This window comes from Nymphaea colorata, chromosome 7 (assembly GCF_008831285.2).
Source record: "Nymphaea colorata isolate Beijing-Zhang1983 chromosome 7, ASM883128v2, whole genome shotgun sequence".
In the NCBI taxonomy this organism is placed as follows: Eukaryota; Viridiplantae; Streptophyta; class Magnoliopsida; order Nymphaeales; family Nymphaeaceae; genus Nymphaea; species Nymphaea colorata.
This window is the reverse complement of record NC_045144.1, coordinates 4,243,856-4,380,131: the sequence shown is the minus strand read 5'-3', so window position 1 is coordinate 4,380,131 and position 136,276 is coordinate 4,243,856. Positions and strand designations below refer to the sequence as shown.

Here is a 136,276-nt window from a genome sequence, read left to right as displayed (position 1 = left end):
AATAAGTTGAACTCAAGAGTGAAGAGATCACCAGCTTTCTGCTGGCAGATATAACCACCAAAAAATTTCAATAGTCCTCATAATGTTTCTCTGGGTTTATGGTTTTTTTAACCATCTAGGTAGTTAACTAAGAAAGACATTTCTTGCATACGTGAGTTCACCATTATTGAAGTAATGGTAAAGAAACTGCAGAATCAATACATGCATATGGAAGCAAGTCCCAGTCAAAACCATATGAAATGGCTCCACAAAAATATATATATTCTTTTTAAAACAAAAGTACCAGCCAAATCTCCCGCTTGGATTTATTTAAGACTGAAAAATTGCATGCAGAATGATAAGAAAGATTAAAAGTCAACCGGTTATAATCAGGTTCAAATGAAGTTTCGAATGTCCAGTGACTTGACATCAACCCTCTCTTCGTCTTTGAACTCCTCCCTGTCGGCAAAAAAGGGATCAAAGGTCATGAGTATATAAAGAAACCATATCATTAAACAGTCTCACTACAAATTTGGTAACTACAATAACTGAATTATTGAGAAGATAACATCTAATTTCTTAGTTCGTGTTCAATAATTAAAGATTCAGGTTGGATCGTGATTAACAGTAACTTGAGTTGAGGTATGAATGCCTCAAAGGCAACCTCTAAGCTCCACACTTACACTAAAACTAGGAAAGCATATATCATGTTGCGGTGAAGATATATGAAATTGCTAGGAGAGTAGCAAATCTTTTCACATGCATAAAAGTAGCAGAAGCCATGCGTACCTTTTCCTCTGCGTTTCCATTGCTTCAAAAGCATCCTTCTTCAGCTCCTCCAATTGTGCCTTGGCTATTTTAAGTTCCAACTGCTCTTCATATTTAGGTAAATTCTCCTTTCGTATGCCAAGCCTAATTCATAAATAATTAACATGCACAGAAGAACACAACACCGTGAGGCAAGCACATTTTTCAGCTGTCTTTTTCTCAGAAAACAGCTAGTTAAAAGTATCAAGTGAACAGCATAGAGCATAGTCACCCTTTTTGTAGCATTAAAACACTAAACCAGTGGCCCAGAATCAACAAATACTTAATATAAAAGGAAAACTTACTCCTGCAAAAGTAGCTAATTTAGAAGGTGGTTTTCCAGGTCTTGGATGCATCCATTTAGTGACTTGCAGCATATTCTGACAACCAACCCACTTTAACAAGTATGAAAACTTTATATCACCTTCCTAAGAGGTTTGAACCCCCAAGGAAGGCAGTTGATGCCTGTGAAAGATTCGAACTCACTGTATTTTTACAAAGAGATATTGACCACATTTTCAGCATCAACACCTTTGAGGGGAACCCTTTACTAATGAAAGACAAACTACAAAAAAAAGAATAAGAAAAGATGAGGGCTTTTATCATACTCAATTGATTTTGCTTTCTTATTTGACAGTTGACAGGGACTTATTTGTTTCATGATCTTGCAAGGAACTATGGTTTATTGCCCTAACGTTTCCTATTCTCATAATCTTTTAACATTAACCAAATAAGTCACTACTTTTGATTGACCGTTCTCATCGATCATTGGGAAACATTATTAAAAAAAATGTGTATTATTTTTTTATTAGAGTGGATCATCAACCAGAGATCAAGCCCAGCTGCAAAAACAAGTCCAGAGGCAAAGCTTGCACCTCTTGGTACATGTGTCCAGAATGCATAAGACAAAAAGCCTTTTGAAATAAGCGCACCATAAAGAAAAGAAGCGCCCAACAAGGTGGGTCCAACTCCAACCATATTTTTCACAAGAAAATAGGACAAATCATTTAAAGTGTGACCATGTGATTGTTGCATAAGTGTTCTTTTCAGCTTCCAAGGGAAAGTGTGTCCTTAGACCACTTTTTTATATGACACACTCCCTTACAATGCTCTGAAGTTTGAAACCTTTCCTACAGCACATTGCCAGAGGAGCGGTCATTGAAGATGCAAAAAATTACTTTACAACCAATTGCCACAAGGCAGATTTTGGCCATATGTCCCCCATTTCAACCCCAAGAGTAATCAAACCAGTAATGAGGGGCAATTAACCACCCAGATACAGCTAAGAAGACATTCATCATCCAGCTAAGAAAGTGTAGAGACTCCAGACAGATATATTACCAAAAACATGCCAGTCTGAACTTAAATGGAACCAACTTCTTGACTGCCACTTGAATTTGTTCAAAACCTTACCATTTACGCCTAACCAGCTCCCAATCAAGAGGGAGATAATAAAGAAAAAAAGGAACCAACTTCTTGAGAAACTTCCACAAGGAGCACCAGCAACAAAGTTGTGTATTTTCAATATTAGCAAGTAACCATCCAGTAGGGGAAGATATCATGAAATACTGGAGACTTGGAGATTCAATTTTGGCAACCTAGATTATTATTTCAGAAATTACTTTACAATTTACATAATTTTGAACAATATGACCAGGTAAGCATTTTTCTTGCTTATATGACACACTCTAGCCACATCTGTGTTATCGGTTCTTCATGACTACCATCTACAGTGATTCCCTCCATGAATGACAAATCTATAAACCAAATAAGAAAAAGGCAAAAAGGAGAATCAACAGAATCCATTTCACAAAATGTGGACTTACTTCTGGTTTATCTTATCAAATTCTGCTAATAGAAGAGCCATTCCTTTCTTGTCAGACCTCAAAAGTGGCTTCTTAATTTCTTTCTCAACCTTGTCTAATGCTTCCATCATCATAGTTTCTGCACCAACGTCATCAGTAAGACCTCTCCTGAAGAAAAATGTCCCTCCATTAGACTCAAACAAACGGTTAAATGATCTGAAATGATACCATCCATTATTTTGACAAAAAAAAAAGATATTTCCTAAAAGAAAAAAAGCCAGCATCCTTTCTAGGAAACCAATGACAAGGCTTCCACATTTTTAAAAGAAATGCTTTTTAAATGTTTGATAGTCAAATTACTCAAATATTGATATTGTGTGGTGTTTCAAATTTGCTCGAGTCAAATGCTGGGGTAATAGAACTAGTTGATATCATAATGTAGCCATTTGCCAAACAAGGTCGTCGAGGAGAAAATATAGAAAGAAAAGGTTACATACTTCACCCGTATCTCCTTCAATGTTAGCAGATATGTTCTGGCATCTGGGATACCCTGTGTCCTTGTCTGAATTGTGTAATTTATTCTTTGGGATTCTGAAAATAGGTCCGCCCTGACAGCAGAAGATTTATGAAAAGCTAATACAAACAAAGGCAACAAAAGTGGAATACCAGTATCCAACCAATATCAGCTAAAAAATTTCTTGAATAACAGAATGTTCACATATTATCTACACCAGTGGCACCCTGCAAACGTTTTACATATTGCCACAATATAAGATTTTTTTACTCAGATAGGAGGATGCTAACACTCAAAACAAAAAGTGGAAATGAAATTATTAGCCTATCATGGTTTAGGCACCTAAATTGGTCCCCATCTCGTTCAACCAGACAGAACCGGTCCTCAACAAAGCAGAAATCAAATAGCATAATCAGATCTCGTTGGATAAGGTTGGTCCATGTAAAACATATATCCTCGTTGGATCAAATTGCAATATTATTAGCCCTCCACCTAGTTCAGTCATAGCCATACGAAACACCATACCTTGCATCTGCAAACACATTTTCTTACTAATTGTGTTTTACTTAATTTTTTAGTTATAATTGTCAAGATATTCAATTCATGATCTATCTTGTTCACAAGCTAGAACTCTGTTTCATATCTTTAGAAGAAAAGATGTATCTGTCACTGAAACAAAAGTCCATGCCAAAAAATCAGGTAGACATAATACATATATGATATATGGACTTCCTTGGTTGAAATGAGCAAGAATTGATGAGAAAAATAAGGACCACCTGGCTTAAAATGAGAAAGAGATGACACTTACTTCTCCCGTACAGTCTTCATAACCTTCGCATATTGCTCTACTGCAGCAGGATCATCGGGATCAATCGTTATCTTTTCTTTGCGGAGAATTCCCAGGGCTGTCTCAAACTTCTTCTTCACCTCAAAGAAGATGCCCTTCAACATCTCTTCCAGAATATGCAATATTTTAAATACATTAAAAGAATGATGACCAAAACTTGCTTAAAGGAATTAAACATGCCAACAAAGTAGCTCAACATGACATGACAAGACAATAGGCTAAAATTTCCTAGTCATCAGGAGTAACAAGTATTAAGTGGTACACATGAATGACATCACATCTGGGTCAGTGAATGGGAAACAATTTCAACATGGTAAATTCCAGGGAGAACTCTTCCCATGCCTCAGTTACTAGATGCATGAGGAAAGAGAAACCCAATAATGTCAAAAACAGCCAGCTAACAAGCTTTTGAAGGCTGTATAGGGAAATACTTTTCTATGTTACAAGTCGTAAGTTGCCAAGTTCATTGCCCCATGCCTCAGTTACTAAATTCAGGAGGAAAGAGAAACCCATTATGTCAATGCCAGCCAGTTAACAAGCTTTTAAAGGCTGTATAGCCAAATACTTTTATATGTTACATGCTGTAAGTCAAACTCGTTGGTGCACTTTAATAAAAGACCATTAATACACAAAGTCAACATAATCATCCACCTAAAAATTCCCTCGGGAATTCATACGTGAATGATTTTGGAGAAAGCATCAGAAAAAAATGCAAAAACAAAAGGAAAAATAAAAAATTGTAACTGTCGTCCACAAAATTGCTTCAATGTGATGCAACAAAAAGATGAACAAAAAAAATGTAATAAGAAAAATTAGCAGGTAAACAATTAAAGAAATCAATATATGAAATGTGCAGAATCAAGAAGCAGCCCACCATCGCCTTTCAGGATGGGTCGATCAGCTTGCTTGGAGAAGTGACGAACTGGTATAACACTCTCATGCTGCAACATTCTCTGTCCAGCACATGATGATGAAGCCTAAAACCAAAGGAATTGTCATTACCAAGAAATCAATCAGATGAACCACAAGAAAACCCACCCACCTACTTTTCGCTCCTCTTTTCTTTCTCACTCGCTATTCTTTTTTTTTTTTCTCTCTCTCTCTTTCCCTTCTTTTATTGTCCTTGCTTTTCCACAACCATCATTGCCAATCTAGGATTGGTGGATCCCAAGGAAGGAAGAATACCTCAACCAGCAGTCACTTTCTCAAGGCTAATTTTACTCATTTCACATGTGACTATATATCGATGGCAGAATACGTGTAAGAATGAAAGTTGAAACACTTGACCTAGAACCTAAAAGGTAGGAGCTAGAAGCAGCAGCATGAATTTAAAATTCTAAACTATCAGCCTTAACATCCAAGCATACCATACCATTATAAGCTTTTATTGAACAAATATTTGACCCTCATGGAGACTGTAACAACCAGAACCATTAATCCTGTGCTTCTACAAAATGGCTCCCCCTTTGTTTCCTATTATTATTATCATGTAGATAGTCGTATGCAGATGGAACAAAGTTGATATCAACTCATGGCACCCAAGTCCATAGTCACATATATCGCTGTCTTTTTTGGAAAAAACGTGATAAAAATGTGAAAAACACTTCAGCCGAAAAGAGCAAAATATTGCATCTTTAAAAAAAAATTGGCAAATTGAAAAAGACGGGAACAAAAACATGGTTGTTTGCATCTTATTTGCTGCGTTTGAATTATTTTCTCAACGGTGGCATGACAGTAAATTAGTAATATTAAAAAATTCTAATGCCAAAACAAAGGAAACCTCGACTTCGTTGGAGAGAAGTTCTTTAAAGTTTACAGAATGTTTCAATTTGGAGAGGGGAAAAGGCCTCATTGAGTTTCGATTTGGGGAAAAATCATCAACATTTGGGGAGAGTCTCTGCCTTCAGCCTGCGACGGAGAGCATATGAAGAAGACAACGTTTGCATGGGCTGACACTAATTTCTGGTGCATTCAGTGAGGTAGGTTTCTCATATCCGTGTTTTTTTCTTTATCAATTTTCTATTTATTAGGCAATTCCAACTTCTAACTTCTAATGAGTTGTGTGCTGCTTTTGTCATTCATCTTTTAAGTTTTAATCTTTATGTTTTAGATAGAAAATAAGAGATATTAGATATGTTGAATATCTACAAAAATATAATTCTTGATTTTGCGTTCTTGTTTCTTTGATTTATGTTAGGTGTTTGGTGGGATATATTCGGATCTTCTATCTCTATGCTTTAGACTGTAGCAAATAAAAATTTCAAGTCAGGCATGCAGTGCTCCAGCTTGTGAACAAAATTGGAGTGCATTTGAAGCTGCTAACACAAAGAAGAGAAACAATATTTTACACCTTCCAGATCAACTGACTTAGTGTTTTAGAATGAATATGCATTGGGAAAGCATGACTGAAGAATTGAAGAAGACAAATGCAGATCCTATATATATAGACCATTTGAAAGCATTTCTAAAAGAAGAAAATTTAGAGGTCGGGATGGAGAACAACTTGTTTTCAGAAGAAGAAAATAATGAAGCAAACAGACATAGAACAAATGAAGAAGATGGCTCTATTTCATAGGATGAAGATTAAGAATAGATTTGTTATTTTTTTAAATAAAGAATGGCTTAATTTTTATTTTGAAGTCACGATTGCTATAAACTGTTTTTAGTTATTACTTATTAGTTGTTAGTTGTTACTTATGTTTTCCATTTCCTAATTTTTATTGCTTATCTAGTTATTTCTTGATGTTATCTTATTACTTTTCTATTTTCCCCTAACTTTTAAGATTTTCTATTATTTTTTTTAAGTTTGCCGTCTTTTTCCTTTTCCCCTACTAACTGTATTATACCTGAGAAAATACCTCGCCGTTTAAAACTAGAAAACTATATATGTGACTATGGTACAAAGTACTACAAACTATCCGAGTGTACTAATTTTCCCAAAAAAGCGAGAATAAGGTAGTCAGAATATATCACGGATCGAAAGAGCAAGCAACCAACTCATCCCACCTATCTGCATGATAATCAACACGCGGTGGACTGAGAAAATGTGGATTTAACCAACCTTCAAAGAAAAGAGAGGGCAAATTGTTTGATCCGCGCAATGAGCAAACGCCAAACCAGAAGCCCTAACCCATGTTACCTTTTTGCACTTGTCCATAAAAATGGAAAAGGCTAGAAATTGCATTCTCCAGTCTAGGAAAATATAAAACTTCTTACCTTCCCACTCTTCTAGACAGGTGGAGTCCTGGCCTGGCAAAACCATCACCTATTCTCGCTTGCGTAAGTGAAGGTGTGCGACGGATTAAACATTTGTGTTTGAACAGGCGTTTAGGAAATTAGAGGTTACAATTTTTTGGACTCGACCAGCCAAATCCCCTAAGCTTCTGTCGATGCAATTCATCCATTTTGCAGCAATATTCACAAGTCCTTTCCCCATATCAAGTGAACAAAAGGCAGTTCACCAATCGTTCTTCTCAAAGATTCACACCAAAACCGTGTAGCTTGAGAAGGAAAGCGACCCAAGTTGCAGAAAACCCTAGTATTGCCCAATCGATCCAAATAAAGAGACAAAGCAAATCGATGGATGGATGTTCAGATAAGAACCCTTAGAGATGGTCCCTTCGGAGACATCCGATAAAATTGGAACTTAGAGATGAATTAGCAGGAAAAGGTAAGTGGGTGGGAAACCCAGTACCAGTCTGGCTCGGTTCAGAAGCCGAGAGGTGTACGCCATTTCTGCTCCTCTCTTCAGCCTCTTCCCTCTTCTTCTTCCTCTTGCCACCTTCCTCCCCAGAGTGAGAGTGAGCGAGGAGGGGCGACTCGCTGCAAGTTCCCAACTTACCGCGACGAGCCGTCGACGGATCAAGTTTCTTTAACCTAGACCCGATACTTGAGCCGTGCCCCGAAGTCCGGCGGCTGTGAGCGGATCGGTAAAAATTCCAGACACCACCGATCCGCTATAGTTTGGGATGAAATCCTACAGTAATTTGCCAAAAGTATTGCATAAATTGTGAAAATTTAATTTAAAGGGAAGTTGCTTTTTCATAGTTGTGTGGATCGCACCATCTCGAATTGATGGTGTCGATGGATGAAACTGAATATCCGACTTGTTCCAAAAAATTTTGATATGGAGGAAAAAATTGACATCTGACTAACAAATTGGATCAAATTTGTATTCAAGAAATGGCATCTGATTGAATTCAGTTTTCATTATAAACAAATTAAATTCAGATTTAGTTTTAAATGCATATCCTACATGCATAACCTACATTATCAATGCATGATTTGCTTCAGATGAAGTCTCGAATGTTTTGACATACACCATCTGTTCATCTTCGAACTCCTCCTTCTAGATACAAAGGATTACACAGTGTCATGAGAATATAAAGAGAAGCCAACTGTTAGCAGATTAGGTAGTTTTGCCACACATACAGTAATCCTCAAAAGCACATTGCGCTGATCCCTTTTCAGTGTTAAAGGCCGGGCAAGTTGCTATGGCAACTTAGTTCAACGTATGGCATGAGAGCTACAAGACTTAAGATGCTTAACAAGGATGTTAAAACTAGGAAATGATCCATCCAGTTAGCCTAATATAAAGAAAATGGTGATAAACCATATTTTATGCTGTTAAGGGAACCACCATGCAAATGCGATAGAAGCAAGTTGCGTTTCCTCTAAAAAGTTCGAATTCTCTGTATTTCCCAAAAAGTAAAACCACTTGTTTGACTATAATACCTAAAGGCAAGAACACCCTTGTAAATATTCTTTTCCAACTGCTAGGGTTACAATTTATTCAATTTCCATTCAGGTTTCTCATGCTTCGCTTTCAACTCAAGTTCGCACACCTAATTAATTATAACTTCCAACAGACCAGTTTTCTCAACCGTTAAGAAACATTAATACAAAAATGTATGATTACTGTTGTATCCATTCAGTATTCACATTTTTTTCCTCTTAGCAGTTTCGATGTTCTTAGCAAAGAGTACTGTTGAGCATGTCCAAGCAGACTTTTCCATAATAAATCACAAACATTCTTCAAACTTGATGCTTCAAAAAACCTCAGGGCTCACCCTGTTCCTTTTTTCTAGGAAGTATAGCACCATATACTGTTACATTGTGTGTTTAAGGTTTCTTACATTATCTGTGTAAGCTAAACAGCCATAAGGGTAGTTTCCATGGGATACACACGCCATGTGTACGTACATGTATTGATGTACACGTGTCGGCTTGAATTTTGCACTTGCATGAACAATCTATTAACAAAAATGGATCAAATAACATACCGAGTCAATAATAAATAGTATATACATCTATCCATTGAGGTGCATAGGCATGTATCCATTAAGAAGCAGAATGTATATTTACCCAGTGTCCTGAATTAAATGATAATGACCCAATTGCTTGTTTTTTTTTGTCTTTTCCAATTGAAACAGCTGAAAATACGAGATGAGAGCCTGAAAGGAATCTTGAACAAATGATATTATGAAAGAGGAGCACAACACATCAGCCAAATAGATGGTGGAGTGCAATAGTGAGGCACTGACAAAGGACAAAGCCACAAAAGTCAAGTCAAGAAGCAGAACTTGTGTCTCTTATAGCATGTTTACAACATGCATCAGGCAGAAAGCCCTGTTGACATAGAAGACATGCTCATGCAAAAGAAGTTCCCACCAGGTCAAACGCATTTTACATATGAATGTTGAGAAGTCCACCTAACGATGTCTAGGCCTTGCATCAATTGCCATCATTAGAAGATGGAGTGCCTAAACCTATGCTCCTTGAGATATCTTCTATAGAACATTGCTAGGAAAGTGGTCAGAATTATGAAGGACCTCATGTAATTAACCAATAACCAGATGGAGCGTATCTAATGCCAATCACTTATGTTAAAGGTTTCAAATTCAATATAGCAAATTAGATTTGCTGTTTGACAAATTAATTTATGAACTTCTACATTTTGCAGAATAAACATGATTGTGCATATAACTTTTCTTTCTGTGGCCCCTCCCAACTCATTATTCTGTCTTAGTATCTCTCATATCCATATACTCAGGAAGACTCATGAGTTGCTTCTTCTTTGACTGTCAACTATACACATTAGCAAACTCATTAGTATCCTTGTTTTGGTATCTGTCATATCTATCTAGTCAGGGAGACTCATGAGTTGCTTTTCCTTCGTGACAGTCAACTATATAGATTAGCAAACTTTTATTAGTGATAAGAGACTTCTTGTTTATTTTATCAAATTCTGCTAATCGAAGAGCCATTCCTTTTTCATCAGACCTCAAAAGTAGCTTCTTAATCTCTTTCTCAACTTTTTCCAATGCATCCATCGCCAAAGAGACTTCTTGTTTATTTTATCAAATTCTGCTAATCGAAGAGCCATTCCTTTTTCATCAGACCTCAAAAGTAGCTTCTTAATCTCTTTCTCAACTTTTTCCAATGCATCCATCGCCAAAGCCCCCGCATCAAGGTCGTCTGTGAGGCCTCTCCAGACCAGCAACATCACACAATTAGGTTTCAATACCAACTAAAAAATTAGCTCCAATGAATAATTTAATTCATTATGAAATAAAAGAAAAAACAAAACAAAAGAGATAAATTTCCTCAAAAGATGGAAAAAAATGGTTTGCTTCTTTGAGAAATCTCACATGACTTCAATTTCAAAAGTGTTGATATTTTTACAAAGAAAAAAAAGCATGTAAAGCAGAAAAAGTGCAAGTCACTTTTTAGCAAGAAAGCAGTTTTAGTGTGCGATATGAACAACTGCAGCTATTTGCTACATAATGGAGAGCACAAAATATACATACTTCACCTGTATGCCTTCAATGTCAATAGATAATTCCTTGCATCTGGTACACCCTGCATCCTCATCTGAATTGTGCAATTTATTCTTTGATGTTCTAAAAAAAGGTCTGCCGTGATGATAAAAGATTTTTAAGAATTAGTTCAGATAAAAGGAAAGAGATGAATATCTTAGTGTGCAACCAATATTAAGTGACACATGTTTTAGAATTAGTTCACATGTATCTTCTTAGTTTCTTTCTCAACTTTTTGTGAAGCTGGCGTTTTTTCCAAAAAAACAAAAAAGGTGTTTTTTGTTGTTTTTCAGCTGACTTGGTTTTCATGTTTTTCATGTGTTTTTTGTGACTATGCTTTGTAATTCATAAGCCAATTGTCTTACTACTTTTGCAATATAAAGGAGCTCGAGAATATAAGTTCATTGTTGGATCAAGATCATTTTACTCAAGCGTTTATTCCAACTATCAAGTCATTCGATTCATAGTTTACCATATTGACAAGCTACAGTTTTGCTTCCTTTGCTTAGAAGAAGCATTTGCCACTAAAACATGAGGACTAACTTGATAGGAATAAGTGAGGGATGTTACTTGGAAACATATAAATCTACTTCATTGAAATGAGCATAGGATACATATGTATGTCACACGGACACGGCAAATTAGCCCGTGTAGCCATGTCGACACGCGGATCCAGACACGCGACATGGCTGGGACACGCCAAAAAATAAAATTTATTAATTTAATTTTTTTCATTTTATCAATTTTTTGTGATGCATCCCATTATTTCCATGAACAATCCTTTCAAATACTCAGCATTTTTGTGATAAAACAAACTTTCTTACGAGATTATAAGAGTGAACTATTAATTTAATGTTTTTTTATTTTATCATTTTTTAGAATATAAAATTTGCTGTGTCCGTGTATCCAAAAATTTTGAAAATTGCCGTGTCTGTACCCGTATCCCCGTACTCATACCGTACCCACACCCGTGTGACATAGATACATTCATAATTACTTGCTTGAAATGAGAAAGAAATGATACTTGGTTAACTACTTCTCCTTGGTTAACTACTTCTCCCTTACTGTCTTCATAACCTTCGCATATTTCTCTATTGCAGCAGGATCATTTGGATCAATAGTTATCTTTTCTTTGCAAAAAACACCCAAAGTTGTGTCAAACTTTTTCTTAACCTCAAAAAAGATGTTCTTAAAATTGTCCTCCATAATATGAAGGATATTAGATGAAAAGTATGATGTGAACTGGAATTTACCCTTGGAAGACCAGCAGAATAACTACACTTAATATGTGGCTAAAGTAACTAGGCAGTAACAAATGATGATGGTAAAATAAGTGCATAACTGTTCTATAAATGAAACCAATTTTAACACAGCAAGGGTATTCACATAATAGCTCTTTGAAAATCATGTTAAGAGAAGGATGGTTATCTTCCATTAATCAGGTCAACTGACAAACTTCTGAAAATGAGGATGATAGCATGACTAGTCTACAAATGAAAACAATTTGAACACAGCAAATGCAATCACATAATAGCTCTCTATTTATGTTAGAAAAATCATGACAAGAGAAGGAAGGTCATCTCTCATATCAGGTCAATTGACAAGCTAGTGAAAGTTGTACAGCCAAAATACATACGGCAGTTGCCACAGAGATTGCAATATTTTTGAAAATATTGCGATATTAATGAGGAAAATGGGAACAATGAAAAAGAAACCTGAAAATAGAGTGCTTTTTTAAATGTAGAATATATTTATCACGTTTTTATCCTGTTTTTTCCCCTTTTTGAAGTTTTCCTCATTCTTTACATTAATATCGTCATGAATTCATCTCTAAATTTAAATTAAGTTATTTATCATCACTAAAACATTATTTTTATCATTGCATCTAGGGTTCTCTAGTGTCTTTTTCTTAGTTTCTCATTTATCTTTTTTTTTTTTAAATTTTTAGATATTTTATGTCCCTGAGATTTTATGGAGAGTTTTCCTAGAAAAATGACTTTGCCAAAAAATATCCAAGATAATCCCTACCGTTAAAAACCCGAGAATGATGTTTGCGACAATGCACACACTACCAACGAAAGCAGAAGAGCTTGTCCTGCAAAAGGTTTTTTCAGCTTCATTATGCACCAAAAAAATCCCATAAGCAATCCAGAGAACTATATTAAATGGTTTTGGATAAAAATAAAATAGAAGACTTCCAAAAGAAAATGAGAATATCATTGTATTGTTTCTCACAAAGTATACTTCAAAATTGCTAGGAAAATGCTGAAGAAAAAGTAGCAACTAGAGAGTTAATGGAATCAAACATTTGAAATATTGCAGGATCAGCAAGCAGCTCACTGCCGCCTTTAAGTACTGGACGATCAGATCCTTTGGAGAAGGGTTGAAACTGTTATGATGCTTTCATGCTGAAAAATGTTTTGTTTGACACACAGATGTGAAGCCTAAAACCAAAAGAATTGCTATTATCAGGAATCAAGCATGAGGAAAGAAAATACACCCACTCTCTCCTAATTTTATTAGAAGAAGTGGCCTTGTTTCTGAATAAAGCACTTGGTTCTTCTTAATAAAGGAGAACCACCCTCTCCTAATTTTACATTCTAAGCTATCTATCATAGAAACAGTGAGACAACATGATCATGGTCTTGTTTTGGAGTTTCCATGTCATGCCAGGGGTGATAGATGTTATCTCACTGTATTATGATATGATTCTTCTTAATAAAGTACTTGGTTCTTCTTAATAATCTGATAAACATCTAATCTTCACAGATAATATCTGAATCTCATAGATGTAAACATTAGGATACAAATTATGATAGGGCTCAGTATTTTAATATAACCAAGGTACAATTCAAATCACATTTAGAAATGTTGAAATAGTCAGATGGGATGATACTATAATCTATCATAATCTGATGCATGACATCCCTAATCGAAATTCGTTCACCAATCCGTTTAATCTCAACGAGTTTGAAGCTTTTTTGGTCTTCTAAACTTTTTTAATTATCGAAGTAAAGTTGTTGGTTTAACATGGGGATTCAGTGAAGATGACGACGGTGAATAAAACTCTCACGGAAAGAGCATGCTGAGACACAATCATCGTAAGAAGGAAATTGGTGCACAAGACTCTTGAACATAAACTAGCGCGTGCATAAGGAAAGAGGCCTCAATCCTATTTATACATTAAAGAGAAGAAACTAGCATCTAGCTGGTGCCCAATGGCCAAAATAATACCATTGGGAACAAACCACTGGCAAAATGAAAAGGAAACATTAGACAAGATTGCAGCCACAATAAAAAAAACAAAACAGATAGAAAAGATTAAGTAACATGAAAATTATGTTATATATATGTGCGTGTATGTGGGTGTGCGGGTGCACAAGGATGCTCTGCAAGAGAGGATCCAGTAAATTATTCGTGCAGTGGAAGAGAGGACTTCTCCTCTAATCCACGACCAACACTAAACTAATCTAGGGAAAATCAAAAGAGATGCAAAAGGAACCGTAAAAGGGAAAGGAAAGCGCAAATAACCATTAAGGGTTTCATTAAAACTCAAGAGTGATTACAAATGGGACTTAAAAACCTTTCATATAGCCTAAAGATGGATCCCTTGGATCTGGAAAACAAATAAAACTAAAAAATTCGGAACTGGATCTTCTATGCACTGTATTATAATAGCATAAATCTGCGCAATCACAAACACCAATACAAAGTTTTGTTGATTTGTAAGTTAATTGATGAATTTTAGACCTGGAAACGATCTGTCTATTTGGACATGCGTACAACCTACAAATTTGAGAAGGTTCAAATTGTTGGATTTCTGTTATTTTAAAATCTACTTTGTACATCAGCCAATACAAAGTAGGTGGAATTTGCAGCTTACGAATGACGGGAGATCGCACTCTGAACGCTTAAAACTCAGGGAAAAAAAAGTCCAAAAAGGTTATTTCAAAAATATAATTCTAGGGACTTCTTGAACCAAATTGCACCAGATGCTTCCTCTAACGTGCTTCATTTGCATGGTTTTTCAAGAGATGGTTGGATTGTAACTGCTTGAAACTTACAAATAATGTAAGAAAAGCGTTGATTTCATCAATAGTTTGGTTTATCTTCTCTTTTGGGGCCCAAGAAACTGCACCGAGGTAGCAAAAGCTTGAGACTAGTACTTTGTCACACGACTGGTGGCATAAAACTCTGAGACTACCACCCCTAATCTCAAAGTCTATGACTACTTATGCTTAAGCAAAAAGGGTTGATGTGCAAGGAAGTTGAACGAATCACTAGCCTTCTGCCAGCCACATCAAACCTCTTTTTTCCAAAGTTGGGCTTGTTCCAAACCCTCCCCCTCCCTGAGAAGTCGTTGCACGACAAGGCGATGCAAGATTTGGTCCTACCACTTAAGACCTCGGCTTTCTCCGTAGAACCATCCACCAAGTTAACCTTTTTACTCCACAGACTAATTCCAAAGTGGGGAAAATGTTTGATTTCATCCCTTGCAGCTACTTAAAGCATTATTTGGGTTGGCTATGACTCAATGTGGTTTCTTAAACAGACAACCACCACTCAGGGGACAACATATGCATGCACACAAAAGAACAAGAACAAGCTTGTATATGTGTCCATGCGAAAACCGCAAATTCTCAACGTAAGAAAAAGAACGAGTCCCCCATTAGTTGATTCTTGAAATTCTACAGATCAAACCTACAATGGCTGCACCAACATCTACTCCAGGGATCAAAATTGCACTATATATCATTAACAAATTACATTTGAATATTGTACACTATATACAGAGCCTTCATCCTCTCAGTGCAGCAGCCTGTCCACCCCACAGAGCCCACTAATCCTTCAATGGCACGAGACCAACCATGCAAAGACCAAAACGCTAGGTATCTCCAGCAGTCGGCCTTTATTTGGACATGAAATTAGTTAATGAAAAATTAATCATCGTCAGACAAGTATACAAGAGCAGCAGGATTTGCAGACGATGGCTGGGATGGCACTGGCGTTACAGGTCTGAGATTCAGGCTTGTGAATGGCACCTGGAGTTCTCCAACACTTGAAGGGGGCACGACGGAAGATCCAGTACGGTCACCAGATATTGGGTCAATGTGATGAGCTGCAGAACCATGTGGACTGTTTCCATATTGCTGGAATGGTGCCCCTACAGCAAAGAAACATAAGAGTTTCAAGAATAAAGTCCACAAAGCATGTAAATTGCTAACTAAGATGATTGTATTAGTAACGTGAAGTGTCACAACCAACTGCTTGGAACAACATAAGCACTGGAACTACATAAGCACAGAGGATGCATGACTTTTGCAGCTCATATAACAAATGGATGCTCATTTGAGAAAGTTCACAAACAAACTAAGATAAACAGAAGCAAAATGAACATAGAATGCCTATGATTATGGCATACAAGTTCACTCATGCTTTTCACAAAAAAAAAAAAAACTAAGTTCACTCAATGCTTTTCACAAAAAAAAAGAAGCTGAAATAATTAGACTATAGAAATGCCAAAGTAAACAACAAAATGATGCATGAAACAACATTAGGCCTTCATAATTACCTGGCTGCACAACCAACTGTGGTGCTCTAGGATCAAGAAACTTGAAGGCTACTGCAAGAGAGCGGTTAAGCATGACCTTCATCATGTTATCATCCAATGTCTTTTTAGTCAGTGAGTATCTCGACTCTGCATCTTGGAACAGCTTCGCATACTTCTGTTTTACTTCCTCAATTTCTTTATCACGTTCTGCAGCAAGACGTACTTTCTAATTGAAAAAAAAAAGTAAAGTCAGAAGATAAACCAAAAAAGTGAAACAAAAGAACTTAGGTTTATGTCACAAACCACATCTTCATACAACTTCTTGGTTTGCTCCTCTTCATTGTACATGCTGACTATCTCGTGGTAGAGCGGGTCAGGATAATTCATGACAGGGGCATGAGAAATTGGATTAGCAGTCCGAAGGGTTTGCTCACCGGACTCCGAACCTATAGTTCTCCCCCTAGTATTTGCTGAAGCAATTGATTGGCTACCCACAGGGGGCAGCAGCTGTATAGCAGGCAAAAAGACAGAGGGGCAGTCAGCAACGCGCTCAACTGATGAGTGGGAATCATCATGTGGCTGTTGGAGAGAAACTCCCACATGAGGAAGAGAATCCGACATGGCCACTGCATGCCCATTTTCTCTTGCTGATTCTGCAGATGCGGACCTCTCATCAGGATTTGCAGAAGAAACCTGAAACTGCTCACCTGAATGGAAGGTACCAAGTGGTTGCTGTACTGGACCCCTAGCATGACAAGGAGACTCCAAAACAAGACCATGATCATGTTCTCTCACTGTTTCTGCACATGCAAGTCCTTGACTAGAATCCATACAGGATGTTGGCTCAACAACATGCCTAGCCGATGAAGGCAAAGCATCAAGTGGCTGCAGTACTGGAGCACTAGCCTCTCGAAAAGGCTCCAATCCAGTGATTCCATGATCAAATTCCCTCACTATCTCTACAGCAGCAGATTTTCCATCAGAACTGGCAGAGCATGTCTGACCAACCTGCCTAGCTGATGAAGGAAAAGCATTCAGTGACAGCGGTGAAACTCTATCCTGAGAAAGTGAACCCAATCCAGTATCTCCTTCCATTTCTGCAGATGTAGGACTTTCAAGATCCATTGTGGAAACATGAACCTGCACAGCAGATGAAGAAGCGGCATCAAGTGGTTGCTGTACTGAAACTCTGGCCTGAGGAAGAATATCCTGTTCAACAACTTCATTGTCATCATCACTTTTTGTTCCGGCAGGTGCAGACCTTTCACCAGGATCCACAGAAGACACCTGAATATGCAATTCAGCAATAGTAAGGATCAGCATTTGAAGCAAGAACCCATACTAAACATGTTTGACTAGAACAACAATGGGACTGAGACAGGGTCAGATCAAAGCGACATTTCTTAGAAGGCCTAAAAGGTTTCATAATAGACCTTACCAACTTTGATTAAAGATGAATAAGTATGTTAAGTCAGGGGGCTTAAATAGTTTAAACTAACACAAAAGCATTCAGGTATACATCCTAGTGAGACTTACTATGAAAATGAAATGCATGTTAAGTGGCTCAAAATAAATAATGATATAGTGCATACAGAGAACCACAAGCAAAACAACTTACAGAATTTAGGATGTGAAAAAGACTCAATATGCATATACGTAGTACGAAACTCACCTGCTTATGTCCAAGCTCTGCTCTCAACCTGCCAGACATTTGAGAAGTTGAACCATTTTTCTGCTGTAATAAACCAGCTGCTGTTCCATTCTGATCTTCAATTCCGGAAGGAATCCCTGTTTCATTTTTTCCATGAACACTCTTTGGCTCTGACTCCATTGGAGTGACATGATTGGCCTTTGTGAGTATATTAGACTTCATGGGCCTCATGACAGCATCTGCTTGGTTGTCCTGCTTGGTTGATTCAAGCGCATCTGCAGACCCAATGATGGATGTATTTTTAACTGCTTCTGAACCTATCATCGTGTTTTGCCCCTTCAAATTAGCCTGAGAATCAGTAGTCAACATTGAAAGAGTATCTGGCAAAGTTACAGAAATACCAGAAGCCCCACCCGCAGCCACTGGTAACCCAGATGATATTGCTGGAGTATTGTCTGGTCCATTCGGCAATGATTCAGATGTAACATCTTCATTGGCATTACCATTCCGAGACATATTTGCAGTGATTTCATTAGCTAAATTTTGACTTTCAGTTTCCAAATCCTCTTCCCTGAATTGGATATTTGGCAGTGGAAGTAAGAGATATGGATCTGCAGACCGTCCAGCCTTAGCTTGCTCCACCCAGTGTGAATACGCTTTAACCTCCCTATCCCTTAGCTCCCGCTGTCTGTTTGTAAGGATTTTCTGGTACAACTGCATTCTATCTCTGTGACTATTCCTTTTATCCACAGAATCCTGAAGTAGAATCTTCAGCTTTTCTGCTCTGATGGACAAGTCACGCTCCTTGAGAATGTGAAAACGACTTGCTGCATATTCGTTTGACAACTTATTTGCTTTCATTTCCTTGAAATTCAGAAATTCGATATACTCTTCTTTCTGTTTATCAATAACATATTTCATCCTTTTCTTCTTGAAGGCCTTGAGCTTATTGATTAGGCTTGTAGTTTCAGAAGTACCTTTTTCCTGCTCAGTCCCTTCCTCAAGGAATGCATTTGTATGGTTAATACCCAGACCAACTTGTACACCTTTTGGACACTCCCCTTGCAGCAGGGCATCTACGTTCTCAATGCACTGCTTACCTTCTAAATCAGATATTGTGTTCCCTGCCAATTCCAGCTGCCTTTCATGAGGCACACTGTCAGGGATGTTTACATGATTATCTTTGCTACTCTCGCCAACTACTTTGCCCAATATCTCAATTTTTAGATATCGACGAAAAGGTCGTAGCTTTTTATAGACAGACTTGACCTCTGCTTTTTCACACTTGAATTGCAACTGCTGTTTCGCAAGCAGAACAGATGCTTCATGATCAACATCAGATTTTAGAATGGAAGCAGCTGTCCAGCACTACAAAGCAACACAAGCAAATAAACTTCAGCTACACAAGATTATTCTCAAAAAGACCTTAACACATAATTAAAACTGCGATAAATCAGCATAGAAAAATTCTATTGAAATGAGAGTTCCACTTCTATCCAAAGGCATCAGCCAAACCAAGGCATCTTGCCCTCCAAATTTTCATTTCTTTTCAACTCTTGGCTACATTTGAAGTGTGAGAGAAAAGAGAAATCAAGGCAGAAATCAGTGTTTTTAACTCAGAAAACATCAGTCCCTCACCGACATGATGAAGGGCAAATATGGGTTATATTCTCTTTCAATTTTCCATTTTCTAAATCAATTTAAAAAAATGTAATCATTTTTAAATTCAAGAAAATGAAAATAGGGCGACACAAGCCGATATGCATCAATACACCATTGACCAGTGCTCAACCCAATTTGGTGTCGGTACCAATATTTACAAACAATATTGATAAAAATGATCATTAGAAGACAACCATGAGAATCCATTCTTATCCCAAGAAATTTTTGTGCTTCTTCTCTTTCCAGGGATATATGTTTGCTTTTTATCTCATACACGTGCATGTGGAACGTAAGTCACATGGGTAAGAGCACGGTTTGGGTATAGAGATATGGATACAAACACGACAACTGTAGAAAATATGGTAATAACTCAAAAAATCAAAATGAAAGAAACATTTAAATAAACAAGTGATATAAATAAGAACATTATATGTTAATGAACAATAACTCTAAAAACATAATGAAAACTGAGTTGGAAAAAATTAAATCAGATAAAAGTAAGCAGTTTGGCAAGTGTGTCCAAGACTCCAAGTACCATGTTACGTAGGGGAACGGTGACATGGTACATAGACCATACTGAAGTACCCATGTGACTTAGCAGAACACACAAACCTCCCTTCCATACCAACCCACCCCACCCCCTCCCCCCCTCCCACACACACACACACAAAGAAAAATCTTGCTCTTCTTCTGAATCATAAAGGCTAGTTATAGTTCCCAACAATTATGATCGTGAAAATGACTTGTTGCCTCAAAGCTTTCTTGTTCTTCCAATGCTTGAGTTTTCATATTACCAGATGTCTCAAAATATGATATATTTATTCCTAGTAAATAATTATTTCACATGACCATATGGAACATTAGATTTTGGGAAAACCAGTATAAAATTAACTCACATGGGTACATGTACGGAAATATGGATACAGACATAACAACCTTAGAAAATATGGATGCAAGGATACAACAGGATATATATATATATATATATATATATGTGTGTGTGTGTGTGTGTGAGAGAGAGAGAGAGAGTGTGTGCAAAATAATACAAAAAAAAAATGAAAATGAAAGCAACATTTAAATAAACAAGTGATATAAATAAAAATATTACATGTTAGTGAACAATAACTAATGGAAAAAGTTAAATAAAATAAAGCATTTGGCTCAGTTTTGATCTAAGAAGTACCCAAATGTGTCTAGGTACCCCCTTTGGGTATGGGTACACGGACCGTACTGAAGTACCCCATGTGACTTACGTCTAAGATAAAGTTTATAAGCAATTCAAATGCAAGACGATAGCTGTCATAACCATTGTGGCATGCAAAAACTAAAAAAACAAACAATAATACTGCAAGAAGGTTGTACAAGTCAAAAACTAACCAAGGACATCAGGAAAGCGTGCAATATACTTTCGGATTCCTTTGGGACTTGATGATTTTTCATTACATATTCAAGAGAAAGTACGGCAACTTCCACGACCTTTTTCTGCAAAGACAAGTACCTGTGAGAATGCAATCACAAGATGGCACCATGAATTTTTTTTACGAGATATCCCTTAAAAAAGGAAATCATAAAGCAATTAAAAGCATCAGAACATACTTTTGATCAAGGGAAAAGAGCTTGCATCACCTGCCCATTCTTTACTTTTAAAAATGACTAAATGCTTGTTATGTTTGTAACCATAAAATGTTAATCATGTCTGGCAATGAATCTCAGAAAATAAAGGAATTCCAAACACACCACATAGATGTAGATGTTGAAAAAGCGAAAGAGAAAGTGGGTCAAACTGGATAGAGTGAGGACACTAAACTGGAAGTTGCAAAGCTTTGCAAAGTGTTAATAGCTCCGGCCTCAACAACTCATGAAGGCTTTGTTGAGTACTGCATGCATCTCTTCCATCCTCCGCCTCAACCACATCAATACTTGAGGTCTCCAGTACATGATCCTTATTATGGATAACAGGAGGAGATCCTGTTTCCAAATGGGTTGTAAACTCTCCACCTACAGAACAGGCAACACAAGTAGGTCCATCACAAATAACCAAAGTCAGGATGCATATTCACCTACAGGAGTGGATTGAAAATAGACCTCCTACAGCAATAAGCAAGTGAAAAATCCATCACATAGCCACATTATTGCAAAATAACATAATGAAATAAAATTATTTGATTATATCTAGGACAGGCAAAATCACACCTGCTTCTTTCATGCTGCAGGAATTTTTGCATGATGTAGAAGCTGAACCATCAGAAACACTTTTATGCAAATCCATAGTCACTATTTTTGCTCCTTCATTCATACCAGATATGTCCTCTGTCTGCAGCCCAGGTGAAGCGGAAGTGGGATTGTTGCTGTCAACAGCTTTCTTCTTCTTTGTTATGTGATCTTCATTTTCAGCTAACATTGTTGATGACTGTATAGAATGATGAACCTTTCTTCGTGACCTCTGAACTAACCCAGTTAAAGACCTTAAGCCAACCCTTCCCTCAAGTAACTTTTTCCAATAAATATGTGGTTGATCATCATGACTAAAACATGGCCGTGATTCACCAGCTAATAAGGTTGACTTGGAAGAGAGGAAAACATTCTGCTTCATTTTTGAAATGGAAGAATTTTTAGGCTGGTAGTTTATATTAGTTACAGGAGGCAACAGAGACACTATTTCCTGGAAAGATTCTTCTAACAGCTTTTCATTGTCAGGAAACATTGAACCTGAGTGCTGAACTTTTGGATCATGAAGTTCATCAAACTTTTTAAATAGATAAGAAGTGCCCCACATCAGCAGCATATGATGAAAATTAGGACTTAGATTGACCAGCTTATTATCAAGAACCATATCTTGTGCATAAAATCTCAGAATTTTCTCTTCCAATGTGTAGGGAATATACAGGCGGAATACTGATAAGTGTTCAATCTGGAAGTCAATATTTGTTTTCTGCAAGGCTTTCAGATCATTAGAAGGATTCCAATCACTACCAAATATTATGACAGCATCAACTGATGAAAGTTTAATGCTTTGAGAACAAGCACGGTTCTCCAATAAGAACACAAACCGTCCCTTCTCCTTGTCATTAAACATATTAAGAGCCAACAGCTTCTTGGATACAGCTAACCCACTATCAATTCGTTCATATGAATCTGCCCCATATCTTTGACGCAGATAATCATCCAAAATATCACCAATGGAGTGTGGTGCAGAGCCGCCTATGAACTGCCATTGAAGCCCAACAAATGAAAACCAGACCAAAGTTCACATAAAGAACAACCTGAACATAACTAACAATAACGCATGAAAAGAATGTCAAAAGCTCAAACTTATCATCTTCATATATGGCCACTTCTGGTAGAGGTTCTAATATTTACACACATGTAATTGGGGAGACTGAAGAAGTACGCAGAAGAAGCAGCAGCTAACATAGACCAAAATTTTGACATAATCACTCTTAAGAGTAGGAACAGTATAGTTATCAATGCTGCCATAGTATCCATAACAATAAAAACAGACAAGGATAGGGCCCTCCTGGAGAAAGGCCACACAGTTCACATAGGACATGCACAAGCTTAAGCGAAGCAGCAAAATGAAGTATTAGAACTACTTGCAGAAAAGCAAAATGAAGTATTAGCACTACTTGCTGAGAACAGAATGCATTGCCTAGAACATTAAGTAGCACACAACTTTGATTGTAATGATGACAAAAACAAGAAACCTTACGACAAAAGAAGAGCTATCTGATGAATCAAACATATCAAAGACCAGTTTTCCCTTTCCATGCTGAAATTTTGTGTTTTTACTTTTTAGCCTTTAATTGGTGAAAGTGAACCTACGCCTGTGGAAATAAGTTTCAAAACCCTAAACAAAGCAAATGAAGCTCTCAAGGGAGAGAGACTACACTACAATTTTGAACACCACAGTAGCAAATTGAGTCAACATGAAACAAAGTGAACCACAAAGAAGTCACCTGCCTGGAAAAGAATCAGCGCTCTTAAGCCTCTGCTCTTAATCTCAGAAAGAATTTTGTCAAGAAGCAGCAACTTGCCACTAGCTCTGACTCCAATATCTAAAATTTCACTTAGTGGAAGCCCTTTTGTAAGTGAACTCTGTAAAGACTCATCCACAAGGTAGGGATGATCACAACACTGCAAATAAAGTTTCTAGATTCAATTAGAAGCGTAAACAGAAATATCAACTTCAAAAATACAGTAACAATCTTACAAAAGAAAAGTGAAACGAAAAAAGAGAATTTATTGCAATATTTTGAAAACGTAGGCAATTTTTAGTTCTCGTGAAAATATCATAATAGGTATCATGTCATTTTCCTGATTTTCGAACATTTTTTCAATATATTCTGTTTATTTTAACTTTTTAATAATTATTTGAACTTTATATTAATTATTTTTCAGGAAAATTTGTAGAAAAACTACTTCTTTATTAGCTTTTATATCTTTTTCAAAGTTTCCAAATTCCTGAGATTTTCTCATGAAGGAAAAACAAAATCCAACTAACACCCGATAAAAACTTGCCAATAAAATCCAAGAAGGCAAGACCTATACTTGTGAGCATCTATCAGAGGGGCAGACTTGATCATAAAGACCAAAACTTGCAGTAAAAATGCTAAGAAGCATAAATACCAAACAAAATATCATGGAAGCTATGGCTCTCTATTTGCACTATCACCATTAACTATTAAGGCGGTAAACTTCATCTTATTCTGTGCTATTAAATTTTCTTTCTTGGTGAGGTTCATTGGTGGGCAAGTTTTGAGGTACCAGGGAGATTTCTAACAGAAGATCATTTCAGTTAATGCTAGTCACCTTCTTCAAAGAAAGAAGAATGTTCGAGAGAGGATTAAGAGGATCATTCTTCTGATAAAGAGATCTGGAATTTGAAACCAAGATAGAACAATATTGCTCCAGCTGGGCATTGGAAAGGGAAACAGGAGTCCAGTGTTCCACAAATTTTGAGGAGTCTGGCTTGTGCTCATAAATGACATGATTAGAAAGTCTTTGCTTCAACACAGAAAGTTCCTCTCTGTCTTCATCATCTTTCTTGGAATTGATGCCACTGCAATCGTCCTTAGGATCAAGGAGTGAAAAGATATTCAGGTACTCCAATATGCTGTCCTGGATATGCCCCATCAATATATAAGATGACAAGAAAAGTAACCTGTTATAAGATCATGAGGAGAAACGTCACGAGAATAAAGTTACCTTGATTTGCCCATTGAAAAGAAGAAGGCGGAAATCAGTATTCAGTCGCCTAATTTTCTCAAAATGCTTGGACATCTTTGAAGTATGGCATTGATCAATGATTATAGATTCCCATCCAATGCATTCTAAAAATTCCATATCCTGCATGGTCATAGGCATCTCTGAGTACATAAATAACAACTTCTAATGTAACCAAAAACATCACACAGATACCCCCAAATGAGATGGTACCTTACTTCTTCACTTATATTCTTCAATGTAGATCATTCATCAATAATAAAAAGCAATAAATTATTGAAGAGAAAAATCATCAATGCTGTCTATATCCAAAGTGAATAACTTGCACTACAAAAAACACACTCTAATAAACTTGGCACATAGTAATTTTGTACTCAAATTTCTTCAGTAGCCTACCTCAGCAATGGCATCAGGAGTTGACAGAAGAACTTGAAACATGATGCAACCACTTTCCTCATAAAACTCAAGCCCTCTGATCATTTCCCTGACATGCCTGCTACCATTGTAAACTACAAGATCTATGTGAGGATCAACATGAATAATCTCCGATTCCCAAGCAGAAAATGCAGACGATGGGGATAAAATGAGAAAAGGACGAGATACACTGGAAACTAACAGCGAGATGAACAAGGTAGCCTTTGCTATTCGTTCCTGAAAACAAAAGTCATGAGCTTTGTAAATTGAGCTGTAAAGACAATGTTCATAAAACTAGCAGGCATAGTATGACCAATCCACAACCCAAAGTATAGCATGTTCCCCACATTTCAGTGGTAAAAAGGACATGTGACTAAATTAAGAAGATGAGATGTCATGGATACTTTCTATAAGCAAATTTTCACAAGGCAAGAAAATGAAAGTTGAAGACATTTAAACAATAAAGGCAAGCACATCCTAGCACTTGAGACAGCAACAACTTTAAGTCTTTAACCATACCTGTACCATAATATCATATGAATACTTCACAGAACCAATAAAAATAGAGAAGGCATGATGGAAAGAATACATGTACAAATACATAACTATCACACGGAAACATGGATCCCACGATTCTTTCAAATTTCCATCACAGACAAATGTACAACTGCCAATATGCCACAAAACTTTTTCAAAATAGTGATGATGAATCCTCTGAATATCAACAGCCATATAAATGTCATCCTGGAGGACTTAACATGCCCAAAAGCTGTTGAAATTTGCACATATTCCAGGGCACCAAAAATTTAACAGATCATGTCGTGTATGGGCATTATACGGCGAGGAATTTCTCGGGTATAATACAGTGAGGAATTTCTCGGATATAATACAGCAAAGTTGCATATCTTGGACCCGAGAAAATTTTGGCAAATTTTTAAAAACTTTAAAAACATTTAATAAATCTTGAAAATTATAAAAATAAAAAATCGTAAAAAATACAAAAAAAGGCGAAGAAAACGTGTACACGTATAATAGGCGTTTTTTTTCACGCTCTTTATTTTCTGGCATTTTTTAAAAAAAATGCGTTTTTTTTTTTAATTTTATATGGCTGACTGTTTTGCCCCATATCATACACTGTTTTTTCAAATAAGACGTGTTTTCTGTGACAATGTAACAGATTCAACACTTTGGTACCGCACAAGCTTGATTAGCACCATCCACCAGAGGACTAAAAAGTGCCACAGTTTTCAGATACTACTGGAAGTGCCTTTAACAGGTGGAAAGCTAGTAGTCAAGAGTACCTAAACGGTCACAGCAAGTAATCTAATCAGACAAAATTACCAAAGTACATCCACATTATGTTTCTGTCCTTATGTTGAATGTGGGGTTCTCAAGCCCCTTATTTTTCATCTTTCAATTTTTGCAGACTTCAGTAATTCAGTGACTCATGCTCCATCATCCCCTCATCCAAGACTCTTCATTTCCAGCAAGCGCATATTATCTCTTCTACTTAAATTGCATCACGGATAACTCAGATACAGTCATCGTCCAATGCATAATTAGACAATCATTTATAAATGCACTTCTGATCCAGATATTAAAAATTCTTCATATCAAATTCAAATGCCTTGATTCATGTCTAACTTATCAGTGTTCATTTTAGGGCATGCTAAAGATGAATCTTGCAAGACTAAACACAGTCCACATGAATGAAGCTTTAGTTGAATACATATTAAACAGCAGTGGATGACATATGCTTTCATCTCATATACATAAATAACGTCAATCAATACTGTAACTTCTCTGTGTATAGGTAGGTATACATACCACTTCATCAACAAGTTCTTCACAAAACAAAGTAAAGGTTAATGGGAATCACCATAATCAGCAACAACAAAAAGAACTAACAGAAAGCTAACTAAAATCTAAATGCATGGCACATAAGGATAAATATTTAAACATCTCGTCAATGAAGATAATGTACCTGATCATCAATTATTATAGCATTATGATGACAATGCCAATATTCATAAAGCTTATTAATGAATCCCAACCCCTGCGTAGGCAGATGCTCACGAGACAAACTTTGCATCTTAATATGCATATCTGTCTCTGAGTGAACCTGCACAAAATCCACAATTCATGAAGTGACTGAGAGCACAGTGCACATAAAAAGGGAGTGAAAATAAAACTCCAGAAAGAAAGAAAAAAATAGATGAAAATACAGCGACACATGTATCATTGCCAGTTGCTTGCAACAAGGAAATTTATCAGTACAGGCCCACCAAAACCTGCTTAACAACCACCCAATAGTTTATATGATGCACAAAATACATAAGCAAACATAGAGACTGTTCTAGGCAAAAAAAAAAATCTCAAACAGCAAAAGAGATCCCATCAAAACCTGACCCATTAGTTTATATGATGCACAAAATACATAACCAAACCTAGAGACTGTTCTAGGCAGAAAAAAATCTCAAATAGCAAAAGAGATGGAAGAAGTATGCCATAAGGATTTGGGTAATCAAAAACTGAAAATCACAGCATCCTAGACTTAGAGAATATGTTCGAAGTGATCTTGAAACATATTATAACAGCTTTGATTTCATCTTGGAAGGCAATTAGCATCACAGTCACCAATGTTGGTGACACTATGAAAATACAGGCATTTATAGTCAGAAAAGGTATGAATGACATAATGGGGAAAATATGGTCATCATTTTCAAAATATCAGCATTCAGAGACAAAATTCAAAGTGATGGAACAATTTGATGAGTGCTTTGAGTGATTTTTTTAGATCACTTACAAAACAGAGAAGAAGGGTGAGGCAATGCCTCCCTCCAGTTCATGGCTCCAGCTGTGTGGCATTGCAAGGCTTTTGGCATATTGCCAATAAGTCTTATCTACCAAAGGATCAAAAGATAAAGCTATGTCACGTAGGTGCCAGGTGTAGATGCAGATGTTGCAATTTTCAAAAAAAAAAAAAGTGCAGGTGCAGCAATATATATATATATATATATATATGCACTATGTAGTTAATTAACTGTTTAATAGCCATATATATATATATATATATATATATATATATATATATATATGCACTATGTAGTTAATTAACTGTTTAATAGCCTTATTTATCTATATTTAGATTTACATCATTATAAATATTTGTATTTTTGTACTAGAGCTAGTTAGTCAAGTGTGCATCTAAAATGATCAGTTTTGTCATAGTTCAGCAGTGCTGTGTCAGTGTTTCACCAGCACCAACACGCAACACATATCAATATGGGAGCAGCAGCTCTTTAGAAGCACCGATATTACATAGGGACAAAGCACAAGGTCGCCTCTATGATTATTATATTTCACCAAACTGTATAACATTACATGCTAAAGCTTATGATCATCTTGTTTTAAGTATGAAACAGCATAGGTTGTTAGCTTTTACTATTCTTTGTGTGATATGTAGGCAAAAAAGCTTCTTATGTTGCTAATGCATGTCACATTTTTGTTAATTACGTAAATAGAGTGTTGTGCATATATATATATATATCTATATATATATATATATATATATATATATATATATATCAGAATACCACCCCCTCCCCTCCTGTGTATATACAGAGGCTGAGCTTCTCCTTAAACTATAAAATTTTGAGAACATTTCAAATTCCTTTACATAGTCAAAAGAGATCATAATTTTAAAGATATATTATAAGATGCATGTTATTTAGCAAATTTCTACAGGTTAATAAGAACTTCACAGTTTTCTTAATATACATTGCTTTAGAAAAAATCCTTTCATTAATTTTTTTATGAAGCATTTAACAAATATGGAAAAGTTGAACACCATAAACTAGAAAAGTGCATATTAATACCACAGTGTTAATCGTTGATGCCTGATGAGCACCACCTTGCACCTGATACCTATGCCAGATGAACCCATACAGTTTCCAAATAGTTACAGAGTTATTATGCCTAACCCTCAAACAGTATTATGCTGAGAAACTTTTGTGCACAGAGTAAACCCTCTGTATTCATCGTAGTAAATGATTACAAAATAATTTCAAACTCTTGGTCAGCACAAAAAACTTTTGAAATGATAACATACAGAAATATAGCTCAGGAGAATCATTAAAATTTGCAATAGGATCAACAGTTGAAACTTTTCAGATCCAAGTAGTCTAGAGTCTAGACTACGATGGCATTTCTGAGAAGAAAGAAATAAAGCAAAAATATGTGTGCACAGAGTAAACATGTATAGAGGCAAATTTTAAACAAGCATGGTGATCATTTTCAATTTTTCTAATGTTTTATGACCAATTGAAATATAAAAATAATCAGCAAGAAATGTCAAACACTAAAAAAGAATGTCTGAAGAGTAACAGAAGATAAAAACCCACCCACCATATTTGTTCTGGAGGGATCAGATGCTTTTTTTGCCTTCATACGGCGGGTTTCAAAATCTTTTACAAGAATCATGGCCTCGGACGATGTCAAAAATGACGCATTCTCCATCTCCCATGTAGAAAACTCATACCCAATCCCCTTCCACTTCACAAGCCACTCACCATTACAATACACCAATTTTGTGTTATTTCTGAAATACTCATCTGCCACTTTTGGAGGCATCAATAACCTTCTCTTGAGCAGGCGTTCTGGTCCAGTCCACTCAGATTTCCATTTCGAGGGCTAGAGGAGAAAGACAGTTATGAGCATCCATGAGCAAATATGATATTTTTACGATTACCAAATCTTAGATGGCGAAAGGCTTTAACATCTAACTATAACTCATAGATCACATGGAACGACTTTGGAACATAAAGCGGCACAAGAACCTTATTTTTTTGATATCTGCTATTGAATTTTGCCAGAATCTTCGGAGCATCAGCAAGAAGCTGTCTTTCTGAAATCCAGCGGTTGTGGACATGTGCCAAACCTCTATATTTGACCAAATACTCCTTCTCTACTTTGCTTTGAGTTGAGATTGAACCTGATTGAACAACCCAAAGACGATATTACTCAACATTCAATCCACTATGAAAGTGTAGAAAGCATTTAAAGGTGGAAACTGATTGTTTTACCTTCACCAAGTGAAATCTCATTGCCTCTAACAGCCCATATGGATTCCACTCCTTTGGAAACTGAATGGAGACCAAATTCAAGTTTCCTTTTCACACACCACAAACAATGCCAGGTTCCTGGTGGTGTATCTACCAAAGGAGGGTCAAGGCAAGAGAGATGATAAGCTCTATTACAACCCTTTCCATCACAGCACCTGGAAAACAGTAAGGAAGTAAGGAACATAATCGGAAAGTTCATAAGGACAGACACATGCAAGAAGAGAAAATTTGCAGGCTTGCAGCCAACATATAGGGCTACACAACGAGTCGAGCCAACTCGGACTCGACTCTAACTTGCGCGAAAAAGCTTGGCTCGAGCTCAACTCATTTATAAATGAGCCGAGTTCAAGCTTACACTTAAGCTCGAAACAATAAGCGAGTCCAGTTCGAGTTAGTCCTTTTCTCTGCAGAAGAAGAATGTCTTCACCGAGAGAAAATATTACAAGGCAAACAAGTTATACACAATTCAGGAGCATGTTCAACAGAACCACCTATCCTAAGAATCTCTAGACAACAGTCTATAGCTGACGATAGTTTAGATCCTACCTATTTGAAGTCTGTTGAAAATGAGGATGTAAGCATAGATAAAGTTGAGGAAGCAATGCCTAATAGTGGTACAAGAAGGCAAAGGGCAAGGACTTGTTCAGTTTGGAATGATTTTGAAGAAGTAACTGTGGGTGGTGTGAAAAATGTAGATGCAAGTATTGCAGAGCAACGTTTGTTATAAGTACAGGAAGGAGTACATCATCGATGAGAAGATATAAGTGTCATGTGTGTCCTGGTAATATGAGGCAAAATACTTTGAGTTTTGGCATTAGTGAAGTTTCAGGTCTTACAAAGGAATCAATGAGTAAGGGTATCAAACTTGTTCCAGAAAAATTAAGAGAGATATTAGTGAAGATGGTAGTTTGTCATGAGTATGCATTCAATATGGTTGACATTGCTAGTTTAGATTTTTACTGAAGCTTACATTTCCAAATTGGTTACCCATTTCAAGGACAATAGTAAAAAAAGATGTCACAAAATTATATGAAGTAGAAAAAAAATAAGTTGAATGAATATTTTAAAGGTGTTACATCCATTGCCTTGAAAACAGATATGTGGACATCTAAACAACAAATTGGGTACATTGCCATTACAACTCACTTCATAGATCATGCTTGGACACTTCAAAAGCATATAATTGGTTTTAACCAAGTTGAATCGCCTCATATTGGGAAGAATCTAGCAAATGTAATTGCTAAAAATCTTCAAGAATGGGAAATAAAAAAGATCATCTCCATTACAGTTGACAGTGCTTCTTCTAATGATGTTTTTGCAATAACATTGAAAGAAATTTTAGAGAAAAGTGGTGTAAATTGATACCAAGGCGATAAATCTTTTCATGTCAATTGTTATGCACATATTCTAAAACTGATGTTGCAAGATGGTTTGTCTGCTATTAGAGATTAACTTGGTAAGATTAGAGATACAGTCAAATATATAAAACGTTTCCCATCAAAACTTCACAACTTTCAAGTTATAGTAGATGAATTTGAAATTTGCGGTCAAAAGAAGTTGGTGCTAGATGTTGCAACTCGATAGAATTCTACTTATTTGACGTTGAAGGTTGCACTTATGTACAAGCATGTTTTTGATAGATATGGTATGGAAGACGATGGTTTTACTTGGTTTCTGGATGCAAATGAATGGGAGAAAGCACAAAAAATATGTACTTTTCTTGAAGCATTTTATAATGTTTATGCGCTTTTTTTAGGGTCCAAGTATCCTACAACAAACCTATTTTCCCTAGAAATTTGGGGAGTTCAAATTTCACTAACATACACTAAAATTTTTTACAGATCATCATAAACGCTTGATTCTCAGTTTTTTAATGAATCCACCAATTTGATTTCCTACAATTTAATTAGTAAGAAGTAAGAACATGTCTTAGTTTATACTTTATACTTTATAGTGTTTAAATATGCATGAAATGTTTAGTTTGATATGAGCAAATCATTATTGCTTTTCCATAACATGATTATGTATCGACATAGGACAAATATTCTGAAAGTATGGAAAGCAGAATTTCTAATTTATATAAAATACTAAATATAAAGAGGGTAACGTGTAACCTTCAACTTTCAGGTGTTACGAAAAACACATTTACACACCAAATACTAAATACTCATAACCTGGTCCTAAAGCATGCACAATGAATAATAGACACTGATGACAGCATAGATGTATGTAATAAGACATGTTTGTACAAATGTGTGTGTGTGTACCGACATACACACACACAGTCACACAGACATATTAATATAGATAGGTTGTATGGAACTAAGATAGTGCATCAGCTCAAAGCCTCAAACCACTTTTCAAAAAAAAAAAAAAAAAGCTGTAATCTAAAAAATTATTAAATATATATTTTCATTGTTCTTTGATATATTTACTCTTCAAGTTAAATGAAAAACGAGGGTGACTTATAGCAGATACTTTAGGCAATCCTTCCCTCTCCCTCCCCTTGTAGGCCCTTCATTTACCACATCCCCCAAGCAACCCCTCCCCCCAACCTTCTCATCCTATCATTTTTCATCCAGGAGGAATGAACGAGGGAGATGACTCTTCCTATTGGTCACATTTGTCTTTCAACTTCAAGCTAGGAAAAGTGAAGGCATTTAGCCAAATTGCCCATACTGCTAAATGTACCAAAGGTCTCAAACATGTCTATATTCTATAATGCACTTCAGTTCTATATATATATATATATATATATATATATATATAAAAGATTTTTTTTCTGTTTTTATTCTTTACTTTTTGCTTCCTGATCGTATTTAGTTTTATTTAAATTTTTTGTCCATAACCTGCAGCAGCATTAGAAGTTTGCTTTCATCCTTGTTGCTCCTCTAACTGTTCGACACCACAAGCTTAGTCAGAATTCTTATTTTACCTTTATATGTTGATGATATGATTGTTACTAGTGATAAAGAATGAATCACAGAAATCAACAGCCTTTTACAGCTAGATTTACAATGTTTGGTGTTAGCTATTTAACTTACTTTGTTGGAACTGAAGTTGCTTTTTTCACCAAAATGGTACAGTCTCTCAGTCAAAGTTTGCTACATATATTGTTGAATGATTAGACATCACAAATGAAAAGGATGTAGAGACACTTGATGTGACGCTCGTTGTTTGGCGGGACGGGTCGGGTCAGGGTCCAGACCCGGACCCGAGCCCCTCACTCGTGAGCGAGCCCGACCCCGACCGCGCCTCCCCTCCCCCGTCTTTCCTTCTTCTCCGCCTTTCCCCCTCTCCGTCTGCTACGACAGTAGCTTGGTGAAGCTCGAGGGCGGTGGGTGGAGCAGCGGCGAAGGTGACTGAAGGGGGCAGCGGCAGCGACGGCGACGGAGGTGGCAGCGGCGGCAGCTTGGTAAAACTCTCTCTCTCTCGTTCTTTGTTTCCCTTCTCCACCACTCTCATGTTCCTTTGCCCTCCCTATCGAATGCTCTCTCTTCCTCTCTCTCGCCCCTCTCTTTTCCCCCCCTTTCCGATAGCCCTCTCCCACACGGTCCCTCTCCTTACTCTCCCACCGACTCTCTCTTCTCTCTCGTCCTCTCCCCTCACTGCCCTTCTTCCCTTTTTCTGTCTGAATCTCTCTCTCTGTCTGTCTTCCCTTGCCTCACGTATCTTAAGTGAGCTCGTTCTTCCCATTTTCTTTCAAATTGTTGTTCCCCTTATCCCAATCGAGCACTCCCTCACGGTTTTCAACCTTGTTTGTTAGGATTCCAGCTTGGGAAACGTGTTTTTCCCCTCCTAGCAGCGAGTAGGCAGTGTTGGTGGTGGAGGTTTAGCACGATTTTTGCCGTTCGGGGACCGATTGATCGTTTGAGGTGACTGCCGGAGGCGTTGCAGCAGTTCAAATTCTTGATTGAGGGTGAGCGAGACCTAATCAAGCCCAAATTATTGACTATTATCTTTTAGAGCATGTATAATTATGGTTCGAGCATGCTAGAGCTTAGAATTGATGATTTTGGGACGCATGTTAGTAATTTTGTTTTTGGGGGAAACTTAGGATTTGCGTTGGAAAGTGATGATTCATGTATTTAATGATCGTTTAAGCATGATGGATTAAGTTTCGAAGCTTTAAGGAAACATGGTAGAGATTGTGAGGTTGTGGGGAAGTTTTGGAACCGTCTTAGGGAGTGTAGCGCAGACTTCGGTGAACGGGTGTATCATGAAGTTAATTAGAGATATATGTGTTTTGGGATGTGACTTGAGGTTGATGTCTTACTTAAAGAACGTTATTGAGGAAGGATTTAGTGACGGTTTGATTGATGGTTGAAGGCTTTGATAATTCAAGGCAACGTCAAGACGTAAAGGAGGAGGCCTTGTGGAGAGCCCGTTGGTCGACACTACCTGTCGATACCCTCTTGAGGCGCTGACACGTGCCTCAAGGATTTTATTTTTGTATCTGTTCGTTTCTGTTTGATTGGTGTAGGTATCTAGTAGAAACCTTATTCTTGTTTATGTTTGCAGGTGCACCGGGCTCATCCCGTCGACCTTGAGTTCGAAGCTTGAGGCATTTTGAAGAATTTGGTGAGCGCGCCACAGGTATGGCAACTTTCCAGGCAAATTCCTGCCTGGGGCAATTGTGTGATTGGGTGCTCCTAGGATCAAGGGATCCTAGGATTGTGATGTTAATTGATTGACGGTTTTGTGATTGAGTATGTGTATGTTGCTTACATGATATGAATGGGTTAGAAAGATTATTAGTCATTCGATTTAAAAATGTTACGCATTGGCATGTGCATGCTAGAATTGATATCTGTTTAGGACAGATGAGGTGGGGTATCGAGTCGAGTGTCTCCTCGACCCCAATTGTGCATTAGAAAGCATCATAGAATGATAACTGCATAGGACAGCTACGAGCCAACCGCAGATCGAGACTACTCTCTGTGGATTGGCTAAGTTTTTCGAAGAGGTGATTGACATGATTGATGTGAGGATTGATGTGATGATTGATATGAATGTGTATGTTGTTGCATATGCATTGCCATGGGCAATGATGCAAATGGATGTTTTGGAGGGTAGTTGTACCCGTATGGTATGACGGCTAGCAATGATTGTTACTGTATGTATAGACCTCATGTGGAGGTAATCGGAGGTGTGGGTGCACTCGAGAAGTGTACTAACCTCGTGTGCTAGCCAGTCATCTTGTGAATGTGTAACTATAATGATAAGAATGAATAACTAAGAGATGAGAGACCAGTGGGATGTGGCTATGTGTTTGGGAGACGTCCCCCTTGATTGCCACTGGTCTCGCCTGTCAGAGCGCAGGCGGTGCAAGGCCCCAGGGTTCTGTTGTGTGTTGTGCTTGGAGCGTTGGGCTCCTGCCTTCCCAACCTGGGTGTCCTAGGGAAGGCTGAGTATCTCACCTTGGACGTCACACATCCAGGGATGAGTGCTCTACCACTGCAGCGGGTGAAATGGATCCATACTGTTATGGGCCACCACGGGGGTTGTCTCTCGGCTGTAGGCCGCCCGCGGTGTGCACGTGCCTGTGTTGCACCCACAGGAACTGTTAATGCACTAAAGTTAATGAAAATGCAATGTGTTTGACAGAATGCATGTGACTGACGTATATGTGATTGATATGAATGCAAGTGTTATGTTTAAGCATGCTTCGCATGTGACTGATGTTGTGTTAGTGTGGCCATCAAGTGGCTTTTACGTGTCGCACTAAGACGCGACATGACGATAGATGGGTTGATATTTGTCCCTTTATTTGAGCCTTACTTGAAAGGGTTTGGCATTTTTCTGGCTTGTTGCCATACTGCGAAGGCTGAGCCTTCAGTTGTTTTCTTTTTCAGGTTTTGGCGGACCCGGGGCAACAGGTTGAGCGGATGGCTTCACTCACGTTCTACTGGGGTGGTTTTGATATTGTCGTTTGTAGTGCCGGCGCGTCATGTTTTGGTTTTATTGATGTCTTCTTTTTGTTAGGCATCAATGTTATTGATTTTGGGGCATTTTGGTCATGCACATAGATGTGAATTTGTATGAAACAAAATGGTTATATTAATGAAAGTTCGCCCCATTGTTTTGAATTGCTTGGCTCATCGTCTTTTTGAATTGTTGGGTAGTCACACCTCGATGCTTTATGTTTAAAAAAAAAAATAGTTTGAGGGTTAAAGGGTCGGGGTGTGACACTTGAAGCACTTGATGCAAAAGCATATTGAAGATGGAGAACAACTGACTGATCTCACTCTTTAATAACACTTGCCCATTTCAGGCTCTGACATCTCCCATGCAGCATATGTAGCAAGTCAATTTCAGCAAGAAGGTGTTTTATTGAGAATTGTCCCATGTATCAAGAAGACAAGAACACAACCACAAAAGGATTATTTTTGGAATCATCCTCATCTTCATCATGACTTCCTATACTAAACAGAGAAGGATCCTAATTACCATCACTTTGCTACTGGATTCTATGTTCTCTTAGGTGATTCATTGGTTGTCGATGATGCATGAAGGAATAATGGATTTCGTTCTCATCTACAGAGGCAGAGCTAAAGCTGTGGCTACTACAAGTCTACAATTCTGAACATTGTATGGATGAAGAGCTTTCTTGAAAACATACAAATTCATCTTCAACATCCAACAGGGTTGTGCTGTCATAACAAAGAGCTACATATATTGTCATTTCTCCACACCCACACATTTCATAGACAAACAAAGTAGATAGAGATGGACTGCTATTCTGTTCAAGCGGAACAACTGATTCAATCCATTGACTGACCCTATGTTGCTTCAGACTTTAGAGTTGCAATTGACAGACCTTTCACCAATGCTTTAGTGTCACCATGATCTCTTCCTTGGTAAACTTATGGTCATGTCATGTTTGAGGGGGTACCAAGATGCATCAGATTTTTCAAACATATCTATCTGTGTGTATTTTATATAAAATATTGAATACTGTATATAAAATAGTATGTTAAACTGCACTACAGTAGAAACTGCAGTAGGGGATTTTTTTTTTTTCTTTTTTGGCTTCTTGTAATATTCAATTTTCTTTGTACTTTTTGCTGTTAAACTGCAGTAGAGCTCGCCTTTGGCTTCTCTACTTTGTTTCTTTTAGATAATGGAGATTCCACTCTTGTATTGTTACAAGGCTTGTGAAACGTAGTTAACAAAATTTTTCTTTTCTATTCTCTCTTAAGCTTAAGTGATATCTTTGCGTTGTGAAAACCCTGCAGTATTACTGTAGGTGAAGGTATTTTACTATGTTTTTGCATCTGACAAGGATTGACCCGTTGTGCCCCTTTAGAGCTTGAACTCCTCAACCAAGCCGTGACATTACACTGACAACATCTCATCTTTGTTCAAAATATAAGTGGAGGAGACAAGAACCTCCTTTTCTCTATGTTGAAAACCAACCACTAAAAAGAAAAGAGATACAACCAAACCATAACAGTGTTAGGAAATAAGATATCTTGTTGACATCATAGCTAGGTTAGGTTTTACATTTTTTATATTTTATTTTTATTTTTATTTTTATGTATTTTATTATTTTTCTTTTTCTTTTCTTTTATTTTCCTTTTCTTTTCTTTTTCTTTTCTTTTCTTTTTCCTTTTCATTTTCTTTTTCTATTTGTTTCCCCTTTGTTCTAGCCGTTGGGAGTTCCAACGGCTCCTTTATGAGCCGTTGGAACCTCCAACGGCTAGAACAGCCCTCTCTTCCTTCTCTCCTTCACTCTCATTACTTGTATATATTATTGGGCTGCCTCTTGTACAATGTATGCTGTTTTACACAGCCATTTAACATTCATTCTGTAGAAACACGAACCACAAGGAGAGAGTAGAGAAAACACACACAGTATACGTGGAAAACCTCGGAAAGAGGTGAAAAACCACGGGGAAGCTCTGACCTAGGGGCAAACCGCAACCCTAGGAGAGAGAAAATCACATTCACTTAACTCAACAATTACATGTAAGTGAAGAATATATAGGAGGGAGAGAAAGAGTGCCGCCTAGGATACCGAGCCCGCCTCGGTATCCGTGCCCCATAGGACCGAGTCCAGATATGGACCCGGTTCCCCATTACAATATATTCTAACACTCCCCCTCAAGCTTGGCATACATGTCAAACATGCCAAGCTTGCTAACATTTTTCTCAAACTGAGATGTACATAAAGACTTAGTTAAGACATCTGCAACTTGATCTTCAGACTTCATATAGGGCAGAATCAACTCCTTTGAATATATGCGTTCCCGTATGAAGTGGCGATCGATCTCCACATGTTTAGTCCTGTCGTGCATGACCGGATTATTTGCCAGGTTAATAGCAGACTTGTTGTCACAATACATCCTCATCTTCTCTTCCATTTTAACCCCAATATCTGCTAAAAGAATTTTGAGCCATAGCATCTCTGTAACCCCCATAGCAACCGCCCTGTATTCAGCTTCAGCACTAGACCTGGAACAAACTTCTTGTCGCTTACTTCTCCAGACCACAAGGTTACCTCCAAGAAAGATGCAGTATCCTGTGGTAGACCTCCTAGTATCTGTGCATCCTGCCCAGTCGGCATCAGAGTATCCTTCAATACTTAGTCGATCTTGCCGAGTGTAGAGCAATCATTTCCCTGGGTCATTCTTTAAGTATCCCAATACTCTTTCAGCACTTTTCCAATGACAATCAGTAGGGGCATGCATAAACTGACTTAACACACCCACAGCATATGTAATATCTGGGCGAGTAAGAGTGAGATAAATAAGTTTACCAACCAGCCGCTGATACCTCCCTTTTCCTTCCTCATCCAAGATAGTCCCAGATTTGATACTTATCCTTGTGCCAGACTCCATTGGGGTAAGAAAGGGCCTGCATCTCAGTTTACCTGTCTCTTTTAGAAGATCCAAAGTGTATTTTCTTTGGCTCATAACAAGCCCAGTCTCAGATCGCGCGATCTCAATTCCCAAGAAATACCTTAGTTTGCCCAGATCTTTGAGATCGAATTCTGCAGCTAACGTTTCTTTCATCTTCCTTTTTTCCCCCTCGTCGTCACCTGTGACAATCATATCATCAACATATACAAGTAGAAGGCTCACCAGACCATTTCTCTGCTTGATGAAGAGGGTGTGATCACCATTTCCCTGTTTATACCCATTAGTCTTCATTACAACCCTTAGTCTTTCAAACCACGCTCTAGGGGACTGCTTGAGACCATACAAAGCTTTCTTGAGATAGCAACACTTCCCGTTCTGAGCATATCCAGGCGGCATGCTCATATAGACTTCTTCCTCAAGGTGACCATTCAAGAAGGCGTTCTTGACATCAAGTTGGTCCATGTTCCACTTCTTCTGCACTGCAAGAGCTAGGATGACCCTTACGGTCTTCAGTTTCGCCACGGGAGCAAACGTCTCAAGATAGTCAATCCCATATTTCTGGCTAAACCCTTTAGCAACAAGGCGGGCTTTATAGCGTTCTACTGTGCCATCAGGTTTGTACTTCACATTAAACACCCACTTGGAACCAACTAAGTGAGTTCCCTTGGGGATGTCAACAACCTCCCACGTACTGTTCTTTTCCAGGGCGTCCATCTCCTCTGTCATGGCCTGTAGCCATTTAGGATCCTTCCTGGCATCTTCCACTGACCTGGGAATAACAGCCATAGATAAAGAGGTAACAAAGCACTTGTAGTCTTTGCTGAGTTTAGGATATGAAACAAATCTCTGAATAGGATGAGAAGTACATGACCTGGTGCCCTTGCGCAGGGCTATGGGAAGTTCTTCATTCATTGGACTTGGATCATCCGGGGAGGTCACAAAATTGGGAAGATTGGGATTGGCAACATCGACATCTTCCATCACATCCTTCTTCTTCCTGCTGTAAACCTGACCAAATAAGTGACCTCGAGACTGTTCTTCCACAGGGCCCCCCTCCATCTGACTGTCTCTGTCCTTCCTGACAACGTCTTCCACACTTGGAGAACTAACTGTATAATCCAAGAAATCCATGAACTGAATCAACTGATGCGAAGAATACTCTTCCCTTCTGTCACCTAGACACTCCCCTGAAGAGGAGTCGCAGGGAAGTATGCCACATGTTCATGAAAGGTAACATCCCTGGAGACATATACTCTGGAAGTGCTAGGGTCAACACACTTGTATCCCTTCTGAGTGGAGGAATACCCCAAAAAGACCGCTTTGATGGACCGAGGATCAAGTTTCTTGAGAGTGGGACTATGATCATGGACAAAGCAAACACACCCAAACACTCGAGGGGTCAAAGGCCAAGGATTCTGAATAGGCCACATAACAGAATAAGGGGAATGACCATTCAACACACGAGTAGGCATACGGTTAATGAGATGAGCACTAGTGAGAAGTGCATCACCCCAGTACCGCTTAGGGACATGACGTTGAAACATAATGGCCCAGGTGACATTTAACAAATGACGGTTCTTCCTTTCAGCCACACCATTTTGAGGAGGTGTGTAGCTACAGGATGATACCCTTGCTGCGCAGGAAGTCATCAAGGGATTGGGAGACATACTCTCGAGCATTGTCAGTACGAAGGGTCTGAACAGGGGTCTGGAATTGAGTTTCAACAAATGCCACAAAGTTTTTGACAATGTCGGGAACTTCACTACGTTCTTTCAACAGATACACGAACGTACACCGGGAGTAGTCATCAATAAGAGTCATGAAATAGTGAAAGCCACGACAAGTGGGTACTCCCGAAGGACCCCAAACATCAGAATGAACCAAAGCAAAAGGACGGTCGGCTTTATTGAATGAAATAGGGTACGAGGCCCTAACACAGCTGACACACTTCACAGGCGAAGGTGTCCAAAGAAACAGAATGAAACATCCTAGGAAACAACTTTTTAAGCAACGGGAATGGAAGATGACCAAGTCTCTCGTGCCAACGCATAATGATGGATCTGTCCTCCATGCCAGGCAACTGTCCACTGGTAGCTGAAATCAAAGCAGAAGCAACTTGTACGGGCAGTCTGTAGAGACCATCAATAACCGAACCAATCCCAATCTTCTGCCCCGTCCCCAAGTCCTGCAGTAAACAACGATCAGCAGAGAAAATTAGATTACAGTTTAACTCTTTGGTAATACTGCTGACAGATGACAAATTGACAGGAATGTTGGGAACATGTAGGGCATTATGAAGACAATATTTGTTCAGTAATGATAAACTCCCTTTTCCAGCCACAGAGATAGAGGAACCATCAGCCATAGCCACACGCTGCTGCCCAGAGGTCAACCTGTACTCTTGAAACATCGTAGGGTCCCCTGTCATATGATGAGTGGCCCCACTGTCAACAATCCAATCACCGAGGGAGGAATTACCTTGATCACTAGTAGCAACTAGGGCCTGGGCTAACTTAGCCCCCTCAGAAGTAGAAGCATCATCCTGGGTAGACAAACGACTAATGTATGCTTGCAACTCTCTAAGTTGATCTGAGGAGAGCTTGGATTTTGCAACATTGGTCGACCCTGGACTAGGCTCGGGCACAGAAGGAGCACGGCGATGAGGAGGACGACGACCTCGGACGAGACGCTTCTCAGGATGAAGGTCCCAACAAAAATCAACAGAATGACCCACTTTGTTGCAATGGCTGCATCGGCGAGTAGGACGCTGCCCTGTCCCTGAAGTATGGCTCACAAAGGCTGCTGGAGAGCTCCCCTGATGGGAGTCAATATGCATAATCTGGCGCCGTTGCTCCTCAGACTCAATACGAGCATATACCTCTTCGATTCCAGGAATCTCATCACAGTTAAGAATCTGGCTCCGAATGGTTTCAAACTCATCACGCAGGCCTCCAAGGAAGATAAAGGTGCGGTCCATCCATTCCTTTTCCCAATACAGGGCATGATCTACACCACATTTCCAGTCATCATTCACATGATAGTCAAGTTCCTCCCATTTGGTCTTCAGGGCGGCATAGAAGGAGGCAACAGATAAATCACCCTGTTTAAGAGCATATATGCTACGTTTGATTTGATATGCACTTAAAACACGTTTTTTACGACCATACATACGTGCAAGAACAGTCCACATATCATATGCAGTCGATTTACGCAAGATCAAAGGCTGAATATCTGCGGAAACCGAACTAATAATTCATACTTTAACCTGACTATCTTCCAAAGCCCAGGTCGGCCATTGCGAATCAGTTTTAGAAGGTGGAGGCTTCTCCCCAGTGATATAGTGCAGGCGACCACGACTAGTAATGCCGATTTCTAGGGCAGCAGACCACGAGAGATAGTTATCCTTGTTCAGCCGAATGAAGGTGACATGAACAGGCAAGTTCTCACCCTTGGTATTGCTGCCCGTGTCCAGGGCATCATCAAGCTTGGAAATCATTGCGTCAGCCATGACAATCCCCAAATAAGGTCACAACTGGCCGGCGGCGAAAACAAGACAGCCGGCGGCGACGCGGAAGAAGAGGGCAGCGGAGAAAAAACCAGTCGACGGCGGCGCTGGGACCTGTGACGGCAACAGGGCAGGGCAGGACGACGCTGGGAACGGCGGCAGCAAAGAAGAGATCCACACCGGCGACGGCAGCAGGGCAGGGCAGAACGGCGCTGGGAACGATGACGACGGCGGTGCCGGACGGCGGCAGCGTTCCTGGACGGCGTTGCTGGTCGGCGACAGCAGTAGAAACAACGACGGCAGCGGCGCTGGGAACAGTGTCGGCGGCGGTGCTGGAAACGGCAACGGGGGCAGCACGTGAACGGCGGAAAAGCACTACTTGCACACCAACGATCTCACACGCGGTGGCTCTGATACCATGTAGAAACACGAACCACAAGGAGAGAGTAGAGAAAACACACACAGTATACGTGGAAAACCTCAGAAAGAGGTGAAAAACCACGGGGAAGCTCTGACCTAGGGGCAAACCGCAACCCTAGGAGAGAGAAAATCACATTCACTTAACTCAACAATTACATGTAAGTGAAGAATATATAGGAGGGAGAGAAAGAGTGCCGCCTAGGATACCGAGCCCGCCTCGGTATCCGTGCCCCATAGGACCGGGTCCAGATATGGACCCGGTTCCCCATTACAATATATTCTAACACATTCAATAAGATTGATATATTTCCAAGTGGCCTTAGTACCTTTTTCTATCATATTCTTCTTTAGTGACTATTATAGTCACATTTATATGGTATCAGAGCCATTGGGCTGCATGTTGGAAAGCTTTTAGAAGCTGTTTTTTTTTTGCTGTTTATGCTACTGGACTGTTGAAGAAAATTTTCAGACGAGGCCATTGTTGCTGATCAACATTTCTTGAAGACCTTATTATTGCTGCTCACCAACTGTTTGGTGAAATTTCTAGAAGGACTTCCTCTTTGTTTCTCTTGGAGATTGTTACTTAAAATCTTGCTCTTATGGAGGACTCCAAAGTCTTGATCGAAGGAGGAAGTTATCATGCTTCGTACAAGCTTGATGGAACCAACTACACTCTATGGGCAAAATGCTTGGAGATGCATATCAAAGGGAAATATTTATGGGGTTTCATAAGAGGTACGTCTACCCCTCCTTCTCTCAAGTTGACCAAAATTGAAAATGGAGTTGAGAAAGACTTGAATGTAGAAGAGAGAAAAAATGCTATGGATGAATACTATAAAAAATTAGATGATTGGGAGGCCAAAAACTCTAGAATTAAAGAATGGATTTACGGAAGTATAGAACCTAGAATTACCCAAAATCTCATGTATTATGAAAGAGCAAGTGAAGTTTGGGAATATCTCAAGGGAATGTTTACCCAAAAAGATATGACCCGTAAATATCTCTTGATTCAAAAAGCCCAAAGTATCAAGCTAGGTGAGAATAATGTTAGAGATTATTTTATGGAAATCTCTAGAGTATGGAATGAATTAGATCAACTTACTCCCAAACTAGGATTGGATTGTAAGTGTCATGAGATTAGAAGAGAAGAAGTCGATGAATTTAGGTTTTTTCAATTTCTTCAAGGTCTACGACCCGAATTTGAACAAATTAGGTCAGCCCTTCTTTCTTTAGCCTCTCCTCCACCCATTCATGAACTTCTTACGAAGTTAAGCAGTGAAGAAACTAGAATGAAATTATCCAAAGAATTAGATAGTGTTCTTATTTCCAAACAAGAAGAAGAAAAAGTTTTAGCCGCCTCTAGACCCGGGAACAACATCAAATCTTTTAGACCTCCTCACTTTAAAAACCAAAATAGAGGGGAATTTAAGGTTGTTTGCCACTTTTGTCATGAACCGGGTCACATTAGACCTAGTTGTCCAAAGTTGAATAACAATGAAGGACAACCACGAAACTATGGAGGAAATCTTTTCAAAGGAGGTGTAACGCGCGGCGTTTGGGGCGAATCGGGTCGGGTCCAGATCCGGACCCAAACTCAAACTCGTGAGGAGCCCGACGCGAGGGCCCTTCTCCCTCGCGTCTCCCTTTTCTTCCTCGTCGCCTTCTTTCTTCCGTTTCGCCCGTGTGAGACCAGGAGGAGGACGAGGGAGCAATGGCGACGCTGGAGCCGGCAGAGGAAGGAACGGCGGCGGCGGCGCCGGTGTCGGCATTTGGGTAAGCCCTCAACCTCTCCCTAACTCTTCCTTCTTCCTTCTTCTCCTCCTCCCTCTCCCACTGTCTCTCGTCTCCCCTCTCCACCGAACGACTCTTCCCTTTCCCACTGTCTCTCGTTTCCCCTCTCCACCGAACGACTCTTCCCTCTCCCACTGTCTCTTGTCTCCCCTCTCCACCGAACGACTCTCCTCACTCTCCACCGTCTCTCTCTCCTCCCACGCGCTCTCACCCTCACTGCCTTCGTTTTCCCTTTTTTTTTGTATGGCAAACCCCTCCCTTGAGGCCCCTTTTCACTGATTTTGATTTTATTGTGGGTTTGGTCGTTTTGCAGCTAGGGGAAACGTATTCTTCCCCTCATAGCAGCGACTAGGTGGTGGAGTCTTGGCATGATTTTTGCCGTTTGGGGATCGTTTGAGTGCTTCGGGTGGCTGTCGAAGGCGTTGCAACAGTTTGGACTTTTGATTTGGGGTGAGCTAGACTTAATCAAGCTCAAATTATTGAATGTTATCTTTAAAAGCATGTATAGTTATGGTTTGAGCATGCTAGAGCTTAGAATTGATTATTTGGAACACATGTTAGTGATTTCGTTTTTGGGGGAAAACTTGCGATTATGTTGGAAAGCGAAGATTCATATATTGGATGATCATTTAAGCATGATGGATTAATTTTCGAAGCATTACGGGAAACATGGTAGAGTTTGTGAGGTTGTGGGGAAGATTTAGGACCGTTTTAGTGAGCTCGTAGCACGCGTTTTTGTGAACGGGTGCATCTTGGAGTTAAATAGGGATAACGTACATAAGTTGGATGTATCTTTGGGGTAGACGCCTTGATTAAAGAAAAAGAAAGTTTGAGAAAGGCGTTAGTGATAGACGGGTTGATGGCTTTGAGTTTTGACATCTGTTGGCACGGCTAGATGTTGGGAAGTGACCTATTGGAGAACTTGTGGGTCGACACTACCCGTCGACACCCTCTTGAGGCGATGACACGTGCCTCAATGATTTTGTTTTGTTTTTGTTTGAATTGTTGAGGTATGTAGTAGGAATCTTATCTTGTGTTTGTGTCTGCAGGTACACCGGGTCCGTCTCGTCGACCTTGAGCTACCGGATTCGAAGCTCGAGGCATTTTGAAGATTCTTGTGAACGCGCCACAGGTATGGCGACATTCCAGGCAAATCCCTGCCTGGGCAAGTGAATGATTGTGTGTTCCTAGGATCATGGGATCCTAGGATTTGTGATGTGAGTTGATTGATTGTTCCGTGAATGAATGTGTGTATGCATGTACATGAATTGATATAGGATATGAATTGTTTTGAAAGGCTTATAGTAATTGTTTTGGAAATGTTACGCACTTGCATGTGCATGCTAGAATTGATAACTGTTTAGGACAGATGAGGCGGGGTATCGAGTCGAGTGTCTCCTCGACCCCAATTGTGCATTAGAAAGCATCCTACAATGATAACTGCATAGGACAACTACGAGCCCACCACAGATTGAAACTACTCTCTGTGGTTTGGCTAAGTTTTCAAAAATGTGATTGTTATGATGATGAATGTGAATGTTATGTTTATTGAATACCCATTGTCGCGGGCAATGATGCAAATGATTGCACAGAGGGTAGTTGTACCCATATTGTTATGACGGCTAGCCAAAACTGTTGTGGTTATGTGTAACCCTCGTGTGGAGGCAATTGGAGGTGTGGGTTCACTCGTGAAGTAAACCTACCTCATGAGCTAGCCAGTTAATTGTGTTTGTGCAAGTATAAGTATAAGAATGAAAGAATAAGAGATGAGAGGCCAGTGGGATGTGACTAGGTGTTTGGGAGTTGTCCCGCTTTCGCCACTGGTCTCGCCTGTTCGAAGCGCAGGCGGTGCAAAGCCCCAGGGTATTGTTGTGTGATGTGCTTGGAGCGTAGGCTCCCGCCTTCCCAACCTGGGTGTCCTAGGGAAGGCTGAGTATCTCTCCTTGGAATTCACACATCCATGGATGAGTGCTCTACCGCTGCAGCGGATAGATGGATCCATACTGTTCTGGGCCACCACGGGGGTTGTCTCTCGGCTGTGGGCCGCCCGCGGTGTGCACGTGCCTGTGTTTGCAACCACAGGAACTGTAAATTCACTGATAGTAATGAAACTGAAATGTATGTGATTGAAATGTACAGGATTGTTGTGTGTGTGACTGTTGTGATTATGAATGCAACTGACATGTTGGGGATGCCTTGCATGTGATTGAAATTATGTTATTGTAGCCATTGAGTGGCCTCTGCATGTCGTGTCCTGACACGACATAATGATAGATCGTTCTGATGTTTGCTTTTATATTTGAGCCCTACCTAAGAGGGTTTGGACTTTTCCTGGCTTGTTGCCATACTGCGAAGACTAAGCCTTCAGTTGTTTCTTTTTTCAGGTTTTGGTGGGCCCGGGGCAGCAGGCTGACTCACGTCCTACTGGGGAGGTTTTGGGTTTTGTTTTTGTAGTGCCGGCACGTCGGGTTTTGGTTTTACTGATGCCTTGTTTTTTATTAGGCATCGATGTGATTTTGGGGCATTTTTGTCAAATGTACAGTTGAACTGAAATGCTATATATAATGGAAAGCTTGCCTCATTGTTTTGAATTGTTTGGCTCATTTCTTTTTGAACTATTGTATAGTCACACCTTGATGTTGGATGTTAGAAAAAAAATGTTTGAGTGTCAAAAGGTCGGGGTGTGACAGGAGGAGTTTCATATCCTCAAGGAGGGCAACACAACCGTGGAAGTGGAACTTCATATTCACAAGGTGGGCAATACAACAATAGACAATTTGACCAAAGGAATGTTGCAAATGTTGCAAATGAAAGATGTGATCTTTCATCAATCTCCACAACGTTGAATCAAATCATGTCAGTGCTTCAACACCTATGATCAAAGAGTCGAATCCCGGAGCACTAGCAACAACGGCATCTACCTCCAACACTCCCGGTATGTTTTCTTGGCTTTTAGATTCTGGTGCATCTTTTCATATGACACCAAATATATCATCTTTGACCAATTTTGAACAAACAAGAAAAGAATCTAATGTAGTTACTGCCAATGGAACATCTTTGAATGTTAAAGGGATCGAGGATTTTGAAAAAGAATTTGGAAAACAAAAGTTCTTTGTTCCAAAAGTTAGTTATGTCCCTAGGCTTAATCTTAACTTACTTTCTGTATCTCAAATTTCAGATCTTGGTTTTGACATCGTTTTCTCATCAAATAAATGTTTGGTGCAGGATCACCAAACCGGGAGATTGATTGGGGAAGGTTTTAGAAAAGGGAACCTTTACTACATGAACAATTTATGCATCCCCAAGGAAAAGTTTTGTCACTATGTGAAAAATGTGGACATTAATGTTTGGCATCAAATATTAGGTCATCCAAACATTAGAAAATTGTCTATGATGAGTCCTACCAAGGACGTTTGTATTGAGAATTTCAAATGTAATGATTGTATACATGGAAAAATGAAATCCTTATCTTTTGGACAAAGAAGCTTTTTTTCATCTTTTCCCTTTGAACTTGTTCATTCCGATGTGTGGGGGCCCTCTCCTATCATGTCAAAAGGAGGGTTATCGTATTATGTGATATTTGTTGATGATTTCACTAGATATTGTTGGATATATTTCTTAAGATACAAATCTGAGGTTTTTGACATGTTCAAAAATTTTCACAACTTAGTACAAACACAGGTTAATGCTAAATTAAAAATCCTAAGGACTGATTCTGGAGGCGAATACATTTCAAATGAGTTCAAAAGATATTTAGAAAACTATGGAATAATCCATCAAAAATCTTGTCCAAGAACACCTCAACAAAATGAACTTTCTGAAAGAAAACATAGGCACATAATTGAAACAACTAGAACTCTTCTTATTGCCAAAAATGTGCCTAAAAACTTTTGGGCCGAAACAGCCCTAGCCTCTGTATATCTCATAAATAGAATGCCTTCAAAAGCTTTAAATAATACAACCCCTTTTGAAAAATTATTCAAATATGAACCTGATTTGAAAAGGCTTCGTGTTTTTTGTTGCAAATGTTTTGTTCTTAATGACAAGGCTGATAAACTAACTTCAAAGGTTATTGAGTGTGTTTTCATTGGTTATTCTGAAACACAAAAAGGCTACAAATGTTATGATCCAGTCAAAGACAAGATCATAGTTTCAAGAAATGTAAAGTTTTGTGAAGACGAAAATGGATTCAAAATTTGTGGAGAATCACAACACAACAATGATTATTCCTTTTTATTTAAGTATCTCTCTCAATGTGATGATGAAATGCATGATGTTGATGATAGTAACACTGATGATAATGATGACGGAGTAGCCAAGGATATAATCACATATCATAGAAGAAACCGGCAACAAGATGTTGATGAAGTAGAACATCATGAGACTATTGATCTCCAACCAACTCCACAAAGTGAAGAAAACCTTAGAAGATCTATTAGAAATATAAAACAACCCAATAGGTTTGTGTCATATGAAACTTTCACCCCAACTCATAGAGCTAGAATTAATGTCATTCACTCTCACTTTGAACCTTCTACTTTTAATGAAGCCTCTAAATATATTGAATGGAAGAATGTCATGATAAAAGAATTAGATGCCTTGAGAAAAGCCCAAACTTGAGAAATACAAGACTTACCTATAGGAAAAAAGACTATTGGATGCAAGTGGGTTTACAAGGTGAAGACTAGAAGTGATGGATCTTTAGAAAGATATAAAGCTAGGCTTGTTGCCAAAAATTACGCTCAAGAATATGGTATTGACTATGAGGAAACCTTTGCTCCTGTAGCTAGAATGACTACTGTTAGAACCCTTATTGCTTTAGCATCTATTAAAAACTGGAATATCTACCAAATGGACGTTAAAAATGCCTTTTTAAATGGAGATCTTATGGAAGAAATTTACATGGAAGTACCACCAGGGTTGTCAGTTCCTCAAGGAAAGGTTCTTAGACTTAATAAGGCTCTTTATGGCCTCAAACAAGCTCCTAAAGCTTGGTTTGACCGTTTTTACTCTGTTATTTCTGATTATGGATTTCATTCATGTTTAACTGACACTGCCTTGTTTGTTAAGAATACTAATGCAGGTATCATAATCCTCCTACTGTATGTTGATGACATGATCATTACAGGTAGTGATAAGAAAGGTATTAGAGAATGTAAAAAATTGTTACAAAGAACTTTTAAAATGAAAGATTTAGGTTTTCTAACGTATTTCTTGGGTATTGAGGTTGCATATTCCACTAGAGGATATTTTTTGTCACAAACTAAGTTTGCTGCAGAGATCATTGCTAAATCAGGCATAACAGATGATAAGGTCACAAAAACTCCTGAAGCACTAGGAAACAAAATGAAGATTGATGATGGAGTTCCACTTACCAATCTCACTCCTTACCGACAGCTTGTGGGTTCCTTAATGTATCTTAGCATCACTCGGCCTGACATTACTCATGCAGTTCATACTGTGAGTCAATTTCAACATGTTTCATCAACCATTCATATGGGAGCTGTTCTTCGTATCATTAGATATATTAAGGGAACAATAAATAAGGGAGTATTTATGTCTTCCTCTTCCCCTTTAAACTTGATTGCTTATACTGATGCTGATTGGGAAGGAGATCCAAATGATAGACACTCAACTACTGGTTTTTGTGTTTTTTTAGGGGAATCACTCATCTCATGGAAGTGCAAGAAACAACAGAAAATCTCTTTATCCTCTACTGAAGCTGAATATCGAGCTATGGCTTCTACAACTATGGAAATTGTGTGGCTTCGTCAAATGCTTCTTGATATGGGAACAAGAATAGAAGAACCTACTGATTTGTGCTGCGATAACAAGAGTTCTATCTACATTGCCAAGAATCAAACATTTCATGAACGAACAAAGCATATAGAGATGGATTGTCACTATGTTCGTGAAGAATTTTTGAACAAGACCATCAAGCTTCCATATGTCTCCTCCGATTTCCAGCTGGCTGATTTCTTCACGAAGCCTCTATGTTCTCCCAGATTCAACTTTCTTTTAGATAAACTTTCGGTGTTAGCACCGTAAGTTTAAGGGGGGTGTTAGGAAATAAGATATCTTGTTGATATCATAGCTAGGTTAGGTTTTACATTTTTTATATTTTATTTTTATTTTTATGTATTTTATTATTTTTTTATTTTTCTTTTTCTTTTATTTTCCTTTTCTTTTCTTTTTCTTTTCTTTTCTTTTTCCTTTTCATTTTCTTTTTCTATTTGTTTCCCCTTTGTTCTAGCCGTTGGGAGTTCCAACGGCTCCTTTATGAGCCGTTGGAACCTCCAACGGCTAGAACAGCCCTCTCTTCCTTCTCTCCTTCACTCTCATTACTTGTATATATTCTTGGGCTGCCTCTTGTACAATGTATGCTGTTTTACACAGCCATTTGACATTCATTCAATAAGATTGATATATTTCCAAGTGGCCTTAGTGCCTTTTTCTATCATATTCTTCTTTAGTGACTATTATAGTCACATTTATAAACAGATATAGATCATATCCTCCATGCCATGTCCAATGACAGATTTGGCTAGAATCTGGATTCAATCGACTGACCCAAGCTGAGTTTGTGTTACATACCTTCAAACAATCAGGTTCAGCAACACCAAAAGAGGTCTATGTCAAAGGAGTTGCTCGGCGTAATTCAAGTGCCGCTTGGCATATTTAAGTAGATATGTCTGTTTAATAGTTTGAATTTAATCTCTTGTTATAATATTTGAACACAACACACACACACACACACAGGCTCTCTCTCTCTCTCTCTCTCTGTGTGTGTGTGTGGTCTACATATTTTATGATGTAAAGTTATCAGAACAAAATTAAGCAGCTGAGAGCCTGAGACGATCCTTGTAAATTTTAAGTTACAAGTCACTGGATTTAAAATTATGCCATAAGATGTCGAACATGTAAAACACAAAAAGGTAACAACATATATATGTAGTATGTACATTATGTCACATGTATGAAATAGCAGCAAGTTTTCAATATATTTCAAACTTGAGGATCAGATGTATCAATGGGTGGCTACCATTGAACACATCCATAAGCAGAAAAACAGGACACCAAGCAAAAAATCAAGCTGCAAATTCCTCCAAAATTTGAAGAAGATATGACAAATTGCTACCATCAAAGAGAAAGATGCAAGCACCTCCAAGTTAAAAGCAATACATTTTAACCAGGTCATATGTCCAAGGTTGTCAAATAATACTTACAAAAGCTTCCCTCCAAGTTTACAAACACCACACGTACTGCATTCAGTATCCTTTGGGTGCTCCAATTTTGAGCTTTCAAACAGTAAGTAATTGGTGGACGCCTCACTATCACCTCCTCGATTCATCTGAATCCACTCTGTATCCTAGTCCGAGTACAAAGACAAATAAGTTACTAATTCTAGACCCTATGTCACATGGGTGCGTGGTGCGGGTGCTAGTGCCGGTGCGGGATGTGACAAGTTCCAAAAAAAATTGGGTACGGGTGCAGTGAGAGCATATATATATATATATATATATATATATATATATATATATATGTTATTTGTTATATAAGTAATTTTATTTGTCAATATTTTTAAACTTTATATATATATTACATATATATGTTATTTGTTATACAAGTAATTTTATTTGTCAATATTTTTAAACTTTTTTTATCAAGGTTACCTTGAATCGATATATCAATGAAAACTCAGCCAAAACATTATCAAAACGGCCAAAACTCATTTCTGCTGTGTCGGGCAGCACCAGCAACTGCACCAATGCAGGTGCGGGTGCGGGTGCACCACCATATTTGGCACACTCGTGTGACTTAGTCCAGACCACAAGAAAACAAAGACACCGATTTAAATGTATTTCAAGATAGACAAAAATTCAGTGATTTCATAATATTCTAGGCAATGAACATCAGAAAGAATAATCTCCAGCAACCACAGATGAACTAGGAGAAATATTAATCTCAATTGAGCCAATGATAATTTTCAATTGAGAACTATAGGAAGACCATGGCAGTCATTGACTTGTTCCATATCCACATCATAGTTTACATGGCAATTCAATGTTTTCCATGGACAGTAGCTGCAACATACTCCTGCAACTGCAGGAACAAGGTAAAGCATGGACAGTGCTTTTCAAAAGATTAGAGTGCACGAACAGGGAAATCAAGACCGTAGCAAGACACACACACACACATATATATAGAGAGAGAGAGACAAGCCTACACATGCATATAGATCAGAAAACAAGTGATCATTAATAAGCAATCAAAATCCCAAATGGAAATAGATATTCACAGCAAAATCTTCAGTGTGTCCAACACAGGCTCAGCTGCTCCCAGGTACTGCCCTAATGTGACCAAGAATCTACATGTGTGTGCCAATTGCAATGCGCTATGTTGGCAGAAATGAGTTTTTCACTTCACCAGCAAGTATAGGCAGAGCAACCTGTAGTTGGTTGCTCACACATCAGCAATACTAGTAAAGTAGACTGTGATCATTTTGATATGGAATTGAACGGTATCATTTCAAGTTAAACAAATCAACAGGGAATTAACAAACTCTTCTCCATCTTAGCTGGCCGAGAGTGCTGTTTCTTGCCCTTTCAGTGTTCAACAAAGAGACAAAGATGTTCCTTAACTAGATGAAGATGATTCTTTCATATGAAAACATTTGTCGCTTCATGTCTTACTCCAAAATAACAAGATTAGTTCCCCTTGATTAGGGGCAATAATGCTATAAATTCATTTTTCCACAACCAAACTTCGTAAGGCCATAGTAGTCCAAAAAGAAATCTCATTAACTGCTGACAGATAAATTCAGATACTAATGAGTGGTACATGCATCAGCCTTGCCACGTTAAACTTCTCTAAATATAACAAGAAATGGACTTTGAACTGTGTTATGGAAAAATTTTCATCAAAAGCCCACCAGATAAAGTTTACAAATTGGATAGATTGAGGTCACTAAGACCAAATAGAAACTAATAACGGGAGGAAAGAAGTGGCAATTTCGAAACCATCAACTCACTCTTAACATTGAAAAGAAAGTACCTCAGGGGCTACTGGAGTGTCATCCAACCTGCCAACAAAATCCCAGGGAGCAAAGCTTAGTGTAAGCTACCCTGGCAAAGAAGAATAAAGTACTAATATACCAGGCAATTAAACAACTACATCACTAAGCAACACAAGTTTTAAAATTAATCTGCTGTGTGTGTGTGTAACATGTCCTAGCAAAGAAGAAAAAAATACTAATATACCAGGCAATTTAACAACTACATCACTAAGCAACACAATATACATGTTCTAAGATTAATCTAGCGTCTGTGTGCATGCTTGTAGAGAGCAGAGACACAGAGAGACAGAAAGACAGAGCACTACTATCCTATTTCACTACTGCAATCACTTAAGAACGAGATGTTTCCATCATTGACAGGAACTGGAAACCCAGGAAATCCATTCAAGAGTCCCATTCCAAAAACATATTTAAGTGGCTTAGAATTCATCACACTGGTGAACTACAGCAAGGCCTTATACTAAGCAATACAGCATGCCTTATCAAAATAGGTTATGTTAAACTGTTCTAGAAAGATTGAATGGGAATTTTTATTTAGTACTATGGGAGCAAGGATGCATCTGAAAGACTGAAGCAGTTATACTGTTAGCTCCTGCTAACTCACCAACCCCCTTTTACAGAAAAACCCACGATGACACACGCACACCCACGCCCTAATCCCAGATTAGGGCTTCTTCCTCCCAGAGGTAAGACTCTCCCACAACTGTGATCCTCACTGATCTGGCCTACCGACCGTATTTATGGAGGTTATAAGGTCAGTCCAATGGACCTGACCCGTGATCCTATATCCAGTATCTAACATATACACAAAGAAGTCCCAGAGGGACCAATTTCAGAAAGACTATAACAGGCATTATTCTTTGCTGCTATGGGGGAAAACATTCCAACCCATGGTAGAAGGTAAAACAAGCCATGACCAGGAAGCAAAAAAAAAAAAAAAGTGAAACTCCTCATTTTCCAAATGTTAATGGTTAAAAGCTAGTTTTCCTATGGTGTCTAAAAAAAATTTGTTAAAAAAGGTAATTATATAAGCCCTTATGTTAGGTCCTACGTCACATATGTGCGGGGTGCGGGTGCTAGTGCCGGAGCGGCACGTCTCAAAAAATTTAGGTGCGGCAGTGCGACGAGGGTATTTTTTATTATTATTAATTTATAATAATATATATGACAAAAAGTGTCTATAAACCACAAAATTATCAAAATACTAAACAAGTAACACTGTAATCTGTAATTTGTGAGGCTGAGCAACAATCGATGCCGTCACAAAAAAGATCGGGTGCGGCTGACCGCACCCGACTCTCCTTGACTGCGGTTGGGTGCGAATCTAGGTTGCACCTGCACCCGCGTCGCGTCAATGCTGGTGTGTTAACAAAAATGAAGCATCCATGTGACTTAGGTTAGGTCCCTTCTCTTCTCATGATGAATGATATTAACCTTACAATTACATTGAAGAGGCATTCAAAATATTTCCCAGATAGACTGACCATGTTACACATAAGTTGAATTTGATGACAAGAGTGACTAGGTTTTTGGGAAACATAAAATAACTACGTTAAAGACATAAAATACATAGATGATCATAAAAAAAAATCGGGGCACTATATTTTTCCTTTTAGACCCACCTGCCTAGTTAGAGGTATGGAACCAACAAATGTGAACCTTAATGGATGTCCATGCCAACCACAAGCTTCACAAAGGTCTGATTATCATCAAACAGTTGTTTTACCAAAAAGGAAGGCAGACCTTTCAGCTGGTTTCTTGTGAATATAGTGTGCATATGACCTAGTAATGTACAGTTGCAAACAGTGCCTATAAAGGTTACAAACTGTTGTCTTTAGAAGAAAAGTACAACCGCTGGAAGCATGCTCACATGAAATATATGAATAATTGATGCTGTAAAAAGAGTTGGAAACAATTCAACGTGTGAATCAGGTATAAAAGGGGGTATAAAGAGGTTCCAATCAATAATGGTGGGCCAAAAAAGGGTAAGCTCACCCCCCATAATATTTTTCACCTGGAATCGATAGAGCTTGGACCCTCGTCTGCCAGAGCAGGGGATAACCTATATTTCCAGATTCATACCAAATACTAGTACAAGATAAAGTCAAGCCCAAATCTAGAAATGGATTCACATTCCACACTCATTAATTTGGAACCAGTACCTCTTGATCCCTATGACACCCTACTCAACCTTACAATATTGATGAATCAGGGTTTCAGCAAATACAAAAGCGAAAATAAAGAACAAAAATTGAAACAAGTGACACTATACAGAAACGCAACAGATGGACCTAGTATGAGATCCCTAGGGTAAAATATCAAAAAGGTTTGCATTTTGAAGTCATTGGGATCATGTTCACTTGTGCAGGAAAATGTCATGGAGAACATTCCTTTATAAGGGGAGGGTGTTGATGATTGCTTTCACTAAACAAGAACTATGCCTATACGAAACAAATATCCACATTTTTGGCAGACAAGCCCAACAAACATAACCTTATCCATGAAGGACTCATCATTTCATATGGTCATAGAAAACCATTCCCCCTTTTCAAGCATGCCAGTAAGGTATCAAGCATGGGCCGACGATCATAGTTATTACGTTAAACAACTCTAACCCCAAAAAACCAGTTTCATAAAGCATGCATTTATAAAAGCATAAAAAATCCAAGTTCCACTTTATATTTGAAACTGACAACTCATCCAACAATTTTAATGGCAGAAGCATGCATAAATATGTCATTTATCATAGTCCAACATGGAGGACCAGACTCCAGCTTCTCCCGGCAAGGTTTCTATTTTCAGAATTAAAAGTGCAGATTTTAACAACCATTGAACGGATAAGGACAAAACTCAAAAAAGAAAAACTGATGAGCAATTGCTACTGCCAATACCTGGACTTCTTCGAGCTCTCAATTCCACAAATACCGTTACCATTGCCACAGCTCTCCAATGTCTCTTCACATCTATCTCTCTTGTTCCCAGATAGGAAAACAGGCGTCTTGCCATCTTTAGAGGCATCTAAGGTGCAAAGCTCTTTCTTTGTGTCAACAGAAGTATCATGGTCACAATCTACAACTACTTGGCCTTCTTTTGATGTGCAAGAATCAGCTGATTTCTCATTTACTTGAGATGTACCAAGACCAGCAGCCGCAATGTGGGATTTCTCGCCAGAATGCCCAGTTTCTGGAAAGTCTTTCTTCAGGCTTATAGTATCTGAGAATACTCTAACAGTAAGGACATCACAATTTTTGCAACTATGTCTTAGAGTAGATTCTTGCAAGTTATTACCATCATATAACTGCAAATCTGCCTGAGTTGAATCCCTCTGAGGACTCAGCACGGCATCTAAGCCTCCCTTTGAAGTATGAGAATCTGATAAGTTCTTATTTGTCTGGGAACTATGTGAATCAGCAGCAACAATTTGGGACCTCTCACCAGAATTTTTAGCTTCCACACCAGTAGAATTTGAAAGGACTGCATCTGTAAAGACATCAGAGGGACTCTGAATCATGACTAAAAAAGCTAAACCGTGCGAGTAGTAAGATATTTACCATCATATTGTGCCTCATCAACAAGTGAATTTCCCTCAGGACTTCCCATGATGCCTATGCTTGGTATTTTGCCATTCTCACAAGGGAGAGCCATTTGATGATCGGTTCGTGGAAGCTCATGATCTGAACAACATCAAAAAGATCAATGTTCATTCTTGAAACAAATAGTGGAACATACAAACAGATACTGGACACAACGAGTTACCAGAAAATATGTTATCCGTATGAGAGTCTTGCTCTCTACAAGCAAACGGAGTCTGGGAGAAATCACTAACTTCCTGAGAATTAGCCACCCAACCTTTGCAATGCTTTGACAACACATAGCTCTCTTCACTTACTGATGGATGTGGGTCACCTTCAGCATTATCAATACCAGCTTCCAGTTCTGCACTTTCACTGTCATTCTGAAGACTATTTTCTGCCACTGGGATGGACTTCACTATACTTTTACCACTGCGTAATCTGCAAAAATTTCCATTTTCCTCATCTCCCTTAACATAACTGTCTCCATGGTCCATGCTCCCATCACCAACATTTGCACTCTTCACTTCATCACAAGCAACAGTTTCATTACACCCATCTCTGATCATGTGAGAAGATTGACCTATACCAGCAATTGGAGACAAGCTAACATCCCATCTTCTAATTAAATGTGATTAACAGCTCATAGCAATGGAAAACGGATAACATACACAAACACATGTGTGTGTGTGTGTGTGTGCATGAGAGAGGGAGTGAGAGAGCTGTGTCTGTTCCCTTTGCTCCAGATTCAAGAAGGGATGCATGGTGGGTGGCACTCTCTCTCTCTCTCTCTCTCTCTCTTTCATGCACACACATGCACAACAGTCAAAAGTGTGCTGTGCCACCTGCTTGGGCACCAGGTAGCCACCTAGGCAATGCCGTAAATTTTGTTCTTTTTCCTCTTTTTCTACTTCTATTTTAAAATTTTATTATGTTTTTCTTCTTATTCTTAGTCCTCCTCTCCTTTTCCCCTGTCATTTACTGTTTTGCACATACCTAGATGCTGCCTCTAGCACTTTGGACTATGAAGCAACATCTGATTGACATCATAGGGAGGCATACAAACAGGCAGGCCTAAACTAGTTTTGCAAAAAATCGACTAGTTATTCACTTTTATGGGTTTGCAATTTCCATTTGAGTTGGCATTTCCTTCTGATTGATATCATAGGAGGCACACAGGCAGGCCTAAACTAGCTTTGCAAAAAATCGACTAGTAATTCATTTTTATGGGTTTGCAATTTCCATTTGAGTTGACATTTCCTTCTAACTGTATTGAAATTAGTGCATAACTAGCGCTAATGTGTGGTGTAATCATATTCTAGAACACACACACACACACATACATATATAACTGGTACGTCTGAAACAAATTAGATCAGCGACAAAAAACAGGCAGCCAAGTTATATACTTAAAGTTATCTTTAACTCAATCTGGATATGTGAATGTGTTTATCATTGCTTATCTATTAGAAAACATATTTTAGTTAAAAATTGATTTTATTGAAAAACTTTTACCATCAATTATTGGTATTATAAGAGCCATTGGTTTTTTATAGCTCAGAAAACACATTTAAAGTTGACAATGACCAACTTAAAATGTTCTCGCACTAAATTAATCTTAAGATCAATTTACAAGCGCAGTTTACACAAAAAATATTCAGCTTATGCATTTTAGCTGCCTGATGATATATATATATATATATATATATATATATATATATATATATATATATAGACACACACATACACACAGCCACAGAGAGGGAAGGAGGGAGGAATTGGTATAACCTAGACAAGTTAGGCCAGGGACAGCACCAGACAGGCCAAAATTACAATCAAAGATGTTTTTAACATGCTCTCATGTTTGTCGCTATTTATTTATTAGAAAACATGTCTTCGTTAAAGATGATTTCATAAAAAAAAAATCTTGATTTTTTACCATTAAATTTTTTGTGATATAAGAGCTGTTGAATTTTTTATGGCTTGAAAAAAGATAATTCTAAAGATGAAAATTGGGTGACCTAGTATGTTTCTCATACTAAATCAATCATAAGATAACAACCACATAAGCATCACCTATTTCCATGGGATAAGAAAGCACCAAGAAGAGAAGGAATAAAGAACCTGGATCTCCTTCTTTCTTATGTTCCTTTGGTTTTGAGCTAAAAAATTGCCTGTAACGCCGTGCATCCAATCTCTTTGATGTGGTTCCTAGCTTGCAGCCTGAAGTTGCTTTTGCAGTTTCACCACCAGCTTTGTCATCCCTTTTCTTAGATGACCTTGAAGTTTCATGAACCTTGCTTTCTTGTTTCTCATCTTCACTGGAATCCCGGCTACTGGACCCTCTGCTTGTGTTACTTTCTTCAGACTTACCAGATGATTTACTTGTCTTGCCTTCCTTAGATGTTTTGACTTCCAATGAGCTAGGCAGTTTACTTGTCTTGTCTTCCTCAGGTTTTTTCTTACTCAAAGAACCAGGTGATTTACTTGCCTTGCATTCATCAGATTTTTTCATATTCAATGAAGCAGCCAATTTACTTGTCTTCTTTCCCTCTAATTTTTTCTTATCCAAAGAACTAGGTGATTTAGACTGCTGTTTCTTTTCAGGCTTCTCGACTGCCTTTTTCTTTTCTAAGTTTTTGGTATCAGGATGACTGTTGCTATTTGGTTTCTTGGCATTTTTGTCTTGCCTGTCACCAGTTTTTGATTCTGGGGATTTTTGTGATGTTTGCTTTTCACTTGGCCTAAATGCGCGCTTGCTGGGAGGCAGCAGGGAGTCTTGATTTTCCGCTCTTGACTTCCTCTTTGTTCCAACAGTTGAAGTTACAGGTGGCTTTGCAATATCAGCCTTTGTAATCTTTCTTGAGCTAGAAGGGCTAGACACACTTGAATTCTTGTTTGAGGTCACCCTTGTAGACCGCCTCAAACTAGAAGAATTAGACGCCAACAAAGATGCCTTCAATCTCTTCATAGTAGTTTGTGTTTCCTTCCAGCCGCCACTGCTCCTCCTAGAACTTGCCTCCTGTTCATTTAATCTTCGACTTGATCTTGTCACCCTTGACATTTAAACTCTCTCCTGCAATCCTATGTCTCAGAGGTTGCACGTGCACAAAAAATTGCAGAGACGGATTTAACAACAAGCTGCAGAAACAAACAAACAAACGAAGCCTTTGCTGATTAAAACACGATGCGTCATCTCTGCTAAAATGATTAACAGTCATCCATCAAGAACTACTTTCTTTAGAGGGACTTCTTGAACATACCTACAATAGAAAATTTCTTGCTAGTCTTTTAGTTTTACTGTCCTCATAAATAGGCTGAAGATTTGGGTACAGGTGGCTTCATGGATTTTTTTTTTCACTTAACTTAATCTTTCTTATCGAATGATTTATGAATGAAATTATCTGTTCCAACAATTAGATGGACAATCTGCAATGGGATTTCTGTGGTAGTAGGAATAGAAATTTAGGATACTTTTGCTCCAATAAAAAGGGTTGTTTTGGCAGTAAAATAGCAAGTAGAATTCGACAAGGGAAAGTGCACAATCAATAGTTTGAGCAGTAGAAATTCATAAAGCAATTAAAACGAACTGAGCTAAACTGGCTTTTCAGTAGATTGTTTCATTTGATCCAATTCAAGGGTCCAGGTGACAAGAAGATAGGACTAATCATGTATCATAATAAACAACCAAAACAAATGTAAATTTCAAATAGGTGAATTATGAACTTAACCACCCAAAAAACAAAACTTCAATCATCAAATAGAACAGAACAAACATAAGGGAAACGCCGTTTGCCAAGACACCGAGCACAGCGATGGTGTTCTCTTAGAGGAAAAGATTGACATTTCGAACCATTTCAAGTCATAAGATCATCGTACACTTTGCCACCATAACGGGAAGGGGTTTCTCCGGCGTCGCTGTTGCTAGGAGTAAGAGAGACACAGAGAGAGGTCTAGGCGGAAGAGAGACACATAGAGAGGGCCGCGAAGACCAAACCGAGAGAGAGAGAGAGATTCCTGATTCCCGCCGTCCGTTCATGGAGGTTTACAAACCCCCTTCCTGGCGACATCGACCGCTGCTCGCCGTTGGCCGGAAGAAAACCCCCTTCCGAGTGACATCAAGAGAACCCCTTTGCGGCTTACATCAACAGCTATTTGGCGTTGAGAGGAAAAGAACCCCGTTTCTGAGGACATAAACGGGTGGAAGAAACCCCCCTATCCGACGACATCAAGGTCGGAACAGCGACAGAAAGAGACACGACCCAGCCCGACGATGTTTGAAACGTACCTGAGATGGGAAGAATGGCGGTCGACGAGGACAATGCGCGGATAAATGCCGAACCTAGCGAAGGGGGCGAGGGACGATCCGGCCACCGTAGCTGCAAAAGGAGGAGCTTACCGCCAGCCGCGCGAGGAGACGCGAAGCTACAGAGCCTTCACGCTTCCCAAACCATCACCAAGAAACGCATTACGCATTTGTCGCGGCTTTCAGAAAATTGGAGTATCGAACTGATCGCACCGAAACCCCTAAACGTTACTCCTGCATTTGGATTAATCCAACAACCGTCTCGCCTGTACCAAGGCAGCGAAAGGGAGAGCAAATCGATTTCCAGTATCAGAAAAAAAAAAAAAAACCCCGTGAAATCTGATAGGACGATTGCCCGGGAGAAAGAATATAAAAGAAATGAAGATAGATCAAGGGCAATTTACATAGGAAACCGAAACTCACTGCGAGCAAAAGAACAACAGGGAGGAAAAGGGGAAGGCGGTACAGACTACCTGTGTCCTCCGCCCCGAAGCCGTGCCCTTTCACTGTATCGTCTTTGGCGATCCTCCCGCCAGGTTCCTCCCGACCCAACCGAATCCACGCCGGTCGTTACCGGTGATAAATCAGGAGCGACACTTGACCTGGTGAGCGAACGGAGGTGCGGCTCTTTCAGCCATCAGTTGTGCAATAGGCGTTTCTTATATAGTGGGTACGGTAAGTGCTTTTAATTTGGCGGATTCATATTCACAATTCAGAACGGCTCGGGATTGGAGTTTGGTTTTGGCCTATTGAGCCCAAACTAATCAGACCCAGCCCGACCCGCAAATAAATGGGTCGGACTTGGGCCCAACGGGCCGATAGACCCGGTAGATATTAAATATTAAATAGGTGACTCATTTTATTTTGTGTTTTTTTGTTCTCATCTCTTAAATATTTCGATACAGGACTTTTTCTTTCTTTCTTTCTTTTTTTTTTACTTTCTTTTCTCTTTCACCTTCTCAAGAAAATGAGGTAAAGCTTTCAAGTTAAAGAAGGTGACTTTTCCTTTCAAGGCAGGGTGACATTTCCTTTTTACGCCAATTTTGAGATTTTTTTTGTGTTTATCTTCAAAGCATTATAGTAATAGCCATGTATCTATACTAGTGAAAAAACAAAAAAATTGCCTCGAAAAGAAAAAGGGGCAAGGCTCCTCACTTGTGCGTGTGTGTGAAAGGGTTTGATATATCAGATCTATTTTTAATGGATCGGCCTTTTGACAGTTTTTTAACATTTCGATATGATTTTCGGTTCTTGGGGATCTTTCAAAAAATTTTTTTACCAAAACCGGCTCGATCTTTATTTAATTTGAGCTTTTGGAGGCTTTTACACGAAGTCTTTTACCAAAACAAGCTTGATTTTATTTCATTTGCATCATACGCATTCTCATGTTTAAGAGTTTCCCATCTCAACTTCATACCTAAAATACTTAGTCTACTTTTAAATAAGGAAGTTCATTTCCTGGAAGACAAAATTCACCTTGGCCAAGTTTTTGAATGAGTGGCATATCGTATTAGATGCCTTCTTCCCACTTATTGATAAATTTAGTGTTTTTTCAATAATGTAAATTGGTGTTGCTTATCTACATACATAATCAATGCAAACTATTGATGTCATATTCAAATCAAGAATTAGTTAATAACCTTACGTCAATCTTGGAACGTTAATCCGATTTCTTTATTGCTCTGGTTTCAATCTCCATAGTTCTTGCTTCTTTGTGCTCACTAATTTTTTTGTTTGTATTTCTTTTTATTTTCTTAATATTATTTTCCCTTTCTTTCAGCTTTTAATGACTTTTCTTTCAGCTTTTAATGACTGGTGGGCATTGTCTCCAATTAAGGCCTTCAAATTTATGAGTAATTTCATCGTTGTGCATGCGCATGATTTTGGAAAAACACTACTCTCCGGATTATGGAGTCGGTGGTGCCTAGGTTATTATTTGGTTGCCTACTTGAATCCATCTCTCTTTTTGTCAGACTCATAAACGAGAAACGGAAACAAAATTTAAATAGTAATGATATTCAAATGATGTTACATTTATATAGCTTAGTATGAGTTCAACGGAGGCGAAGCCACCCCTCCATGGGGTTTAAAGCTGTTTAGAGATTAGTAATATCCACTCGAATCGAACTAAAGACCAGCTATCCTACTTGAACGTGATGTTAAGGAATATGAAACGTTATTGAGATATGGAAGTAAAATAATTTAAGATCTTCAAATGAAAGATCCTCACAAGTTTTTGTAACCAAGAAAAGGAAAAAGTCAGTACACAAAAATGAAGATCTGAGACAGACTTTTTGCTACTTCAATCATTTTATAAAGTAGATTTTAGCAGCTCCGTTTTAATTAGTGGTGGTTCTAAGGATAGCCGATCTAATGACGACTTTACCCAGTAATTGGTAAGGACGAAGTGGGCTACCATGCGCCACATATATAGTATTGAGATGCACTTTATTGTACTTTTTTTCCCGCATAAGAATTAGGGAAATGAACAGATTGGATGCATTTATGGCCATGATATGATTTTAGTTAGTCTGAGATGGAGATAATTTAAATTTCTATACCAAATAGCGATAGACAGCATGATAAATATGCTTAGTTTTGCAAATATACTTAAGCCTTTCATTCGTTAGTTTTCAGCACCAATGAAAAATATTCGTTTAAAACCAATTTTGACATTACTAAAAAGCAACTTATTTGGATACGTGTAAACTTGAAATAATACTATTAATTAAAGAGGCCAATGCAAGCTAATCAAAGATACATTTTGTTTGAACAAAAGTGGTCGTTTTATTTGATTAATTGAAGTTAGTTGAGTACTAACTTAATATTAGTTTAATAACTTATATATATATATATAATTAAATATATACATATATGGTGAAAAGGGGCCTTTGGTTGGAACCTGCAACGCGTAGAAGAGGAAGAAGAAAAGCGGCAAAAGCCCAAAATCCCAGAGCCCGCCATTAAGCGCGGCATGGCTCTCCTTATCAGCTGCACAGGATCACCAGTGAGTTCCCACCACCATCTTTCTAAACCGCTTTTTTTTTTTTGCTTTTATTTCCTCTTCTAAAGTTGTCCCCCTGAATCTCTCTCTCTGTCTGTCTGTCAAGTTCCTGAAGACAGGGGTGCAATTCTCTCGGGACTTGGTTCCATCTGCCCAAAGATCTGTGCAACCAGGAGCCCGAAGCCTCAGGGTGAAAGCCTTCTTCAACCCTTTTAATGAACCCATTCTCAAAGAAGCTATCAAGGTAGCTGCTGCCCTCCCCCTCTCATTTTCCCCCTCCTTGCTGAAACAGCTCCTTTTGAATTACTGTTTCCTTGGGTGTCTTCGTGTCCTGGAAACTAGCTATCGACAATTGAAGCAGATGCACAAAAGCAAGTTTTTTTTTTTTTCAGTTTCTTTGTTCTTCAATTTTTTTCATAAGAGACGCTGTTATGTTTCTTGGGCACAGTGTCACTAGCTCTGTCTCTCTCTTGATATTTCTTACGGTTCTTGCATTTGGTTTTAAATTGGCAATCATTATTCACAGAATTTGGGGTTCTTAATTTTCTTTACAACATCTTTCTCTTTAGGAGCCAGTTGCGTTTTTTGGTGGTGCGTTTGCCGGTCTTCTGAGGCTGAACTTGAATGAAGAGCCTCTTAAGGACTGGATTCTTAGGTCAGTTGAAGCTGCAGGGGTTACAGAAGAAGATATTGAAGCAGGAAATCCACAGGAGGAGGAGGCGGCACCGCAGCAGATTGAGATCGAGTGAAACCTATCAAAGAAAATGATAAAAGCCAATACGTATCTATAGTTTTCCTTTTGAATCATCCACTTGTACCCTAGTTGGTTCTTGTCATTGTATCTATGTTTGTTATATCCTGCGACTTAAAAGGTATATGTTATTGCAACCAAGTGGGTTCTTTCTAAAAAATTGGCACCTATGAGCTATCTGAATCTAATCAGCACGTAGATGCTACCTTTGATTCTTGGATGTCTGTTTCTTCTGTACATTTACCTGTATAAGATTCTCTGATCCTAGTTGCATTGGTTTCACTGTTTCGTCCTCATGTTGCTTATGCTTTGTGCCGCCAGACTGTTGCCATTTCATAAATTTCTGATCAGTTGAAATCTGCATGTTGTTTGCAATTACCATCTCCTCACCTTTTTCTTTCTGCACATTCTTCATCTTTTTTGGTTCTACATAACGAAGAAAATAACGAGTATTTGTTCCAGACTTCCAGTGGGACTTATATTGTCAAACAACAACAAGTGTCCCGCTATATCTCATAACTCGTTCTATGGTCTTCCCTTTGCCAGCATTTAGTGTTCTCCAATAGGCTAGCAGATAAACGTATACTAGGATTTGGGAGTGTCGATAGTAGCTGTCCTTTAGTTCCTCAGAGCTCCTTAATTTCCTAGTAGCAGTTGCTGCTCATTGGAAGTAACTAATCTTTAGATATTTAGGAAGTTTTTCTTTCAGATAATGATCCCTTAAATATTTCATTTATACTTTTTGGTACCACTCAATTGTTTTATTCTGGCAACTGCTATTTCTCAAGGCAGAAAACTTTTAAAGGTTCTTGTGAGTATGATTCTGAATTTTGGCTGTTGATATCATCAAATGAGTAGGAGCAAAAGTGTGCAACTTGCATCTCGAGCTCTGACCTAGATCTTCAAAGCACGAGTGTTACCATGTTTACCATCCAAATCCATGACTACGACATAGAAGACCTCCTTTATATGTGGGAAACCCCTTGTTCAACATAGACTCACTCCTAACCTCTTTTGACTTCTATAGAGTCTGGCTTCTAAATCTTTGTTTCTCGTTCAGTTCAACTTCTGGTAGCTCTTACTGATCTATGATATTGGCAGTCGATCTTATTATGCTTTCATCAGTACATGGGCCTTTTTAAAATAATGCATTTCATGTACTGGACATGTCCACCAGGTCCAGTTCATTGGTTGGTTTCCTCAAATTACGAGTGATTCTAGACATGCATAAATACATAGTCATCCTTCCTCTAGGTTTCTTTTCCTCCTGAAGAAGGTATTTATCAATCCGATGTCTGATACTTAGGATAAACCCATGTTAAAAAGTTTAACTACATGGTTACATAAGAACACCGCGCGTGTGGTTTGCATGAAACAGAGGGCAAGTGATAAAAATCAGCACAATGCTTCCTTCCCATCTCCAGTTCAAAGTTTTTTCAGTATTAAGTAGCAAACAACTAGAAAGTTACACATGGTAATGGTTTTACTATTTATTTAGAGTTTTTTGTGCAACAGTCTTTTTTGCTGGTTTTCTACAACCAGCGTCATGCATGTTTCCTTCCTGCAAACATGCTGACGCTGTTTATCCCATACCATCTACACCTGCACTACTACTTGTTGCATGGGAACGGTGGACCCGCAGATGGGCTGGTGGAATGGTTACACAAGCCATTCTGGACATTGGACCTCAGAGTTTCCTTTGGAATTGTATGCGTTCATGCCTCCATTAGGTCTCAGAACAGGTGCAGACCTGTGGAAAGCCACTGTTACTATGTGGGGCATGAGAGTGAGTAATTTGATTTCCATCCTCTTTGACAGCTTCTCGATGGAGTGCTTCTCATGCAGCATTTGCATCCCAAGCAGCAGTAAGGTTGTAAATGGTCTGCAGAGACTGGCCAAGCATCCCTCTCTCAGCTTCCACCAAGGGTAAGCAGGTGGGCTCTTGTCTTGGTATACATCGTACACTTTGAATCTGTGTTCAGGCAACAATGAAAGAATTAGCGATGGAAATTGCTGTTGGAAATCAATATTTCTGTTTTTATCTTCAAATGGTTTTTAAATGGAAACAAAACCGGGTTTGAGCAATGATGGACCAATAAGAACTCCATCCACTTCTGTTGAAAGAGGTCGGCTCCATAGTCAGGGTGAATCCCTTGTCACGAACTTGTAGGTTCTGTCTACCCTCGGTTTGCGTGGGACAAGTGAAGAGGAATAACCTTTTCAACCCTATGTTTTGTATTGCAAGGGAGGAGGTCATTTAGTGAGAAGGTGACAAAGATGTCAACTTTTTCATCAAAGAATTACATTAAATAGGTAAGATTTAACAAGACCTATCTGGTGTAAGATCAAAACTATGTAATTAGACATCACTTTTTACTACGATGCTCTTTCGAGTGAGCTAAAGCTTCTACCCAATCCCTTATCATTTTACAATATAAGGGTGCTTCATAATGTTTTAACTTGTGCATTGGTGACCCTTAAATTTTTCAGTAGCACATAAAGGTTGTCGCTCAAAATGGATATTGACCATCTACCATTAATAGTAGTTATATGAACTAGCGCAGAATTTTATGTGGGTTTCACTTTTGTTGGCAACCGTTAAATGGCTATATCAAGTTAAAGTTACTGTCATGTTAGTGTCCCTTGTTAGGGACAAGGGACACTAACATAATACCTGTTCTGAACTTAAAGACTAAACTTGGCTTTTAGAGTTGGATTTGGTTTGGATCTGATCCAAGGTCCAGTTTGAATCTGCTTAGGGTGGATGCAGGTTTTGGGTCTTCCCTAGATTCAATCCAATGCAAGAAAAGAACCCATAAATCATCACTTTGGTTCTAAAATTGATTAAATTCGAATCAGAGCTCATCGACACGGCCTTCAACAACATAAACGTAGGATTAAGCATATAAAAGCATACATAAATGCATGAACTTAAGTTTTAAATATACTGATTGCAATATGATGCTCTCTCCCTCAAGCTCGTTGAAAAAGTTAGGCAGGTAAACAAGGAAAAACATAATAAAAGCACAACGGGAAACAAAGGCTTGGCCCTCTCCACCAGTGACATCTTCACTAGAGAGAAATTTAGCTTTTATACTATCCCCAAATGTCGCATAATTCCTAAAGGGACTTTAGAAACATTTCGCTTAATTCTAAGAGATCCTAGGTGCCTAATTCACGGGGTGTTTGCAGAATTTGGGATTGGATCTGGTTATAAATCTGAGCTAAATCCAATTTTGATATGTTTGAAGTGGATTTGGTTTTGGATCTTATTTGAATTTGCTCTGAAGTTTGAAAACACCCATGAAGCCCTGAATTTAGCTCTAAAAGATATTCAAGCCAAAGCTCTTTGGCACATGAAACAACATAAGCATGAACTTTAAACCATAAAAACATAATTAAATATATAAATAATGTTCACAAATTCAGATTCAAATTCAGCTTCAAATGGGAATCAAGGAAAGCCTACACCATACTCAAATTTGACTTTTTAAGTTTAGAATCCCAGTTCAATCCAAATATGACTTTTATTTTCACATTCAAATATTAATCCGACCTCTAAGAACTGTTTGACAACGGTAACAGGATGCAATTGTTGGTAGTGCTACATGAAACAGGTATTTATGCATGAAACTATGAAGCAGGCGCATCCAGCGCCATAGTAGATGAGCACTTTTGTAGTGGTTATACAATCACATTTGCACATAAAATTTCAGTATCTTTTTTTTTTTCTGCACACATATAGGTCTGGACACATTCATATATATCTTCTTAGATTCTCTTTAGACCAACCAACAATTTTAAAAAAGGATTTGACATAACCTCAAGACAAATTTAACAAAACCTTAAAATTCCTTTGAAAGTACAACTTATATATTTGCAAATTGATCTCTACCATTTGATTTCCTTATGATGGATGGTCGAGTGTATATACATGTATGTATGTATATCATCAAGCCAGCAAATTCAGAATCCAAGCAGTTGAGAATATATCCATCCGGTGGTTGTGTCGGTTGAGTACTTGTAGCTCACCTTTAAAAGTCTTGAGAAAGCTGGAGACAACACTAGAGAAACTTCATCAGATGAGGATGACCAACCATCCGCAATTCAAACCTACCAAGATTGCTTAACATATTAAAATTTTATAAGACTTGCCTACTATAAAGCAACAGAGCAAGCTTCGCTGCTCAGACACCGCAAGAATTCATACGAGATTCACTGGTAAGCTTGAAGAAAGAAGGCCCTCAGCATCCTCCCATGGGTTTCAGAAGCTTCCTCTTCTTGGCACTGCTGGTCTCTGTATCGATTGAAAGCTGTCAAGCTGGCCGGTATCTTTTGGAAGTTGATGAACCAGACTGGACAACCCATGAACCAACTCTTCCTACCATACCGTTTCTTCCCAAGCCTGAACTGCCTCCCTTGCCGACCATCCCAAGCATTCCTGTGCCGACGATCCCGGAGATCCCCACTTTGCCAAAACCAACTCTCCCTGAGTTCCCCAAGCCGGAGTTTCCTCCCTTTCTCCGGCCGACTTTCCCATGATCCTGACCTTACGTTAATTCATCCATTTCCCGGCATAAATTCCGTAAACAGATAATATTTTTCGTTTACTCATGCACCTTAGTTGCACGCCAGTCAATTTTCTTCACTTCCCAGCTGTGCCTGTGCGTGCATGGGTGACCCAAGTTGGCTTGGCTTTGCATGGGGCAGTCTGCAGCCACTGCGGTTCTAGATATGTTTTCTCTATCGTGTACGTGTTTGCCTTTCTATCGTGTACGTGTTTGCTTCCGATTGGAAACGGATCGGTGTACCGTGCGTTCAGTGGAGCGTCAATGTAAGTTGTGTGGGTAACTCCTTCCATCATTCATCCTGAGATGTACACCCACCAGCAATAAAATCATTTTTATCAAGTAAATTATGTCTCACCATTGCCCTTATCTCCCCCTCATTTTAATCTTTTGCCGTTCCATTTGCTCATGAAAAAAAGCTGGTCTTTCCTGCCAAGTGAACCAAATTATCGGCATGATGTGTTTTTTTAATCTTGCATGCATTTAATCATGTATTAGAGCCCAAGTCACACCAACACTGCAATTTGACTGCTGCAACCGTGTCGACACGACTTGGGTGCAAGTGCATGTGCCGCTTGAATTCGCACTCGACTCGAGTCAACAAGAGTCGGGTGCAACTGACCGCATTCGATCATTTTTGTCCATTTTGAACATGCATCCGACCCGCGTTTGACACGAGTAAGGTGCGGTCAAACCTCATCAAGCCTAGTTTCGTCTTTTATTTACTTGTTTAATGTTTGTACTTTGTAAGCTTAATATGTTACATCCATATACACAGTACATCATAACTTATAAGTATGTAATATATAATATTTATATATAATTTATCCACGTAATAGTGTAGAGTGTATAGATTATAGTATGTGTAAATTTTTTATAATATATTATATAACTTATATGTGTGTGCGTATGTATATATACATTATAATAATAAGTTAATAATAACAATATATATATATCTATATATTATAATAAATAAATAAGTATTTTCGATGCACCTAAATTTTTAGAGATGTATCGCAGCGGCATCCGCATCCTGCCTAATTTGTTTATCATTGGCTAATTTTAATCATATATCTGACTGGTAGCAAGATAAGGAGAGGGTGAGGTTCATCCTCCTCCCAACCATCTCATATTTGAACAAGATGCAGAACTATCGAGGCTCAAATTTGACACAAGGAAGAAAAATTACTCACCAAGTTAAGTTGTTTCAACATTATTAGTATCAAAAGTTTGCCGGAAACACGAAACAGGGACGCCGTGTTCTTGCGAAACATGGTGTTTACAAATCCAACTTTGGCGGAACAGACGCGCTCCTCCAGTTGGGCGCAGACAGGAGACTTCCATCAAACACCTCCCAACGGAGCAGGGTCAGTGCTTGTCCTTCTCAACAGCAGAGCAGAGGCAAAGGTTGCGAAGACATTTTGGACCATGTGAAAAGGATGGTGCCTTTTCCCAGATCGGACCGATCTGGATAAGGATCGTACCTGTGGATGCGTGTTGGTTTGAGTCAAAAAGGTCCGGAGGAGAAGGATGGATCTTATCTGTCAGGGAGCCGACCCGACGTCACGTTCCACTGTGGGCGAGACAACCTGGAATACTTTTACGCCAGAGCAAACCGGGTGCGGATTTGTGCTTTGGATCTGTTTCTGGACTCTCACAATGCATCTTGCAGCAGCGTTGTCAAAATCGGTCCAAATATTCGAATTGAATGAATGTATCGGGGCCATTAGTTTTCAGTCTGATTCACAATTGATTTCGATTTCGATTTGGTTCGATTCGACCGATCCTCCGGATTTTTTTTGCCATCCAATCTTATCCCAAGATCCGAAAGTTCTACCTTCAACTTACTTAGTTATCTTTACAAGCGGCCAAACAAAAGTTCTACCCTCGTAAAATATACACGTTATAGGACGTAAATACTAAATGGAATGAACGATAACTATTTATTTGAAGATGAACTAAATTTTGGAAAAACAGATTTTTTTTTTGTTTAATAGTAACAAAAAACACGAAAAAAATGCGATAAATAAGTAAGCTGTTTAAAGATAAAAAAAACACCATTTTTTCGAAAAAATGCAAAAACAAAAGAAAAAGGTGAAAAAACCATGTTTTCCAATGTTTTTTTTTCACAAGCCAAACTGTTTTTTTTTTTTTTTTTGATGAGTTTCAGAAACCTCTTACAAGGAACAAGGGGGCTGGCTTAATGAAACTCATTTGTTATCCCCAAGTAGTTTCCAAAATCAAGACCTGTTACCTCCTTTGAGGGGTATTTCAATATATCTAAAGAAGGCTTCTATTTTTTTCAGTTTGATCTCCACCTTCTAATTGGAGGTTCATATAATTGCCATTAAATCTGTCACATAACAGTCTAGTAGCACATATATATATATATATAATTTAATTCAAATATAAGCTTATCATAGACTTTTCTGCAGTTACCTGACTGTGGTATAATTTCAACATTTGTATAATGGAGTGCTAAAGAGAGGGAGCCATTTGCGGAAACTACACAATACAAGAAATATTCTGCAATAAAGCCTGCAAGAACGAGGCCACTGCGTTCAAGAAAGAAAAACAAAGACCACATTATTTAACTGGCAGCGCAGGAGGACCAGCAGAAACTGCCGGCACATGAACATCTGCCGCAAAAGGCAAAAAAGTTACGCGCGTGCGTACAAAACTAAAAGTGCGGTCTCCTGTCTTCCACTTTCACGTATACTCCATAGTCATAGAACCCCTTTATGGGTTCACACCATCGTCAGCTAGCACAATCAGCGTCGTCGTACAAGTCAGCCTGAATTGGTTTTATTTGAATTAGTTACATCATTTTGTGTCACATATATATTTGCTTTCGGAAATAATATTTTTTTTTGAGATCTAATTCTACTGCTACTAGTAGAGGTGAACAACAAACAACAAGCTCACTCGTTAAATCTTGGCGTGAACTAGTTTGAACCGAATCATTTGCTTAACAAGTCGAGTCCGAGCTTATGAGTCGACTCATTCAAATAATTGAGTTGAGTTCGAGCTCCACACGTAACTGTCCAGTCGAACCCAAGCCTTAATCGAGTTTGTCCGACCTTAATCAAGTCGATGTATTCAAACAAGTTTATGAGTTTGTGGAGCCTTGAGCTTGAACTCAATACGTAATGATAAATATCAATTCTATTCAAACGAGTTTGTCGAGCCTTAGTCGAGTCGAGCTCAACACGTAACGATAAATATCAATTTTATTCAAACGAGTTTATCGAGCTTTAATCGAGTCGAATTCAAGCTCAATACGTAACTATCGAGTCGAACTCAAACTGTTTCTATTGAGCTATTTTCAAGCTTGAGCCAAGTCAAACTAGATGTTTTATTAGTAAGTCTAGCTCAAGCTGACCGAACTTGGGTTATGCTACCATCTCTAACTCAGACGGCACTTTAGACGTAGTGGCCATACCTAACCTTTTTAGGCTGGCTATGTCTTTCAAGGCCTGGTGTTTAAAATATAGGATAAGGGTGAGGAGGGAAAGTTAGAGCACACGTCGGCATTCCAAAGACTGGCAGCAGCGACGCTGGGGGAGGGAAGAATGGCCGGAAAAAGCTGGCCCGTCAGCTCCACCTGCCCCTCGAGTCCCCACCGCCCGTACTTTTCGTGTACTGAAAATAGGAAAAAGAGAGGCGAAAGTGTTGGCAAAGTGTGAGCGGACGATGCCTTTTTAGAGTCTTGACGACCGCCATTGTAGGGTTGGAGGCCGGAATTTCTCGCCTCCGGATATGAGCAGCTCCAAATTTAATTACTGATTTTTAGTAATCGCCATCTGTCCCACGACGTTAGACTAATAAGACAGATGAGTAATCCATGAATAATAGAAAAGGCATCATGCAGTGAGCTTCTGCAGGCATTGTAGGGTCTACTCAGTACGTGGTGTTTTGTTTTTAACTCTTTATATAGAGCTAGAAAGAAATGCGATTCAATTATTAGGTGATAACTAGGGAAGGTTCAGCTAAGGAACAGTAATTTTTGTTTTCGTTTTTAGCTTTTTGTTTTTGTCTGCCGTCCCATATGCCGCCGACGCATCATCCTATGATCCTGAGGATGCACGCAGGAGAATGGTCATGTGGGCTTTTATACAGTGGCAGAGCAGAGAGAGCTACATTCAGGCTGGTTTCTTTGTTTTCATGTGAGTGTCTTACGGTTCCTTGTCTTGTCTGTTTATATATACTGTTTTCTGACGACGACAATAGCTTGTAATTGTTATGTAAATATTGGTATAGATTCATGAAATAATCTCTTCTTTTCTCATGTTTGTAGTAATATTCATAAAACAGTTACAAGTTATTTTCTTTGCCAAATAGGCTCTTAGGGGCTGCTTGACAGCAATTACATATTGTTATTATTTTATGAATCTTTCAAAAAATTGGACCAAATGCTGAAACAAAGTCCTATTTTTTTGAAAAATTAGTGGGGAGGGATATAACAATGTGTTACTGCTACCAAATGGCCCCTCAAGTGTTGCTTGGCAAAAGGAACAGGCTGTGACCATGCCATGAATCTGAAATCAAACCAAATTAATAAAAAATTAGTACTACTATTTCATCAAGGTAGATCCATAACGCAATCATAGAGTGTTCATGCTAGACAACCTATCGGCAAATGACATACCTTGTGAGTGTTTCATGAATTTGAGGTAGATTCATGGACACCCAGCTTTAATGTTCTATTAATATGTTCTAATCTTTAAAGTAGAATGATGAAACACTCACCAAGTGTTTCAAGGACAAACAACATTAGTAACAATATATTATTGTTTCATGTATTTGCTCCAATATTTTGGGGAGATACATAAAACAACAATACGTTATTATTATTGTAAAACAGCCACTTAAGAAATGATAATTTCTAAAATAATCTCTTAATAAAAAAAAATTTATGGTTCCATCATCATAATAAGGATAAGATGAGTGACACAGTCTTTCAACCCAAGCTGGCTTCCACTAGGTGATTCCAACCAAAAGAAAAAAGAAAAAAAACACTAGGCACTGTTACTGGTCTTTTTCAATTCCATTTTAGTTGAGGCAATCGTTTCCGAGATAACTTTCACTATTACCGCCACCTTTTTCCATGTCTATGACATAAGCATCGGGTGCTCTATGTACTTGTGAATGAGCTTTTACCACCAAATCTTAAGAGGACAACGCCGTCGAAGAGTCCTGATGGACAGAATCAAAACAGCTTGGCATCCCAATTAAGAGTTTGTCGAGACTATGAAATTATCAAGAACGCCCGTCTCATGGCGGCATTGGCACGGGGTCTCATGGAGTTGTAAATTTCTCGCCCACTTAGAATGAATTAAGTGTCACTAGATGATCTTCCATTAATTTCACTTTCAAGTCTACTGGACTGTATCAAACATCCAAGGGATAGCTAAAAACTTTCATGCATGCATGTGAATACAAATAAACAGGAGATTAGATTTCATGAAAAATGATAAGCAAAGAAAAGAAAAGAAAAAGTAAAAAAAAAACACTTTTCCTCTTTTTTGAAGATTACAGTGCTGAGTGCTCCACTTAAAGCAAGTATAAAAATATGGTCCCACCAAATATTTTGGTGCAATGTAGCGACATTTTCATCCAAGTTGGTTATATGCACCACTTGGTGCATAAAAAAATAGTGCATATGATCAAAATACCCTTCTGAAGTGAAAAAGATAAACTTCAAAATATCTCGGACGCTAACCTTTTTTTTTGTTTTTTCCACAACCATAACCTCACTCTTCCTTTTCACAGTAGATGACAAGATTTTACTTAAGAAATTTCTTTATTTCTTGAGAGAGAGAGAGTGTGTCAGCTTGCCTACAGAGATCCAACTTGGCTGTCAGCTTGCTTCCGTAACATAGGTAAGAGATTATCTTTGCTTTTGAGCGGTTCACTGCCTTCCAGCAGCAAAAATATCTTTCTTTCAACTGCTCGAACTGCAAGCTGGACCACAGACACACACAGAAGCATGTTATATCACATCACGTCCATTTCATCTTCTTTTCTCTTTTACGGACTTGACGATGGCGGCCGGGCACAGTTCACAGTAGGACAAAAAAACTGATGAAGGAAAGAACAACAACAGCCCCTAAGATGCCTCCAATGGCTTCCATTGATCTGCTGCTTTAGATGAGTGGTTACAGTTGAAAACGTTTCTTGAAAACGGATCCATCAGACCTGATGCCAACCTTACAATGGCGCGTTACTTTTGATACAGATTCCTCAACATAAGACGATTATATATATATATTAGTTCAGCCATTTAAGTAGGATCGTTTGATCCAACATGATGAATAATTAAAAAAAAAAAAACAACGAAAAAAAAAAACTGATAGATATGTTTGTTATCTAATATTAATTCACATAGTTACTTGAATTGATGCCAAACCTTTAGGTGAAAAGACCTTGCCAAATGTGGACAAAGTTGAGATGGATGATTCTAGCACCTAATATATATATATTAGGTGCTAAAATCATCGAGCTCAATATATATATATATGCGCCAAGAGACCCACATGTAGCATTGAAAAAATATTTCAAGTTAGTTTTTTTGCTCTCGATTTAGATTTAATTACATGTTTATAGAAGTTAGATTTGAGAAAGAGTTTGCAAGTGACACTAATATAAATGTTAAGAATAAGAATATGATTCTATCTAATATTCTTCAAACATAAAGAAATGAAGCACTAGTAGAAAGATATTTTTCTTAATTCTCATCCTTTTACCATGCAGTCTAGATGAGAAACCTCATCACGTTTGACGTAGAGCTAGCAGGCTCTACAAGATAAAACTCATTTTAACTCTATGATGTTGGCTATTGGCACTCTGTAACTCCAAACTCTTTTGTCGCTTTGTCCACCATTAAAAGAAGAGTGTCCCTCTTTTATGCTTACAGTTGGGGCCTCAACACAGAGCAACCTGTTACAAGGTACCTTTCAACGACTTGTCTCTTGTCTTGGTAAAATGGTAAATAGAAAAATCAAAGATCAATTTGAAAGAAAATTTTTATAAAAAATTTAAAAAAAAATGACATTGAATGTAGTACTTTATTTAATGGGGGAAAAAATGGTTTCATTTTGTATCTAAAATTGCGAAGACAGACTCGTAAGGCAGTTCATTAAGTAGTGCACGTAGGGATGAACTAAGCAGCCTAGAATGCTGGATATGCCACATGCTAACGGTGCTTGGATTACACTTCAAAACAACCTTTTGGAGTGCTTGGGCAATAATAAAACTTGGTTTGAGAAAACCCAATTTAATGTTGGTTTCTATACGGATGCTTAGGGCTGCACACTAGTCGAGTCAAGCCCAAGCTTGGACAGCTCGAGCTTGACTCGGCTCAAAAACTCGAGCTCCTTACAACAAGTTTGAGCTTGACTCGACTACACAAAATCAATCTCGAACTCAGACTCGTTTAGCTCGTTTAGGCGTTAACTTGTTTGAATTTAACTGGTGTAAGCATTAACTCGTATAAGTGTTAACTCATGTAACTCGTTTAACTGGTAAAAATTTGCACCTTAAAAATTAAAACCGTGTGAACTTATTTTGGCAGTATTATATAAAGCACTGGTTTGTGACTCGAATCGAGTTCCTGAAACTCTAACTTGACTCGTTTATCATTTCAAGTATCTTTATAAGCTTGAACTCGACTCGTTTATAAATGAGTCGAGCACGAGCTAATTTTTTTTTTTTTTTTGCGAGTTTGAGTCGAGCTCAAGTTGGCTCGGCTCGTTGTGTAACCCTACAGATGCTCCAACCTCTCACACTTAAAAAGGGCTGAACTAACCAGATGGCAGTATGAAGATGCAGGGATATGCTAGATGATAGGGGTTGCTTGGATAATAACACTTGTTGTTTTGGAACGGTTGCGCGATAATAAAACTTTGTTTAAGAAAAACCTAGTTATGATGAAACTTGGTTTTTCAAAAGAGAGTAAAAAACCTAACCCTCTCTCCCAAGTTATTCATAAAAGAATGGGTTTTGGATGCATCACCCAAATGTACAAACCAAATTTTGAAACTCATTAAAAAAATTTGATTTTCATAAAACTGCATGGATAACATTTCAAAACCAATTTTTAGAGGTAACAAAATAGATTTACTTCCAAAATGCCATTTTTGGATGATACCAAAAAATGAGTTTTGCCTAAACTCTTCCTTGGTAAAACCTGTTTTTTTTTTTTTTCTAAAAGAGAGTGAATAACTTAATATCCTCCATGTTATTTATAAAAAAATGTGTTAACTTGATCCTATCATCCAAGCACATAAACCAGTTTCCCAAGCCAAGCCAATTTTATACAAGATATTAGTTTTATAACATCAAGATCATTGAGCGCGTCATCCAAACTCCGCGGAAGTTTTACAAAACTGAGAAAGAGTGCCCCGCCCAAGTTTTGAGGAATGCCCAAGTTGTTGTTCTAAACATTTCATATGAAAGCTAAATTATTAATAAAGGACAAATAGAAAAAAGCAGCATAATTGAGTTGCTTTATGTACATGCATATTATATGACGGCATCGTGGTGGAGGTACGCAGAACTTTGCTTTAACGTAGCCTCTTACGTACCACGGATTCGAACTAACGACGTCTCGCTAGCTGGGTGAAGACATTGGATCGTCGTCTTTCGCTTCCGGTAACAGTGGTTAACAACTTAACAGCAGCCCGTGTCTGAGAAGCTCTCGTGGAATGTCGAGTTTCTTTTGTGTAATTGTGCATTAATACCACACACGGCGCTTACGCGGGGACATTAGTAATGTTGGTAGCACTACCGTGCTGCCATCCTCCTTTTGTCGTCCCCTGGCGTCATCCTCTTGACTGGCCTTGCGTTTGCTGGACTCTTCTGTCTCCTTTTTTAAACCTCGTCTGGTGGCTTCTTCTCTCTTGTGCTTGCAGGCTTCCCAGTCCAATCCCTACCAAGAATTCCTCCTTACCTGAATTGCGTGTCTTCAAGTTTCTCCTGTCCTTAATTTCAGATTGTAAAAACTCTGTTTCTTATAATCGCTTTTTAGTTTCTCCTGCCCTCAAATTTCAGACTGTAAAAACTCTGTTTCTTATCATTGCTTTTTTTGTCTGAAGAGCTGGTTGCAGCTGATGTTGTTGTCGGCCGTCTCGCAATTTGCTACTTGATCTTATTTTCTCCTTTGCGGTGTTTAATGCAAATGATGTGATCTTCTATCGAGTTCTCCAAATGTTGTAATTCAACCGGCGAACTTTTATTTCCCACATTACGGATACTGGTTGCTCAGTGTTTGTGGGTGTTTTTTGTGGATTTGGGACTACCAGTTTGGTTGGTTTTCAGATTTCATCTGATCCTGCGATGTTTTTCTAGGTTTGTGTCCTCAGAATCTTGAAATTTTGGTTTCAGCTCTCGTGGCCTCGTTACTCCCCCACCCGCTTTTTTTCTATTCAGAGAAGGATTTTCTTTCTTCATTTTTGGCGAAGAAAATACTGACGCTGTTTGCTTTAGTTTTGCTGGAGAATATTTAATACCCTGGTTTGGCATTAGATCTTAAGTGGGTGGGCGTATTTTTCATGATAACAAGTTCATAAAATTTGGTACTTTCGACTCTTAGATTTTTCCTTTTATTTTGGGAGATTGGGCTTCAGATAGCAATTAAACTTGGTATTCCTACTTGTCTGCTTTTTGGGTCCTGTCATGTACGAGATGCCTAATAACACCAGTTCACCAGTTGCTTTAGACGATTCTCCGGAGCAAAAACTCTACGAGGCTTTCGTTTTCTCAGTACCCATCTTCTTCACATTCATTCTTTTGTTTCTCTTCTATTTCTTCTACCTCAGACGCCAAAGGGTCGATTGGTCATCCTTGCGAATGAGGAATACAGGTTCAGGCCAAGCTGGAGTGGTCATTACGGCTGTATGTTGCTCCCATTTTTCTAAGTTCCCCTTTGCTTCTGTAATCGTGTGGAGGTTTCGTCTTTGCGTTTCTGTTTTCTCTCCTTTTTTGCTGAGAGTCCTTTTTCTCTTTTTTGAGGTTTCTCAGCCTCCGGAGGTGGGACTGAAAAAGGAGATCAGGGAGATGCTCCCAGTAATCATTTTCAAGGAGAGCTTCTTGATCAGAGAAACACAGTAAGTGCTTTGTTTGCCTTGTGCACATCAACTGTTACTGCACTAGTCGGGAATTTTATTGGAATTGGTCTATTTCTTGATAGAAGTTAGAACGTATTTGTGCTTCGTCAGATAGGGAACAATAATTATAGGAACCCTACTTCCAGAATCCAAATTTGTCCAATGGATCACATGTTGGCATTCTTCTCGGATCATGACAGAAAGCTGCTCTTACTCTAAGCATTGAAAGCTGCTCTTACCCATTTTTTGGTTAAAAGTTAAAAAAAGTGATTTTTTCGCGAGGTTTCTCACGAAAATCATGTACTGCTCTGATAGATATTTAAATTTCATGTCCGTTCCTGTCTAATGGAATAGGGACTTGTAGCGTCTTGTGTGTTGAGAATCTGGAAAGTAACTGCAACAAGTACTTGATATGTTAACTCACGCTCAAATATTTAAGTCTTACTTTTTTTATTCTTGTGTTGTGACCAGCGACTAATTGATTGGTTCTGCTCAGATTAGTCACTTACCAGTACTAGCAAATCTGTCGCCAATTCAAAAAACACTCACAGAATCATATTGTGAAACGGTGCATTAAGCTGTTTTTTGATTTGCAATATGCTAACCATTCATTTTGTGCTGCAGTAGTAGCCACGTTTATTCCAATGGATTGGAAAAACAGATTTAGCCTTGCAGCACGAGCTACATGCACACACACGTCCGTGTGTGTAACTGTGCATGTGTTGCATCTGTATGCAAGATACGTCTTTGGTTTGGATGTATCCATTACATTTATTAGTGTTTCATTGCCCATCGACTTATTCATTTTTCTAATAAATGTTCAGTGTATAACCTTTAGAAGGGATTTATTTCATTTACCATTGAACAAATTCTATGGGAAAACACAAGGCGCTTCACAAAGCACCTCAAAGTGATGATTATAAATATGACTACAATGTATATCTGCTTCCAATTTCCAAATTGCTATATCTGCAGCTTGATTTCTTGCAAGGAAATAACGATATCCATCTATGTGGTCTGACCTAATTGATAAAGGACAAGTGGATGCGTTCAACACATTGATTTTTGTTTGTATATGCACCATATAGTGCTGGCGAACATTTTAATGGAATCTGAAAGATTGTTGGTTGGCTAAATGGAAAGAGATATGTGTTAGTGGGTATCTGGAAACAAATCTTTCTTACGCATTATCTATTAGAGGCCACGGCTCTTCTTTCCCAGTGAGCTGGCTTTGAAGGGTGCTCAAAGGTCCTCTGACGCTTCTTTATGATTGGTCTGTCTATTCCACTGTCAACCAACATCGAGTCAACTGGTGTACTATGCCCTCAGCTTCAATGGAATAGCGTGAGCTTGAATCCTAGTATGGACCCACCCTTCTTGGTTCACAACATGGCAGCACACATTCATACCCCTATGCAATTATTCCTCTTTCCAGGTCAGATTGCCACCAATGTGGTGATGCAACAACAGTTATCCTGCCTGCCTACCATGTTTGGAATTCTCATATACTTAGCATACATACATGCAGTTTAAACAAAGTTTATGGAATACTTGATCTTGGTTACCTATTTAACTGGGAAAATGTGGTAGGGTCATAAGTGAGTACAAAATATTAAAAAGTTCATGTGCTTACGGCACTAGATACATGCACGCAGAAACAAAGAGACTCAGTTAGATGACAGGAAGACAGATAAATCGTAGAGTCCTCTAATGGATATGTGCAGCAGCGTATGCAGTTCCATCTTTCACCTCCTATACCTTCGCTCTGTGATTTCATCCTTTCCATGTGAATTTGTTCCTTTTTCTGCTCTGTCTGTTCCTCTCCTTCTTCCTCTGACTTGTTATCCAAGTGTTAATGTGTGTGGTGTACAGTGGGGAGGAGAGGGGGGGGGGGGGAGAGAGAGAGAGAGAGAGAGTGAAACACATTGTGCGCATGGACATACAAGAATTAATTTTGTTTTTCAAACTACAAAATTTTATTCAAGCAATCTAATAAAGAAGAGAGAATATGGTTATCTAACAAAAAAAACTAAGTATAATAACTGTTAAAGTACACTTTTAAATTTGAGACTAAGAAATGTACAACTTATAGAGAAAATATTAAGCATCAAATGAACTAAGAATGGGAATAATGGTAGTGTCCAGTTCTAGTTATTGATGGGCAGCGGTAGCACAATTGTGTGCATACTAGTGTTTTAGTGCATTTGTGGATTTAATGGATTGGAATCCTGAAAAACCTAGCCTATTGCTGATGGCAGCAATATAGCTAGTTTCGTTAGATTGTGGCACCTTTTTGCACCAGGAAACTGCAGCTTCCATTGCTTCCACCTGTCCCCCTAAGTACTTGAAAGTCATTGCGTGGGTTTATGTACATTGTCTTGTGAAATCTCTGCGCAGGATTTTGATAAATGGTGATGGTGCTGCAGTATTGTTATTAAAACTTTCTGCACAATATTTGCCAGTGGCAAACATGAGTAATGTGCATCTCAGTAGCTTTCGCACATTGTGTTAAATATTTTGGTTTCCATGTCAGAATTGCTAGTGTTCAGCGACAGCAAGTCTCTTGAGTCAAATAATGAACAGCTCTGACCTATTGATCTGGTTGGAGAAACATGAACTGTTTTTCTCTGCAAAAATGGATACTTCAGAAGGGTAGTAGTTTCATGTTGATCATAGGCATGTAGATTTTCATCTCGGAGCAAGGATGTACCTCTGGCCAATGCTTTTTCCGTATAAAAGACCTAAGTTTCTGGTCTCGTTTGAGTTACAGAGGTGAAAAATGATATCCCGATGGTTATGTATGGCATATCTTTTCCTGAACTTTTCCTCAGTTTCAGGTATGTATGACATAAAATTGCTGTTATGCAATAACCATGTATGAAGCCCCTATGCAGAAAGAAATTGGGTCGTTGAATGTTACCAAATGTACTTTTGATACAATAAGCAGTCGATGACACTCACGTCATTCCTATGTAAACTTGGAAAAGAACTACTTTTATCATATCTGGTTTCCATTCAAGGCCAGCTTTTTTGCTTGGAGACCAGTGGCCGTCTGAAAGTTGATCTGCTGTATGATTTGCATGATCCCTCCTATGCCCCAGAACTGCAACTTACAAGTTGGCACTAGGGTTACAAGAGTTGTCAACGCTTGAGAGAAAGATTCCTTCAATGGTAAAGTTGGTGATAGGGTTGATTAACAATGATGTATGTCTTAGGTCCTTGTTTCTGTCAGTGGGCAAGAAGACATTAGACATTAAACAACCCATCACCTGTTATCCATAGATCTGTTATAGGCTGTCAGTGGGTGACAGAGACATTATGATCAGCCTATCACCAGTTCTATGTAGTTTGCAGGAATCTTCCTCATGGCTAATGGAGGGATCTATGCAAACATCTCAGCAGATTGTTACTCTAATATGTGTATCAGTTTGCTTAGGACCCATAAGACTGCCGAACCGTTGGTGAAGATGGTTGCGTGGGTTCCATGCATCATCAAATGAGGATTGAGACATGATTGGTGGTCCCACAAGGTGTGGTGGATCATCTGAACCTTCGGTTATGCAAACCAACATTCTACACCAACTACATTGTGGGACATCCTATAGGTATGCCCTACCTGATTGTTGTTTTGGCTGATTGCTTGTGACTTGCACATACAGACTCTGTGAATTGCTATATATGCTTATTTTGCTTCTCGAGGCTTGCTTTCATCTGAACGTGTTCCGTCCACCAAACCTACGTAGGTGTTCTGTGTGCCTTGGCGACTATGAGTCCAATGAGAGGCTCCAGCAGATACCATCTTGTGGGCACACATTTCATATGGAGTGCATCGATAGCTGGCTTACCAAGAACACAACATGCCCGCTTTGTCGAACCTCACTTATACCAGTTCCAAAAGCTGCAGAGGCATCAGCATCAGATGTTGAAGCTGGTAATGTGCGTGCCGACAGGGAAGGTGATGGTATTGCTCAGTCTCAGAGCTCTGATAGGGTTACTCATATTGTGGTGAATGTTGATTGTACTATCCAAGTCGCACGTTGTTGAGCTTCATAATGATTCAGATCGTCTTGCGGGATTGCTTGTCTTGGCAATAGATGCTGAGGTTCAAATTACTTCCAATTTCGCAAGTTAGTTTAAACATCTCAGCGTTTTTACTCTCATGTATTCAGACAGGACACTTGTAAAAATCTGTATTGTACCACATGGATCTTAAAATGGTTGTCCGAAATTGTTTCATGTCTACTAACAATAGTGCATATGAATCTCTCTCTCTCTCTCTCTTTTCGTCTGCACGAACACTTGCTCTTCTGCTTGAAAATCTACGAGCGGCTGAAATTTACTTGTTGAAGTAAACAAGGCAGCGACAGGTTGTGTTTGTTGAGTGCACCTGTGAGTGGGCATCCTAACTTGCTTGCTCCCCAACTATTTCAATAGCTTAGATATTGCATCTTTTTAAAGAGCATGGAAATAGAAGTGATTTGGGGCCTGCTGAACTCGAGGCCAGTCTGGTTCGCTCGGCTCGAGGGGATCAGTTTTGGAATTTTCTGGAGACCAAACATTCACTTACATGTTCTGCTCCGGATCTAGCTTGTTAAAATTCAATTTAAACCCACTTTTGTTAAGATTCAATCCGAAACTCGCTTTCACCATCTAGATGACAAAATGAAACAGAAAATAAAATACACCGTTTTAAAAAGGAAGTGAAGAGTTGAGTGAGTGGATCTGAATCCATTTCAAAATGTTACATTGGCATTAATGGAATTGGTAGTTTTAATCATATGGCGTGAGGGGCCTAAAGTTACATTGGCTGAAAATGAGAAATTACTTACTACAATCTAAGGAGAGAGTTTGTAAAACTGTTTAATATGGCCAAATATGAAATCACGGCCTTAAATGTGTTCGATATTGAATTCTATAAAAATATTGACATGTAATTAAGAAAGAGGTATTTAGCAATAGATGATTTCTTCTAAACAGAAAAATTAGTGAGTAAAATGAACACATCCTAGATCTCCTTGATGAGAAATTTGAAGATGCAGTGAGTTTTGAGAGGCTTTAGGCTAATTGTACTTTGCAGTTGTCTCTACAAGATAATCACCAGTATAACAGTGGAGAGAATGTAAAATATACTTAAAAGGCAAAATTACTGAGGATGATTAAAATTTTTATCGGTCCATGAATTGCCCAATATCTTGGGCTATGAAAAGATTGATTAAAGTTCTTGGAGGGAGCCTTAAAGTTCAGGGGGTTAATTTTGCGAGTGCTGGATGGCAAGAATTATGACATGTACATATATATAACTTCTCGCTCTTTTGCTATCATTAAGCATGAAAGCAAAGGGCGTTCTTTTTTAGTGTGAGAGGAATCTGGAAAGCTCTGCATTCTTTCCATTCCGCTTTATTACCGTCGTAGAGACGGTTTCAAAAGGGCTGAGATGTGATGCACAGGTGAGAGAAGGTTTCTCTCTCAAATATTACGAAGTCTGTGGTGTTTTACTTACTACATTCTAAGAAGAGAGAGTTCGTAAAACTGTTTTACTTACTACAATATAAGAAGAGAGAGTTCGTAAAACCGCTCTCTGTGGTGTTTTTTCATGGATGATATCATAGTGGGGCACTCACTGTAAGGTTGATCTAGATCACTCGTCTGTGTGAAATTTGCATTAAAAGGATATGAGAGAGAGAGAGAGAGGTGGTTTAAATTTTAATGCCCAAACGTCTTGTTTATATCATTTAATATTGAAGATCACATACGTGTTGAAGTCTCTATTATTTTCGGATGGAGTTAAACTTCCCCTTTCGTATCTTTGCTTGCTGTTGTGCGCATGAAACATCATGACAACCTTAATGAGAAGGCCTCTAGACGCTTAGCAGCAGGGATGTTGCAGGAGATTTTTTGGCCAGGGGGTACTCATTACATAAAATCTTGGACATAAAATCACGAAGCTGCAGTTGCAACTTAGAGGTTCACTGTAAACAAATCTAAATCATGAATCAAGGATTAGTATGGATTCATCAACCACCAGTTTTATTTAATATATAATGAAAAAATTTATGGTAGACACTCACTAAGTGTCCCTACCCCGAAGTAAGGGCGAGAATGAATTTGTAAACAACATTGTGGCATTAATTATGTGACATTTCATCTCATCTCCCGATAAGTGCCTAGCTTACTAATAGAAAATAAAAGAATTGCACTCGATCTGGCATTTGTCATGGAAAAGTCTTAGTTGACAAGTATACATGATGCTTGTATGGCATCAAGCCTGCATGAAGTCACATCCCAACACAACTGACCGGACCACCAAAAACTTTACAAGCACTTTTTTTTTTTTTTTTTTTTTTTTTTTCTCACTCACAAACCCCCAACAGTTTATAAAAATGTGAATGTATTGATGGTGTAGAAACATGCCCATTTGAATTGACAACATTTGCTGAATCCAACTTGACCTAAGGATAAAATTTTGATCGATTTCTTCCACAAACTTCTTAAACAAAGGTAAAATTTAAAGTATGGGAGTCAAGAAAGAGGACGTGTGGGAAATTTTCTAAAAAAATGTGTGGTCAAATGAAAAATTTCGGTAACACTACATCGGGTCGGAGTGGTTGGTGTGGAGTTCAAGGCCAGACCCGGTCAATGGGCCAACGGGAGAATAAGTGAGTAAGCCATACGTCGACGGTGACTCGTGGAAAGATCCACGAGAGGATATCCAAAACCCCGGACCCACACGCAAGTCTTCACGCGCTTCTATCTCTACTTTTGTTTGACAAATCTACATGATGCCCCTTCACCCACGCACCAATGCCCCTTCAACAATTCATTTAGATTTATCCACCCGTTTAATCTAATCCCAACTGTGTTTGGATCCAGCATGATCGAGAAAAACAAAGAAGAAAAAGATGATAGATTAGTTTTTATAATTTTCTCCATATTGTTCTCTCAACCATCTATCAATATTAGATAGACGGTGTCGACTCTAGTTATTCGGAGTCACATAGCCATTTAATTAGAGTTGTCTGAATGGTTGAGAAAAAAAGTAAGAATTGATACCATATGACAAAAATGTGCATAATCTTTTTTTATTGTTTTTCTTTTAATAGTCTAGGCATAGTAGATAGACAACCTAGTTATATGTGGTTAGGTGACTTTAAAATGCTAGAGTCACCATTCATGGTGACAGAACTACAACAAAGGAGGCATGAGGCCTAACACCTGGCCATCTAATAAGGGTCATTCATTTAACATGATGGATGATTAGGAGAAAAACAATGAAAAAAAATGATGGACATTTTTGCCATCTAATATTAGTTTCCACATTTTTTTCTTAATCATCTATTTGCTTAATAGTCTTGGTTAAATGGCTGGGTGATTCTCGATAGCCAGAGTCACCATTCACTTATATATATATATATATATATATATATATATATATATATATATATATATATATATATATATATATATATATATATATATATATATATATTCAATCTTACTAGATGTTCAATCGATGTTCAATCATTGTTGGATGATTAAAAGTTAAACATCTATTACTGAAAGCACCATAAACCCCATTACTAAAAGTAATGTCAACTATTGTTGCACTATAAACTGTCACTAATGTTTCTATAAGAACTACTTTTTAACAACTTATTTTTAACTTTTAACTATCCAGCAACATTTGGCTTATGGCATATATATATTGAATTTCAATTTCATCTTTTAATTAGTTTACTTGATGAAATTTGTATATTAGGTAGATATGAAAGATTATATATTTTATTATGAACCGCTTAGTCAACTTAATTGGTTGTTTGCAAGAATATGGAATGAGCAGTTTAAGTTAAAAAAATACACAACAAAAAAATTGATGAAATAGCTAGAAAGACCAACCTTATATTCTTATGTAAAGTATTTGGCAAGTTGAGGGAGCTTGGATTCCAAACTTATACTACCTCTGCTTTTAATTACCTTTTTTAAAAACTTAGTTAAGTAATTTTATTTTGAAAAACTAATTTTGTAGGCTTTCAATAAAGTTGGTCAAAACATTAATAATTAGTAGCTATATTCCTTCATTTTTTACTTGATCAACAAGTTCTAAGTATATGTACTCCTTTTTAAAATTGGGTCTTAAAAAAAGTTAAAGGAATCGCAAATATATTAGTTCAATTGCAAAAGCACAATTCACTTTCCTCATTTATCAAGTGAAATAAAAAATACTCCAACTTTTCTCAACAATTATATATGTTCTGGAAATCGGTTCAAAAAATGTATTTGGACATCCATGTCTGTAACCGGACGTGCACTTCGTACATCCCGGATATATATATATATATATATATTCTCATTGAATATTCAACGATATGCATTCATTTAAGAAGTGATAGACTTAAATGTGCTTATTAAAGTCCACATCCTCCAGCTATAAACTTGAATGTTAAAAAATATACTAAATCCTCTTTCATGAGCATATAAAAACGAAGGACTTTTGTTTATTCATGTTTATCAAATGCTGTTGTTGAACATTTAGCTTGCGTTTGATTACTCATCAGATCTCAAATCCACACTTTTTAAATTAAAGCAACGATTTGAGATCCACGTTCAAGGTGAAACTGTGAATTTCACCTTGTCGAAGACGAAATTAACAAAACTGGGAATTGAAGCTTTGTATAATTTTTTTTTTCTTTTTTCCAAGAGGATCACTATGCCATGAATTAATCCTTTCTTGTTTGTGTTTGTTTATATTCATCTAAGTAATCTTATAAAAATCAGCGTGAATGGACCAAGTCAAAACGAATAGGTGGTAAATTATTTCCATTTATAGGTCACCGATATTAAGGTGCTTCATATTATATGTATATATATATATATATATATATATAGGTTTTCTTAAATTTTAAGTGGTATACATATAAACTGATTTTTTTTTTGGTTACCGATTCATAATCGATTAGGGAAGGGTGCATGGTTGAATTGGATTACTAATCGATGTAACGTCTATTCAAGCGTCGTTTTCTCGACTTTCCTTCCCTTACGGACGTCAACGGCTCCGCTTTGAACCGGATGTACGATTTGCCATATCCAATCTTATTGGATGTTCATATATTTGGATTCAAATGCAAACGAGAAAAATCTACAGTATATAACCGCGTTATGATATGTTAAGAACCACCTCTTAAAACAGATGAATATTCAGTATAAACTATTTATTTAAAACTGAATCGATATCGGAACCCAAATCCGAATACCATTTGTTATTTATTAATTTGGAACCTGAATCTAAACCCGACTGGGAGTGTCACTTTTTAAATCAAAACTCGATCTGATTTGCTTATCAAATGTTAAATACTTTTCCAAATTTGATTTTTATTTTAGAAACAATTTGGTCAGATATCCGTCCATATCAAATTTATTGAGATACCTGCTTGCTTGGTACCATATTGTTTTCTTTTGGTGGTACTGCATGAAGAAAATAGATGCACTTATTATTGCAGTTTTATTTTCCATCAACCTCCTCCTTAATGATCAAGCCCAACATGATTGATTGATTGCTGTAAACTTAACTTTGTCAAGTTTAGTTATGCACCAGAGCAATCTTGCTTCGGGACCTTTTGCTCTAAGAGAGTAGAACACTGAGTTGTGACAGCGACCATGAGTTTCGTGACACACGCTCCTGTTTCAATAGACGAGATTGTTGCATAGTTTGTCTAAACCCTTAAGGGAAAGTTTACTTATGGTTAAATGTGTAAAAAATAAGTGATTACTAAAGCTTAAACGTCATTCATAAGTGTTTTAAAATATAGTTGTGATTTTCAAAATTATAAAAGTTTTATGTGCATTATCTATTTTTTTTTTTTAAAGAGGGTGACATCACTGGGACCAAATCTATTTAGTTCAAACCATGAAACCATTTCCCTCAAATCTATCGGTTTGAGTGGGTCTGTCCGACAACCAAGTAACGGCTGAGTGGGTCAGGCTGGGCCTTGTAGGTCCGACCACCAAAATTAGACCGTTCACTCCTTGACGCGCATACCTGCTCGTGGACCAGATTATTTATTTCATACAATCCGGGATGTAAATAGATCTAATCCTCCATCTTGGTAGAAAAATGTTTAGATTTGATTGCAGGTAAATGCAATTTCACAAATGAGTTTCAATCTGAAACAAGATGGTGTTCGATTGTGATGGAATAAAGATGGGGTCTAATTGTACATAATAAAAGTCAAATTTTGATGGTAGTCGGATCTGAAATGCTTTTAAAAATAAGATCAGGATTCAACCAAAGGCTGGATCTGAACGACTAGCAGATGAGAGAGAGGGCGATGTGAAGGAAGAAGACGACGACGGGGCGAGCACGACGAGGACGAGCTGGTCTGATTGAATGTGATCAAATTGGATTGGCGTGTGGACTTCTGGAGTGGGGGAGGGGTGGAGCAGATTGACTCCTGATTGCGGCGTTTCGTCGAATCGTTGGCAGCGGGATTCTCAACGGGCAACCACCCAACAGCCCATCACCTCTCTCTCTCGTTCCCGGCGCCATTTCCGGGGATCGGCGTCTTTGCCGACGAACAGAGTTAGACGTGCTCAGGTAAAAGAAGCCCCTCTCTCGTCGGTCTCCATTGCAAAAGAGAGAGAACAGAGATTGCGCCCGTTAGTGTCAGTCGAAGTGCTTGCTAGAAACTAAAGCAGTGCAAAACCCTAGATTGGTTGGCTTACCTCCCTTTTCCTTCTCGTTTTTTCCCTATTTGGTTAACGCTATACACGTTTCTTTTTTCGCCGGTTCTGGACAAACAGAAACTTGAGCTGGATTCGAGTTTAAGTATCGGCTGTCTGTCTTTCTCTTTTCTTCCCTTTCCTGCGTTCTTCTTGTATCATCTTGGGAAATTATGCAAATATGGACATACAGTGTGGTGAATATTTAGTTTTACGAGCAGTGATCCACGATTAATTGGTTTTCTTCAGAGTTTGAGGATTTCTGTAGTTGAATTTGCGGTGTACACTGGAACTGACCTTTCTTTTTATGGGTCTTGGGGATCCTGGAAGTTGGAAGTGTTAGTGGGATCTTTTTTTTATCATTTTTTGGATTCCTTGGACCTTTCTTTTGCGTTATAAACATAGAAGTGGGAATTGTATCAGTTTTTGGGATTTGTTAGAACTTTCTTTTCCATTACTAGTATAGAAGCCCAAGAGACCATGAGGATCTTTAACAACCTTTTTCTTGTTCTCTCTGGTTCTATGGTGTTGAGATCTATTGACCAAGTTTGTCCAAATTTTAGGCAGATTGTGGATAATTCGGGTTCTCTAAGTTGGCTATTGTTCTTCTTTCTATGGAACTGTTGACTCAACAATTTGATTCCACTTCCTTTTCGGAACAATTCTTGGATTATGGATTTTAAAACTGCCCACATGACCTTTTCCTGGACGATTTTTTGATGTGTTGGGAACTCTAGGAAGAGAAAAATATTTCACCTCCTTTTATTTGGAAAGTTCTGCTCAGAAAGGTCAGTGTCTGACAGTTTCTGGGTTATGTTCCTTACATTTCTTTCTGATGTGCTTCGCTCTGGTGTACACAGATGGTTTCCGTCCCAAATACCGTCTACTATTGCTGTGTGTCTAAAGGAACAAAAGTTCTTGCCGCATACACCGCTGGAGATGCAGAGTCCGAGAAGTGGGCCGCTCTGTGCTTAGAGCGAATCCCTCCATTTCATGCACACTATTTGCAGACGATGCGGAGCCGTATTTTTGGTTTTCTAATGGAAGACGACCATGTTTATTTCACAATTACTGATGAAGGCCTGGGAAAGTCAGGTGTTCTGCAATTCCTTGTGAACGTCAGAGATCATTTCAACAAAGTTGTTAACAATGGTGAAGCTGGTGGTTTAGGCTTGACGTCTTTCTCTCTCCGCGAAGAATTGGTTCCTGTTCTTCATCGGCTTATTATGTCTCTTGAGAACGTCTCTAGAATTGATAGCAACCGTCAGAACCTGTGCTCTGTAACAGCTGAGTCTGATCCTCTGGTTTGTCATGACAAGGATGGTTTGGAGTCGTCGACAGTCACACCGTTCCTGGAGAAGGCCAAGTACGTAGCAGAAGTCAAGGCAGACGTGGAAGAGGAAGGGAATGGTTCGATTAAAGGACCTACGGTAAATGTAGTGATTGATTCCAATGTAAATGGAGTTCATCCATCTGGTTTCCCTTTGCAGAGGAGTGCCAGCAGGAAGCTCGCTGCACAGCAGCTTGCTCGCCGGAAATGGTGGCGCCATGTGTGGATAGTGCTCATCGTTGATATGGTTTTGTGTTTCATTCTTTTTGGAGTTTGGCTTGGCGTATGTCGGGGACTTCGGTGCGTCTCTACTTCATAAACGGAGGAAAATTAGAAAGTTCAGTTCAGAGGATTTGCTTGGATGGCCTTTTTTCTTTCTATCGATGGCTGGGCCCGCATTATTCTCAATATTCCGTGTAAATATTTCCCTCTGTTGATCTAGTGACTGATCTCTTAGTTCGTGCAACGGCTTCAGCTCAGAAAGTTGCAAGCCATCATCCTAGACGCTGTTTGCTGCCATTGTTTTCGGTGAAAATTTATTTGTTTCGGGGTCTCAGGAAAGGATTGTCCCGCATCAAATGAAGCTTTACAAGGCACTGCATGTAAAGAAAATCGCTGAAGCTGGCTGCTTGCAGCAACCTCGGTGTGACATCGTTCTGGAGAACCTGGTATGCCCTCGTTTTTGTTCCTGCCTCCTGCCAAGTAATTTTCAGAAATCACTTCTGTATGTTCTCAGCTCCACGGATAATGCTGGTGTTCATCTTCTTCTTCACCATCACTGCATCTATAACAAAAAATACCTGGTGAAGCATATCCGTGTTTTACTTTTCTTTCTTTATGTTATACATCTTGTCTGTGGTGCATCTCCTGAACAAGATGTACACAAATCTGGTAATGAGTTAGTGACGTACTTGGTGGCCAAAAGGGGATCATATCTAAATGAGTAGAGACATAGAATGGAGCATTTTTCTGTTTGTCGTGATTAGAAAAGTTTTACCTGTTTCTCCTGTACGGTGTTCAGAACTTCTTATTCAAATAAGACTATAATGGGGAGTGGAAATAAAGTTTGTGACTTCCTGCTTGTAGCAGAGCCAAAGGCGATGGTACAGTGGGGTGGGCTATGGCTGCTTCTAATCCCATAAGCACTACAATTTGCGAAAGCTGAAGCCAGGGCTCAGGTGCACCTACTGAGAACAGGCTGGTACACCCAAGGGGCTTTACCATCAGTTCTGCTAAACTCTCCGATTCAAACACGTCTCTGCAAAATGTTAAGATTTTCATGGTGGTTGGCCTATTTAAAAATCGCCAACCACTTTGTACTTCTGTGAATCCATGACCCTCTATGATCTGTTACCTGCATTTACAGCAAGGGTTCATACTTGGTTGTTCTACTGCGTCATTCACAAGATTGTTGATTCAATAGAAAATCTGATCTAAGTTGGACTTGTTCAAGTCTTTTGCTGTAGGCTGCCAAGGGGCTGTTATCTGTTATTGCCCGGTCCCAGCTGAAAGGGTGCTAAGCTTGGCGAGCGCATTCTTTCAACTGTCACCATTAACACGACGCGGTCATAATTCAGGAACTGCTAAGAAAGAAAGAAAGAAAGAGAAAAAAAAAAAAACCCCACCAGTGGCGATTCAAAGAGGTGGCAAGCATTAGATGGTGAGAATTTAGGATGAAGAAGAGACTAGGGGAATTTGGGGGATCTCTTCTGTTTGCTGCTCACTGGGGATCAGATGAATATAAAATCTTGTTGGCATTTATTGCTGTGAATCCCTTTTAACTTTTTATATCTATAGAAAAAAATGATCGTGTCAGATATCTAGGAACCAAGAAACCTTGATTCCTTATAGCTACAGCGGGTCCCTTCAGTTCTTCATAGGTTGGTTACCACTCTCTTTTCAGACCTTATATGGGAAACAAAGAATTTTATATAGAAAAAATATATACAACGTTCTTTGGCACCCTCCATCTTACGATGCTATACTGAGATACTCGTTGCCAAGTAATTCCATGCATCAAAGTTACCGTTCTTGTCTTTTGGCAAATCTCCAGACACATTATATATGAAAGCATGAAACACAATCCAACAAAATCAAGGTCAGGTAAGAAAAGGACTCCGTGGCGAAAAGCTTATACACATAAAAGAGTATACATGCATTTAACTGAAGCATAAAAGACTAAAAGTTAATAGCCATTATTGACCGCGACACCCAAGAAGCACATGGCGCTCATTTGACTCGAAGTGGAGCAGCCTATTTGAAGCCGCAGTCTATTTGAAGCAGTACTCATGCGACACAGATATATTGAAGCCTTACACAGAGGTCACTTAACAGTAGAATTCCTGATAATCTATATCATAAGGAGCTGAGAGACGTTGATTGGGTAGCAATCGGAAGAGGGACCGGCATAAACCCTCTGAGCCAGCACTCTGTTTGCTGCTTCAGTGGGATGAAAGGCATCCCAGAAAACGTACTCGCTCCTGTTTTGACAAGGGGGAGTGAGGGGGATGCAATCAATCTGCCCCTGATCGGTGTCGACCCCGCAGCAGCCACGATCTCTTACTGTAAAACCTACCACAATGGAAAAAATGCGTTGATGTTGATCCAACATTGCAGTGAGAAGCGATTGTGCAGAACGTAAGAACATTCTCTCTTGAGCTTGAAGATGACGGAGAAGAAAATCTAAATATAAATATAAATATAACGTAGACTGAAGGATGAATAAGCTGCAATTATCCATATATAATGTTTATTGGATATTAAATAAAGAGATGGAAGATGATGAACAGAAGGAAAGGAAAGGTGCAGAGAATGAGACAAACCGTATGTAGCAGGACTGTTGAGCATTTCTCCTACAATTCGATAAACGTCTATGTAGGTGAAGGCTGCGTCGGAGTGGTTGGAGTTGAGGTCGTTCACCAGCGATGCCAGCCCATTGTTGAACAGAATGGCCATGTCGTTGACGCGAGCTGCGCAGGATGAGCCATTGCGGACATCTTCTTTGGCTAGTTGATTGGGGATGCATCCAAGCGGCCCAACTCCGGCGATGGCGAACTTCCTCAGACCCAGACTGTGAAGTGCCTGCACGAAGACATGCAGCCATGTGTTTAGCCCCTTAGAACTTGTAATTACCTGCACGATGGCCCTGACTCAAGCTTGAAATGGAGAAATAAATGATTTAATTAACTGCACTCAAGGAGAGAATACCAACGCGGGAATGATCGTTTACTGTAAAAAATAATGGGAATTCACAAGTAAACGTAAACCATTTGTCAGGAAATAGAGCTTTTCGAATATGGCTACCAATTACATACAAAATAGCTTTATAGAAAAACCTAGGAATGTTGATTTCTACAGTGCAATTGCAGAAAAGCAAGCCAAAGTTTGATGCCAACTTTTGGTGGTATTAAGTTTGATGTTCTTTCATTCAATTAACTCCTGATTTTTACTAAGTTACGGATTCAACATCCCACTATCTTTCTTATTGTTTAGCTGGTTTTTTAAAATCTGACTCCAGCAATGAATTCAAGAAGCTTAAATCCACAAGTTTGACAGTGTCATCGAAACCAAATGAGCTAAGTCAATTTTATGACCAAGTTTAGTTAAATTTAAAGCAACATAAAGCTGTCAAATTCTCATAATGTCCAATGGACGCGTTGAGAATATTGAACACATTGTTGCCTAGACGTATAAGCAGAAAACATCCGAGTTCTTTGGTGAAGTCAGATATATATATATATATATATATATATATATATATATATATATATATATAGAGAGAGAGAGAGAGAGAGAGAGAGAGAGAGAGAGAGCATGCTTACCAGAATCTGCCTTGTGTAGTGTTGGATAAGGAGGTCGCCGTAGGCCTGAGGGTTGTAGTTGTAGCTTGAGGGGTAGAGGGAGGGCATCAAGTAGTTGTTAATGTAGTCGTTGCTTCCAAACACCAGCACCACTACTGCCTTGCCCATGTACCTCTCGAATTCCTCCCCTGTTTCGTTTCTTAGTTCTTCCAACATGCTCTCAAAATTCACCACTTGTTCGCTCAAGCTTATGCGTTCCCCCTGCAACATCACAACAGCCATGACAAACCACATGACGTTGCAGTCTCTCTCTCTCTCTCTCTCTCTTTTGTATATATATAAGCTGAAAGACATATTACATAGTTTAGTCCAGTGTCATCGAGGATGCCAGCAGCTGCAGATGCAAAATTTACTCCCGCAAGGATTTTTTTGCCTGTGGTGTTGGGGTCTACGAATGGTGGAAGGTATGGAATACCAATCATTTCACCTGGAAACTTTTAAGAGATCTTAGAAAGTCACCAGAAGAACAATACAAGAGAAAATGCATAATAAGGTGAGTGGTAAGGCTGGTGGCGACGGAAGCACAGCTTACAGATGAAATCGATTATCGTTTTGCCATTGGAAAATCTACCAGTTGGTCCTTGAGGGAAATCGACACCATAAGGCGGGAAATCGGACTTTGCCAACGATTCGAGATAATTGTTGTTCCCGTTATCAACCAGTGAATCTCCAAACACAAGCACAGCTGGTGCCTGTGCTTCTGCTTCTGCTGCTGGTGCCACTGCCGATTCAGACGTTCTTCCACTGCCATGAGAGGCCAAAAACAGTACTGCAAAAATAAAGGCTAGGCTGCATGCCTTGAGTTGCTCCATTTTTGTGTGCTCCCGAGAGATTTTGAATGTGGGGAGTCATGCATTTATGCTTTAAATCCTTTTAAGAATTTATAAGAAAAAGGACACCCTTATTTTGTAACGGTTAGCAGAAAACTTGGTATTTTCTCAAGGGGGCGTCGGTTATAGTTCTATACATTTATGGATTTCTTGCTTTCAAGTGATTCCCTTGATAGCTAGTTCGCCGATACATCCATTGATCACCATTCTAGTCATCACCCAAGTAAAATGGTGTCTGCAGCCATGGTGATTCATGACTCCAAAATCATCTTGAACCATTGTTAAAAGTATTTTGAAAATGAGAGTTTCGTTTCTACCTGTGATTCGAAGGGTGAGGAAAGGACAGATGAGGAAAATCTGATGCAGAGAGGAGAAGACCAAATTTGACCAATAAGGACGCGTGAACCTGAGGGACGAAGATGACAAATTCTTTTAGCTGGATTCAACGTGATCGGCATGGCCGGGTGGGAGTTTCTACCTTTGTTCAGGTTGACCTGCCGGAAAATGGCAGCAATTAAAGGAATAGAAACTTTCTGTCATTAATTTATTTGCGAAGGGGAGTTTGCTGTGTGAGGGAGCCTATGCCCCTAGTGATGGTAATTGGGCCAAGCATGCAACTAAGAATGAAATTGGCTGGTCTAAAATTTCATGCACATAAGTTATGCATAAATGAGATTAACTGATAATCAGTGTCTCTGTGGTCTCATGAGCACAGTAAAACACAGTTCAAAAGGTTTACAAAGATTAAAACACCATTATAAAGTCAAGATATAGCGGTGTTGATGTGAACTATTAGGCTATCTTTCATGGCCTTTGTATCTCAGATCTGAGGCCACCACAGATTCAGGGAGGCGGGGGTCTTTAGGACCATGGATCTATAGCCTGATCTAAGCGAGGAGCCAGGAACTTTGGTTAAGGGGCACTAGTTAATACAAATTTTAAAAATTTGAGGAGGCACCTATATGCATATAAACAAAACTGTCATGAAATTTCAATATGAAAACAAACAATTTTGTGAGCCTGCCTTCGCAGGCCCGACTCCTCCCTCGGACTAAGGATCCATGGTTTTGATATTGATTTAAGATCAGCCTGGGACGTCCCTCAGATTTGAGGTTACCAAATGTAGACTTAGTTGACATCATTTTACAATTGAAGAAACATTTATCACAAATAATCCGAGTCATCATTTGCTTGGGGAAATCCTTCCCAAAAATTATATATATATATATATATATGAGCGGTGCCACCCAGTAAGAGAATCGATAAGATTTTGTCAGGTAAAAGTTTTGACGTCTATCTTAAGTAGTCATCCTCTAAACGCGTCACAACTTCTCATAATGGAAATTTCTTTATATCAAGCAATCAAACACATATACACAGAAAGAATGGTAAGGCGATGTTGGTCGTGCTAATGCTCCCCAGAAGGCTCGGACCCTACTTTAAGCCAAAACTCCCTTTGATTAGGATCCGTTAGAGCAACAAAGACGGGTAACCTTCGCTTGTTGCAGGCCACACCAGCATTGGGATTGATAACCGCGTCCACCATGTCTTCGAATTCCTCCGTTTGAGGCATTATCTTCTTTTCCTCTTCGCTTGGCACCACTCCCTGAGGTGTGCTTAATCCTTGAGCACTCACCCTAGGCTTGCTGACCTGCAAGGAACGTCATTGATTTCATAATTTGTCTCAAGTGTGAATGATTATCATGCTTTATCATAGGTAGAAATGTACAACTCTACTCTTGTAATGTATGTTTAAACTTCACGGTGTTTCATCCATTTATAGTTTCACTATATTTAGTGACCTATCACTGAACTGATATTCAAGAAGGTTAGCTTATGGGCCCAAAGAACGGTTTGAACGTATCTCAATAAGAACGTGTACACTCGGCAAAGTAATATGTACATTCCATATACTTGAATTCGTTGGTTTATTATGATCTTTAGAAATTTTAGTAACAGAAAAACATTTTGAAAAGAAGGTTGAGATCGCTGGTTTTTTTGCTAGATCGGTTTGATTCAGCAGGCCTAGTAACAGCAGTGTTTTCTTAAGCCATACCTTGGGCTTGTTCCTCTGAGCCACCGGCCGCAGCTCCTGCTTCCCGTGTGCAAACTGCAGCCACATAGGCGTGAGAATAAACTATTAGAACTACATATCTCTTATGCTAGTGCAGATATAACTAAGCAAATGCATGCACATTCTACCAGCAAAAAGAAAAAAAACTTAAGCATGTACCTGGTTCGGCATTTTGATGCCTCCATCTACAGGAAAGGGAGCTCTCTCTCTATTCATTCTCTGATGTTCTTGAGAGAAGATAGACTCTCAATATATAGAGTGCAGGCCAAATTCTCTGATGTTCTTGATAGAAGATGGACTCTCAATATATAGAGTAGAGGCCATACCATTTTAGGTAAGATAATCACGCAGGAATCCTGCGTGATAAACAAAGCAACAAGATTTTGATGGGTAAGGAAACAACAAAATAAAGCAACTATGAGAAAGACAACTGTAAATAAACCTTCCCAACAAAAAAATAGTGTAATGGAGGCAATCCCTATGATTTTGCTTTTCAGATAATGTACATCCAAATTCAAATACGATTGACCAATATCCGTTTTACTTTGACAGGAATGGATTTGCAACGTTATAATACATTCAGATATATATGTGAATATGGGTCTCATGATTAGACAATTGGTTAACCTCGTTAACTCTCTGGTCCGCATGGTTTAAAGAATCTGGACTGCGGGGTCCGTTGGTTATTCCTCAAAGTTCAATATAAAAACATATGAGCAGTCGTTACATTAAAATTTGCATAGATTGTTGTTATCTTTCTATATGAGATTATCAGATAAGAAGTTACACCAAGATTCATGATTGTATCTTTTTTTTTTTGACAGAAGATGTCTGATAATATATATGATATTCTGCATGGTATTGGTATGCTAGGAATAGTTCTAGGTAATTATTTAGGCCACCATGGCTTCCTGTCTGCAAACTTTACAAGGTTGATTACAGTTCCTATTTACTTCAATGCGCTCCTTTAATCTCCCAACGAAAAAGGATTAGTCTTTTCTTAGTTTTCCAACTCGATCGAAGGGTAAACCAATAATGGAATTTTGGATGAAATTGATTATTCTCTCCCAAAAAGAGTTCGCTAATTAATTATAATAAAACCATCAACAAGAGGGTTTGCTAATTAATAATAATAAAACCACGGATGAAATTCAAAACTAGTTAGTTATAACGAACGAATTTTTCTTTTTTGCATGCTATTCTCCAAATTAAGGCTAGTTCGTAGTACAATGTAGTATCTCATAGTACTAATGCCTTTCTTAACCTTAAGTCAATTTATCCTTAGGGGTCGTTTGGTGGTAATTTACACTATTCTAAGGATTGAGGTAAATTCACACTATTCTATGCATCTAAGGATTGAAGTAAATTCACGAAGCATTGCGTTACAACATTCCATGAAACTGCTCTAGTCTTTGAGGCAAATACATAGAAAACTGATCCACTGAAGGGGCCCATAAACTATGAGAATTTTTTTTTAAAATAATGCCTCTTGAACCAAAATTTCTGGCTTTGGAACGGTGTTTTACCAGACTACCTATATAGGTAAGATTCAATTAAAGGGCATATAGGATTTTTTATCGGTTTGGATGTGTAGTTTTGATCACAAATGGCATTTTCAAAGCAAGGGGTTAGCAGAACTAACAGTCGGCCGGACTTGAATTGAAATTAACCTCACTGTGACCTGCTGGGGGGCTACATGAACCTTAGCCATTCTTCTCTGGGTATGAAGGTTCTTGGGCTTCTAAAACGAGTCTTGGTTGCATGTTCGGGTCCAACATGTGTCCTTGTCTCATGCACACCCTGTCTAGGGGTGCATGCATGCCATGCAGGGGCGGAGCCAAAAATTCTTCATGAGAGGGGTCAAATTAAAGTTTCTAAATTTTGCTTTAGAATCGAAATATCATTTTTCAAAATTTTTATATAAGACAAGTATACTTTTTTTAAAATTTACATGTAAATTTTTACTTTTTTTTTTTTTTTGAGGTGGGGTCAGGCCCTTGCGGGCCTTACTATACTATGTTTCCGGCCCTGATGCCATGTAGCTGGGGGGGTCGAACATGTAGAGTCGAACACTGTTTACTGCAGACTTACTTTAGATTACTGCGGAGGCAATAATAAGCACACAATAATAAGCGCAACCGTTAAACCGCTGTGAACAAGTTTCCCATCCTAAAATCTGTTTCTCTCTTATACAAAAAAAAAAAAAAATCTCATCAATACCCCTAGGTGAGCATGGTTTTCCACAGCTTGGTAGAAGGCTGAAGCCTCCATGCTACGCTTCATCCTCTTAAAGGTACAAAGCCTATTTTTGGTGCCTTTAGTTGTCGCACCAGCTTCAATTTTTAAGTCAGGGACAGATTCTAAATGGATATTTGCCAGCTTACCAGGTTCCGCTTAATCCATTACGCCAACCCCTTGGGATAAAAGTATCCTTAACATCTCACCATTTATAAAAGTATAACTCTGGGGTCTCTTATGATTTCCAAGATTAGCTAAACGGATGCGGTCTCTGTACTGGAAAAACATAAGGTCTACGTGGAGATATTTAATGGTACCCAATTATATATGTACAGGGTGGCAGAGCCACGTATCGCTGGTTCAGGGTGGGCTCGAGCCAATTCTGACCCGATCTGACCTACCGGATTTTAACGATGAGTAAAGGCAAGGACGGTCAGTGCCCATCCTCCGGTGGGCCAGTGCCACCCTGGACTCTTCTTCTTCTATAAATTTGCGCACTTAAGGCAGCATAACTTGGTTCTATGATTCCACAAGGGATGATAGTTTTGGCATTAATGATATATATATATATATATATATAAAGAGTCATAATAAGTACATATGCCATTTTTTTAAAAAGGAGTTTCACAGCATTAAATACAATCTTAATGTTTTAATATGTAAAGCCATTTTTATCGGAAATCCCATTTTATAATATGAAAATAGCTTTCTTGAGACGGAGATGGTTTATTCGATCACAGAACTAATGAAGCACATCTGTTTTTTTTCTTATTTATTCCAGCAATATATGCATCGTCAAGAAACCGAATTTTCATTTCTAAGTAATAATACTAGCTTACATTTCTGGCTCCTTCGTTGTTAATACACAGTAAAATTTCTCAAGCCAAGAAAGATTAAAACATACAGATTGTGACGATCTGTTTGATTAGATTTAATTCGAACCAACACTCGACTCGTCTGATTGCGATAAGTAGTTACGTCTAATCCCCAATTGCATGGAAAAAGCATGCGTAAACAAATTTGCATCTATACAAACGGCAAGATAACACAAAAAAGGGTGCACACTTGCTACTTTGAAATGAAGGTAGTTCAGATTTACAAGAACTTTGGTACTTGTGGTATAGTTCTATATGCATATGGGGCCGTTTGTAATGGGAATAATTTGTCATTGTTTTATGAATCTGCTCTTAAAATTGAGGATTTCTTATGAAACTCCGCTATTGCATGAACATATCTGCCCAATGTTTAGAAGAGATTAATGAAACGGTAACAAACTGTTTCCATTGTCAAACGATTCCCACAGATACTAACCTTTTTCTTGATAATTTAGTTTATAATGAGGGAGATCAAGAAGAAACTCATTGACCGGAATAGAGATGTACGCAGCTTGAATGTGAGCTGGATCCAGTCTTTAGTGAATCCAACTGAACCGAATTTTGTGTAATCAGATTCAGATTCAGACTCTTTCTTACGTTTAAAACCAAATTTAAATTGACCCGACCAGTTTAAGATCCGCCATTTATATGTAATCGGATAGCATCTTCGTTAGATATTCGTCGAATATTAGACTCGATTAATAGTTTACTATGAATTTCTATTACGAAATCTAGCTAGAGAGATTTTATAATTCAGCAATTTGCATCTCTAAGCTAATTTGGATAGGTGGAATAATGCGGGTGGCTAGTTGTAGGCGGGAAGAGACGAGGGCATGCAGATGCAGTAGTGGAGACTGCAGGCTTCCTAAACAGAGTCAGATACACAACAGTGCACTCATAAAGGTGCACAGGGAAGCTATATCTTGTGTCAGGATTTGACTGGGCCCTCCTCTTACAACCCGCTGGTCCCAAGCCTAAGCCAGATTCCCCTGCTGCCACCTTTTGTATATCTTCTACCGTGGCCTCTACCCAGAATTCTCCATAGCTTACTGTTACTCTTTTTCAATGACATAGTTCACGAACATATATAATCACCCAACAATTCTGGCTAAAAGAAATATTTGTATTTTCACTTTATATGTGCAGACACAATCTAATGGTCATGAGTCTTTAGCTTTTCAATATTTCAGAATGCTTTTGGAATAAGATGTGGATTTGACACCTCTAGCTGCCGAATTGAATTGCATGACCCGGTTGCAATTATATGCATATACACAAAGCTATGACTTCTTTTATATACATATTTCCTTATAAAAAGTTCGACATATAGCAAAACGTTCAACAATATGCCAGATAGAAAGAGAAATGGATGCATGATCTTGAACAATGAGTTAGAAGATGTGAAAACCAGATTCATACATTTAGCAAACCGAGTCTATCTCCCAATTGATTTAATATTAAACAAATAGCGAACGTTCAATGAAGATAGAAATTATTATTATTATCTTTTCCGTTAGGTGATTTAGTTAGGACTCAATGTACCCACTAGCAAATACCATTCGACTCTGGATCTTAGCTCCCCAAAACACCTCTCAGGTGATCTAGCTAGCTAAGAAAAACCAGTTGAAGATTTAGTTTGCTTCTCTCTCTCTCTCTCTCTCTCTATATATATATATATATATATATATATATATATATATATCTTCTGCTTTCAAAAATCTGAACACTGTAGGACTAGTATACTGTATATCTTGGCAATATTAAGATGGGGAGGAAACCTGGCTTGGAATTTTTGAAGAAGCAATTCTTTACTTGGTATCTACATTTGGTGCGATGAAATTTGTCATCGTCCAATAATGGCAGGTTCAGGTTAGATTTGGAGTCAGAGACCAACCCACGTGCACACGTACTTGTCACCATGCATGGATTAAGAATGATTGAGCTTCTGGAACGAAGTATAGAAGCAGCAGAACACATTCTAGCTACCGCGAGAGAGAGAGCGGTAGGTGTGGGGCATCTGAACCATGAAGCTTCGTGGAAACCACGGTGAATTCGCCAGCAAAAGGAAATAAAAATGAATTCCAGCTGTTGTTTACGCGTGAAGCTCAGCGTCCGTATCTGGAAAGAGACAAGCCCCATAAATTTTGTCTTCAGGAGCTTTTCTATCCTTTCTTTCTCTAAAAAATGATCACAAAATTTTGTCAGTCTGGAGTTTGACTGCTTTCGAAACCATCCGAATGTCTTGTGTTTCAAAGGAGAGAGAGATTAGAGAAGTATGCATCAAAATATTGTAAGTTCATGATCCAATCGATGTTGGTACCGGTGAAACAATCTTTTGGCACTCAGAAAATGGAAAAGGAGTACTGTCAAACATGTAAAAGTAAAGAATCCGAGAAGAAAATACAGTAAACAGCTGCAATGAAGGGCTCGATCGAATGGCTGGTTAACTAGCGGCCAGATGCTTCGGGTGTCTCTCTCACTTAGACACATGGCGTGCAGGAAAGGCTTGAAGACGACTGCTCGTGTCTGAGACCTGAACATTTGATCAGGCCCATCAAGTCGCAGGGTGATGGCATGTACCTAAAAAGACATGTCATGAATCTTAATAGTATTGCGTACTCTCTTATGGGCAGAAGAAGGATATTGAAGATTTCACTCCAATTTACAGACCAAATTACATTCTGCCAAAGTTGGAAACAAAACAATTTTTTTTTGGCGTGTAGATCATTTTGTTTAGTTGTTCCAGTTCGGCGCCTATAAGAGAAATGGAATTTTAGAAGTATGGAGACAGTGGTGATACTACGGACACCATGTACCTGCCTGCTGGAACGTAATGGACGTCATATTCGAATAATGAAAGGAAGCGTCCTCGGATTGGCTTTTTAAGTACTACTTCAATTCGCTCCAACCAAAAACATAACTACATACAATGTCCGATGTGTTCGTTCTTTCTTTCTTTTCTAACAATTTTCATGTCTACCGAGGTTGCTGATATAAATCAAACCAGGGAAGGGACACAGTCCTTTCAAAAAAATGGGCCACTGAAGAATTCGGCTGAAATGGAAAGAGTGAAAACTTCGAAGGGGGTGGATTTTAAACTCGGCCACCTACTCTAAAGTTGGAACACAGTTAATTGTTTCATAAGAATCTACTACTCATAAAGTAGCGGTGAAACTCACCACATGACTCTGTTTCATGGGTGGTATTCGGCAGGTAGTCAAACTTTGCCTTTCTTGACTAGGATTTTTAGTTCTGCCATTAAAGAATTGTGTGGGATTGTTCTGGTAGGAGGCGGAGGAGGAGATGTTACCTCCGCACTCTGCCGTCACACATTATCCCATCTGATCTCACTATTGATTTGAATATGGAAATGGTACCATTCCGTGCTGTTCTAAGGCCCTCGGTCCCACCAGCCAGCTGCATCAAACGCGTACAATTCCGTGCTATCCTGTCCTTTGGCCCCTCCATGCCAGCTGCTCTCTCTCTTTCCTCTATCCTGGTAAATCATCCACAGAACTCTCTCCCTCACCCTTTTCTCCACCATCCTACAAGATGCCGTCATGGTAAATCATCCATAGCTCTCTCTCTCTCTCTCCCTCTCTCTCCGCTATCTTACAATATGTGATTCTGGTGAATCATCCATAGAACTCTCTCTCTCTCTCTTTTGAGGATGCCATAATGGTAAATCATCCATAGAACTCCTCTCCCTCTCTCCTCTTGCTGAGACACTATAAAACAGGATGAAGCCGCAGGGGTGACGAGTCATGCAAAAGCGGCAGTGAACAGAATGGGTGCTCAGGGCGACCGCGAACTTTCTCATGGGGCATCTCCTTGCCGGGGTCCGACTTTCCGAGGCGTCAGGCGCCGGAGTTGGGGCACTTACGTGTCCGAGATTCGGGAGCCAAGGAAGAAGACCAGGATCTGGCTGGGCTCCTTCACCACGGCGGAAATGGCCGCCCGTGCCTACGATACGGCTGCCTACCACCTCAAGGGCAGCTCCGCCATCCTAAATTTCCCGGAGATGGCCTGTTCACTTCCTCGCCCTTTGTCATCTTCCCGGCGGGACATCCAGCTGGCCGCAGCAAAGGCGGCCGCCAACTTCCACATTGAGTGCCAGTCTTCCAGGAGCAGCGGCAACACCGTCGACGGCGATCGAGGCTCCCCACAGCACCATCCTAGCTCTAGCAACGATACTAGTGCTGGTTCACCGGAAACATCTTCATGGCAGTCGGATGCCGAGCTGGTTGCCCTGTTTCGAGAAATTGAGGGCGCCCCTTTACTCAGTCCCGTCCATCTGATTGATGACTTTGAGATCAACAACGGTTTTGGCATCGAAGAATTCCCGCTATATGACTGGATTATGTAATATACATATATATTTGCACTTATGGCTTCACTTAGATGCTCATTGTAGGGGATTAAAGGACCAAAAACGGCTACCCGCTTTTAAGAACACAAGCCCGTGATGTCAGTAGTACTTTTCCAGTGATCCTGATGGGTGTCGGATGAGGTACACAGGATTCCGGTGATCGTGGTCAAGGTATGAGATAAGGAAAGACTCACTCTCAACTTGTATGTTAATTTATTTCATTTTAGGTAAGAAGAAAATTTGTACCTTGTATTTGTAGTAACATATATCTAAAAATCAATGAATGAGTTGTTGGGGTTATGTCAATGAGCTTACATTGAAAGCTATTTGATTGCTGTTGGTGAGAAAAACTCTCTGTGTTACTGCGATATGAGATAAATAAAACATCAAAAATTGATTTTACTAAAAACGATTTCAAAATCAAAACTTGCAACTGTTATCGGATCATCTTAATATTAATAAAAAACAAAGGTGTAACAGTAATGGAGGAATTCAGGAATTTCAGAGGAAATAAGGAAAACACACGAGTGAAAACCAAAATCCCCTTAAAAGCGAACCGTCAATCTTTTTCTCTTTTCTTCTCTTTCATCGTTGTACATTCCTCTTGTGCTTCTGCTGCTGCAACTTTCTCAGTAAACCATCATAGACTTCTGTTGCATTATTTACTGCATAAAAATGCAGGGGGGTCCTATTCATTAAATGTACCCAGCTTTCAAGCAGAAACTAGACGAAACATGAGTTGGCGATTGAATGCATTGACTGAAACTCTGATGTTCTTTTGTCGGAACAATATTTTAAGCTTTTCCCCTTATATATATTGCCAGATGGTAAGCTTCAAGGAATGCAAGTTTTTACCGCATCAGCATGGCCTCATCTTTAACATTCGGATGAAACCAGATGGTCCTGAGGGGGCGCAATCCCAGTGAAATTTTAAAGAATTTCTATGTTTTCCCTTAAATTTTTGACAGCAATAGTAATGATCTGCTGGCCAAAAAATTTCTAGATTGGTCTCTGTCAATTCTAGATAAGCTAGATGTGTCAATTCTCTCTCTCTCTCTTTCTCTCTCTCCCTCCCTGTCTCTCTTGATATATGCGTGTGTTGTGCTTGGTGGACGTTTATAGAAGCGTTTCCGCAGACGAGAAGGCAGATCTTCTTCTCCATATTCATTTTTGCCACTAATAACACCAACTACCAAGATTGTGCTGTCAACATTCATTTGAAAACCCTGAGAACAGACGCAGAAGATGCTCTTCACTCATCACGCGATGGATTAATGTTTTCTCATAATATTGCATTTGTACAAGAGCCCTATCCGCTTTGCAGAGTATTTACTATATAGAATAGACATGCTTCTCAAAAATATGCAGACATTTGTAACTGCAGCGTCATGGGCACTCTGTTTTACCAATAGTGTTAGGTCGTGGCAGGTGACGTAGGACCAAAAAATCCAATAACTGGAGGATAAGGTGCAGGAACGACATTAATGCATTTCTATTTTATTTGTCATCACAATCTATTTTATTTGGCGTACGTGCTAATAATCAAACACTACTAGGGTCATGTCCGTTAATTATTGCATGAACTTGGTTCTGTAGCTCTTTCTTCCTTCAACGCGGACTCTGGCCGTAAGGTTAGAAAAGAATGCCTGCTTCAGCAGTTCAGTTGAAAGATACTAAGCTTTTCATGGCGTGCCGCCGTATTTTTGCATTTAAACGGTTGTCATACGAAAGCATCCTTTCCTTTCTGTTTCTTTTACATGTCCATTTGTGAACCCTCCGTCGATAAGTCTTTCAACTTTTGAACTTGAGTTTCTCTACGCTCACTTCTTAACTTTTCTCCATGAAAGCAGAGTTTCCAGGTAAGTACTTGTTAGGGGCCACAGAAATACCACAGCGCAACGGCAACGCTACAATTACAAACCAGGTAGATAATGCACCCTCCCGAAGAGGAGGCAAGGGGAGGCTTTAGGAGATGAACTTTTACATATTAAAATCTTAAGAAAAGTTGGTTTGGCCCTGCAACCCTCTTGAAAAACAAAAGTTGGCCCCTGTGAAAAAGTTTTCGAAAATGTTATCTAGTCTTTTGTTGGATTGTTCGACCTTCTAAAAAACAAAATCCTGCCTCTTCTTGTGGTGCCTAAGAACCTTGCTTCCGAAATTTGAATCCGACTAACATACATAAGATACAAGATTTGTAATTGATTGAGTTTAATTAGTGTTTCTCCGATATCAGCCGGGGATATGCCAAACTTAGAATCATGGAATTTGAGTTATGGAACTGCATACTGTATTTGAATCCGATAAGCAATCAGTCCTGAAAATCGGATTGGTAATTGGATACAATCAACGAATTTGCATCCCCAGTACTGAACAACTCTTCGAGCTTTGTTCTTTTGTGACACTCAACAGGGCATGAGATTAAACCACCTTGGATCTAACATGATCCCAACATTCTCGTACTTTCAAATCTATAAGCCTCTCCCGTCCGCATCTTAGATCAAGCTTTTTGACATGGCAGTTTAGGGAAGTGTACTAAGTGTTTGCGATTCTTGGGTTGTTTTATTTACAAGTGATGCAAATGACAATGTTGGTGCGTGAAGCAACCTACTTAATTTTTAGATCCAGGCAGATATTTGGAAGAAAATTTACATTGCATTTATGTAGTAAATATTTAACAGTAAAATGTAAAATCTGTTGACACCTATCACAACCCAAAAGAAGAAGGTATTGTTGATTGTTGTTTTGTGAGTCAGAGATGAGCTCCCTGAGTGATGTGTAATTGGCATTTAATTATAGTGGTAGACAATATTCTTCATTTCTTATAAACACGTTGAATTGAATCTCAAGAAAATACAAGAGACAACATCTGCCTTGGTTCTTGCCAATGATAGCAGCTATGGTGGATGAAAGGGGAGGGAAAATTCATCTCCCGCAAAGTTTCTCATATGGGGACATTAGAACGATGACAAAGCATGAAGTCATTAATAGAGGGTGTGAAATATTTGTGTGCACAGCAGTGGCAGAGCCACATGGTGAATGGTGTGGGCAATTGCCCATGTCAGTTTCTTAAAATTTCTTTATTTTAAATGGACATCTTTAAACATTTATCTTTACATATATATACAAGTGCTCCACCAGATATGAATATTTTTAAACGAGTGTTCCGCACTGGTGCACAAATATTTCAGCCATAGCAGAGAGATCGAGAGAGATGCTTCTCCTGCAAAGCCATCATCCTCCATATATATATATATATATATAGAGAGAGAGAGAGAGAGAGAGAGAATGTGGGTTTCTTCCTCTTCATTCTTCTGCTCCCTTCTATCCTCTGCCAGCATCTTTTGTAGGCATGCCTCTTCTCCTCTCTTCTCTCAAGGCAAAACAAGTACATAAAACCCATACATTTTGTACCTGTTACATGCATAACTAGGATGCATACTTCTTTGACATGAACAATGGAAGGCGGGTAAAAGTGAAGATAGCTCTATAGCTCGACATGGACAATCCTCTCACACCAAAGAAGAACTTTGGTCCATGATCCTCAGTACAAGAGAATGCATCATATCACCATTCGAATGTGAAGAGACGACATGTTTATACATCTCTTAACATTTTGCATTCAATTCATGTGTTGACTTATCCTTCCTGCCGCTGGCATTTTCATGGCAGAATAGTTTAGCACTAGGTGATAAAGTCAGCTCTGGCACTCTTTATTGGTGCCAAAAACTAGGGGTGAATTCAGTCAACTCGGGCTTGGCTCGAGTACTGAAATCTTGAGCTCAACTCGGCGAAAAGCGCTCTAGCTCTACTCGGCAGTTACGTGTTAAGCTCGATCAACTTGATTATTTGAACGAGTCGACTCATGAACTCGAGCTCGACTCGTTAAGCAAATGACTCGGCTCGAACTCGTTCACGAAACGAGCTTTAACGAGTCGAGATAGACTCGTTGTTCACCCTACCAAAAACAGAATGTTTATTGACGTTTACATAGTGCCACTGACAAGGTTGTCTCTGGCCCAATGTGTTCGGAAGCATCAGCACTCCTCTTTTCACAGAGGCTTGTCCCTTAGTACCAGTGATTTTTTTTTAGTTTTTTAAATGAGAATATTATGCATATTTTCTATAAATAATACAGAGTCCGTTACATATTGCAAATAATAAAAATAACCTTACTTAAAGTACAACCAATATTCTTTTACATATCCTATAACCAAGTTCATAATGTTCAAAACAAGAGCACGCAACAACAAAAATAAAACATGTCATAATCAATGCCGAAGCATCATCAAACCCAATTGTCCAACTCTGCACCTGCACAAACAAATGCGGAAACAACACACACATATATACATATATATATCACAATATGAATTTGATTAAGAAATTTGAGGATGTAAATTGAGTGGTCGAAAGAAAACCAGTGGAAAAATCATATCCTTGTGATTTCAATCATCTATCATGAGTCAAACATGGCATTTAAAAGGTTTTCTTTTTTACCTTTCACATTCAATAGCTCACCAGTGATAACATCCATATTTGATGCTACAAATTATATATATATATATATATATATATATATATGTATATATATATCCTTGCAATAAGGGACAAGGTTTTATTTTCTAGCTTTCAGGTGTACGACAATTGATCACTTCATTGTACTTCGTCCATTAAACTGTCTCTGATATAGGAAAAGGAATAGAAGTAACTCCGGAACTTGATTAACCACTCAATCTAACATTCCCACCGGATAGGGCGGGAGCCAAAAAATTCAGGTTATGGAGTACTAGTAATAAATTTTAAATTTTTAAGGAACATCAACATGTAAATGAGAAAAATTACCGTGAGGTATTAATACGAAAACAAACGACTTTTGTGGATCAGTGTGGGCAATGGCCCACACTGCCTCCACCCTTCCACTGAAAGATGAGATATCTCATTGAACATATAAATGATTTGTAGGGGGAAGGCTTTCAATATCTCATAATAACAGACTCTTTTGCATGCCTTGAATGAGAAAAGTGTGTATTAATGGACATGGTAGGTTGCCTTTCGTATTTCAACCCAATAAATTTGCATAAGATGAAAAATCATTTATTCTCAAAAATAATGTTAATGTTACATGCATTTAACAATATATTTTCTTTCCGCATTCGCACTAATGTACCTAGGAGAAAACCTCGAAAATTATATCGGCATGAATAATAATCATCCTTTTCTTGATCATTTTCAAACTTGCCATGTTAACCGCACGTTATGTTTCACCTAGCTAGGATTTACCCTGTGATTTCAGTTGCCATGGTTGCTTGTATATAAAACAACAAGCAAGCTATTGTAAACATTTAGCTTAACTAATGAAATGGGCCTTTTATTCATGTGGGTGTATTGACAGTTATCATATTGCAACCTGGTTTATATCACGTATGATGCAATTTGTGGACAGATAAATATAGGATTGTCGGTCATGCATATAAATATAAATTGTCTCAATGGCTTGATTATTTAAAACAACCACCAATGGTGCCTTTGTTAGCGTTTGATTGCCTTAGATCTTACATCCATGGACCGATGTGCCTGATGAACATAATGTTTCAAACTTAAATTCATTGTTTATCAAAGTAAAGCTCTAAGTAGGTTACGTCAGGTCAGGGTATACAAAGGTTTGGTTGAAGATCTAGAAGTATATATCAGTCCTAAACAATAGCAAGATACACCTCTCATTTTCAAAAATAGAGGAAACAAATGTAGAAAGCCACTTGCCCCTAAACAATCCTGGGGCCGAAATTTTACTTTCCAAAAACATAGTTGAATTGAAAGAAGAAATGTTACAATATTAAATTTATTCTTGTAACAAGTACGTTAGAATCACTATTTGAACATTCGAGTCTGAAGAGCAGACTGCTTTGGTATCTCAAGCTCTCGTAACTGATGTTTTCCTTCAAAGCCAATAAGCAGAGTGATTAGTCTCCGACAATGCTGTAAAACTCAGCCCGAACGCGCCTATTTGAATGGAACTGATTGCGAATCCTGGCCGATATAATATTATTATGGTTTTCTTTGATCAGTTATTTTTCTATATATCTTTAATTTTACAAAAAAATGTATGTAATGATATTTTTGCTTATTGATTGATTATGCCTAATCATTGAGGGGCCTTTGATTGCTTTGAATTTGAAATTCATGGATCTTATGTAGATCTTATATGGCATGCTTTTGCTGATGCGGCAAAAGATCCATGGTAAAACCCATGGCTCATCAAATTAAGAATCTTAGGTTAGACATAGTATCAACATTTAGGTCGCATTTGATTCCCCATCGATCTCAGATCCAAAGGAATCTCAAATCCATGATAACTGACCCACAGTTGTATCAAGCTGAGGATTTAGCATCTATCTCCAACATAAAAAGTGTGAACTTGAAATCGGAGGGGCCGAGGTGGTTGGATTTGAAAACTGGAGGTCTCGGACTCGCAATAGCAACCTTAAGATTCTTACTTTACTTTTTTAAGGTGATAAAATTGTTAAAAAAGCTGGTAAGAATGATAAGGGCAATAAATCCGTTGGAGAGAAAATCGACAATTAAGATATGAATAAAGATGTCAAGCTGGTAACAGAAGATTGTGATGACATGAAAAAGGCTGAAAAGTCAAAAAGATAAGGAAAGACGACAATTTAGGGATCAGATGAAGATTTCATCTAATCTAGGCCTACGATAATACGTGATTTCTTAAGATTTCATCTAATCTAGGCCTACGATAATACGTGATTTCTTCCCTATAAAAAAGGACTCGACTCTACCATTGTACTCAATCTCTTATCAATAAACAAAAGTCTGAGCGCCTTGTGATCGAGGATGTAGGCTTACCCAAGCCGAACCACATTAATCTTTGCTGCTTCTCAAACAGAAGAACATATAAAGTTCTGTTTGACTGTTCATTCGCAGATTTATTGGAGCTTTGAGGAGCGACCACTTGCTTTTTGAAGTGTCAGTGGTCAAGAAACTGGAAAAACAGGGGCGACAGTGATTTTCGCCCCTCTATCATCATCTGGCATTGTCACCACGAGTGATCTTTCACTGCGAGATTTCATAGAAAGAATCTCCAATTTGTTATGAATTCAACGCCCCATTGCTCGATTGGAACCAATGCCGGTGTTGGCTGGAATCGAAGGATCCCTGGCCTCCTCTCCTGCTGCAGGAAAACAGGGGCAATAGTGATTTTCGCCCCTCGTTCACCATCTGGCGTTGTCACCAAGAGTGATCTTTCACTCCGAGATTTCATAGAAAGAATCCCCAATTTGTTCGAATTCAATGCCCCACTGCTCGATCGGAACCAACACCGGTGCTGGCTAGAATCGAAGGATCTTTGGTCGCCTCTCATGCTGCAAAAAAAAAAAAAGGGCAATGCTGTTTTTTGCCCCTCATTCTTCGTCTAGCGTTGTCATCACTAGTGATCTTCCACTGCAAGATTACTACCAAAAGAATCACCACTCTGTTACGCTTCCAACAATAGCAAGCTCGATAGTTTTCGTGCTTGGAGACAGCCGCAATTGTTGATTTTTTGACCGCCCTTTCTGCTAAGGTCTTCTGTCATGAGGAAACGTTGTTTATCGTTTTCTATTTCCGTTGGCCGACGTCTTCAAATCAGGTGATCTCTCACTGATATACTACTTCGAGCAATTTTTTTTTTTTGCTGTGCTTCCAACGGTACAAAGTTCGACTGAATTCCTGCTTGGAGCTGGGCAAAAACGTTGATTTTTTGGATCGTCCCTGTTAAAGTTCTTGAATGGTGTCTCCTTTCATGCTCATTTTTCTTTATCCTTATACTGTTGCGAATTTCATCTCTCTCAAACTATGAGCTAAAATTTTTCTTTTACGAAAAATACAAATTTTGGCATTGATTGAGAGCCAAGATCTTTAAGGATTTTTGACTGGTGAGGTTATTGCCCCATCAGAATTCATTGATGATTCTTCTTCTAAAAAAAAAGTGCCCAATCCTCATTTTACTGCTTGGAGAAAAACTGATCGCCTAATCAAGGGATGGGTAACCAGTACATTGCCTGAAAGTGCTCTTGGCTTAGTAGTTAGTCTTGAGACATCCAAGGATATCTTGAGGACCCTTATGAACACATTCTCTTGAAAGTCGCGCGAAAGAAAATTTCATCTCACGCATTTGCTCACTTCGCTTAAAAAGAATGATGATTCTGTAGAAGCATATATAGGAAAATTCAAACATATATGCGATGATCTTTCAGATATTGGAAAATCTGTTGATGAGAGAGCACAAGTTTACTGGCTGCTCCAAGGGCTTGGAGAGGGATATGAAACTTTTATTGCATCCATGCTTCGAGCACCTACACTGCCATATGAAGAGGTTGTTTCTCTTCTTCAAAGTTTCGACTCACGTTTAAAAAGTCCCACTCCTCCTATCACGTTCCAAAACTAAAGAAAGACCTACTTTCTGTCAGTCAATTAACTAGTGAGTTACCATATGTTTTTTAGTTTTCCTCCTCATGTTGTCTTATAAAGGACATGAGAACAAGAAAATAGTAGCGCATGGCAGCAAGCGTGATGGAGTCTATACCATTGGCAAGGTTAGGCACACAACATGTTTTTCATCCAGATTTCGGCGTGTTTCAGAACAACAATGACATTTCAGATTAGGACATCCTCATAATGGCGTTGTGAGATATTTGTAGCAGAAAAATTTGATTGATGTTTGCTCTTTAGTTCCTAGAACTTCTATTTGTCATAGCTGCCAACTTGGCAAATCATGTAGGTTGTCATTTCTTGAACAAGTAAATAAATCTGTTGAACTTTTTGAAAAAATTCACTCGGATTTGTGGGGACCAGTGCTCGTTTGTTCGCATTTTGGCTATCGTACTATGTAATTTTTGTTGATGAGCATTCTAGATTCACTTGGCTATACCCTTGAAGTCGAAATCCAATTTTTTTGTTTGTTTTCATCATTTCCAAAAATATGTTGAGACACAGTTCAATAAGAGGATAAAGGTTTTTCAATCAGATGAAGAGGGAGAATACGCGAGCACAAGATTTAGAAATCACCTAAAATCTCTTGGAAAAAAACAACAGTTTTCTTGTCCATACACTAAATAACAAAATGGTATGGCGATAAGAAAACATCGGAATATCACAGAATTGAGTTTGACCATGATGCTGCATGCCAACGTTCACAAACGTTTCTGGTTTGAGGCTTTTAGCAGTGCTGTTTTTTTCAGTAATAGGCTACCATCGTCTTCTCTCAAAATGGATTCTCCTTATTTGAAGCTTTTTGGGAAATATCCTAAATATGATTTTCTTCGTGTTTTTGGATGCCGATGTTTCCCTTATTTGAGAGACTATGCACGAGATAAGTTGGAGCCTCAATCGTTGACGTGTGTCTTTCTTGGATAAAGTGATAGTCACAAAGGATATCGTTGCTTGTATCTGACCACTGGAAAAATATTTATCTCTCGACATGTTTGTTTTGATGAACATTTATTTCCTTATAAAAGTCCTACAAAATTATATAATGAGATTCTCTAACTTCTGGTTTAATTTCTTTCGATGAGGAATAAGTGGACATAGAACATCCGGTTTCCAGTCCTACTCGAACAAATGATGCTCATGAGGAAGAAAGAAATGAGATTGACACCTACTCTTAGTTCCAAGAGGTTTCAATTGACAATATGACGATGAACGGGCAGCTGGTTCACAATCAGCCAGCCAACTCCAATCAAGGCGATAATGAGACAGCCGTAACTAAAAACGTGGAATGAAATAGCACTATGTCAGACAATGAACAATCGGTTTACAATCAGACAAAAATTCTGGAACAAGATCAAAACAAACATGGAATACTTGACACCACCACAACCGAAAGCTTTGAACAAAGTACTGCTTCTTCTCCTGCCATGGTATGCCAACTTACATATCTTGTATCAAGATATTCTCAAAGAACCTTTAAGTGTTAATGAAACTCTTGGACAGGTGGAGACTTGTACCCTATGATCCCAAGATGAATCTAGTTGGATCAAAATGGGTGTTTAAAACTAAACTAAAATCAGATGGGACATTGGAAAAACTCAAAGCTAGACTTATCGAGGCTTCACTCAAAAAGAGGGAATTGATTTCCATGAAACTTTTTCTGCAGTGGTTCGCCCTAACACTATTAGAATAGTTCTTTCTATTGATATAGTTAGACGGTGGGAAATAAGGTAGTTAGATATCAAGAATGCCTTCTTACACAGCGCTATTAACGAAGATGTTTACATGAAACAACCTTCCGGGTATGAAGATAAAACAAAACTAGGATATGTTTGTAAATTGCGTCGAGCCATTTATGGTCTGAAACAAGCGTCGCGTGTATGGTATGCTAGACTAAGCAATTTTCTTCTTGATTATGGTTTCTCTACTAGTATGGCTGATCCGTACATGTTTACATTACGTCAAAGTTCTAAAAAACTTGTGCACTTTGTGTATGTTGACGATATGATTTTAACCGAAAATTGTTTCATATTTTTGCAAAGTTTTGTCAATGTCTTTTGCAAGGAGTTTTCTGTCAAAGATCTCGGTAGATTGAGCTATTCTAATCGGAAATTGTTTCATATTTTTGCAAAGTTTTGTTAATGCCTTTTGCAAGGAGTTTCCTGTCAAAGATCTCGGCAGATTGAGCTATTTTTTAGGAGTCAAAGTGACTTGGACATAGAAGGAAATTTTCTTATGTCAAACCAAGTATGCTAAGGACATTCTTGAAAGAGCAAAGATGGAAGACTGCAAACCAAGTTTCACGCCAATGAGTCCAAAAATGCCTCAATATAAAGATGATGAAGTAAAATTTGCAAATCCTACTGTCTATAGGCAGATAGTTGGATCCTTGCAATATTTGACTCTAACGCGACCAGATATCTCTTTTGCTATCAATTATATTAGTCAGTTTATGCATGAGCCACTTCAAATTCACTATCAAATGGTCAAAAGGATTCTAGGATACATTAAAGGATCAATACATATGGGACTAAACATATTAATGCAAAACACTCTTGATTTATGTGTTTTTTCATATTCAGATTGGGTTTGATGTTCTCAAACCACAGAATTTTGTGGTTTTCTTGGTGCAAATTGTGTGTCTTCAAGTGCCAAGAAGCAAAATACTCTAGTAATGAGGCTGAATAGAGAGCAATGGCGTTGACAGCAGCAGAACTTACATGGATACAATTCTTAATGAAGGACATTGGAATACAAATGATTAAAGTCCCAATTTTACATTGTGATAATAAGAGCTCTCGTTATACGACGGCAAATCGGGTCTTTCATAACTATATTCAGATTGATTTTCATTATGTAAGAGAGAGAGTAGCTCAAAAGCAACTTGAAACTAAGTATATTTCAACCACAAATCAAGTTGTCAATCTTTTTACCAAAAGCTTATCAAAGCGTACTTTCAATCATCTCAAGAACAAACTCAGCCTTCAACAGCCGCTTAGTTTGAGGGGGAATGTTAACAAAGCTGGTAAGGATGATAAGGGTGACAAATCCGTTGGAAAGAAAATCGACAATCAAGATATGAATAAAGATGTCAAGCTGGTAAAAATCAGAAGATAAGGAAAGACAACAATTTAGGGATTGAATGAAGATTTCATTTAATCTAGGCAAGAACAATCTTGCCTAGGATAATACATGTTTTCTTCCCTGTAAAAGGGACTGGACTCTACCATTGGACTCACTCTCTTATCAATAAACAAAAAGTCTGAGGGCCTTTTGATAATCTTTGCTGCTTCTTTATGTCCTTTGCTTTTCTTTAAAAACATCATGGGATGGGAGGCGAGAAGGCCCAATATTAAATTCACATTTCTCCAATCCCAAGGACCTCAAATCTGAGGCGTAACGACTCCATGTTTCTTAAAGTAGACAAGCAAACCATGTGGTGCAAGCCCTCTGATTGGGTTGCCAAGGTCCGATGGTACAAGACATTAGATTGCTGCGCAACTTGTTTGATCAGCAACAAGTCGTCGTCAACTTGTGCTAGCTTTGCAACTTAAAAGCGAGAGCTGATCCACAGATGGCATATGCTTGCAGGAAAAATGTCGAAACATTTTAGTTCCGTCCCTGAATGAAGCAAGTTTATTTCTTTTGAGCACAAGTTCTAAAACTCCGGTGATGTTTACTCTTTTTGGTGCTAAAATCCTCCAAGCTATAATTATGTAGGCTGAGTATTTTCAGAACTTACCAAATTTACGAAATCTAGGAGCCTCGGCATTTCGATAATACTGCTGCAGAATTTGATCCTATTACCAGAATAACAATTGGAAGTGTAGGCTTTTTGGAGAAGAAGATAAAATGTGTCCCATCGTAAGATAGGAGGCGCAGAAAAACTGCAAGATCCGATGTCCTGACTCCAAGAGAAGGGAGGTTGGCTAATATGAATTATCTGAATCAACTGAAGCATCCGCCCATCTGCCACTGGCTGCCAAACAGTTTCACGAACTTCCCGTTCATTTTTCCTAGAAGAAGCCAACGTAGAACTTGGGATTCTGCTTCCTTGCATACCAACAAAGAAATTTGCATGGTGAACTCTTTAATGGCTGGTAGCAGCAACAGCAGTTGATATTCAGTTAGAGCAAGTTACTCGTGTCATCAAGTTTAGGTCGCTGTTATTCTTGGTGTATACCATGTGAGTGAGAGAGAGAGAGACAGAGAGAGACCACCCCAACAATTATTCCCTAGCGTCCCATGTTCTCAGCCATGGCAGCTACCAGCTTCCTTCTATTCAAAATAATTCTCACTCGCTACCGCCATTATTTTAATCGGTCCCCCTTTCCACATGATAAGCTTTGCAAGGTATCTTCTCGCACCTCATCTTCCCCACTGGCCACATACCCCACCACCATCGCAGACCAGCTGTGCTGCAATAATAGTACATACACACACAACTTGCTTCTATAATTATTAATGGTGGTTGGTGGGGTAGTGGTGAAATTCTTTTTGCCACTGCCAACAGTCATTCCTTTCGTGAACGCACCAATCAATCAACCATTTGTAAAAGAAAATAGGGAAGAAAGGAGGAAAGAGTGAACCCCGAGAGAACAAAAAGCACTCCCCATTAAAATAATGAACAAGAATCACAGATACAGCAAATGAGGACACCAACGACAGCACTTGTGACGGAAAGCAACTAAGGGAAAAGAGAGGTAAAAGAACACAAGAGTCATCTATACAATTTATCCGGGTGGTTCCACCTGCACGAATTTGATAGACAATGGCACAAATCCACACGACACACATGCAGCGATGGTTGGTCTCTCTCAAAAGATTCTTCATTCATCCATACATTCCATTCAATCGCCACCGCCACCACCACCAGCAGACAGGGAGGAGGAAAGAGAAAGAAGCGAAAAGAGAAAAATGGCGAGGAAAGAAGGAAAGAAATACACAGAAAATAAGAGAGAGAGCAAGAGAGAGATTGAGGGAGATATGACTCGATTCTAGACACGGGGGTTGCTCCTGAATGATCCCAAGGCCTTGATGGCAGCAGCTCTGAGGATGTACTGGTGATATGCAGCAGCAAAGGCAGCTCCAATGAAGGGTCCCACCCAGTAGATCCACTGCAAAATCCAAACGAAAAATGAATCACCTTGTAGATTATCCATCAAAATGGTTGACAACATTTTTTTTCCTTTTATTTTTTGCTATTGTCAGAGGAGGCTAGCTGACAATAAATGACAGCAGAATTCTGGACAAAAATGCCAGGATGGATTTCGAGCCCAAAGAAGGAAGCAGCAGAGATGGAGGGCCTTACATGGTTGTGCCAGGCCTCGTGGTGGTTGTAGATGACTGCGGGACCGAAGCTCCTGGCCGGATTGATGCCCGTGCCGGTGAGAGGGATGGTGGCAAGGTGGACCATGAACACGGCAAACCCGATGGGCAGTGGTGCAAGGACCTGCATTTCGTTCAAAGGAACAACCATGAGCAGAAAATTATAATTTTCATCAACACATGTCAAAGAGCACCTAATATTCTTGATTCTTTAACAGGGTTCTAATGAAATTTAAAGGAGGTTGAAGATGATGAGAAATCGACAGGAGTCAGGCCACGAAATCTTAGGTTGAAGATTTTGTTAAATTGTTAATGTATCCCCCCTCCTACGCATGACTCGATCCGTTTGAAACAATGGGAATCCAATGTCATGCACTTCAATAAATGTGCCGAGGGGAAAAGAAAAGGCAATAGGACAAAAACTACGGACACAGAGAGTAAATCCGGCTGCAGTTTTCAAGGAAAAGCCCAAAATAGAAGCCCTGGTTTATAGGCCCCCCAGCACCACTAGGGAACAAACCTATCTAAGGCGCGCGCTTCCGTGTCTCAATTATCATGAATAATCCATGAACGTCCACTTTTAAGGTTAATCTCTAATTTGAACACTAATTACAGCAGGTCTGATTTGTCGTTGGTGGAAGAAGAAGAAGAAGAAGTTTCGCTTTCATGTTCTTGAAACAAGCAGAACCAGACGCAGAATAACAACAACAAGGCTCAGTGTTTCATTTTCTTACTATGAAATGCAAGAAAACGCAGAAACTCAAAAACACACCAGTGATGTAGTTTATACGTTTGGCCTTCGAGGTTCAGAACGGGAACAACCAATCAAAGGTCTCAAGAGAACAAGATAAGGAGATGATGAAGAAGCTGAAGGGATCTTACCGGAACATGGCAGTCTCTGGCGCTTCTCTTGGGATCGGTGGCAGAGAAGACTGTGTAGACGAGCACGAAAGTACCGATTATCTCGGCGGAGAGGCCGACGCCCTTAGAGACGCCGTTGTTGAGCATGTTGGCACCACCGTTGTAGCGGACGTAGAAAGCTTTCTGGAAGGCCTTCACTAGCCCCGCGCCGCAGATGGCGCCGAGGCACTGAGCCACGATGTAGAATATCGCCCTCACCAACGACACCTTCCTCGCCAAGAACAGCCCGAACGTCACCGCAGGGTTGATGTGACCCCCTAAAGCCAACAAGCGGAACGATGCGTCAGTACTTTTAAGATCCAACAGAAGGGGTTAAGCACTACAAACATTCACAGGGACGTGCATCTGAAGAAAGATTTTCAATCGACCTCCATCGTTCAAAAAACAAAGAAAAACCGGCAGACGGAAGAGGAAGACCAAACCAGTGTAAAAGATACAGAGCTTTTAGAGAACCATGTCTTCTTTAGGGCGTGCTAACCTTAAGATTGTGTTTATAAACTGAGAAAAAGTAGGTGAAAACAAGAAAACGAGACTTGGGAGCTCTCCGTTCTTTACTTTTCGGCTTAGGTGGTGATGACTTTAGCTTAAACGGCGGCATTCTGGGGAAGAAAAGATCGTTTTGCTCACTTCCCTGACGAATTTATTCCGTCTCCATGATACAAGCGTAGAACGTTTTTCCTTCGCTCTCTCTGCTCTGTGTGTGTGTGTGTGTGTGAGAGAGAGAGAGAGAGAGAGAGAGAGAGAGTCTCCCCGTCTGTGTGGGAGTGGAACCAAGTAACTTGGGAGAGGAAAGGAGTGAGAGTGAGAAAGAAAAGGAAGGGAAGAAATAAAGGAGAGAGCAGAGGGCGAGACCTGAGATGCCGGCGGTGCAGTAGACGAGGACGAAGATCATGCCGCCGAAGGCCCAGGCGATGCCCAGTATCCCAACTCCGGCGCAGGCGTCAGTGGCCGACTGGTGCTTGTACCCGATGACGGTGGCCACGGTGATGTAGAGGAAGAGGAGGGTGGCGATGAACTCGGCGATGACGGCCCTGTAGAAGGACCACTTGGTGAGCTCATCTGCGTCGAAGAGGGGAGCCGGCGGAGGGTCCGTGTAGTCCTTGGCCGTGAACTCAGGCGCCTGCTCCGTCACCTCTGTGTCCTTCCCCATCCCGAGCCGCTCGCTGTCTCTCAACCAAAAAGTGCAGAAGAAGAAGAAGAAGAAGAGGAGGAAGGCTCTGGTACTCCTGGTCTGTGTAGCAGGGCGCTCTGGAAGGTCGGAGCTATTTATCGGCAAAGTTAACGGCGTATTGCCACGTTTTTTATTTTATTTTTTCTCCTCAACAATTTGCCGTCCAAACCGACTAATGGCCCGATTATTTCAACTTTAAAGCGTGGGGACCGCTTTCAAACTGGATAATCTCGTCCGTTTCGGGCTGTGGGCCCCATCACTGGGGCCCCCTCCAAACGGGTCGGGTCGTTAAGTAATATCAGATAAAAACGTTGGGTTGGGGTGGTCCCCTTATTATTATTACTTTAATTTTTTTTTTTTTTTTAAAATTCCCCTCCTGTTCGCCGGAGATGAGTCTAGGCTGTCCTGAGCGTGACAACTCGGGGGCCGAGCTCTGCGGTACGTAACGTAGGAATGGCGCAGTAAATTCTTGACCCTCCCGGTAAAACAATGAAGTAAAAAATGAAAAATAAAAAAGACCGGGACTTTGTCCGGCCTAACGGACAGCGAATGCGTGATTTAGAAAAAATATATATTAGTTTCAAATATGTCCCACTTTCTACAGACCGTGATATTACTCCTTCTTAAAGGTAAATAGCAATAAAAAAAAAAAAAAACTGAGGAAACACATTCTTCCAAGTTCTGGCTTGGGGTATTTCTGTCCTACCATTCAATAAAAAGGGACGGGATTAACCTTTGTTCTTTTAATAAAATCATTCCACCTTAGGAGCGCACGGACATTGTGTTCCGGACGTCCTGTATCTTTTGTTTGAACGAAATTTGATTTGCGAGGCTTCCAGTCCTGCATTTGCTTCTGTCAGACAATTAGAGCCTGTTGTTTGATGGACAGGATATTTCCTGCAACCATGTTAATATAACTCAAATTGTTGAAAATTTTTTTTGCCCATCAAACATGAGATGAGAAAAATGAACGTTGGGTTGGTTTTCAGAAAAATTTCTTTCCATCTCAAGGTGCAGAGCAAAATTTTCAAGATGAAAGAAGTTACCAATGGATTCTTAATCCAGCTATTTTGTTTTTTCTTCTTTCATTCTTAGAAATTTATTTTCTGAAACAAGGACAACAAACACAAAGAGGTTTTAGATTTATGAAAACTTATTTCCAAATTCCTATTTTCAATGCATCAAACAACCCCTTAAAAGTAAAAAAAAAAAAGGAAAAGAAACACCGGACTGAATTTTTATGCAAAAACGAAACCGTAGGAGTTGAGACCCAGTATGCCATGAAAATGGTATACCTTGGGGAAAACATTTTTTTCTTCTTCTTTAGATAAGAAAAATAGAGTCGATGGAACACGTTCGAATAGTATCATGTTCACAAATTTAAATTGCAATTTGGAATCGAATGAGAAATATCTATAAACTATGCAAATATAACATCAATTCCAGTTCGAAATCCAATTTAAATATGTACTTTGAACTTCAAACCAAATTTAAATATATGTTTTAACTAATTCCAAGCCGCATTATAGCATGTTGAGAAGGGACTTTCATAGTGTTTTTAAATATAGGAAAACTTAACTAATTATCTCAATGCGTTCTATATTCTCTGATTGGGTTTGTGAAATTGAAACTAAGTCAGAATTTTATTGAATGTGATTTCTTAAATTCAAATTCGTTATGATTTACTAATTGGATGTTGACGATTAAGATCCAGATAGATCGATTGACGTCCCTATGAGAGTGACACGTTTTGACAGAAAATTACGTGAAAGATCTCGATGTGATTTTGATGGTAATAGTCATAACAACGGATCCTTTAATCAATTAGTTTTCTTCACAATGGTGAAGAAATTAACGTCGTTTCTGTTCATAATTATTAGAATCAGGACTAAAACATGCTTAATTTTCAGAAAAAAAAATCAAAATTAAAAGGAGTTTTAATTTCTTGCATAAATTACGATTGAAAATGCAGGTAAATGATAATATTTAGACTTTGTAATATGTTAAAAGCACAAAGTCAAACGCCACTAAACAAAATGTGTGGCGTTGATGAGAAGTTAAACAGCGTCATATGTGGGGCAACTCCGCCATGCAACCTCACGTTAGCCTCTTGCATGTCGCTGTCCAGGGGGCTAAAGGGAGAAAATTTTCACCGAATTAAAGTTTTTAGATTTTCATAGGGACCAAAATATCATTTTTAAAATTTTTTATATATGACAAAGTGAAGTTTTCTAAAATTTATAAGGGGAGCCAAATTAAAGTTTTTAGATTTTGATAGGAACCGAAATATCATTTTTCAAATTTTTTATATATGACAAAGTGAAAATTTAGATGTAAATTTTATTATTATTATTATTTTTTGAGTGGGGTGGGGGGAAGAGAGAGAGAGAGAGAGAGATTAGTTTACGTGGAGATAATAGTAGATTCTTGCTTCACATATGAAAAGGGAGAGAGTTTGGTTGTTTATCAATAGATATATGTGAATTTCCCATATATATATAGGTGTAGAGTTAAAAAATATATGCGAGCAATGGATTCGTGAATTTCACATAAGTTAGGTATAGATAAGAAAATTATTATTTGTATTTCTCTTTTGGACGTACAGGCCTAATCATGTTGGTGAATGAAATAAGTAAGCATCAGCCTAACCTCATTTTTACGTCGATCAAAAAGGTTTTTACCGTTTCTTGGTGACCGTTACTTGTAAACTTAGGAATCGATAAGTTAAAAAAAAAAATTAGTTTTTTTTTCAATGAAAAAAATATAAACTGCTGAAAACAAGCGGCTATAATGTGATTAAACAAAAGATGCGCGCCTTTCCGTAAATTATTTAGTAATTATATACATTGGGAAATAATTAGAGATCCGGCAGTAGGTGGCCCAGTTTTTCAGTAACGTACCGGCCGGAAAATCTGCCGAACAAAAAGATGTAAGAAACCTCTTTTAAGACAAAAGAAACACTGGCAAATTTTTCAGGCCATATAAGAATTTGTTTGGGACACCAGCTCCGACTTTTCGTGTCAGCGCCGAAGATCACAGCAGCGTGATTAGTTTCACTGAACTACAAGCAGATATGAAGACAACAAAAAAGGATGAGAACCTTCCCCCCCTTTTTTTTTCTCCCTTTACAAAGGTTTGATTGATGGACTGTAAAAAGAGTCTCAGGATGAATATTTTGTCATCCATGCTCATATATATATAATATGAGATTAGCATGCAAGTGACCCTTAGATGTAAGACGCATAAAAAAATAAATTTTGAAGAAAAAGTTATTAATTAATGTTAGAGGACTAAAATATGTTATCTCCTTTTTTTTTCATGATTTTCCGTCCGTCTCCCTTCTTGAATAAATCAATGGTCAAGTTAATTCTTTACTGGTTTTGCACTTAAAGGGTAACATACCAACCATATTAATATATGTGAACATGCACCACCTATGCTTGTTGGTAAAGCTACTAGCTTAATTAGGAGTTGCTTTTCCAAAGTTTCCTAGCCTTTATTAGGGTTTGGGTTTTTAATTGTCCCACAGTAACTAAAATATTGTTGAATTAATACTAAATAACCAAAATGCCCGATCTTTTTTCTTCTTTTGTCTTCCAATTGTATATGTAAACCAAGGAACCAATTTGAGTCGTAAGTAGTTGTTTGATGGGAGGAACACCGAAAGGAGGAGATTAATAGAACACAGTTTGCAAAAGGATTTGACATTTAGTTGAAGTGTGGCAAAGGCGGCAATAGCATTGCCAGAAAAATTCATTGGAAAGATAATTGTTTAAAAGTACTCAAATTTGATGGGACGCTTATATACATATAATAATAAATATTTAAAATTTTTATTTAAAAATAAAAAAACTTTTTTAAGAGACTGTATAGGTAACTATTCACAACAGTCACAATGTAGCTACACTACTGAAAGGTGGTACTTGAAAGCACCAAAACAGACCAAGCACCATTAAGGTAAAAACTTCGGCGGCCTTAGATGGTGATTAACACTTGGTTTACGTCTTTTCCAACATAATTTTAATGCGTTAGTTGATTCATGGTGTTGGCAGTATCAGCAGCATTATTGATTCATGTTTGATTGATTTTTTTCTAGAAAAGAAAAAAAAAAGTAGGGGGGGAGTGGGTAGGCTTGGACGGGGCAACGTGTGCCGTTGGATGCTAAGAATATGCGGAGGTGGCGTGACCAAGTTGTCCACCCTTTGGCTCCGGGCATTTAATTTCCTCAAAGGGTGGAGCCCTTCAGAGCGATTAGTTCGGCCGTCCACTTGTCCTGATCGCTCGGTCCCGAAGGTTCTGGAGCACGGAACTCTTCGGACGATGAGGGACGGTCGTGGCGGCGGGGCCCACTTCCGGGGGGGGGGGACAAGAAAGAACAGTGACAAGTCAGCAAAGGCTCTTTGTGGGGGGGGGGAGGGAGCGTGGGGCCCGCTCAGGCGACTTTCCAGCCCGGCCATTCGCTGTAACACACGAACGTTAAGCACGGCGCAGCTCCAACGGCCCTCTTGCTGGGTCCCACCCCTCCTCTAGACGTCGCTGTCCGACAGGTCAGACTCTTATTAGGGGAGGCTCTATTCTTTTTAAATAATATCTCCAACGGCTCGTTGTTCTGCTTTTTGCTCCTGCTCTTCTTCCCGGATCCTTTTTAAGATTTACTGCAAAAAATTTACCGAAGTCTGCCGTTCATTTCATGGTCCCTCCCTCCGCCTTCCTCCTTTTGTCCTTGCTTTACTTTTTTCTTTCCCTTCCTTGAAAATCTGGCTCTGTCAAACTATGTTAACGGAAACCGACATCCTTCGGACAGCGATTTGACCTCTGCAATATTTTTTGTTTCCGTAACTCATCCTTCCCCATCAATGATTTTGGCGTTGGATGCTTGAAGAAAAAAAGAAAAAAGAGAAAGCAGTTAATTAAGAGTTCGATTCCTCCCGGCTCGATAAATTTTATCGCCGACAAATCGAAGTCTTTGATGGGGCTGCAGGTTTGACAAGTTAAATTCAACACCGGGGTGAGCTGATGTAGGTTCATCCCTGAAGCTACTACTCTAAACAGACACCTGAAACTCATATGGGCATTAAACTGCACCAAAAACTAATGGGTAGGTAGGTATCTTTCCAAAAGCAGGGGAAATTGCAGAACAAAGTGAAGATTGTTTCTCACTTTGCCTTGGATATGGCTTTTTTTTTTTTTTTTTTTTCCAACTCAATGTGAGCATCGCAAAATGCATGAATGATGTATTTTTTGCAGTGATTTTAAAGTTTTTCTGTGATGTCTTCCATTTTTCCTGACGTTATATTATTCTGTGAAAGAAGATCATCATAACTTCATCCCATACGCTCTCGTGATGATCAGTCTAAACTAAAGGCCATGCCGTATCTTCCTCGCCGAACCGATGACCGACCTCACCTCCCTGATTTTAGTCTTTAGATTTACAAGGGCATGACCAAGAGCACGTAGGTTTGGTCGGCTAAGCGGTGTTGCAGTCAACAGTGGAGTGGAGACTTTCTTGGCTGCATTTTCAATTGATGACGACGATGAAATCATGGAGGGTAACACCTGGCGGAAGCAGAAGGGAGGGAGGAGGGAAAACCAGAAGTTGGGGGCCGCCCATTGAACGACAGCCACTCGAAGGTGTTGGGCGTCGTCGTCATCAGTCCAAATGAGGATTTGGACTACTAACAGCTGCTTCGAACAAGACTGATGCGCTGGATTTTGGTGTTCCTTATCATAATGTTAAGTGGGACGTCGTCGTATCTTCCAGAAATTTGATAAAGTGATCCGCCATAATGCCTTCCGATGCAACCCTCCAGGAAGAAAGCCAACCACGATACCTTCATCCTGATCGTCAGTTTTAATTCATGACTTTTTCATTTGAGAATTGTGATAAAGAAAAAGAATAATCTGCTGCTGCTCCTTAAATTTCAGACTTTCAAATGTGTCTTGTAGTCGGATTATTTAATTTAGAGATGTTTCTAGAGCACTTAATTCTCATTATCAAGTTTCCCATTTGCCTTTTTCAGTTTTTTACCCCGTGTTCAACTCGCAGCCAGAGTGTTCCGGTGACACCCTCAAACACCATTGCTTGCTTTGCTTTGCTTCTAAGATGGCGTTTAAAGGATGTTGTTTGGATGACTTACAAAATTGAATTTGTGAAAAAATTACTATTGACAAAATGACATTCTTCAAAAAGGGCATGAATGACCTGCCCCCTAGGTAAAACATAGTTTTTGAATTCTTATACTAAATACAAAAGACCTTGTTCAAAAACTTGCTAGACACAGAAGGGGCCATTTTAGTGTTTCATGTATAGGATATTGTACCATAGTGTTTTATTTATCTACCTCAATATTTAGGTAGATGCTCATAAAATAATAAGTAGTTATATGCTCTCACTGCCAAAAGACATTTGGGGTCATTTGGCAGTTGGACACTACGTGACGGTTCTATGAATCTAACCCAAAGATTAAAGCAAATTTATATAACAATAAAACTAGTGTTCATGAATCTACTCAAATTTTAAGACAGATTCATGAAACACTTACACATCTTTCCATTTGCCAAACTGCCCTTAATGAGTGTTTCTATTGCACCTAAATCAGATTTTGGAGACAAAACATGATTTTAAATGTAAAAGTAAGTTCTTTTGGAGTATTTGGGTGCCATCGTAAGTGGGTTTGAGTAAAACCCAATTTTGGCAAAACTTGACTATGTAAAAGGCATGTTGACCTAAGCTAAGTTTTGGATTCTCTCACCCAAACAAACAAACCATGTTTCAACAAAATTAAGTTGGATGAGAGTGCCATCCAATGCCCTCCCAAGGTTTCACATAACAACTTTTCTTGAGGATATCATCTAAACACAACCCTAATTTTCTTTACCTTAAAGGACATTCTGGACTCGATTCACAAGCTCAAAGAGATTGGGTTTATGAATTTTCAATTAATTTCCCATAACAAAGTAATGTGGTTATCTCATTGTGGAAGCAAAATTTTACTGAAAATCGTAGTTGCATATAGTCGGGTGTGTGCAGGGGTGGAGCCAAGATTTTTTTAGGAGCAGGACAAACAGTTCAATCTCTCGATTCAGGTAGGGCCAAACTGAATTTGAATCCAAACAATCCATGACACAACTAAAATTTTTTAATTTTTTCAATGTATTTTTTTTTTAATTGGCTTGGATAGGGCTAAGGCCTAGGTGGCCCTCCCCATCCCTCTGCCCTTGGGTGTGTGGGAGGGAACCCGACCACAATGCTCCCCATCCTCCTCCCTGCCTTCAAGGTCTAAACTTAGTGAACTTACGATTATTCCTTTCAGGGCTACGGTTGCACATAGTTTTTCCCTCAGTAAATACATAAAGGCACTGTAAGTTCCTCGATCGGCCCAGCCAATTGGAATTCTCAAACAAGAAGAAGCCTCATTAATCAAGGTGCCCAACCCATAAAAAGACAGACCGGCCAAGATGGTGGTCATCTTAACCTGCATTCGAAAAGTTTTCTTAAGCACCAAAAAGTTAAGAGAATATACATATAAACTATATATAAAAGAGAGATGGGGGCAGAAAGAGACAGAACTTACTTGGATTCTTCTTTATTCCAATGTATGCAAGTGATCCGTCTCTGTAAATGTTTGTATTTTCGAGTGACTTATCGATTAAAGAAAGATAAAAGATTGGCTCTTTGTGGTGACACTCCTTTTGTTTGTGGTGATGCAGTTAGTGTATTTAAGAAAAGATTATTGTATCTAGTCCTCTCCTTTTGTGGCAATAAAGTTTTTGATCCCTCCATGGCCTTGATGTGGGCAGAACGCTGAGCCCAATCTGTCTTCTTTCTTGTTCATTTATGACCGCAATTACCGTCCCGTTTCACTTCATCTGCAAGAATGTGAACAAAAAATACATAGAAAAATCGAATCCATTATCGCCCAAAGGACAAAGTTTTAGAGCCACATCCTAAATATGCATATGATCACTCATTTCATTCACATTCTAAACAGATTCGACCGATCGCTTGATGATTTTAAGAGGGTCGTTTATGTATGTTGTTTGTACATACATAAGGGATTGTGCAAACAAGGAGGTCAAGAGCTCAATGCCAGGAATGCACGATATCTTACCACCTGTGCTTTTACATCCTGCCAAAATGTTTTGCAGGTTGGGTTTTATTTTGATAAAATTCAAGCAGTGTTTGGAAGGATTCGTTTGGCAACATATAAAAATTTTGCTTGTGACGTCTTCGTTTCATATATTTTTTCATTGTTTTCCTCTCAACCATTCATCTCTTTCAAATGACAACCTAGTTACAGTGATTGGTATCTCTTGTATATATAATGTCATCATCTTCGTAACCAAAAATTTTTGGTTGAGGGGCACCGGTACATATAAGCTTCTTAAAAAATCCTTATTATAGAAATGGTTGGATGGTACCAATGTATAAACAAGCAAATGACTGAAGATACCGGTATACAAGGAAGCAAAGTAGTAATAAATTTTTGTGGGTCACATGGGCAACTGCACATCCAAGCCCAAATGTACATCAGCCTCTGCGGTCAAAATCTTTTTAGTTTATAAAGTTCATCATGTATGTCCAAAACATATGATTTTATGGTGATTTTCATGGAGGTAAAAAAAAAAGAAAAAAAAAAAAGAAAAAGAAAAAGAAAAGGTTTAAAAGTATCAGACTGGATGGACCAGTTGACTGGTCCTACTCATTTATCACATGGGTTCTTCGCCATGGATGCCAGCAGCTTGAAGTTGGCCTTTGTGCAAAATGAGTACAAGCAAGCAAACTCTGAAAAGGTAAAAATTCCTTAAGGACTGAAAATCCAAAAAGAACAACTCACAACTGTTCTCTGCAAGATGCAACTAACAGCCAACAATGAGGAGCAAGAGACAGTACTCTTACACGATCTAAAAATATTCAACCATCGTGTTTAACTTTAACTGCTTAGGATGTAAAAACAAATGTGTATAATGTTCCAGAAAAAGACGAAGTCCAACTCATTTCATCACCAACTTGCATTTGCAACTTGAAACCACCTCTTCCTTTTCTTTATCATAGTACTACTCTGGTTCGCACACTATAGTCATGACAGGGAAGTACCAGTTTCTCTCTCATACTATTGTGTTGGTTCCATGTAGCGTTATAAAAATTGGTTAATTGGAACCGTGAATCGGCCAAAAGTATTTAAAGAAGTCATTTAAAAAAGAAAATAGAAAAAATCGTAGAAATATTTAAAAAATAAGTTATTTTTAAGATATATTAAATATATAATCCACAGTGGCACTCTTGAATCGGCCATAGAATCAAGTTGGTTTGCCACTGATTCGATTTGAATGGGCAACTCGGAACCATAGAGGGCTTAATGAGGATAAAGCTGCTTCATTCAATACCTTCAAGAATCAAGACATTATGTTTACATGTAAAATATGATGGAAAAGAGAGAGAGAGAGAGGGAGCGGAAAAAAAAAATTCAAGGTAGTCAATTTCAATGTGTATGCTTAGTTTTGATGTCAGCAGTACATTACAGTTTGACAAAAGAAACTTCAAACTAATTTTATAAGCAATGAGTTCGATTGGATGCCTGATGTTTAATGAATATAGAACTGAAAAAGAAACTAAAAGCATAGTTTAATAGTTTTAGATGAACTGAAAAAAATAATTAATATGTTCTACGGTATTTTTGTGGAGTATTAATTTATCATGGGGCCTAACAAAAACTGGTCCTACGGCACGGTCTGGGCGGGTGATCAGACTGATGGGCTTAACCTAGTACGCCGGTTGGCCCTGCCAGCGGTGTTAGAGGTGGACAACCCATACAAATAAGTAGCGATGTACGACGAGTGAGCCGAGCTCGAGCGAGTTCCAGCCAGCTGAGCTCGAGCTTGGTCAGCTTGAACTCAACTCGAGTCACATATAGCTCAACTTGAGCTTTATAAGGTGAGTTTGAACTTGACTCGCTCAACCGAGTCCGAGCTCGAACTCCAGCTTGACTCAGAGTGCTCGTCTCCACATTTTAGAACTGGATCTTGGATTTGGGTTCATGCTTAAATTCAAAGCCTACTTTCTAAAACAGAATCTGATGGCGACCAGTATAAAATCTAACAGTTTACATGCAATTGATTTCTTGGTACTGTACTCAAATCTTTTTTTTTTTTTTTTATGACTCCCAACTTCAGATAAGGAAAAATATAATGAATCAGGGCTGGGCTGGGCCGGCCTGTCTAAATGAAGGCCGAAACAAAGCCGTGCTGGGCCAGGCCTGAGATTACGTGGAGAATGCGCCGGATAAATCTCATCTCATCTAATAAGGGGTAATCTTCATGGACCGGATGCAACTCATAAAATAATTTATGTACGTACTTAAATGAATATATGAAAAACTTACATTTCATGGCCATCTTTTTCTTTCTTCCGATTCTGACAACGAAACTCCAGGGAACATCTTTCTGTGAGCAAGGACACATACCCAAGGGCGGAGTCAGGCGCTGACAGCTCAGATCAGATCTTTTTTTTAAAAAAAAAAAATCTACATGTAATTTTTAATAAATTTATTTAACATTTATAAAAAATTTAAAAAAACCATATAATAAAAAATTCCTAGCTCGTGTATTCTTTACTGAAAAGATTATTGCATTCTTGGCACCAATTACAGGCTGCCCGCCGGGCTCCTAACTACCCATCGCAGGGCCCGGCCGGCCGACCCCAATGCCTGATCTTGGAATGGCCTTAGTCCTCTAGCTTCTTTACTTTTTTTCACCCATCGATGTGCAATTTGTACAATTACTTAGCACGAAGAAACGAACCCGAAGTCCTAGGCAAGCCGACCTTATTTTAACAGCATATGCCTAAAGAAACATATGTAATTGCTAGGGTACTGTACTATTGTTTCGAAAGGGGCATTTGGTAATAGAAATTACAGTGTGTTTTGAAAAGGAAAACATATTCATGAAACACTGTGTTTGAAAGAACATAATGTTCTTGTTACCAAACGCCCTTTAAGAATACTGTTTGGGGAGTTGATAGATTTCTTCATGTCTATCAATGTGTGGGCTGCCAGGCTGCCTACCTAAACCAGAGGCCAGCATAGAAGTGTCCAAGACGAAGAAGAAGAAGAAGAGAGCAACAGAGGGAGGAGGAGAGGGCTAGGGCTTGGAGTGAGCTGTCTGGTTCCAAAAGCACATGGTGGTTGTTGTGGAATGGGACCAAGGGACAGCTAAAACTTGGTGGTTCCATCCCCTCTTGGATAAGACACCATCACCATCTGCTGGGATTTAATAATTAAAAGGATAGCCTTCCCTTTCTTCACAACTAAGCAGCAAGAGAGTGGAGGCCCTCAAGGGTGTTGCAAGTAGCAAGCAGTTTTCAAAAACACTACCTTCAGCGCATGCAAATCATGAGATTTTCTGTCAATGAATTGGACATTGGACTGAACCCCTTCAAAAAATGTGGATATGGACAGAAGAAAAATTAATATCTAGTTGAAAAGTGAGATCAACTTTGAATTCAAGCAATTACATCTAAACTTATTTGGTTCCAGTTTTACATAAATATCTGAGGAGATTCAGACGAAACTCAAATTCATACATATCTAGTATCCATATATGCTGAAAATCGATTTTTTAACATATCATAATGGGGGTCGGATGTCGAATCTGGGTATGCACGTATGATTTTTTTTTTTTTTCATTTGTATTTGAATATGAATGTGTGAACATTCCATAGATTGGCCATGGTCAAGGGTGCATTCAATTCTAATTTTTGGTTAGAGATTTTGGAAGATTATGTGCGGAGGTGGTGGGCTGCAGCGAGCCCCCACCTTTGTTTGGATGAGTTCTTAAATGCTCCATGTTACAATTAGCATCACAATAGATTTGCCTCAATGTGAAGGTGACTTGCCTTTGTCATTTATTCGGTCGGGCATCCCGTGAAAACATTTATATATTCATATCCCACCTTCTTATTAATTTTGAACATAGCTCTGTGTCGCTTCTTATCTACTTTCGTACTTATTTCTCCCAGTTGGACTCAGGCCAAGATCTTATATATATATATATATATCTAGCTAGGTAAGCCCATATTTAGTCTAGTCTTTCCTGAATTCCTCTTTGGCTTGGTTCGAACTAGATCGAGCATCGATTTCATTTACTCAAGCTCGGCTAAGCTCAAGCAGTGAACATGTGGCTTGTGGTTACCTAGCCGAGCTAAGCATTAAAAGGACATTTTTATTGTAAAGTCAAAGAGACCAACATGAGGGTCTGCAGTGGAAACCTACTTTTAAGAGTTAAAAACTCTTAAGTACACCAAGAAGCACATTCGTAGTTAACAACTTGACATTATGAAAGATTAATTACGTGCATGTTCTAGATGAGCTTAGTCATACCTAAACGAGCTTTATCTCACCTAGCTTGAGCTCGATTGACTTCTTACAAGAAACAAGTTTGTCTCTTGACTCGAACTCGACTCGTTTAATAAAAGTAATAAGCTCGGTTTGGTTCGCAGAGTTTGGAAAGACAATAAATTTGTGTTAAAGACATAGTTGTGACAGTACAAAATAAAGCTAGAGCCACCAATTAAAAGGCTATTTCCTCTAGGGAGTTGGGTGCATAAATTGTGGAGTGAAGCCATTGGGTGTCCAAGCCAGTGCCAAATTGAAGCATATTCTGAAATGCTGGATATGTCAACAAAGAACAACAGGAATCAAGATTACAGGACAAGGAATATGCTTCATCATTGAGAGGGAAAATTATTGAGCTAATATGGCTAATGCTTCTACATGGCTTTTAGCCAATTAAAAAAGGTGTGACGACAAAGAAGATGCTTCTTTCAATGCAAGTTTGTAATGTCTGACTAATTAATCGAGCTTGTGTGCTGAAAATGAAATGAGTGTTCCACCTAATTAATTACCCAAATTTTGCTAATTTTAAAATCCTGGGATCAATAAAAAAAACTTAACTTCATACAATCTTGTTAATTTACAAGTGTGAAAATTAAAGACCGATAAAAGAAAACATGCACACATGAGACAAACTCAACAAATTTACATGGTTCGGCTGTTAAGCCTACATCCACAGCTGAAGGCCTTCAATACAACAACTCTCAACCCATATAAACCCCACAAAGAATTCACTTTCTTTGGGATAAGAATAAACCTTGATTTGAATAGGAGGCTTCAATGCCAATGAAGTAATGCAATCTACCCAAGTTTTTTTTTTTTGGTGGCAAACTTTTTCTTGATAGATTCAATAAGCTGTTCAATAGAACAGCTCAAATTGCAAGTTATTAGATTGTCATCAATATATACCAAAACGAAGAAAGGTTTATGTTATTGCCTCTAAAACAAACAATGATAGATTAGGTTGTGGGGAGATTGTAAACCCCAGACCAGCCAGAGCAAGTTTTAGCTCTACAATTAGGTCCGTCGAACTTGTTTTAGACCATATAGTGCTTATTTAGCTTGCACATATATAAAGGCCTTTGTTTGTTAATGAAACCTAGTGGTTGAGTCATCTACATGGTTTGAAAGAGGGTTCCATTCAAAAAGGCATTGTTTAGATTAAGTTGTCTGATGATCCATAGTCAAGATAGTCTGGATAGAAGTCGGTTACCATATGACTAAAGGTTTTCATAGTGAGACCCCCTGACCACAAGTCTGGCATTGTATCTCTTCATATTTCAATCAGATCTCTTCTCAATTTTCTGGATCCACTTATATCCAACAAGATTTTG

The 136,276-nt window shown here is 38.8% G+C and overlaps 8 protein-coding genes across 15 annotated transcripts; 4 read left to right on the top strand and 4 right to left on the bottom strand.

Moving 5' to 3' along the window:
* Positions 1 to 218: 218 nt before the first annotated feature.
* Positions 219 to 7,806, bottom strand: LOC116257459 (probable ATP synthase 24 kDa subunit, mitochondrial). Its single transcript, XM_031634232.2, has 7 exons — positions 7,647 to 7,806; positions 4,827 to 4,929; positions 3,914 to 4,058; positions 3,089 to 3,199; positions 2,613 to 2,759; positions 769 to 891; positions 219 to 438 (listed from the first exon to the last, which is right to left on the bottom strand). The coding sequence occupies exons 1-7, from the start codon at positions 7,683 to 7,685 to the stop codon at positions 375 to 377; spliced, it is 732 nt and encodes a 243-aa protein (XP_031490092.1). The 5' UTR covers positions 7,686 to 7,806; the 3' UTR covers positions 219 to 374.
* Positions 7,807 to 15,500: 7,694 nt separating this feature from the next.
* LOC116257536 (uncharacterized) lies at positions 15,501 to 62,540 on the bottom strand. Of its 7 annotated transcripts, XM_031634384.1 has the most exons (24): positions 62,402 to 62,540; positions 61,911 to 62,194; positions 59,747 to 60,763; positions 57,807 to 58,205; positions 57,602 to 57,724; positions 57,339 to 57,530; positions 56,942 to 57,263; positions 54,029 to 54,056; positions 52,201 to 52,343; positions 30,356 to 30,549; positions 30,110 to 30,264; positions 29,679 to 29,963; positions 27,256 to 27,393; positions 25,254 to 25,508; positions 24,840 to 24,980; positions 24,444 to 24,752; positions 23,595 to 23,768; positions 21,828 to 22,842; positions 21,442 to 21,632; positions 21,012 to 21,116; positions 17,994 to 19,340; positions 16,625 to 17,608; positions 16,343 to 16,547; positions 15,501 to 15,934 (listed from the first exon to the last, which is right to left on the bottom strand). In XM_031634384.1, the coding sequence occupies exons 3-24, from the start codon at positions 60,684 to 60,686 to the stop codon at positions 15,711 to 15,713; spliced, it is 7,869 nt and encodes a 2,622-aa protein (XP_031490244.1). In that variant the 5' UTR covers positions 60,687 to 60,763; positions 61,911 to 62,194; positions 62,402 to 62,540; the 3' UTR covers positions 15,501 to 15,710. The 7 variants fall into 7 exon arrangements, with proteins under 7 accessions (XP_031490244.1, XP_031490240.1, XP_031490242.1 ...); XM_031634380.1 differs by having other exon boundaries at positions 56,942 to 57,530; XM_031634382.2 differs by having other exon boundaries at positions 56,942 to 57,530; positions 62,352 to 62,531.
* A 2,273-nt stretch (positions 62,541 to 64,813) lies between these two features.
* LOC116257827 (UPF0426 protein At1g28150, chloroplastic) lies at positions 64,814 to 65,977 on the top strand. The gene is made up of 3 exons (XM_031634821.2): positions 64,814 to 64,935; positions 65,039 to 65,176; positions 65,502 to 65,977. Exons 1-3 carry the CDS (start codon positions 64,903 to 64,905, stop codon positions 65,679 to 65,681), a joined length of 351 nt encoding a protein of 116 aa, XP_031490681.1. The 5' UTR covers positions 64,814 to 64,902; the 3' UTR covers positions 65,682 to 65,977.
* A 13,035-nt stretch (positions 65,978 to 79,012) lies between these two features.
* Positions 79,013 to 84,634, top strand: LOC116257407 (RING-H2 finger protein ATL7-like). Of its 2 annotated transcripts, none has more exons than XM_031634126.2 (3): positions 79,013 to 80,148; positions 80,266 to 80,360; positions 84,104 to 84,634. In XM_031634126.2, the coding sequence occupies exons 1-3, from the start codon at positions 79,930 to 79,932 to the stop codon at positions 84,402 to 84,404; spliced, it is 615 nt and encodes a 204-aa protein (XP_031489986.1). In that variant the 5' UTR covers positions 79,013 to 79,929; the 3' UTR covers positions 84,405 to 84,634. The 2 variants fall into 2 exon arrangements, with proteins under 2 accessions (XP_031489986.1, XP_031489987.1); XM_031634127.2 differs by having other exon boundaries at positions 79,016 to 80,148; positions 80,275 to 80,360.
* Positions 84,635 to 90,621: 5,987 nt separating this feature from the next.
* Positions 90,622 to 93,840, top strand: LOC116258141 (phytolongin Phyl1.1-like). The gene is made up of 2 exons (XM_031635279.2): positions 90,622 to 90,948; positions 91,934 to 93,840. The coding sequence occupies exon 2, from the start codon at positions 91,934 to 91,936 to the stop codon at positions 92,720 to 92,722; it is 789 nt and encodes a 262-aa protein (XP_031491139.1). The 5' UTR covers positions 90,622 to 90,948; the 3' UTR covers positions 92,723 to 93,840.
* Positions 93,841 to 94,753: 913 nt separating this feature from the next.
* LOC116257670 (GDSL esterase/lipase At1g71250-like) lies at positions 94,754 to 99,338 on the bottom strand. Its single transcript, XM_031634619.1, has 8 exons — positions 99,327 to 99,338; positions 99,150 to 99,203; positions 98,587 to 98,744; positions 96,796 to 97,007; positions 96,563 to 96,690; positions 96,225 to 96,464; positions 95,226 to 95,484; positions 94,754 to 94,974 (listed from the first exon to the last, which is right to left on the bottom strand). The coding sequence occupies exons 1-8, from the start codon at positions 99,336 to 99,338 to the stop codon at positions 94,754 to 94,756; spliced, it is 1,284 nt and encodes a 427-aa protein (XP_031490479.1).
* Positions 99,339 to 105,839: 6,501 nt separating this feature from the next.
* On the top strand, positions 105,840 to 106,949 carry LOC116257773 (dehydration-responsive element-binding protein 3-like). Its single transcript, XM_031634749.2, has one exon. It carries the CDS (start codon positions 106,068 to 106,070, stop codon positions 106,644 to 106,646), a length of 579 nt encoding a protein of 192 aa, XP_031490609.1. The 5' UTR covers positions 105,840 to 106,067; the 3' UTR covers positions 106,647 to 106,949.
* A 12,780-nt stretch (positions 106,950 to 119,729) lies between these two features.
* On the bottom strand, positions 119,730 to 122,637 carry LOC116257439 (probable aquaporin PIP2-1). The gene is made up of 4 exons (XM_031634186.2): positions 122,235 to 122,637; positions 121,344 to 121,639; positions 120,445 to 120,585; positions 119,730 to 120,250 (listed from the first exon to the last, which is right to left on the bottom strand). The coding sequence occupies exons 1-4, from the start codon at positions 122,530 to 122,532 to the stop codon at positions 120,131 to 120,133; spliced, it is 855 nt and encodes a 284-aa protein (XP_031490046.1). The 5' UTR covers positions 122,533 to 122,637; the 3' UTR covers positions 119,730 to 120,130.
* Positions 122,638 to 136,276: the final 13,639 nt, after the last annotated feature.

What these genes read in the sequence shown, in the direction of transcription:
- LOC116257459 (XM_031634232.2), bottom strand. Translation starts at nt 7,685, where the DNA reads ATGGCGTACACCTCTCGGCTTCTGAACCGAGCCAGACTG. An exon ending in ACCCATCCTGAAAGGCGATG is followed by an intron (nt 4,059 to 4,826) that starts GTGGGCTGCTTC and finishes ATATTCTGGAAG; the next exon opens with AGATGTTGAAGGGCATCTTC. An exon ending in TTTGATAAGATAAACCAGAA is followed by an intron (nt 892 to 2,612) that starts GTAAGTCCACAT and finishes TTTATGAATTAG; the next exon opens with GCTTGGCATACGAAAGGAGA.
- LOC116257536 (XM_031634380.1), bottom strand. Translation starts at nt 60,686, where the DNA reads ATGTCAAGGGTGACAAGATCAAGTCGAAGATTAAATGAACAGGAGGCA. An exon ending in TGATGAGGCACAATATGATG is followed by an intron (nt 57,531 to 57,601) that starts GTAAATATCTTA and finishes ATGTCTTTACAG; the next exon opens with ATGCAGTCCTTTCAAATTCT. An exon ending in ACGCTTTCCTGATGTCCTTG is followed by an intron (nt 19,341 to 21,011) that starts GTTAGTTTTTGA and finishes GTTGCTTTGTAG; the next exon opens with TGCTGGACAGCTGCTTCCAT.
- LOC116257827 (XM_031634821.2), top strand. Translation starts at nt 64,903, where the DNA reads ATGGCTCTCCTTATCAGCTGCACAGGATCACCA. An exon ending in TCAGCTGCACAGGATCACCA is followed by an intron (nt 64,936 to 65,038) that starts GTGAGTTCCCAC and finishes CTGTCTGTCAAG; the next exon opens with TTCCTGAAGACAGGGGTGCA. An exon ending in TTCTCAAAGAAGCTATCAAG is followed by an intron (nt 65,177 to 65,501) that starts GTAGCTGCTGCC and finishes CTTTCTCTTTAG; the next exon opens with GAGCCAGTTGCGTTTTTTGG.
- LOC116257407 (XM_031634126.2), top strand. Translation starts at nt 79,930, where the DNA reads ATGTACGAGATGCCTAATAACACCAGTTCACCAGTTGCTTTAGACGAT. An exon ending in CTGGAGTGGTCATTACGGCT is followed by an intron (nt 80,149 to 80,265) that starts GTATGTTGCTCC and finishes CTCTTTTTTGAG; the next exon opens with GTTTCTCAGCCTCCGGAGGT. An exon ending in TTCTTGATCAGAGAAACACA is followed by an intron (nt 80,361 to 84,103) that starts GTAAGTGCTTTG and finishes AAACCTACGTAG; the next exon opens with GTGTTCTGTGTGCCTTGGCG.
- LOC116258141 (XM_031635279.2), top strand. Translation starts at nt 91,934, where the DNA reads ATGGTTTCCGTCCCAAATACCGTCTACTATTGCTGTGTGTCTAAAGGA.
- LOC116257670 (XM_031634619.1), bottom strand. An exon ending in GTGGCCTGCAACAAGCGAAG is followed by an intron (nt 97,008 to 98,586) that starts GTTACCCGTCTT and finishes CTCTCATGGCAG; the next exon opens with TGGAAGAACGTCTGAATCGG. An exon ending in AACGATAATCGATTTCATCT is followed by an intron (nt 96,691 to 96,795) that starts GTAAGCTGTGCT and finishes AAAAGTTTCCAG; the next exon opens with GTGAAATGATTGGTATTCCA.
- LOC116257773 (XM_031634749.2), top strand. Translation starts at nt 106,068, where the DNA reads ATGGGTGCTCAGGGCGACCGCGAACTTTCTCATGGGGCATCTCCTTGC.
- LOC116257439 (XM_031634186.2), bottom strand. Translation starts at nt 122,532, where the DNA reads ATGGGGAAGGACACAGAGGTGACGGAGCAGGCGCCTGAGTTCACGGCC. An exon ending in CTGCACCGCCGGCATCTCAG is followed by an intron (nt 121,640 to 122,234) that starts GTCTCGCCCTCT and finishes TGTTGGCTTTAG; the next exon opens with GGGGTCACATCAACCCTGCG. An exon ending in CCAGAGACTGCCATGTTCCG is followed by an intron (nt 120,586 to 121,343) that starts GTAAGATCCCTT and finishes AACGAAATGCAG; the next exon opens with GTCCTTGCACCACTGCCCAT.